General features: G+C 51.4%; 2 protein-coding genes across 11 annotated transcripts; one reads left to right on the forward strand and one right to left on the reverse strand.

Moving 5' to 3' along the window:
• Positions 1 to 6,525: 6,525 nt before the first annotated feature.
• On the forward strand, positions 6,526 to 120,236 carry CARD11 (caspase recruitment domain family member 11). 10 transcript variants are annotated; one of them, XM_079944384.1, is made up of 27 exons: positions 6,526 to 7,354; positions 79,607 to 79,728; positions 88,793 to 89,005; positions 90,528 to 90,665; positions 91,759 to 92,084; positions 94,919 to 95,098; positions 96,027 to 96,179; positions 96,641 to 96,766; positions 97,314 to 97,511; positions 99,717 to 99,893; positions 100,802 to 100,853; positions 102,438 to 102,520; positions 103,491 to 103,591; positions 104,590 to 104,642; positions 106,895 to 107,027; positions 107,600 to 107,801; positions 108,226 to 108,352; positions 110,619 to 110,859; positions 111,504 to 111,600; positions 111,972 to 112,067; positions 113,589 to 113,724; positions 114,511 to 114,690; positions 114,992 to 115,116; positions 116,526 to 116,641; positions 118,468 to 118,729; positions 118,960 to 119,069; positions 120,089 to 120,236. In XM_079944384.1, the coding sequence occupies exons 2-27, from the start codon at positions 79,722 to 79,724 to the stop codon at positions 120,126 to 120,128; spliced, it is 3,672 nt and encodes a 1,223-aa protein (XP_079800510.1). In that variant the 5' UTR covers positions 6,526 to 7,354; positions 79,607 to 79,721; the 3' UTR covers positions 120,129 to 120,236. The 10 variants fall into 10 exon arrangements, with proteins under 10 accessions (XP_079800510.1, XP_079800511.1, XP_079800505.1 ...); XM_079944385.1 differs by having other exon boundaries at positions 118,529 to 118,729; positions 118,968 to 119,069; XM_079944381.1 differs by lacking the exon at positions 6,526 to 7,354 and adding exons at positions 19,051 to 19,476; positions 20,377 to 20,445 and having other exon boundaries at positions 118,529 to 118,729; positions 118,960 to 120,231.
• On the reverse strand, positions 15,165 to 15,830 carry LOC307198338 (large ribosomal subunit protein uL11-like). The gene has a single exon (XM_079945193.1). The coding sequence runs from the start codon at positions 15,733 to 15,735 to the stop codon at positions 15,238 to 15,240; it is 498 nt and encodes a 165-aa protein (XP_079801319.1). The 5' UTR covers positions 15,736 to 15,830; the 3' UTR covers positions 15,165 to 15,237.
• Positions 120,237 to 141,753: the final 21,517 nt, after the last annotated feature.

A 141,753-nucleotide genomic window follows, 5' to 3' on the forward strand; every position in this document is an offset into this window, starting at 1 on the left:
GGTTCCTGGTCTCATTCCATTTTGCTTTCAAGGCAACACAGAAACATCTCAAAACACAGCGTTATGACCGGAGCTAAGACATGGCTCCGGGTAACACCCATCTCTCATTTTTCCCGTTTCTGATCTCCTGTTGGGGCTCAGAAAACTCTGCAGCTGCGGTGTACAGCTGAAATTTTTCAGCGGGGAGGAAAACTGAAGATGGGGAGCGTTTGGCAGACTTATTGAGACCTACAGGGGACCAAGAGTGAGAAAAGGGGGCGCAGCAAACAGAGCTGACAATTCCAGGAACGGAACTAATTTCATGACCTGCCTCCACTTAGGCAGCTGTGACACGGCTCCCTGCTGTTCTGTCCTTTACGTATCTGAGAGGCTGGTTCAAGGTGACCCCCTCTTGAGAGAAGCCCTGTTACACACACCTCCCCCTGGAAGCCCTCAGGCAGTGGTTAACCAACCCCAAGCTCCACTGCTCGCAGAGGGATCAGGCTAGACTCCAGCTGGGATCACCTTCCCCTTCAGCCCCCCCCCCGCCCCACGTTTGGGAAAGTGGGGTCTCCTGGAGCTGTCCCAATAGTTGCACAAAGGGGACAGAGAGAGGATACTGAAAGGACCTCTCTCAGGCGTGGCTGTGGGTCTGCCCCTTGCGAAACCTGATTGCCGCAGCCTGTCCTGCGCAGAGAGACCTGAAGCCTGGGCTTTCCCAAGCTCGTCCCAAGCTCCCCCGTGACAGGTGGCACGGATGGCGAGTGAGAGCCTGCTACAGCACTCGAGGAGACCCCAGAGCAGACGCTGCAGGGGGCCTTCGGGCTGGGTAAGACCACAGCAGATGCTCACCCAAGTCAAGAGGGAAGCCTACCAGGACCCTCCTGGAGCTGGAGGTCAGCCCTGAATTCCCGCAGGGCGAGGGGCAACCAGGCATGAAAGAGACGTCTTCCTCGTGGTCCTCAGGTCCTCCAAGCCACTTTCCTCCCTCACACTCGGGTGCATCTTGTGGGGAGCACAGAGGGAGGGGCAGCCGTAGGAGAGACTAAACATTTTTATTCCAGAAAACCTAAAAGGACTGTTAAGTTACTGGATTGGGCTATATTTTAAGGCAGATAGAGCTATAAGTTTTATTTCTCCTACTAATGTGGAGGGGGACCCAGAAGGAAGACAGGATAACTTCCAGATACAATAGAGGTTTTCTCTGAACATACATCCGGTGGTGTGAGCGACCCTGCGACCCCAGCAGGGGCTCAGATCATAACTTGAACGCAGGGAGACATGGGAACTAAACTGATCGGTTCCCTCCTGGCTTCTCCCACCCGTTTCTTGTAGACGTGATTTATTTTTATTACAAAAGAATTACACAGTATGGAAATACACCGTTTCTGGTATAGAAGGACATCCGGTGAAGACCCTTTGACCCGCCTCGCTCCTTCCTAGTTCAATCCCTTAGAAATGACCATTTTTCACCAAATACACCTTTCAGATCCATCTGATGTCATACTTTGTCCAATCCAGTAACTTCACAGTGCTTTCCAGTTCTTCGGGTGGTGAGGATCTGACTGAAAGCTCAGATACATCCTGACTTTTTTTTTAGGCCTCCTGCATAGTTGCTATTCCTTTTTATTATTTTCATGGATTTATTTTACTCTTTCCTGGATCCCATGTCTTTCTCTTCCCTAGATTTCTTTTTCATTTCATTGCAGTACCTTCTCAAGTAATTGTTCTTCTCCCCTGCCCCTGCCACATGCACAGCCTCCCACTTTATCAACATTCCCCATCAGAGCGGTACATGAACCTGCAACCACAGATCATAGTCACCCAGAGTCCACGGTATACATTACTCTTACATTCTGTGGGTAGTATACATTCCATGGTTGTTTTTTTTTAAACCTTTTTATTTTTTTAATATTTATTTACTTTACTTTGGTCTGTTGTGGCACACGGGATCTTTGTTGTGGCATGTGGGATCTTTCATTGTGGCACGCGGGCTTCTCTCTAGTTACGGCGTTTTCTCTTCTCAGGTCGTGGCGCGGGCTCCAGAGTCCGTGGTCTCTGTAGTTCTCGGCACGCGGGCACTCTAGTTGAGGCGTGCGAGCTCAGCAGTTGTGGCACGCGGGCTTAGTTGCCCTGCGGCATGTGGGATCTTAGTTCCCTGACCAGGGATGGGACCCGCAACCCCTGCATTGTAAGGCAGATTCTTTACCACTGGACCACGAGGGAAGTCACTGTTTTGTTTTTCAAGTATCCTTTTCTTTTCATATATATGCCTATATATTTACAGATGAAATTATATGATATTTGGGACGTGACTCAAAATAATCTGGAAATGGAGGGAAGTGTGTTGGAGCAGAGACAAGATTGGTAATGAGTTGATAATTGCTGAAACTGACTTAGGGGTACATGAGGCTTCATTATGTTATGTTCTCTAGTTTTGTTTATGTTTGAAATTTCCCATAACAAACACTTTTTTAAAAGTTAAAAAACAAGAAAAGTAATTGTATTTCTGGAGAAGTGCTTGGGGGATAAATTTCCAAAGCCCCTGCGTGTCTAAGAACGTGTTTATTTTGCTCTCACACTCGATCAAAAATTTGGTTGAATACAGGGCTCTACATTTAAAGTAAGTTTTCGTGAGAACGTTGAAGCATGACTTCATTATCTCCTCGCTGCAAGACAATGCAGTGTTGCTGGTGAGAACCCTGAGCCCCATTTGAGCCTCGGCATCAGTGTTCTTCCCACGCCCGGCTACAAGGTCTCAGAATCTTCTCATTATCCGTCTTCTCCTTTTCTCTCCTGAAATTTCATGAGAATGTATCTAGAGGCAGGTCTTTTTTTATTTATCGCATTGCTTCTCGCTGGCCCCTCTCACTGTGGAGAATCATGTCAGTCTGCAGCTCTGGTAAATATTATTATCATTTCATGATTAACTCCTCCCTCTAGTTTCTCCTTTCCTGCCTGGAAGGCTTTCTAAGTGGACAAGGAACTTTTCGTGTTGATGATTTATGTCGCAACTTTTCTCTCGCACTTTTTCCGTCTTGGTGGGTTTCATTTGTTTTGGCTTCCAGCCTAGGAGACACACTCGACAGACATCTTCTTCCAGCCCTTCTATTAAATTTTATTTATTTTTCCTATTATTTTGGCAACTGTTTTTTTTTTTGTTGTTGTTGTTGGTACGCGGGCCTTTCACTGTTGCGGCCTCTCCCGTTGCGGCGCACAGGCTCCGGATGCGCAGGCTCAGCGGCCATGGCTCACGGGCCCAGCCGCTCCGCGGCATGCGGGATCCTCCCGGACCGGGGCACGAACGCGTGTCCCCCGCATCAGCAGGCGGACTCTCAACCACTGCGCCACCAGGGAAGCCCTGGCAACTGTATTTTTAATTTCCGTGAACTGTCCTTTCTTCAAGCAGCCCGTTTCATAGCAATCTGTTCCTATCTTACGGGTGTGATTTCTGCTTGCCTCTCTCCGAGGACACTCATTAGAGGGTGTTTCGGATCATTATGCTCTGTTCCCTTCCCAGTGCTACCCATTTCCTCTGCACCCTTGGGAGACAGTTGTCCTATTTGTTCATCTAGATCCCTCACTTTCAAGCTGCTGGTTTCTGCCCGTCTCTGCGAAGGCCCAGGGTGACTGACGTTTCCCGACCTCCTCATAGAGAGGCTGGCTGGGCTCTCAGGGCAGGGCGGATGTGGTGCCCCAGCAGGCTGCCTTCCCTCCAGGGCCGCACCACGCAAAATCTGGCCCGTGGACCCGTGTCCTCCTGCGCGCCAGTCCTCGACGAGTGCGATGAGAACAGAAATCAAGACTGAGCACCCAGAAGCCTTTACAGCGTTTTGACGTTGCCACGATAACCAAGCGCGATCAGCGGGCCTGTACCTTGAGCATCTTATTTTTAAATCGATTTTCTAAATTGATTTTTATTATATTTTACACAAGTATCAGTCTGTAACAGATCAGAATTTTTCTTAAGGCTGGGGGATGGAGGATGTCTTTCACAGAAAGACAGAAAGCACTGCCCTAGGGGGCCCGGGCAGAGAGAGGTCTAGGCAGGCTGCCCTTCTGCTAAATGTCACATGGGAAGGGGTCTCCTTGGGCCGCTGCCCTCATTCCAAGAGCCCTTGACCCTCCCTCAGAGCAGGTGTCCTTAGAAATACTTCTCTGGCTTCGCCTAGGGGAGAAGCTTAAGGAGCACGGTGGAAGGTCAGAGGCGGGGAGTGCCCAGGGAACTCTACACTGAGCAATTCCATCCATCCATCATTCAATGTCTGCCCCTCATGCCACCCTGCCCTACCCTCAAACCCAACAGATCTGTGGGGTTCCCAGTGAGAGAACCACTCCCATCTTTGCTGCTGCCTTTCCCCCTGCCCGCTCTGAGCTGCGGCCTCTGTTCATCTGCCTTCTATTCACCTGTCCACTCGCTAACTCTCCTGGCACCTGGATTAACTCATCGCCCACTGTTCTTTGCTGTCATTCCAGCAGGTTTCCAAAAGAGGAGGTGAATGTTTGCATTTAGTTTGTAGTCTCGAACTATCGTCCTTCAAAGACATTCGAATCACCTTCGCCCTGGGGTCACAGAAGAATCAGGTTTTAAAAGGGCATGCCTGGGCAGGAGGGAACTTCCTGGGTGATGGTAGTGTTCTACCTTATATCCATACTGTCCCATAAAAATATAATGTAAAATTTAAAATTTTCTAGTGGCAACATTAAAAAAGAAACATGAAATTCATTTTAATAATATATTTTATTGAATCCAACATATCCGGAATATTATTATTTCAACATGCAATCAATATCGAAACTATGAGTGAGCTGTCCTGCATTCCTTTTTACGTACCATGTCTTCAAAGCCTGGTGCAGTTTTTACACTTATAGCACCTCAATTTTCCTTGAAAATACTTCACCTGTATTTAGCTTTTATAAAATTTACAGTTGAAAAAGCAGATTAATATACTCAGGATGCTCCCAACATACTTAAAAGTTTTCCAGTAACAGAATTGAGTAGCAGTTTTTAGATTTTAATTAAAATTAAATGGAATTTAAAGTACGGTTCCTTATTCACACTAGCCACATGTTCAAGTGTGGGTAGTGGCTGCCGTACTGGACCACACAGTTCTACATCTTCACAGGGATTGGGGTTACACGGTGTATACATTTGTCAAAACTCATTTTATGATATCATTAAAATCTGTAGATAAATTTCACCTAAAAAAATCTCTCTAGTTAATGATATGCATGATAAAATATTTAAAGGTGAAGTATGTTGATGTCATCAACTTTGAAACGCATCAAAAAAACAAAAAAGAAGGATCGATGGCTAGAGGGGACAGATGGGTACGTATGTGATAAAGCAAATAGAGCAAAATGTTCATTGTAGAAGTAGGTGGTGGGATATATGGGTATTCACCATACAAGCCTTCTAACTCTTCCGAATGTTTAAAAAGTCTAATAAGGTGTTGGGGAGGAAAAGAGACAACATGTCTTCAAGAAACCATACCTGCATGTAATCCCATGGCTAGATCTGAAAAACATACTATTGAACGAAAGAAGCTAGACCCAGAAGGGCATCTATGGATGTCTCCATTTATATAAAGTTTCTGAACTTTAGAGACAAGACATCTGGCAAAACTGACCTATGCTGCTGGAGGTCGGAAAGTGGTTTATCCTTGGTGGGGGGGAGGGGCTGACAAGTAGGGGTGCGTAAGGGGGACTTCTGGGGTGCAAAATTCTCTGTCTTGGTAACTTGGGTGTGTTCGCTTCATGAAAACTCATCAAGCATTTTTGCAGAATTTCTATCAGTTTTTGTTGTTGACTTAAGGCCTGCCTGCCCTTCGTACCCTGCATGAGGAAAACCAGAGCTCCCCTCCAAAACGACACGGGCTGATTTAAAGGTTCACCAAGTGCAAGCGAGATTCCACCCAGGTCCCCAGCGAGTCACTGGGGATGGAGGACCTGGATGCTGTGGGCCTTGGCATTTATTTTAGGAACTTTCTCTCTGTGGTTCCTGATTAAGTTTTTGAACATGCTGTGCAGAAAGCAAACTCACGTCTCCTTTAGCTCCTGGCCCATGTGCCTCCGTCACCTACACGCCTCAAAACCGCCAAGATTTTAGTCTCCTGTGCTTGGACCACAGCACCATCATTTGTGGATCTTCGTGCTTAGCTGCTTAATTTACTGAACGCCTTTCCCTACAGGAGCTCAAGGAACTTTTCTCAAAGAACTTACAACACGAAACGGGAGGGAATGTTCTCCAGCTGTAATGGGGGGAATCAAGAGGTGAGGGAGGGACAGAAGTCAAGGGTCACTGAGGCAGAGTAGAAGGAGAGGTGCAGGGGCTGGGGAAACCGGTACATGAGCAGAACCCAAAGTTCTCTGGATGTGCCTGGTTGGCCCAGATTTTTAAGTTCATAATTCAGAAAAACCCTTGGGACCTTCCCCCCCTTACAGCCCTGAGAGAGTAACACACCCAGGGGCCTGGGCCGCAGCTTTGGGGCCAAATTATTAAACCGATGACATCCAAAAGTCTCAATTTCCCCTACAGGTGCTGAGTCTGAGAGCACTGCGCGGGGGAGGGGGGGTGCGGAGGGCCAGAGGCAGCGGGGTGACAGACTGTCGCCATCACGGGTCCAGGAGGGGTGTGTGCGGCCCTCGGAGGTGTGCTGACCGCCAGGCAAGCCCCAGGAAGCTTCCGGAACAGAGGCTGAGGGAGAGAAGAGCCCTGGGGGTGCCCAAGGCTGCAGGATCCCTTGCTTCCCACTTCTCTGTGGGAAAAGCCTCCCCCGCAGATGGCAGTGACGCCTCTGGGAGGTCTTCAAAACGGGGCCAATTCCTCCGAGAGGGCAGCTGCTCCAACCTCCTTCCCACGCAGAGCCTGGAGAGCCTTCAAGGGGGTGTCCCTTCCCACGGCCGCGCCGGGCTCTTGGTGTCGGAGCCGGCTGGGGACTGCGGCTCAGGCAGGGGTCCAGCCTCACGCGACCCGGGGCGGGGCCTCCCCAGGCCCGCCGGGGTCTCGCGGCCCCGGGCCCAGCCCTCCCGCCCCACCTCCTCGCCGCCCTCCCCGCGGCCGGGACCCAGGCTCCGCCCCTCCCCTCCCCCTCTTCCTTATCTCTTTTTCTAACCTTTTGCATTTTTTTTTAGTCTCATTTCCTGTCGGGTTTTGCATTCCCCTCCCCCCTTCCAGCCTGTGACACACTTTCTCTCCTTTTTTCTCTCTTTTGCCTCCTTTGGCCTCCGGACTGCTGCCCGTGTGGCGCGCGGCCCCCTACCGGCCCTGCAGCCCCTGGGTCGGCTGCGCCCCTCGGACGGTCCGGGCGGTGGGGACCGAGGGCCGCGGCCCCGGGGGGAAGACGGCGGCCTGCGCGGAGCCTGAGCGGCCCAGGTAGGCGCGGCGGACGCGGGGGTGGGGACACGGGGGACGGCGGGGGCGCGCTGGGGCGGCGCGGTCGTGCGGAGGGGGGACGCGGGGGGCCCGGGGTCCTCGGCGGGCGGCGCGGAGTCGCGGCGCCGTGCGGGGGTCAGGAGGGGCTCGCTTTTCTGGTCCAGCGCTACCGGACCGCCATCCCTCTCTCACCATCTCTTTCCCCCTTTCCCCTCTGGCTCCATCTCTATCTCCCTCTCCCCGCCTGCGTTTGGAGAACTTTATCTCCACTTTCCATCTCCCTGTATCCCGCCTCCGAGTTCCTCTCGGACCGTCTGTCTCTGGGTGGCCCCGCCTGGCAAAGTCCCCAGCCCCTCAGAGAAGAAAGGGATGAAAGGGGGGGCGGGCCCGGCAGGGCGCCCCTCGGTGCCCCTGCCCCAGAAGGAGGAAAAGAACATTTCTAAGACCTGAAAGGACAGGAAGTTTCCAGACCACAGCCGGGCCTGACGCGGAGGCTCCCGAGAAGGTGGAGCCCCTGGGAGGGGAGGGGAGGGGAGGGGAGGGCAGGGGGAAGGACAGCCCCTCCCACGGGGAGAGTGTGGAACCAGGAGGGGCCCAGGTTCCCCGCAAAGCCAGGATGAGGTCCTAGTGGCCTCGTGCCTGAAGTCCCCACCCCCGTGACCCTGACCCGCCCCCCCAGCACACTGCCCAGGCTGGAAGGGCCCTCCGTGGTCTCCTGAACTTTCGGCACAGGGAAGGGAGAGGGCTTCTCTGTCCCTTCAGAGTTCAGAGCACAGTTGGAGGGGCCCCAGGGAGACAGTTACGGTGCAGGGAGCAGGGCCTGCTTGACGGGGCGTGTGTCGGAGCTCCCAGCTTCCTGGCACCTGGTCTGGAGAGTGTCTGCAGAGGACCAGCCCCACAAACCTGGTCCTGTGGACCAAACCCATCTGTGCCCAGCCTGCCCCCAAACCTTTGATTTGTGGTAGGAAAGAATTTCTCCTGACAAAGTGTAAAAGGCTGCCAGCCTCCCAAGGAAGGAAAGAAACGTTGGTCCATCACTGGACGATTATTGGGTGCCTCCTCTGTGGTTATTGGGTGCCGGAAGTCCCGAGCCGTAGGTTAATGCGAGGACAGGAATTTAGCTACAGTGTTCCACTTCTGTCCTTGCCCTGAGTCTCCACTTCTCTCTAAGCCCCTGGCAGCTGTAAAGAAATGATGGTCCCCGCTGTGGGCCGGGGCTGGTCAGAGGGCAAAGGGAGCCTGGGACTGACTCAGCCTCCTCACATCCCAGCAAAATGGTTTGGATGGCTGTGCATTTCAGTAGCACCCATATCAAAAAGGAAGTCTGTTAGTCCCACCAGCCCGTACAGTCCTGACTCTGTGTACAAATGTTCCTTTGTGTGATTTTTTTTTTAAATTGTGGTAAAATACACATGACATAAAATTTACATCTTAACCACTTTTAAGTGTACAGTTCAGGGGTATTAAGTACATTCACATTGGTGTACAACCATCTCCACCATCCATCTCCAGAACTTTCCATCCTCCCGAACTGAAACTCTGTCGTCATTAAACAACTCCCCATCCCCTTCTCCAGCCCCTAGAAACCACCCTTCTACTTTCTGTCTCTATGAATTTGACTCCTCTAGGACCCCATGTAAGTGGCATCCTGCAGTATTTGTTCTTCTGTGTCTGGCTTATGTCACTGAGCATGATCTCCTCAAGGTTCACCCATGTTGTAGCAGGCGTCAGAATTTCCTTCCTTTTTAAGGCTGAATAATATTCCATTGTGTGGACGGACCACAGTTTGTTTATCCATTAATCCTTTATGTGATCTTTTATTTTTCATTTTTTTAAGATTTAATTTTATTTATTTTTGGCTGTGTTGGGTTTTCGTTGCAGTGCGCGGGCTTCTCCTTGCGGTGGCTTCTCTTGTTGCGGAGCCTGGACTCTAAGCCTGCTGGCTTCAGTAGTTGTGGCTCACGGGCTCTAGAGCGCAGGCTCAGTAGTTGTGGCTCGCAGTTCTAGAGTGCAGGCTCAGCAGTTGTGGCGCGCGGGCTTAGTTGCTCCACGACATGTGGGATCCTCCCGGACCAGGGCTCGAACCTGTGTCCCCTGCATTGGCAGGCGGATTCTTATCCACTGCACCACCAGGGAAGTCCCTATGTGATCTTTTAAAATGACTTGTAAACCTAACTCTTCTTCTAAAGGTGGTGGCCCTTGTTTGAATCACTCAGTGGGCACTGTCTGGGTGACACTGTACCAGGTACCGTCGGGGACACACAGAAGGAACGAGAGACCCAGACATCCTCCTCTAAATAGTTCAGGCCCTACAGTCGTGTTGCCATGACCAGAGGGTGGCAGAGACTCAAACTAGAGGAAAGGATTGAGGGAAGGAAGGATGGCGGGAGGCGAGTGTGGGCGATGGTGGGACTCAGAGAGTCCAGCAGTCAGTGGAAGGTTCCAGGCTGAGACTGTGCTGGTGGGGCAACATCCCAACTAACTTCTCCACTTTCCGACGTGCGTTTCTCCACCTTTCCAGTGGAAACCTTGCGGTGCCTGGTTTGCTGATGATAGCACTTCTTGCGTGAAGGGCCAGATCGAGTCCCAGTGCTCAGGTGATTATGGTGGAAAGGGACACCAGATGCTGATAAACAGAGCTCCTCCCAGGAGTTTAAAACTGCCTTCCGTCCTCTCTTGCTTTGTCCCCACACTTGGCCTTGGAGACAGTGAGTGCGTCCTGGTAATCGGGACGATGGTGAAGTCCCGCGAGGGCCGGAATGCCCAGATGACCACCCCGACGCAGAGTGTGACCAGATCTGTGAAACTTGGGTTAAAAGAGGTCAGATCAAGGGGGAAAGGCCTCAGGAGGTCCACGGTCCGCCTTCTGGGTCGGAGGCTGAGGCGGGGGGTGGGAAGGAGCTTCGGGCTATGGCCCAGACGCGGCTTCCCGTCGTGACTGCCCACCTGGGCCGGCCTGTCATCCCTTCAGCTCTCTGGGAGTCATCTCTCCCCAGTGAAATCAGGATATTAATACTGATTCTTTTCAGTCTTGTCAGTTACACCAAGCATGAAATGAGCAAACTCGAGATGTGCTATACTCTTCCCGTTGCTGTTACTCCTGAGATCCGGGGAGGATAAGAGGATGGACGCTCGGGTCCGGACCTGGGGCTGGAGTGCGGCTTTCCCCACCCCGCGCCGAGTGGACTTCCTTTCTTAGTGTCCTGCTCTGCAGTCCTGATCTTCCAGGGCAGCCGAGAGGATTGAAGGAAATCTACCCTGTAGACGTACTGCATTATCCAGGAGGTCTGGAGCATTTTGATTGATTTAAATACGGGAACAGAAAGAAAAGGAAAAGAGGACTATCAAGGAAGCCCCTTAAAACCGCTTTTCTGCTAAAGGAAAATGAGACTGGCAGATTCCCAGGTGCCAGCCTCGTCACCCGTGCCACGGCGCATGGGAAGAACACGGCTTGTGCGCTTCACACGCAAGGAACACGCCCCGTACACCTTCCCCCAAAGTCTCCTTGTGGGTCGATGGTTTTAATGGGGTGACTGTTTCCAGGGGGGTGACCTTTTTGGTTGTGTTTTGTTCAGGGCTCTGAGAATATAACGGTCGCTGTCAGATTGGTGCAATGGGCCAGTGCCGCGGGGTAATGAAGGGTCCCCGCTCCTGCCTCTGGCAACAACGCTCTGTCTTCGCTGGTCGAGTCCCGCAGTCAAGCTCCCCAGGCTCATGTCTTATGTCACAGTCCTCTGGTCCTCCCAGCTCCTCACAAGTGGGTGAGCCGGAGCAAGGGCTCCATCCTCCCCGGGTGGTTTCTGTGTCAGGGGTGTAACCTTCCTTCTCACCCCAAATCCAACTCTGGAATGTACGTCCTCATACTCGAGTGTGGCGGTGAGGCTCTGTCCACATACTTCACAAATCCTGCAGGTACCACAGCAACACCTGTCACACTCTGCTTTGTACAGTCAGCGCCATCCCCCGGTGCTGGACCCGTCCACTGAGAGGCAGACTCCTCCAAGTGGAAAGATCTACGGACCTGGAGCCAGGCAGAAAGGGCGTCTGCCCCGGCTCTGCCGCGTACTAGCTGCGTGACCTCGGGAAAGTCACCGGTGGCTCTGAGCCTCAATGGCCACGTGTGTAAAATGAAAGCACCACCCCTACATTAACATAGACCAAAGTGTTTCCAAATGAGAGTGCTCTGCTTTTAAAGGTACTTCTGACTCGGTTATTTTGGACAGAGTTGGGGGTAGGAGGTAGAGTAGAGTGACGAATTCGATGCAAAACTGAATTTATCTGAGAGAGCTATTTCCTTAGTTTACAGAGAACTCTCAGAGGAAATCAGGGAGGTGCAGGAATCGGCACACTTCTTCTGTAGAGGTCCAGATAGTAAATACCTGAGGCTCTGAGAGCCAGAAGGTCCCTGTGGAAACGGCTCTGCTCTGTTCTTGCCATGTGGCCGGATCTGGCCAGTGGGGCAGGATGGGCAGTGCAGGGGTGGGCCCTCCACTGCAGTTGCTGACTCCAGAATTAGAGAACTCGACCCAAGAGAAAAATGCTTAAAGGATGTGAACAAGCAGAATATGAACAGACCAGTCAATTTACAATGAACGAATGCGAAGTAATACAACAGAGAGATGCCTTTTTTCCACTGTCAGACTGGCAGAGATCAAAACACTTGATAAAACGTTGTATTGGCGAGAGAAACGGGAAGCAGGTAGTCTAATACGCTGTGGATTTGACAATATGTACCAGCATAAGTGAATCAACCCAAGAATTCCACTTCTAAGAATTATCTCACAGGCAGACTTGTCCATCTTTCTGTGCACGCTGATGTTAACGGTAGCATTGTTTTTAATGGGAATAAACTTGAAACCACAAAAATGCTCCTCGAAAGCAAGATCCCTCCATCGAGTGGAATTCTGTGAGGCCTTTACTGAGACAGGGGCATAGAGGGAGTTTCTGGAAGAAAGCACTAGCATGTGTAAGAAACTGCTCTAGTCGGACGTCTGGGGAATGGTGGCTGGGTGGACGAAGGGGAAAATTCTAGTATTCTTTTTTTTTTTTAACATCTTTATTGGAGTATAATTGCTTTACAATGGTGTGTTAGTTTCTGCTTTATAACAAAGTGAATCAGTTATACATATACATATGTCCCCATATCTCTTCCCTCTTGCATCTCCCTCCCCATCCCACCCCTCTAGGTAGTCACAAAGCACGGAGCTGACCTCCCTGTGCTATGCGGCTGCTTCCCGCTAGCTATCTGTTTTACGTTTGGTAGTGTATATATGTCCATGCCACTCTCTCACTTTGTCCCAGCTTACCCTTCCCCCTCCCTGTGTCCTCAAGTCCATTCTCTCTAGGAGGTCTGCGTCTTTATTCCCGTCTTGCCCCTAGGTCCTTCATGACAATTTTTTCTTTGTTTGTTTGTTTAGATTCCATATATGTGTTAGCATACAGTATTTGTCTTTCTCTTTCTGACTTACTTCACTCTGTAAGACAGTCTCTAGGTCCATCCACCTCACTGCAAATAACTCAGTTTCGTTCCTTTTTATGGCTGAGTAATATTCCATTGTATATATGTGCCACATCTTCTTTATCCATTCATCTGTTGATGGGCACTTCGGTTGCTTCCATGTCCTGGCTATTGTAAATAGAGCTGCAATGAACATTGTGGTACATGACTCTTCTTGAATTATGGTTTTCTCAGGGTATATGCCCAGTAGTGGGATTGCTGGGTCATATGGTAGTTTTTAGTTTTTTAAGGAACGTCCATACTGTTCTCCATAGTGGCTGTACCAATTTACATTCCCACCAGCAATGCAAGAGTGTTCCCTTTTCTCCATACCCTCTCCAGCATTTATTGTTTCTAGATTTTTTGAGGATGGCCATTCTGACTGGTGTGACATGATATCTCATTGTAGTTTTGATTTGCATTTCTCTAATGATTAATGATGTTGAGCATTCTTTCATGTGTCTGTTGGCAGTCTGTATATCTTCTTTGGAGAAATGTCTATTTAGGTCTTCTGCCCATTTTTTGATTGGGTTGTTTGTTTTTTTAATATTGAGCTGCCTGAGCTGCTTGTAAATTTTGGAGATTAATCCTTTGTCACTTGCTTCATTTGCAAATATTTTCTCCCATTCTGAGGGTTGTCTTTTCGTCTTGTTTATGGTTTCCTTTGCTGTGCAAAAGCTTTGCAGTTTCATTAGGTCCCATTTGTTTATTTTTGTTTTTACTTCCATTTCTCTAGGAGGTGGATCAAAAAGGATCTTGCTGTGATTTATGTCATAGAGTGTTCTGCCTATGTTTTCCTCTAAGAGTTTGATGGTGTCTGGCCTTATATTTAGGTCTTTAATCCATTTTGAGTTTATTTTTGTGTATGGTGTTAGGGAGTGTTCTCATTTCATTCTGTTACATGTAGCTGTCCAGTTTTCCCAGCACCACTTATTGAAGAGGCTGTCTTTTCTCTTGTATATTCTTGCCTCTTTTATCAAAGATAAGGTGACCATATGTGCGTGGGTTTATCTCTGGGCTTTCTATCCTGTTCCATTGACCTATATTTCTGTACCATACTGTCTTGATTACTGTAGCTTGATAGTATAGTCTGAAGTCAGGGAGCCTGATTCCTCCAGCTCCATTTTTCTTTCTCAAGATTGCTTTGGCTATTCGGGATCTTTTGTGTTTCCATATAAATTGTGAAAGTTTTTGTTCTAGTTCTGTGAAAAATGCCATTGGTAGTTTGATAGGGGTTGCATTGAATCTGTAGATTGCTTTGGGTAGTAGAGTTATTTTCACAATGTTGATTCTTCCAATCCAAGAACATGGTATATCTCTCCATCTATTTGTATCATCTTTAATTTCTTTCACCAGTGTCTTGTAATTTTCTGCATACAGGTCTTTTGTCTCCTTAGGTAGGTTTATTCCTAGATATTTTATTCTTTTTGTTGCAATGGTAAATGGGAGTGTTTTCTTAATTTCACTTTCAGATTTTTCATCATTAGTGTATAGGAATGCAAGAGATTTCTGTGCATTAATTTTGTATCCTGCAACGTTTCCAAATTCATTGATTAGCTCTAGCAGTTTTCTGGTAGCATCTTTAGGATTCTCTATGTATAGTATCATGTCATCTGCAAACAGTGACAGCTTTACTTCTTTCCCAATTTGGATTCCTTTTTTTTCTTTTTCTTCTCTGATTGCTGTGGCTAAAACTTCCAAAACTATGTTGAATAATAGTGGTGAGAGTGGGCAACCTTGTCTTGTTCCTGATCTTAGTGGAAACGGTTTCAGTTTTTCACCATTGAGGACAGTGTTGGCTGTGGGTTTGTCCCATGTGGCCTTTATTATGTTGAGGAAAGTTCCCTCTATGCCTACTTTCTGGAGGGTTTTTTATCATAAATGGGTGTTGAATTTTGTTGAAAGCTTTCTCTGCATCTGTTGAGATGACCATATGGTTTTTCTCCTTCAGTTTGTGAATATGGTTTATCACTTGATTGATTTGCATATATTGAAGAATCCTTGCATTCCTGGAATAAACTCCACTTGATCATGGTGTATGATCCTTTTAATGTGCTGTTGGATTCTGTTTGCTAGTATTTTGTTGAGGATTTTTGCATCTATGTTCATCAGTGATATTGGCCTGTAGTTTTCTTTCTTTGTCATATCCTTGTCTGGTTTTGGTATCAGGGTGATGGTGGCCTCGTAGAACGAGTTTGGGAGTGTTCCTCCCTCTGCTATATTTTGTAAGAGTTTGAGAAGGATAGGTGTTAGCTCTTCTCTAAATGTTTGATAGAATTGGCCTGTAAAGCCATCTGGTCCTGGGCTTTTGTTTGTTGGAAGATTTTTTTTTTTTTTTTTTTTTTTTGCTTGTCAAATAACCCTTTATTATTTTTCTTTGCAGTTCTTAACTAGCTGGACATTCCACTGCACCACTGTTGATGTCATCTATGATGTCGTGAGGGTGGCGGCCATCAACATTGCAGCCCATAGACTGGGCGGTCCCCAGGATCTCTTTAATGGTTCCAGAGAGTTCTCTAGCTAAAGATCGATGCCGCATCTGTCGGGCAATGCTGACAATCTCATCAAAAGTGATGTTTCCACTGTGCTTAATGTTTTTCTGCTTCTTTCTGTCTCTTGGCGGTTCCTTGAGGGCTTTGATGATCAGGGCAGAGGCAGAAGGTACCACCTCAATCTGGGCCTGTCGGTTCTGAATGGTCAGTTTCACTGTAATCCTCAGACCCTTCCAATCACCAGTTGCCTTGGCGATGTCATCACCAACTTTTTTTGGAGACGGACCCAGGGGGCCGATCTTGGGGGCCAGGGCAGACGTGGCACCGACTTCCCCACCGGTGCACCTCAGGTACACGACTTTGATTTCGTTGGGGTCGAACTTAGGCGGCATGGTGGAGGCGGCTGGTGTCGGATGAACCCGGATTCGGGACGACCGAAGAGAGTTGCACCTTAGCCTCCTCCGAGCCGAAAACCGAAAGACCGGAAGATGGGGCACTTGCGCGGGTTAGTCTGTTGGAAGATTTTTAATCACAGTTTCAATTTCAGTGCTTGTGATTGGTCTGTTTATATTTTCTATTTCTTCCTGGTTCAGTCTCGGAAAGTTGTGCATTTCTAAGAATTTGTCCATTTCTTCCAGGTTGTCCGTTTTATTGGCATATAGCTGCTTGTAGTAATCTCTCATGATCCTTTGTATTTCTGCAGTGTCAGTTGTTACTTCTCCTTTTTCATTTCTAATTCTATTGATTTGAGTCTTCTCCTCTAGCATTCATTTTGTGTCCTTTTCTTTTGTTTGTTTTTTAACGCTGAGCAACTGTTATCATTCTGATTAAGAAAACAAGAAGGGAAAGCCAGGTTCAGAAGAGAACAGCAAGCGTGGTCCCCATGAACTGCTGTCCCGTTTAGTCTTAGCTGTCCTGATTCCCAACCTGCTGGGTTGCAGGAAGAGAGTTCCTCTTGCAGTGACTTCTGATTTCAGCTGTGTCCCAGTAAGAGAAATCACAGGGCCTCCGCGCTCCTGTGGAAAGGCAAAACTGATTGGTTAAAAAAAAAAAAAGGATTTGTTTTAAATTAAGGCATAGCACACACACACAGTATCCGTCCCAAATCTGAAGTGCACGATGGGGGCGGTTTCACACCCACCCACGTCGCCGATCATCCAGCTCGAGACACGGGTCCTTTCTGGGCCTCGAGGGGGGAGGGGTCTCATGCTCCTTCCCGGTTGCTAAGCCCCCCACCCCTTTTGCCTGTCCTTGAATGTCACATAAATGGCATCACAGGGAGCGCGCTCTTGTGTCTCCAGCTCGATTCATCCAAGTGTGTCGCAGTCACTGGGGTTTGTTCCTTGCCGTATAGCGTTGCACTGCGAGCGTTTACCGCAGTTTGTGTATCCCTCCTACCGCCGATGAACGTGCGCGTGTGTGCAGTTTGGGACTATTGTGAGAGCTGCTGTGAACACTCTCAGAGAAGCCTTGGTGGCGATGACCCACTTTTTTTTAATCTGAGGGCAAACAGAAACCTTGTGCCAACATTACTGGAGGTTTAGCCAATGGTTATTTCAGTGGAAGAATGCTGATACGAAGTAAAACTGCCTTTTATTGACATTACTGCTCCGTTCCCTGCCTCTGAGTAAGGAGTCGGTCATTCACTGAACTTTTCTAAGAAGAAATGGCCTTTTTAAAAAGGGATTCGAGTGTAGCCGGTTCGGGGGATGTGGGGGAGTGTGCGGTTGAATAATAATGATACCTTGCACTTCTCTCCGAGTCTCCTGGCTTCAGTTCTCAGATGCTTTTCAAAATCAACTTGTGAAGCTCCGTGGCGCCTGGGGAGCTGAGGCCACAGGCATGGCCGGTTTGCGGGTGGGAGGCAGAGACGCGTGGCGATTTCCAGTTCCTTTGGGAGTTCTCCAGCCTCAAAAATCGTGTCTCCTGGACTCTTAGAGGAGGTTCTTTCACGGGGCCCTGGAGACGCAGGCGTTCTGAGTTCGGGGAGGTTTTAGGCTGTAAAGGAAAGTGGCCCTAGGAAGGAGAGGGTGGTTTCCTATAACTGCTCCGAGCAGGGGAGACCACCCCACTACAGCAGAGCAGAGAGGGCTGTCGCCAAGGAATGGGTCAATCTCCTGCCCCCTCAGTTTTGTACAGAAATTCTGTGTAATGCTGTATCTTTCTTAACTGGTTAAAACATGTGCTTTTGAAACCCAGCCATTTATGTCGGACTACCTGGGCCCAAGAGGCTCCCCTGCCCTAAACTGACGACCGTCCTTCGTCCGTCCACCCGCCAGCCGCCCCCGGCCTCTCCGGGCCCCTGGCCTCCTCCTCCACCCGCCTGGTCCTGCCTCCACGCAGGCACCAGAACCACCTTGTCCATGCAGAGGTGCTTCTGTAGCGGTTGTCTCCTTCTTCTCCAGGATCATCAACTTTTTTCCTTCTCTCCAAGGATCATTCCGACCAGAGTACAAATATGCTGCAGTTCCCCCCATCTTTAAAGAAAAAGCCCAAACCTGCCTTGATTCCATATTCCCTTGTAGCTGTCACTGCCTTGCTGTGTACCCCTCTTCTGTTAGTCTGTCAGGGCTGCTGTAACAGAGTACTGCAGACCGGGGAGCGGCGGGGGGGGGGGGAAGGGGGGTTAAGCGATGGAAGTTTATTCTCCCAGTTCTGGAGGCTGGAAGTACGAGATCAAGGTGTGGGCAGGGCTGGTGTCCCCTGAGGCTTCTCTCCGTGGCTTGTAGGTGGCCGCCTTCTAGCTGTGTCCTCACGTGGTCAGCCCGCTGTCTGCATGCACCCCTGATGTCTCTCTGTGTGTCCAACCTCCTCTTCTTACAAGGACACCAGCCCCGCTGGATTAGGGCTCACCCTAACGGTCTCACCTTAACTCAGTCACTCCTTAAAGGCTTTGTCTCCAACTACAGGTAGTGGGGCTAGGGCTTCAGCATGTGAATTTGGGGGGATGCAACTCAGCCGTCACACCTTTACAGATGGTCTCTTTGAAAGCGTTGTCTACACTGTCCCCATTTCCTGTCCCCGCATTCTGTCCTGGACCCACTTCAGTCAGACTTCTGCCCCCCGAGTCCCCAAGTCCAGGTCCACTCTTAGCCCTCGGGGGCATTAGCTCAGTCTATCTACCTCTCCTCCTCGGAATGTGGCGTGGGTTCCCTCTCTTGGTTTCTCCCACCTTCCCGGCCACTCCTTCCTAGTCTCTCTTTTCTGATTCTTCTGTGTCCCCTGACCTCTGAGGTCAAAGGGCCTCGGAGCCCTCTGCACTCCTTCTTGGGTGGTCTCCCTCTGCACTCCTTCTGCACTCCTCTGCACTCCTTCCTGGATGGTCTCATCTAGTCTCACAGCCTCAAAGCCGTCTCTGTACTCTTGACTCCCAAGTTTATACCTCCTGCCAGGCCTCCCCTCCTGAACTGTGCACTTCAGTAGCCAGTGGTCTTGACTGCCTAGACATGGAGTTGATCCAAAACCAAACTCCTGATTTTCCCATCCCTAAGTGCTCGCTTCCATCCTGCCAGGTGCTCAGGCTTTGAAACCTTGGGGTGGTCTGTGATTCCTCGCTTAGAAATAGGAATGTGTCCACTTGCTCAGCACAGAAAACCCAAGTGCTCTGGCTCGGTCACGAAGGATGTCACTCCCATGCCTCGTTAGTGCATCGTTCAGGGGACTTGTACCCCTAACAGATGGGGCACAGCATGACGTGCTGGAGAGAACCTGGGGAAGGCAGGGGTGAGATTCGGGTTCTGGGTCACTAACCCATTGGGCCGTCTTGGCCAAGTTCTTTCTCTGCTCTGGGCTCAGTTTCCTCGTATGTGAAGTGAGGCAGGAGCCGGGGCCGGGGATGGCAAATGGGTTTCACCTTGAGGGCCAGCTCCGCGGAAGAGAGTTCTGTGATCGATTGCCCACGTCTGCTGTGGGTATGAAACTGACAATTGGAGCCCGGGTGCCCCCCATTAGTCACCCTTGCCCTGGCGCCTCACCACCAAGAACCCTTCAAGCTTTAAAAATCTGTGATCGCGCCCCGACCTTGAGCAAATCACTTCACTGTCCCAAGATTTTGTTTCTTCGCAAGCGAGGTGGAGATAAATGCCTGCCTTCCTACCACGCAGAATTGCTCTGAGGAGCGTGCGAGATAGTGGGTGAAAAATGCTTGGAAAATAGCAGGACGGTATATAAATGCAAGGTTTCATTGTTACTAACTGACCTCCCTGGTCATGATTTGTGTTAGTCATGCCTTCCTCTGAGCCGTCGTCTAGGGCCGGGCAAGAAGCCTTTGCTTTCGTTTTTGCCCCTGCCCCCCACCTCGGGCAAGAGAGTGCCATTTGGATTTGCTGGTGACGATGAGAAAGGGGATTAGCATGAATGTGGGGTGTGCAGGTGATCTTTCTGTGCTTGGAAGATCTCAGCATCTTTCACAGCCCCCGGGGCAGGTGAAACCAGGAAGCCTTCTCCAGAGCCTTTCAGCTACTCAGCACCATCTTACCCTCCCACCGTCACCCCGCCACCTTGTGACACTTCTGCACAACAGGTGGGGAAAAAATCTTCCCAAAGTAAATTTTTGTCTCCCTCAGGGGTTCCTCTGTATTATCCAAATGTCGGGAATTAAATTAATTCTCCGGTTGGGCAGTTGGGAGCGGTGCGTCTGCCCTGAGCGCTGCTGAGCGCAGCTCTGGCTAATTTCTGGAGCCGGCACCTGCCCTGCAGCCTGTGGGAATCCAGGGGAGATACCCAGGTAGAGCTATTTTTGTTACCTGATGAAAAAAGCATCCCTTCCCTCAATCTACAATTCTCCCCTCTTTCACCTTGAATGTTGTTAATGCCCCTCTTTTCTGCCAAAATCCCAAAGAGAGTCTGTTTGCAGCTTCCTGTGTGCATGAACTTTTCCCAGAGACCCAGGGGAGCGATCTGTCCTCACATTACTTGGCGTAAGCAAAGCTTTGGGGCATTTCTTATTGCCGGTGGTGTATTCTGAGTTGGTTTCTTTGCTCAGGCTCTTATTTATTGGCGAGTGCGTCTCGTTTCCTTCTTCCCTCCTGCAGCCTTTGTCGTGAACAGTGTTCGGCGCGGTGTGAAATGAGAAGCATTAAGAACTCTTCTAAGGCATAAAGGTTTGTTTTTCTTTTTTCTTTTTTTATTTTTAAGTGTTAGAAGAATAAAGGACTTGAGTTTCCTGTAGGACTGGAAACAGTGAATCAGATTTTTGTTTTGCTTAAAACCTGAAAATCTCAGGCAGCAGTTGAGAGTCTCTGGACAGAGCTGAGTGCTGTGTTTGGGGGTTTAGGGTGATGTCCCTTCCCCATGGGCCATTCTACGGGAGAGGCGGTGGCCACCCACGGAGACTGATTTGAGAGGGACCAGAAAGGCTACCTGAGTCACAGAGCTGCCCGAGACAGAGTGGGCACTGACACTTCCTGCCCTGCCTTTTCTGCTCCGTGAGGCGTTTCGGTGATTCAGTGCCTGGTGTTATCCACAGACTGATGGGTGCAATGAGCGTGAGCTCTCCCTCTCCCAGCAGGCGACCTTGGACAAGTCTCTGAAGTCATCGGTGAAATGGGGATAAGACAGCACCCTTCCCACAGGAAGTTAGATGAGACACCACCTCCCAAGTGCCACGAGGCAGGCAGGACATCCAGGGAGGCACGGCTGGGACAGGTGCGTGCTCGTGATACAGGATGCCCTGGAGAAAGTTCAGAAGGGCCCCTGACAAACCTGTAATCTAGCATGAGCCATTTGCTTACATCCCTTGCCTGATCCCCGTTCGTTAACATCCCTTACTACCATTATCCTTTTATTCATCCCTTAACGAGTACCCAGTACCTGCCACTCCCGGGCACTCCGCTAGGTGCCAGGGATAAAAAGATGTAAGGGCGGGGTCCTCACCCCAATAAGCCTGTACTCAGATGAGGAGATAGTCAGTTGCAAGATAAAGGAGGCAGGCGTTGAAGACGGGTGTGAGAGAGAGGGGCACCCGGGTCTGCCCAGGGAGACAGAGACCCCCAGGCCCGATAGAAGCTGAAATGAGACTCGGAAAATAACGAGGCTTTTGCCAGGCAGAGACGCGGGAAGGGCCCTCTAAGTAGAGAAACCGCACGTGCCCAGCCATGGAGGTGTGGTGAGTGTCAGTGTTGTCAAAAAGACGGGAAGATGTGGGGACGGGGGAGGAGGGGCCCCCAAGAGCCCCCGGATGGCTTGCCGAGGGGGCAGGTGCTCTCCTGTGGGCGACCACCAGATACTGGCGCGACTGAGCCGTGACCGCGCGCCAGGATGGATGTGCAGGTTTGAAAGGTCACACACAGCGGTGCGGAGAACAGATGGGAGACTGGGGGCAAGAGGCACGGAGGGCCCCCTCTGATGGGACGTGGGCCAGGATGAGCTGTGTCTTTAAGTAAACTTTAAGTAACATTCATGCAGGAGGCGTGCACACATCCTACGTGTGCAGCACGACGGATTTTCGCAAAGTGAACACACGGTGTCCCCAGCACCCAGATCAGGAACCAGAATGGGACCAGCTGAAAAATAATATTTTAATGAAAAACAAGAATGGCTTTTCATAGCGTAGTAATTTTTAGTATAAGTCTGTCCCAAATACTGCACGGGACATTCACGTTCTTCAGAATGCTTGGTTATTCAAGATGCAAATCTGACCGAGCGCCCTGTATGTTATCTGATTACCCTGGATGCATCCACATTGTTGCGGGTGGCAGTAGTTCCTTCATGTTTTTATTGCCAGCGAGAATCTGTTTTATGACTGTTGCACATGTTATCGAGACTCCTGCTGATGGATAACTGAGTTGTTTCCAGTTTGAGGACATTATGAACGAGGCTGCTCTGAGCACTCTTGCACTTACCTTTTGGAGACACGGGCTTGTATTTCCACCCAAGAGTGGACCTGCTGGATCTTAGAGGATGTTTATATTCGCCTCTAATAAATACCACCAAATAGTCTTCCAAGAATGTTGTTGCAAATGACACCCCATCCGCAGTGGAAGAGCGTTCCAGTTGCTCCACAGCTTTCCTCACACGGCATTGTCTGTCTCTTCATTTAGCCATTCCAGCGGGTGTGCGGTCCAAACAAAGCGTTGTGCGGTTTTAATTTGCGTTTCACTCGTGGCTGAGCCGACTGCCTTTTCATGTATTGATCGGCCATTTTGGCCGTCCTCCTCTGTGAAGTGTCTGTCAGAGTTCTGCCCACTTTTCTGTCGTCATGTCTTTTTCTTATTCAATTGGAGTAGTTCTTCATATATGAGGAGTCCTTTGTCAGATAAATGTATTGCAGATATCTTCCTTCAGTTTAGAGCTTGCCCTTTTGCTCTCTTATTAGAGTCTGCTGATGAACAGAAGTTTTTAATTTTAATGTAGTCCAGGTCGTGTGGGTTTTTCCATCATGGTTCACTCTTTTTTGAGTCCTGTTTAAGAAAGATATGCCTTATTAGTTTATCCAGTTTCATTACTTTTTTTTTTTTTTTTTTTTTTTTTTCCAGTACGCGGGCCTCTCATTGCTGTGGCCTCTCCCGTTGCGGAGCACAGGCTCCGGACGCGCAGGCTCAGCGGCCATGACTCACGGGCCCAGCCACTCCGCGGCATGTGGGATCTTCCCGGACTGGGGCACAAACCCATGTCCCCTGCATCGGCAGGCGGACTCTCAACCACTGTGCCACCAGGGAAGACCCCATTACATTTTTTAATGTGGCTCCTTAAAAATTAAAATTATATGTGTGGTTCAAAAAAACAAAAAAGAAAGAAAGATATGCCTACCCCAAAGTGTGTGTTTCCTCCTAAAAGATTAATTGTTTCATCTTTCACATTTAGATCTATAATCCATCTAGAATGGATTTTTCCTTTAATAAAGGATAACGTACGTACAGTAAAACACACCCATTTTAAGTACACAGTCCAGTGAATTTTGATAAGAGTATATACACATGTAACCACAACCACAGGCAAGATGTAAACGATGTCCATCACCCCATAAAGTTGCTTTATGTCCTTCTGCTTCTCAGAGTGCGGTCCATGGACCAGCAGCATCAGCCTAACCTGAGAGCTGGTTAGAAATGCAGACTCTCGGGCCCCACCCCAGGCCGGCCGAATTAGAATCTGCATTTTAACAAAATTCCTAGGTACTTTGTATGCACTTTAAAGTTTGGAGACAATCTGAGTTCCTTTGAAGAAAGGTGACAAGAAAAAAATGCTTTTTCTATTGTTATTAATGACATCGCCTGAAGCAAGGCAAGGTAAATGATAGATTATTGAGTTTGGGGAAAAAATGAAAGAGAAGAGAAAGACAAAGTTGGAAAGAAATTTTGAAGTCATTCCAGGAGCACCCTCTATTCCCTGGACCACTTCCTCTCCTGGAGACCTGGCCCCGCTGATGTCCTGCAAAGCTGAAGGACAAGATTTGCCATTGGGGAGGCTTGGGCTCCTGGAGCAGTGCTTCCTGGTCTGTGCCCTGGACCAGCATGGAGAAAGCCATCCTAATGACCAAGTCCAGAAGGACCATAATTTTGGGTTTTTTGTTGTTGTTTTTTTTTTACTTTTCTTTTTTTTTTAAGTTTAATTTTTATCTTCATGTAATATATGTACTGCTTTAAAATATCAAATACTTCCACATGGCTTATAATAAAAGAGAGCAGTTCTCCAGCCCACCCCTTCCCCACTCCTCTGACATTTTAATCACCTACTTTTTGGATGACCCCTTATCCCTCACACCCGGAGTCCGGTTTTCCAGTGAGTAAACGTTCCTTCTGCCAGAGCTGGGGAGAGAATCTGGGGCGTTAACTGCCCCCTTTTACATATCTTCAGCCGATCCTCCTGGTGTTAATCCCACCCTGGTTGTCCACCTTCTGTGGTCCAAGGTACCTCTATTTTCTGGGCTTTTCTGGGATTCTGCACAGAGCAGATTGGCTTTTGTTCCTTCCAGCTCTTCTACCAGTAGAGAAGAGAAGGTTTTCTCCTTCTCTACTCACATTAGACATTTCTACATTATAAATTAAATTTCCTTTTTAAAAAATCAAACAAAAGAATATATACATATATTATAAAAAATACTAACAAAAAGGCTTCATATTTCAGTCTGTGGAAATTATTTTTGTGAGTGGTTTGAAATCCAGTTAAATGTGTTAATAAATTAAATTTATTTCCGTAAGGGCTATCCCAGCCCCATCCATCCCTTCCCCTCTGACCTGCGGTGGCGAGTTCCTCATGCATTATATCCCTGGCTCTAAGTCTGAGCTCACAATTCTGTTCCTTAGATCTCTTTGTCTTTTGCCAAAAAAAAAATACCAGGCTGTCTTTTTCCCCCTTTGTCTTCTGCCTTCTCAGGTTTCAAATGAGCATTTCATGTTCCCATTTTACCTCTCCCAGCATATCAATTGTACTTCTTGTTAAGTTGTTGTTAGTGGTTGCCCTGTAGTTAAGAAAATACATTTTTAACTAATCCACGTCCCCCTTGAAATGACACTGGATGGTTTCACATGTAGAGCAGGCGCCTTATAATCCAGTGTTCCCAGTTCCTCCCTCCCGACCCTCTGAGATTGTTGTCCATCATTTCACTCAGCATCCACTATCAGTTACGTGATACGTTGTTACTGTGATTACTTTAAAGAACAGTAATCTTGGGCTTCCTTGGTGGCGCAGTGGTTGAGGGTCCGCCTGCCGATGCAGCGGACACGGGTTCGTGCCCCGTCCGGGAAGATCCCACGTGCCGCGGAGTGGCTGGGCCCGTGAGCCATGGCCGCTGAGCCTGCGCGTCCGGAGCCTGTGCTCCGCAACGGGAGAGGCCACGACAGTGAGACGCCTGCGTACCGCAAAAAAAAAAAAAAAAAAACAGTAATCTTGTAGATCAATTAAGAATAAGGAAATCCCTGGCAGTCCAGTGGTTAGGACTCGATGCTTTCACTGCCGTGGCCAGGGTTCCATCCCTGGTCAGGGAACTAAGAGCCCGCAAGCCAATGGGCGGGGCCAAAAAAAGAAAAGATCTTATTTGACTTTTATTTATTCCTGCGCCAGTGCCCTTCCTTTCTTTATGTTTTTTCTTCTTTTTTTATGTTGTTTTTCTTCTGCCCGAAGATACTCTTTTAACATGTCTTGCAGGGCAAGCCTATTGGCCATAAATTTCTTCCATTTTTGTTTATCTGAGAAAGTCTTCATTTCTCCTTCACGTTTGAGGACGATTTCGCTGGAAATTGACTTCTGCGCTGGTAGCCTTTTCTCTCTTAATACTTGCGGTATTTCACTCCACTCCCTTCTTGCTTGCGTTGTTTGTGATAAGGGGTCCACTGTGATCCTTATCCTTAACTTTTCATAGGAAAGGTGTTTTTCCCCTCTCTGGCTTCTTTCAGGATTTTCTGTTCATCTTTGCATTTCTGCAATTTGGATCTAATGTGCCCAGGTGTGTTTTTCTTGTTATTTACCCTGCTTGGTATTCTCTGAACTTCCTGCATCTGTGTGGTTTGGTTACAGATCCAGTATTAATTCAACTATTAGTAGTGTTCTTGGCCATTAGTAATTCAGCTGTTTTGCTTTCTCTCTTTTGCTTCTCCCTCTGCTCATCACATTATACTACACTTTTGACATCATCCAATAACTCTTGCTTATTCTGCCCTGTTTTCTTTTCATTCTGTTTTCTCTTTACATTTCAGTTTGCAAGTTGTATTGACCTATAGTCCAGCTCGCTGACTTTTTTCCTTGGCCACATCCAGTCTACCGACGAGCCTGTCAAAGACACTTTATTTCTGACACTGTGTTTTTGATTCTCCCTAAGAGCTTCCTTCTCTCTGCTTACGTTCCCCTTCTGCATGGTGTCCAGTTTTTCCATTAGCGCCCTCAACCTATTAATCATAGTTATTTTAAATTCTCTGTCTAGAGTAATTCCAGTATTTGTGTCATATCTGAGTCTGGTTCTGATCATTGCTTTGTTACTTCAACATGTACATGTATTTTTTCTTGGCTGTCACTTGAAAATGCTATTTTCTCTTGCCTTTTGGCATACCTTGTGCTTTCTTACTGAGAGACATACATGCTGTGTTGGGTAAGAGGAACTGAGGCAAAGAGGGCGTTAGGGCTTTCAGTGTGAGGGTATCTGTTAATCAGGCCAGGCTTTGGGCTCCGTTCGGTATTTTTTGCAGCTGTAGGTGTCAGAAGCTTCAGCTCCTCGAGTACCCCTGCTTGTGTCTCCCTTCTTGACCCTGGGCTTCCCTCTGTTCTCCTCCTTAAAGAGAGTCTGGTTTTTTCAGCTTTTGTGGCTGTAACCACCGTGATACTGGAGCCCCGTTGCTGTGGGGGGAGGGGAATGGTCTATAATCTACAACGAAATTTCAGTCCTTTCGTGGGCTGTGTTTCGGGGCTGAGGCGTTCACAAGGGGTTCTCCTGTGACGTAGTTTTCCCCTCTGCCCCCCACTCCGTCCCCAGGCACAGCATTCCCAGTCTGTCTCCTCAAAGCCTGGTCCTGTTGACTATGGTCTCTCCTCCCACTTTGGTGAGACAGGAAGGCTGGAAGGGTCCGGAGAATGGAGGAACTTCTTCACCTGGGTGGGATAAGGCTTCTGAATTGCATCTGGCCAAGTCCTCTCCCCTGGAGAAAAGGCCTTTGTTCTGACTAAGGCTCTGGGTCTACTTCACAGTGGTTCGTCTTCCCCTCCCTCTGCCAGAGACACCAGGGGGTCTTTCTGGGATCCTCGCCATGAAAACCTGGAGGGGTTCCTGGGGGTAAACCCAAAAGAGTGTGGTGGCCCCCTAAGCCTATGTCCCCTCCAGCTTTTCCCTTTCACGCTGGTCCTCACTCAGCCTCCAGCAATTCATCAAAATCACCATTTAAGTGTTCCTTCCTGTTTATGGCTCCAGCAAATTCTTCTCCCTATAGGTAGATCTCATTTGCTGTATCCCTCTAGATGGCCCCATCTCTCGGGCTTTCAGGGTGCCATTTGTCCTGTGACCTTTGTTCTCTGATGGGTCCAAGAAAATTGTTGGTTTTCAGTTTGTCCAGCTTTTTCTTGTAAGGATGGCAATGATAGCTTTCAAGCTCTTTACATGTTGTAGCTGAAACCAGAGGTCAATACCAAGCTGTCTTCATTACTGTAAGATATTAGTTAGGGTCAGCTACACTGCGTAACAAATAGACCCCCCCAAGTATCAGGGTCTTAAAGAGCAAGAGGTATATGTATATTTTCTTATGTAAAATCAGGGTGGCTTTCAGGTCAGCAGGGTAGCTCTCCTCCATGCAGTGCTTCAGGCACCCAGGCTCTTTCCATCACGTGCCCCACCATGCCTAGGCTACAGTGCTGTTTGCATCCAGGCAGCAGAAAGAATAGGGCAGAAAGGTGCACATATGGGAGGTTTAGTATGGACCTGGCCCAGAAGCAAAACACAGTACTTTTGTTCACATTGCATTGAGAAGAACTCAGTCCATGCACCCAGAGGAAAAGAGAATGGAATTTCAGGAACAGCTACCGTCCTCGCCACTTACTGCTTTACATTAGCTCTACCAGTCTACTGACCATGTTCTTTGTCAGATGTGTCTCGACTCTTCTGGTCCTTTGCTTCTCCTTATGTACTTGAGATCCAGCTTCTCATGTTCTATTAAACACTCTGTTGGGATTTCAATTGCATTAAATTTGTAGATCAATCTAGGGGGGACTGGCATCTTTATGATAATGAGTTTTTTCATCTGCAGACTTGGTTTGTCTTCCCATTTTTAAAGATCCTCTATAATGTCTTCCAGTAAAGCTTTAAAGTTTTCTCTATAAAGGTCTTGCTTAGTTTTTGTTCAACTTATTCCTAATATCTTTTGGTTTTTACTGCTATTATAAAGAATGTGAAACTTTAAAACTTTTAAAACTTTAAAACTTTGCATTTCTGTTGTTACTAATGTAGAGAAACACAGTTGATCTTTTTTATATTTAGCCTTGGATTCATAACTATACTAAACTCTTTAACATGCTGATAACTAATCACTAGACTTTTTTTCATTTTTCTATGTAGATAATATCATTTGTGAATTACGCCAGTTTTTTCTTTTTTACCGTTTCTTAGATCCTTTGTTTCTTTTTCTTTTCTTCGTTTCTTTTTTTTACTGTGCTGGTTGGCATCCCCAGTAAAGCATCGAATAATAGTGGTAATTGTGAGCCTCTATGCTCTGGCCTCAATCTTGAAGGAAAAGCTCTCAAAGCTTCACCTTTGACTATTGTGTTTGCTAGAGGATTTCTGTGGATATATTTAATTAGGTAATAACGTTTATTTCCTTTCCATTCGTAGTTCACCAATATGTTTTATCAGGAATGCATGTCAAATTTTATCAAGTGCTTTTTCTACACTTTTGTGTTTTTTTTTTTTTTACTGAAACAACTGCACAGGCACACCTTGGAGATACTGCAGGTTCGCTTCCGGACCACCTCAGTAAAGCAAGTCATATGAGGTTTTTCGTTTCCCAGTGCATATAAAAGTAAATCCTTGTTGCTTATCTCTTTTTGGACAGTAGTTCGTATCTGTTAATGCCGTACTCCTAACTTGTCCCTGCCCTCCTTCCTCTCCCCTTTGGTAGCTGTACGTTTGTTTTCTATGTCTGTGAGTTTGTTTCTGTTCTGTGTATAGATTCATTTGTGTTATCTTTTAGATTTCACATATAAGTGATATCATATAGTATTTGTCTTCCTCTGTCTGACTTACTTCACTAAGTGTAATATTCTCTATGTTCATCCATGTTGCTGCAAATGGCAATATTTCATCTTTTTAGTGGCCGAGTAATATTTCCATATCTGTTTTTCTGTTGACTAATTCTCACCTCAGGTGTATCTATTCTACTGTTTAACCATCCTTTGAGGGCTTTAAAAACCACATGACTAAGGACAATTTCAAACATACAAAATAGAGAGATTCAAATAAGGAACCCCCTCCTTTTTCCCATTGTCCAAGTTTAGTAATTATCCACACATGGCCCTTCTTCCTGTATATCTTTTTTTTTTTAATATTTATTTATTTATTTGGTCACACCAAGTCTTAGTTGTGGCAGGCAGGCTCCTTAGTTGCAGCTCCAGGGCTCCTTGGTTGTGGCATGTGAACTCTGGCAGCATGCCTGAGGGATCTAGTTCCCCAGCCAGGGACCGAACCCAGGCCTGCTACATTGGGAGCACGGAGTCTTATGCACTGCGCCACCAGGGAAGTCCCTTCCTGTATATCTTTACACCCCACCACTTCTCCCCTCGCAGGATTGCTTTAAAATTCCACATCATTTCATCTCTAACCATTTTAGGCATAAAGTTTTTAATTTCAATGGTTATAGTTTTTCATTTCTAATTCTGTTTGGTTCTTTTAGAGGTCTGCCTGTTTATTTTGAGTGGTTATTTACTTTTTATATTTTGGTTCTTTTTTTATTTATTTAAACATACTAAATATCATAATTCTGTATTTGATCAGCTTCTAATATCTGAACTCCTTGTGTATCTGATGCTGCATTTGCTGTCCTGCTAACTACTGGTTATTGGGCTTTGTTTCATTTTATGATTTCTTTAAAATTGTGAGCTCGTGTTCTTTGAAACTTTATCTCCAGGAAAATTTTGAAGTCCGATTGAGGGTTTGCTCCACCCAAAGGTGGCGTGGGTTTGTTCTGCTGATGACTGGGTGTAGTATGAAGGGATCACTGTTTGTTTAATGGGACCACTTTATTGAACTATAACATACATACCAAAAAATACAAATCATTAGCGAACAGCTTTTGTGACCAAGAAACAGAAAATGATCAGAACTACAGAATTCCCTCCTACCCTTTCCAGTTACTTCTTCCCCTCCAAGGTCACCGCTGTCCTGAGCATAGTTTTGCCAGTTTTCGTGTAAGTAGAATCAGCCCGTCTGTGCTCTTTTTTCGTACCTGGCCTCTTTCACTTAGCGTGTGTCTGTGAGGTTCATCCAGGGTGATGCGAGCGGCAGGGTTCATTTTGCTCTGTTGTATCGTCTTCCATTTTGGTGATCTCTTCTATGGCTGGTGAGCACGTGAGGGGTTCCCACGTGTGGGATGATGACGGTGCTTCTGCAGACTTCTTGTGCACGTGTTGTGGGAACATACCGTGACTTCCTTTCAGATTCATAGTAGGAATGGAACTAAGGGTGGTGGGCATACTTCTGCTTTAATACTCACAGTTATCCAAAATGGTCACACTAACTTATATTTCCTCCAGCAGCACAAGAGTATGGGGTGATTTAGTTTTTTGGTTTCTTTTGGTTTTTTTTTTGCGGTACGCAGGCCTCTCACTGTTGTGGCCTCTCCCGTTGCGGAGCACAGGCTCTGGACGCGCAGGCTCAGTGGCCATGGCTCACGGGCCCAGCCGCTCCGCGGCATGTGGGATCTTCCCGGACCGGGGCACGAACCCGCGTCCCCTGCATCGGCAGGCGGACTCTCAACCACTGCACCACCAGGGAAGCCCAGGGTGATTTAAATTAAATCCTCAGCTTGGTGCTTTTTGGCCCATGAAGTCGAGTGAACTAAGGTCCTCAAGCCACATGAAAGCTGTGGAGAGGAGACGTTCCCCTCCACTCAGCTAAGGCTGAGGCAGATGGGTTTCCTCGCTGTCTCCCTGTCTGTGGGTTGTGTAACTCATTGCTTCTCTAGGAATGCAGCCCTTGAGGGGCCCCGTGCTGTAGGCCAGCGTCTCTGGTCTGACTCCCCATTGCAGTCTGGCCCCGACTGGTTCACCTAGGCTTGGGAGAGGCCTTCGGGGCAGCCTGAGCACCTGTTCCCTCCCTAACTTCTCTGGACTTCTGCAGCCGACTCACTTGCGGCCCCTGAGGACTTCTCTTAGTGTCTTTCCAGGTCAGTTATGCACTTTAATAGATATTTTAAAGTGTTTTATCTGGCATTTTAGATATATTATGGTGGAAGTGCTTTTAGACCACATAATTTTCCCCAAAATAGTGGTCCCTTTCTGCTTTCCATTTTCCAAAATTTTGCTGACATCTCTCATCTGCTGCGGTCTTCTCCATTCTCTATGACCATGTGAACATACACACCCACACCCACACACACCTTCCTTTACTGTTGAACTGGTGCATTTTCAGGAGAGAGCAGAGAGGAATGTGTATGCATTTAACTGGAAATTCAGCTAAAAGCATTTTTCTTTTTTTTTGGCCGTGCCGTGTAACATGCAAGACCTTAGTTCCCCAGCCAGGGATGGAACCCGCTCCCCCTGCAGTGGAAGCGTGGAGTCTTACCCGCTGGACACCAGGGAAGTCCTAAAAGCATTTTAAGTAATGTTTTTCTCTGTATTTACGGATAACTCTTCTCTGATTCTCCTTTCTCTTCTCAAAAGTGTGGTCATTAGACCAGCAGCTCTGATGTCTCTTGGATTCTCGTTAGAAATCCAGGCTCCTAGACCCCACCCCAGACTTTCTGAATCATTTCAAGAGCCCCAGGTGAGGGACTTCTCTGGCGGTCCAGTGGTTAAGACCCCGTGCTTCCAGTGCAGGGGGCGCATGTTCGATCCCTGGTCGGGGAACTAAGGTCCTGCATGCTGCGTGGCACGGTCAAATAGAAAAAAATGAAAGAAAGAAAACAATAACTGGGAAGGCAAATTAAAAAGAAACTATTATATATAGAATGGATAAACAACAAGGTCCTACTGTATAGTAGAGGGAACTATATTCAATTTCCTGGGATAAACCATAATGGAAAAGAATATGAAAAAGAATGTATATATGTATAACTGAAGCACTTTGCTGTACGGTAGAAATTAACACAACATTGCACGTCAACTATACGTCAATAAAATAAATTTTTAAAAAAAGAGCCCCAGGTGATTCCTCCGTGCAGTGAACTTTGAGAGGCACTTGTTGGCGCCGAGGGTCTCACTGGGCCCCTCCCCCTTCCTGCACCTCCTCCCGTCCTGGCTCCCTGCCCCTCTCCACCTTGGGTCCCTGAGAAAGCCGGGAGCTTAGGTGCAGACGTTCTCCACCTGGAAGTTAGGAGCAGCTTCCCGAGCTGACCCCGCCTGGGCAACACCAGGGCTGATCACATCCTTATTTGGGGCTGGCTCTGAACTCAGTACTGTAACACCTTCACAGCAGATACCAAGGCATACCCAGGAGAGGCAGAGATGGTGAGAAACAGCCCTTGACCTTAAGACATTCTCAGCCTGGATCTGGGAGAACATTCTGGAGAATGAGAAATAGCCCCGGAGGGCAAGAGTAGCTTCCTGCGCATTTAACGCAAATTACACGTTGTTACACTAGCCCTTTATTGTTTGGAGTCAGACGCCTGGACTTGTCCTAAAAGCCCCAGAACTGTGTTTTCCTGGGATCTGGGATTCAGTTGAAGCTCCCAGTGTTTTGCTGGCCAAACTCAGGCCTCAGGTGATAATGTCACCCCACTGGACTCCATCCCTTGATCCAGGAGCCGCAGGGGGACCCAGGACGGCTGGGAAGAAACACGAGACAAGGTGCCGTCGAACTCCATTCGCTCATGATCTTTCTCCCCAGACGCTCTGGCCTTGCCCTCGGTGGCCTTGTTTGATCTCAAAGGCGGAGGGGCCCACCTTTCCAGAGGTCTCAGGTGATGTGAGTTGGGTCACCCCGGCCCCTCAGGTAAAACAAGACTCTGGCCGCCTGACATTCCATATCCTTCTAACACCATCCTAGTTTTACCTGTTTCTAAGAACCAGGCCTTAACGTGCCCTAACGTTACTAAGCGGAAGACGGGCGCTCTCAGAGTTCCGTTCTCCAGGACCATTGCTTTCTCATCTGCCAGGTGGATGAGTCACCTCAGGTTCCACCGAGATTCTGTGAGTTTTGACTAATGGTGCTGTGAGAGTGGTTTGAGATTCCTGGATGCAGCCGGCCGGTGAGTCAGTGCCTAATGTTGGTATTTTAAGTAAGAGAGTCTCGATGCCCTTAATTACTTCCCTGGGCGGGCTCTAGAATCAGAGTGTGGAACCTGCTGCCCACGCAGAGTCACCTGACTCAGCCAGGTGAGGAGGGAGCTGGCCTGGGAGCCACTCCATGCCGAAGGCCCCTGAGCGGGGGGAGTGCTGTGGGCTGAATTGTGTCCCCTCCCCAGGTTCATGTTAAAGTTCTGACGGTGAGCACCTCTGACTGTAGGTGGAGATGGCTCTTTACAGAGGTGATTAATGTAAAATGAGGTCACTAGGGTGGGTCCTAATCCAATAGGACTGGTGTCCTTATAAAAAGAGGAGGTCAGGACACAGACACCCTCCCTGGGCGCCAGAAATCATGGTGCAACGTTAAGTACCGCAGCTGGCCGCAGTGCAGCTCCTGGGCTCAGCGGAGACCTTTCTCACCCATCTACAGCCCTCGGGTCCCCAGAGCAGAGCAGGAGGGCTGGCTGCAGGAGAAGCATTTAAGGTTCATGCCATCCCCTCATCCCCGGTATTATGGAGCGCCTCGATGGGCATCGTGCTGAGCTAATTTGTTTCACATTGGCTCGCCCGACCCTCCGTGGGAGCTTCTGGGAGTTCATTTTAAAGTCAGAGAGAGAAGAAGCGGGAGCTGCCTAATTCCCTGGTTCAGTCGCACGCGACATCTAGTTTGGTATCGTCCCCGAGTGACACGGCTCTTTCATGACACTTGGAAGCAGATGACAGCTCTGGGTGCCCTGCCTCTCTGCACGGAGGGGTCAGGACAAAAGAGTGACCTCGTTACGAGGCCCACCGCCCTCGCTCCAGGCCTGTCTGCCTCTTATTGCAGACTTCCCATTATCCACTCAGAGGCAAAGGGGCACTGGTGACACATGCCCGAGGCCACCCCTGCTAGAGGGCCCTCAAACCACCAGTCAGGTCAGCTTTCTAGACTCAGTGGATGCACTCAGCCCAGCTAGTCACCCAGACGCAGGCCCCACCTGCTCCCACCTGCAGCTGCACCCCAGGGTGCTCCCTGCCCGTACCACCCGCTCTGCCATCAGCCGGTGCAGAGCCCACCTGCCGTGTGTCTCACTTAAGCCCCGTGAAACCTGTTCTGGCCCTTCCTCAGCACTGCTGCCTACCTCCTCTGAATTTCCATTGCATTTTGTGATTCGAAAAGAAAGCACGGTGGGAACGTAAAATGGTGCAGGCGCTGTGAAAAAGTCCGGCAGTTGGTTAAACACAGAATTACGATGTGACCCAGCAATTCCACTCCTAGGTAGGTACCCAGAAGAAACAAAAACAGGTTTTCAAACAAATCCTGCACACGGATGTTCATAGCAACACTGTTCACAAAATAGTGGAGAAGCCAAAAGGTGGAAATAACCTAAATACACGTTAGCAGATCAATGGATAAGCGAAGTGTGGTAAAGCTGTTATTCAACCATAAAAAGGGATGTTGCAGTGACACAAGCTACAATGAGGAGAAACGGTTACACTCAGTGAAAGAAGCCAGACACAGAAGGCCCCTTCCTGTAGGATCCCACGTCATGAAATGTCTGGAATCGACAACTCCAAAGAGACAGAAAGCAGATTAGAGGCTGGCAAGGGCTGGGGGGAGGACCTGACGGCCGCGTGGGCTTGGGGTCTCCTTTAGGGGTGATGAAATGTTTGGAATTAGGTAAAGATAATGGTTGCACAGCATTGTGAATTTATGAAATGCCACTAAATTGTACCCTGAAAGTGGTTAATTTTACGTTGTGTGAATTTCACCTCCATTAAGGAGGAAGACACCGTGGATTCTTAGGGCTGGAAGGAACTTTGATCCAGTCCAACCTTGTAGGGGATGCAGGAAGACACTGTCGGGGGTCCCCGACAGTCTCCCTACCTAGTGACCCGTGACGTGTGAGAGGTGACACCAAATGAGGAGAAGGGGCCCAGGCAGGGGACAAGCATTCAGGTGTGGGAAGGTGGCCCTCTCCTCCGTTCCCTCCTTCCCTCCCCTGTTCAGCAGCCGCGTGGAGCATTATGGGAAGGTGGCCCTCTCCTCCGTTCCCTCCTTCCCTCCCCTGTTCAGCAGCCGCGTGGAGCATTATGGGAAGGTGGCCCTCTCCTCCGTTCCCTCCTTCCCTCCCCTGTTCAGCAGCCGTGTGGAGCATTATGGGAAGGTGGCCCTCTCCCCGTTCCCTCCTCCCCTCCCTGTTCAGCAGCCGTGTGGAGCATTATGGGAAGGTGGCCCTCTCCTCCGTTCCCTCCTTCCCTCCCCTGTTCAGCAGCCGTGTGGAGCATTATGGGAAGGTGGCCCTCTCCCCGTTCCCTCCTCCCCTCCCTGTTCAGCAGCCGTGTGGAGCATTATGGGAAGGTGGCCCTCTCCTCCGTTCCCTCCTTCCCTCCCCTGTTCAGCAGCCGTGCGGAGCATTATGGGAAGGTGGCCCTCTCCCCGTTCCCTCCTCCCCTCCCTGTTCAGCAGCCGTGTGGAGCATTATGGGAAGGTGGCCCTCTCCTCGTTCCCTCCTTCCCTCCCCTGTTCAGCAGCCGTGTGGAGTATTATCAGTTCTTATCTTAGCCTTTGGTTTCCCAGCAGCGGCAGGCGGAGAAGCAGCACGACTCAGTGGCTGTGTTTGTTCAACTTTGGGGCTGGACAGGTTCGGTTTAAATCCGGCCTCTGCCAATACGAGCTCTGTGACAGCGGGCAAATTCCCAACTTCTCTTAGCCCTGGTTCCTCTTCTGTGAAATGGGGGTGTCATCGGGATCTATCAGATACATTTAAGTAAGACGTCGGCTCTGTGGGGCTCAGGGCCACGCCTGGCACAAAGCACCCGAGAACAAGGTTAGTCGTCGTTGGTATCTGTGATCCCAAGTCCCTCCACTGTCCTTGTTTGGGTTTTCATATTAATCGCCAACTCCATCTTCTCCTGGGTAGTTAGGGTGACCTTATAACTTACTGTCCAAACCAGGACACTTTTCGTCTTCATTAACAGATAGAGGACTGACTCCTTTTAGTGTGTAGTTCTATGAATTGGGGCCCATATATGGATTCAAGCGACCACACCACCACAATTCAGATTCAGAACAGCTCCATCACCCCAGATAACTCCCTGAAGCTGCCCCTTGGTAATCCACCCTTCCCTCATCACAGCCCTGGCAACCACTGACGGGTTCTGACACTATAGTTTTCTCTTTTTTAAGAATCTTGTAGAAATGGAATCATTCGGTGTGTAGCCTTTGGAGACTAACTTCATTCATTCAGCGTAATGCCTTTGAGATTCATCCGTGCTATCGTGTGTATCAATAGTTTGTTCCTTTGTATTGCTGAGTAGTATCCATGGTGTGGATGTACCATGTTCGTTCACTCTTTGGCGGATCCTGGGGTAGCTTCCATTCTGGTAATTATAGAGCGCTATTATAAACATCTGTGGACAGGACTTTGTGGGAACATACGTCTTCACTTTTCTAGGGTGAATATCTAAGAGTGGGATTGCTAAACAGTTTTCCAGAGTGGCTGGTATGTGCCAGTTTTCAGTCCCATTAGCAACGTGTGAGAGTTCGATTTGCTTCAGGTCTTCACAGGTACTTGGTACTGTCAGTGATTTTTCTTTTAAGGATGCAAAGAGGGGTGTCGTGGTATCAATATCTCACCATGGTTTTAACTTGCAGTTCCCTAATGGCTAACAGTATTGATGTCTTATCATGTGTTTATTTGTCATTCATATATCCTTTGCGACAAAATGTCTAAGTCTTTTGACCATTTTAAAACTGGGTTGTTTTCTCAGTGGTAACTTCTGAGAGTTCCTTCTGTGTTCTGGATCAAATCCTTTGTCTGAAAGGTGATACGCAAAACTTTTCTCCCAATCTGTAGCTTGTATTTTCATTCTTTTAATAGTGTCTTTTGCAGAGCAAACTTTTTAATTTTCAAGAAGTCCAATTTGTCAATTTTTCCTTCCATGTACTTTGCTTTCGGCGTCTTGTCTAAGAATTCCTTGTCTAACCCATTGTCACAAATATTTTTTGTTTTCTTCTAAAAGTTGTATAGTTGGATGTTTTATAGTTAAACATGTGATCGGTTTTGAGTTAATTTTTATATAAGGGGTAAGGTATCTGTTGAAGTTAATTGTTTTGCACAGGGCTGTCGGTTATTCCATCACCATTTATTGAAAAGACTGTCTTTCCTCTATTGAGTAGCTTTTGAACTTTTGTCAAAAATCATTTGGCCATATTTCTGTGGGTTTAATTTCTGAACTCTCTTCTGTTCCTTTGATCTATGTGTCTGTACTTTCACCAATACTCTGTTGATGACTATAACTTTATAGTAGCTTCAAAATCAGGTTTTCAAAACCTTTTTGATTATTCTAGTTTCTTTGCCTTTCCATGTAAGTTTTTAAAATCAGCTTGTCTTTATCTACAAAAAGTCCTGCTGTGATTTTTATTGAAATTGGGTTAAATCTGTCGATCAGTTTGGCAAGACTTTACATCTTGACCATGTCAAGTTTTTAAATCCATGAACATGGTATATCTCCCCCTTTATTAAGGCCTTCTTTGATTTCTTTCATCAGTGTTTGTTCAGTAAATAGATCCTGTTCCTGTTTTGGGAGATTTTTACTGAAGTTTTTTATTTTGGGTTTTGTTTTTTTGTTGTTGTTTTGGGTTTTTTGTTTTTTGTGGGGTTTTTTTGGAGCTCCTTTAAATCAAACTTACTCTTAAGACTAAGAAGAGGCACTATTAATAATTACACCAGGGCAATAGGCATAAACCAGTGTCGTCCTGGGCAAATCAGGAATTATTCTGATAGAGCATGATGCTCAGACTGGACACAGAACTCCAGATGTTTTCTGATCTCCCAACACACAGTGAGGCTTTTCTTTCTTAGGACCTGGGCACTCTACTCCCACTATTATGAAGTAGCCAAGATTGCATTGTTGTTTGGGTTTGTTTTATATTTTATTTTTACTTCTAAAAACTCATACATGAAAATATTCTTTTAAATTTTTCAAGTAATGTAGACAAAGCCCTTAGGTTTTCCTTTACCAGCATATCATCGGTGCTGGTACGCAGCCTGAGGAGGGCTGTCAGTCTGGCGTGGCACCTTCCAGACCTCTCTCTAGGCATGTGTATGTAGCTACAGAAATACATGTTTTAGTTTTGTGGGTTTTGTTTTCCGAAGTAGCGTCATACAATACTTATTGTTCTGCAGCTTGTTTTCTTCACTTAAAAATACGTCTTGGGTTTCCCCGGCGGTGCAGTGGTTGAGAGTCCGCCTGCCGATGCAGGGGACGCGGGTTCGTGCCCCGGTCTGGGAAGATCCCACGTGCCGCGGAGCAGCTGGGCCCGTGAGCCATGGCCGCTGAGCCTGCGCGTCCGGAGCCTGTGCTCCGCAACGGGAGAGGCCACAACAGTGAGAGGCCCGCATAGCGCCAAAAAAAAAAAAAAAAAAAAAAAAAATACGCCTTATAGGGGGCTTCCCTGGTGGCGCAGTGGTTGAGAATCTGCCTGCCAATGCAGGGGACGTGGGTTCGAGCCCTGGTCTGGGAGGATCCCACATGCCGCGGAGCAACTGGGCCCGTGAGCCACAACTACTGAGACTGTGCATCTGGAGCCTGTGCTCCACAACAAGAGAGACCATGATAGTGAGAGGCCCACGCACCGCAATGAAGAGTGGCCCCCCACTCGCCGCAACTAGGGAAAGCCCTCGCACAGAAGCGAAGACCCAACACAGCCACAAATTAATTAATTAATTTAAAAAAAAATACGTCTTACAGATCTTTCCATGCTAGTGTAAGTGTCACCTCATTCTTATTGACACCTGCAAGGTCTTCTGCAGCATAAAAGCATTATGTTTAATGTAATCAGCCCTCTGTTGATGGGCATTTAGGAATTTTTCCAGTCTTTGCTCTTCCTCGTCTGCACATGCCTCCTGTGCAGAGAGGTGAATGTTTCTCTAGCTTAGGTGCCAACACGGAATCGCCAGGTATAGGGTACATGCATCGTGTGTCTTAATGGATGTTGCCAAATTGCCCACAAAAATTGGCTGGACCAACTTATATTCTCACCAAGACAGTGTGAGAGTATTTTTTCCTCACACGCTTGCCAAAACTTTATTTTACCAAAGTTGAACGTTTTTGCTGCCCAGATTGCTGCCGTGTGCTAAAGGTAATCACAGCTAATGCCTATAGATCGTTGATTATGTTCCAGGCTAAAGGTAATCATAGCTAAAGGTAATCACAGCTAATGCCTATAGATCGTTGATTATGTCCCAGGCACTGCCCCGAGAGCTTTACTTGTCTGCATTGACTCATTTAATCCCATGACCATCTTTTGAGGTGGGGTCCTTTATTGTTCCTGTTTTATAGCTGACAAAACTCAGGTGCAGAATGAAATCTTACTGTTTGAAATTTTTCCTCGATTATTACGGAGGCAAAGTATTGCTGCTTCGTGTTTATTGATCACATAAAACTCTGTAACTTGCTGGTTCATCTTCCTAATCTCCTTTTCTACCATATTCCTTGTCTTTTTCTTATGGTCATTCTGCACATTAATCTTTATTTCACATATTACAGATACCTTCCTAGAACACAGCTCACACTTTAACTTTGTTGCACCATTTTCCATCACACAGAGGTTTTAAATTATGCTGTGCTCACATTCCTCCATCTTTTCCCAGATGACATCAGCATATTATGCCTTGTTTAGGAAGGCCTTTCTTATCCCAAGGTTATAAGCATATTTGAAATTTTGCTTCCTGTAAAACTTTTGGAATTCATTATTTAATTTTTAAGTCATTAATCTATCTGCAAATTACTCCTGCAAAGGGTCAAAGTAGGAATTTAATTTTCTCCAAATTGTTAGCAGATTAGCCCAGCAGTTATCGAATACTCCTTTTACCTCTGTGTTGATTTGAAACGTTACCCTAATCGTGCAGTAAATTTCTCCACAGAGGTGAGTTGCTTACCAGGCTTTTGTTCATCGATCTAATTATCTGTTTCTGTACCACTATAGCCTGTTGTTTCTCAGTATGTTTTAATATCTGGAGAGATACAAGTTAATGTATTTAGCCATCTTACTGAACTCTTATATTCTAGCAGTTTATGATCTCCTTAGTGTTCCTTTAAAAATAACTTTTAATTTATGTTTTTAATGTTTCTTTGGTGTATAGATTGGAGATGGTATTCTTCTGGAATTTTTTAAAAAATTTATATTTTCATCAACAAATATACCACATGTTATTTCTGCTTTTCATTATTGCTTGAATTTTTGTGGCTAATACATGGTGAATTTTTGTAAAATTTCCACATGTATTTGAGAAGAATTTGTCTTCCCTGCTTGTTGGGTACAGAGTTCTGTAGATCCGTTAGGAGCAAACATGTTAATTATTTTGAATCCTCCATAACCGTGCTTATTGGTCCCCTTCTTAGGGGCTTTATGAATTCTCTTACTGTGACAGTGTCTTTGCCAATTTCTTCTTGTATTTCTCTCAGTTTTGCTTTATGTGCTTCAAAGCCATGTTGTGAGGCACTTAAACATTCATGATAGTTGATAGTTCCTCTTAGTAACATAAAATCTCCTTTGTTGGGGCTTCCCTGGTGGCGCAGTGGTTGAGAGTCGGCCTGCCGATGCAGGGGACACGCGTTCGTGCCCCGGTCCGGGAAGATCCCACGTGCCGCGGAGCGGCTGGGCCCGTGAGCCATGGCCGCTGAGCCTGTGCGTCCGGAGCCTGTGCTCCGCAACGGGAGAGGCCACAACAGGGAGAGGCCCGCGGACCGCGAAAAAAAAAAAAATCTCCTTTGTCCCTCCTTAACTTGTGATTTTTTTTCTCAAAGGTTTTTTAAGCTCCTTGCGTTTTGCAGAATAAATCAAGTTCTCTTTGTTCTGCTTTTTCCTGTAACTGTTTGCTCATCATTGTTTCTTACTGATCATCTGTCTGGTTGTTCTGTTCATTATTAAAAGTGGGTTACTGAAGTCTCCAGCTATTACTGTTTCTCCCCTTAATTCTGTCAATTTTGGCTTCATGTATTTTGGGGGCTCTGTTGTTAGATGCGTATGTGTTTATAACGTATTTAATCGATTGATTGACCCATTTATCAATATATAAAATCCTTCTTTGTCTCTTGTAACATTTTTAACTTAGAATCTATTTAGTTTGATATTAGTATAGTCACCCCAGCTCTCTGGTTACTATTTGGATGGAATGTCTTTTGCCATCCTTATTAGGACCCCATCCTAATGGCCTCATTTTAACTTAATCACCTCTTTAAAGACCTTATCTTCAAATACACTTACATCCTGAGGTACAAGGGATTTGGCTGTCAGCATGTAAATTTGGGGGACACAATTCACATCATATTGGGCAGCTACCATTGTTTCTTATATCCTATTTTTTCCCCTTGGAATTTCTTTCCTCCTTACTAATGTGCATCATTTGGTGATTGTTTAATTAAAGGTATGTGGATGGTAAATATTTTGAGTCCTTGCATATGTGAAAAATACGTTTTTTCCCTATCTTATACTTGAGTCATTGTTTAACTGAATATAGATTCTAGTTTAAAAATCATTTTTCCTTGGAACTTTAAGGATAATGCCCCCATTATCTTCTTGTATCTGGTATTGCCAGTTAGTCGATCTTACTCTATTTCTTTGTAGGCAGCATATCTCTTCCGGCTTTGTTGTAATTAAGGTATATGCATTTTGTAGGCATAATGCCAGTGTACACCTAATAGTACATTGTAGTATAGTGTCAGCATAACTTTTTTTTTTTTTTTTTTTTTTTTTGCGGTACGCGGGCCTCTCACTGTTGTGGCCTCTCCCGTTGCGGAGCACAGGCTCCGGACGCGCAGCCTCAGCGGCCATGGCTCACGGGCCCAGCCGCTCCGCGGCACGTGGGATCTTCCCGGACCGGGGCACGAACCTGCGTCCCCTGCATCGGCAGGCGGACTTAACCACTGCACCACCAGGGAAGCCCTCTTCCAGCTTTTAGGACTTTTCCTCGTGAGCCTTGTGTTCTGAAACTTCATCAGTGTGAATAGACGTGGTCTCTCTCTTGGCATCTTCCCTGCACTTCTGTGTGTCCTTTTTAAGCTTTTTTCAATTCTGTCTTTTTTCAATTCTGTCAATTTTTTTTCTTAGAACGTCTTTGAGTTTATCTTCTCCATTCTTTTCACTTTCCCCTTCTGAATCACCTACAGGAGAAATGTTGGAACGTCTGGGATTCCATTCTCTTGACTTTTCTTTCATTCTGTCCAGCCTTTTTTTTTTTTTTTTTTCTGCAAATTCAGTCCACCTGCTGGTTTTTGTTCGTGTTCTTTTAAATCTCCATTGGCTGAGCCCATATCGCTTGCATCTTTCTGGGGACGTTAAGTGTGCGTGGTCTAGTGGTTTGTTGTGCTGGCTCTGTGAACCACTCCCCTGGGGCAGGCTGTTTGTTGCACGTGGTGGTTCCTCTGTCCTGGTGTTGCCCTGAATGTCTGGTGTTTCTTGGTGAGGGGATTACATTTACTTTGGACACTTGTTCTCTATAAGCTGTCTGCCATGCCTGCATCTGTTCACTGCAGCCTTTGTGTGAGACATGATCCCAGGTGTGTTGTGGGGAGAGATGCTTCAAGAACCCCTTTTCTTGGCTCCGAGACCGCCTGTTCCTCCTGGGTTTTACCTGCACACCCTATCCCTTACCCCAGATACTGCCTTGCCTCTCTGACCCCCAAGCCCATAGTCACAGCTCTCACCTGCGGGAAGATGGCCCCAAGGTTCGCTGCCGGGCCATGGAAGGTGGAGGGGTTTGCAGGGGGTCAGCCAGCCCGGGCGCTCCTGCCCTGGGCTTGGCTCTAACACGTCACCCTAGGGCCACTGCTGTATCTGGCACTTTCAAGCTTGGAAGTGACCTTTTCTGCTGCCATTTGGACTTCCGTTTTCTCGTTCAGTCTTCTAGTATAAGAGATTCTTCGTAATTTCTCATCCACTGGGTTAGGGATGGGAGGAAAGGGAGACATTCCATCATATACAGAATTTTCCTTTGTCATACAATCTTACATTATTTTTTAAGTACCCGTTTTACATTATTGTGTCACTTTGAACATTAAGTTAATCAAAAGAGCCCAGGATGTTTTTTGTTTCTTTTTTTCTTTTTTTTCCACAAGTCTCTGCCATGCCAAATCTCCCTTATCCTGTCCTTGTACACTTTTTCAGGGCGAAATTCAGCACTGTACATCTATTTCTGTTGAATTCCATCTTGTGGTTTGGGCCTTATAGTCCTGCCTGTCAAATCTCTTGGAATATTGATTTATCATATTTATATAATTTATCATATTAACTATCTCTTCCAACTCTGTGTGACCTGCAGAACTGGTAAGATTCTCCTTTATGTGTCCACTCCCATCATTGCCAAAAATGTTGAACACAGTGGGCTAGAAATGAGCTCTTTGGTGTCACTGCTTGAGACCTTGCCCAAGGTTTATTTATTTATTCAACAAACATTTATAAAGACAGAGCTGTTGTCAGTACCCTTTAAGTAATGCTGTTCAACAACTCGTGAGTTCACCTATCAGGAAAAACAGTCGATCCAAATTCTATTATCTTACCCTCAAGGTTATCGTGCAAAATTAGTCAGAAGCTACCATTGGACTGTACTGGTTGTTAATCGTAGCAGATTAGCGTGTAACTGTCTTGCTTTCTCCCGGTTGCTCTGGTGTATCGGTTTGCCTTCCCAGGTGGAGAATGCGTTTCGTGGGGAAGGGTATTGATGTCGTTTCCTGCGGTGGGGGGATGTACGGTTACGCGCACACACTCATTCTGACGTGGAAGCCATGGCAGCCTACGCTTTCTGAGTATTCATATTAGTATTAATTACTTATCTAATTCACCACACCGCGGTCCTGGAGATGTTATGATTTCGATTTTATAGATGGGGAAATACCTTGCGTAAGTTACCCAGCTGGGTATAGTGGAGTTTGTTTGACTGTCTGTCTCCACGCCCTGGCCTCTGCATTGCACATGCTTCCTCACGATTTGGGAGGAGGTTCAGAAAATACCATCCTCGGAAATTCCACCTGACAAGAATTGAGGTAAAATGAATGAGGCGATCCCCAGCGGGGGTCGCCCACCTGAAAGGTCAATTGAGCTGGCTTGCTGGCGTGACTGGCTCCTTCCCCCACCTCACCAACGAGCACCAAGCCAAGTTGTAACTGAATGCAAGGTGATGCCATTCGCTGAGCCTGTCCGTTATCAGTACAGCGCCATAACAGAAGAGGGGCACGCTTGCCTAAGAGTAAGGATTGGCCACGTGCTTTGTACCTGAGCTGCCCTGGGGAGGCCACGGCCTGAGGCTACTGACAAGTTCCCACTTCCCAAACAGACGCAGGAAGGCCTGGGGAGGACCTGAGTTCATCAGGCTTCTCCAGGTTGATCGATGCGTGTCCCGAGATGGTGTTTCTCGAGGTGTGTGCCACACCACACTGGCCCTGCGAGTCGGCTCATGAGACAGAGTTTCCGTGGTCAGACAGCTTGGGGAAGGCTGAATGCCGCGCCTCCCTTAGGGAGACTCACACGCAAAGGCTTTGAAAAGTCCTGCAGTAACCCAGGTTTCCGATCAGTTTGACCGTATCACGTACCGGACTCCTCGCCTTTTTTTTTTTTTTTTGGCTAAACACACTTTGAGGGACGTCCTCACCCTGAAACCTTCCTTTATTTACTCTCATTTGAACTTGTCCGTTGGGCAGGTACCCCCCTCCTTTATCCTCTCTCTGGCATAACATTCAGTTCACTTCCTTCTGATCTCTTATCACAGTTTCTTAAGATGGGCTTATTTCTTTCATGCTAGTGCACCACCCCTGGACCGTCAGCTCCATGAAGGCAAGAATCACACTATTTTACTCACCACTGTAAACTTAGTGCCAAGCAGAGTGCCGGCACATAGTAGGTCCTCAGAAGGACGTGTTGACAGAATAAACGTGTTGCTGAGTTGCCATGCGGCAGGACCTGCGCTAAGCTCTTCCTACACGTTATCCGTTCACTCCTTGCAGCCGTCCTGTGAAGCTTAGACACTGTCCTCACTCCCGTTTTACAGGCAGCACCTTCGAGGCTTGGGGAGTTGAAGCGCTTTTCCCCACTCACTCAGCTAACAAGCAGCAGAGCCAGGTTCAGACCCAGGCCTGCCTCACTCCAGAGTCCACTGCGTTGTGCTCCCCTAGGGGAAAATGACCACGTACAATGATAATAAAAATAAATTCGTGTTCTGGTGTATGCGTCGGCCCCGTAAGAGCCCAGATGACCCAGAACGAAGAGGAAGGTATTAAATTCCTCAAAACTGAGCCCTACACTCCAAGGGGAAGGTGACCCCACGAAAGCATCACCAGCTTCCTGGTCCCTTTCTGGAGATTCCACTTTCCTCTCTGTGGTCAAATTTTCCTGCCTAAAGAGACCTAGCATGGCACTAGGCGTGTTAAAGCACACCGTAGACGGCCGCAGAAGCAGCAGTGGAGATCAGCTGGCACGAGTCCTTATGTGGGAAGGCCTGTGGGGGCTTCGTGGCAGGCTGGGACTTGGAGGGAGCTGCTCACCTCTCTCCCAGCCCATAGTTGTGCTCTACAGTCAGTGTCTGATTTCTTTAGCTTGTTGGAGTTTGGCCGTCGGTTATCCTCAAAACGCCCAAGGATGCTGCCCTCGGCTGGCCGCGCCCCCAGCAGGTGATCTCAGCTGTTTCTCCTCTTTTGGCCTCTCTTGCACTTTCTTTCCCAGACCATTTGGAGCTTTGAAATCTCCACTCTAGCTGGTCCCGGGTCTCGCAGCCCCTTAACCCATAACACTCATTCACCCGGCAACTCTGTGAATGTCCTGTCCCCGTGGGGACCAGACATCCCATCTCCACAGTAGCCTGCAGAAAGCTCGTGATGGCCTGGGACCTGGAGTCCTTGGACGTGGCCTCTCCCCACAGGGACCCCAGGTGGAGAAGAAGTGATTTGGGGAGTGGGGAAGAGGAGGTCCCAGTGCCTTCTGGGGCAGATTGGAGGCATCCTTTCCTGTGCCCTTCCTGACTTTGCGTTCTTACCAAAAACGCACCGTGGAGCTGATGTGACACTGGATTACGGCTAGTGAGAGGCCCTTCAGGCAAAGAGTCATTATTAATAGGCCAGGCTGCGATGATTAGTTAGGCAGACCGCCTGGGGAAGCTCGTGCGATCTGCTTCTGTGCATACGGCCTCCAAATGGCTGGGGGCTCAGAACCAGGTAGGACTCTGCCAGCACTCGGTGACTGTTTAATGAGGTCTGGGCCAGGCACTAGGGAGACAGAGGTGAGAGAAACGGATGTGGTCTCCAGTATCAGGAAACCTCCGGGGTGGCAACAGCAGTCACATCTTGTGTGCGCACACCATCCGGTACCTTAATAAGGTCCTTCTCCTCCATGGAAACGGTCAGCCCTTCCATTTCCACTGCCAACATCCGACGTCCAAGGTAACTGTCATCCTCTGCCTCCCAGGCTGCGCCCCCTCCTCTATTCTTATCTCCCCAGAGTCTGTTCCCCACCTAAGCCTCTTCAATCTGTTTCATATGCCAACCACATCCTGTCAGTCTCAGACCCGAAACCCTCCAATAGCTTCTCCAGGTTCCTTCCCAGGACCCTCAGGGCCCCCCGACCTGGCCCTGCCGCCCGTTTTGATGACACATCACGCCTCCTCTCCGTGTGGTCCCGGCACTCCAGCCCCACTCACCCTCCGACAGGCCCTCCCTCTTCGCCATCCAGCACGGGGGCTGCTCCCCAGCGAGGCTGTTGGGCACCTGAATATGTTCTGTCCAAACCGAGATGCGCCGTACGTGTGAATACACTCCGGGTTTCAAAGTCTTAGGATGAAAAAGGAAAAGGAGGCAGAAGGTCTCCTCAATGCTTTTTACACTGATCACATGTCCAAATGATCCTATTTTGGTTACATTAGGTAAAATACAATATGTTATTTAAAATTAATTTTACCTATTTTTTTTTACTTTCTTTAACGTGGCTGATAAGAAAATTTAAGATGACACCTGTGGCTTGCATCCCTGGCCGACGTCTCCCTATTGGACGCTGTCCTGGACCACTGCAGGCCCTTTTATTCTGTATCTTTGTGCCAGGATCTCTGGCCCCCTGATGTTTCATTTAGTTGGTTCCTCCTCCCCATCTGGGTCTTGAATTAAGACGGACATGGCCTCCCTGACCTCATTTAAGTGCCTGCACCTCTGTCAGCACCTGTTTCTTTCCTGGCATTCATCACACGAACTGTCGCAATTTACTGTGTCTGTTCCCCCAAACCCACCATGTGCCAAGCAGTGTTCTGGGTCTTTCGCATGTATTCACTCACCACCACCCATTTTACAGATGAGGAAACTGAGGGATCCCCACCCAGGGGTCTGGCCTCAGAGCCTGCTGTTCTGACCCAGCGAGGGCAGGGACCCCGCCTCTCTTGAGTTCCCATCTGGTACGTGTTGTGCAAAATAAGTGTTTGTTAACAATCCAAATGTCCAACAACGGATGGACGGACAGGCACACTGTGGTCCGTTCACACGATGGAATACTATTCAGCCAGAACAAGGATGCGGTGCTGATGTGTGCTGCGGTATGGATGGGCTTCGAAAACATTACACTAAGTCAAAGAAGCCAGACACCAAAGGCCACGTACTGTAGGATTGCACTGATGTGAACTGTCCACAGAGGGAGTCCGTAGAGACAGAAAGCAGATTAGCAGTTGCCAGGGGCTGGAGGAGAGAAGGAATGGGGAGCGACTACTAATGGGTATGGGGTTCCCTTTGGGGGTGGTGACAGTGTTCTGGAATCAGATGGCAGTGACGGTCGCACAGCCTTGTGAACAGATGAAAACGCACTGAATTATACACTTGAAACGGTGAATTATGACATGTGAACTAGAGCGCAATTAAAATAAACAAATATATAAATCGTGTGTCGATTGGATGAATCCTCAGAGGCAAATGGGAAAACCCAGGGTTCATCACCTTTCTCATGGAGCCACCAGGAGGCTGCACAGATGCAAAGAAAAGTTGTACCCAAGTCACTACTCATCGGTATTTCTCCTGCATCTGCAGAGATGCCGGGCACTTTGCCAGGCATCGTGTGTCCACTTCGAATAAGACAGATGGGGTTCCTGACCTTTGGGCTCCTGCAGGGAAGACAGGTGGTTCTATGAGTGCTTACAAGGGAATGGGAGGAGTGCGACCCCTGGGGCAGGGTTTCTTAACCTGGAGCTCAAAGGCCCCCCTAGGGATCCACGGATAGAATTCAGGAGGCCCGTGAACTTGGATGGAAGAAATTACATCTTTATTTTCTCTAACTCTAACGAAAATATGCCATTTCCTTCAATTATGAATTCAGGTGACAAGCCATCGTAGTATCAGAGGCACTTTTAACTTTGTCGCCAACAGAAATCACAGACGTTTTCTTTCATATCCCATTACGGTTTCTGCAGATACCTCAGGATATTGTCTGTCTATCCCTGTTTCAAAATCGGGGCAGTTGTTAGGCCTCAGTGCTAGATATTATTTCATACATTAAGAAGAGGCACACACATTCAAAATTCACAGTTCTTAAAGTATTGGCTAACTCTGTTTCAATGTACTAATTTCTAATCCTCTGTATGTAATTTCATGTATTTAAGAACATTATTCTGGAAGTGGTTCCAAATACCAAATGGATTTCAGAAAGTTCAGAAGCGCTGCCCCTCAGGGACAGCCTCCTTGTTCTGTAATGAGCAGGCCTGAAGAGGCAGAGGACTGACACATGAGGGCCCAGGTGGCCACACCAGGGCCCAGAGGAGTGATGCTTGCATTCTACAAGTGGCTGGAGGGCAGAATGGAGCTTGTCATGTCTGGTCCTCAGTGGGCCCCAAAGAATGTGAGTTGTTGTGTGTTGACAAAGGGCAAGATGGCCGGAGAGTTCTGGGGTCCTCGGACAAAGGACAACTTCTTCAGAAGGAGATTCTTCTTCTAACCAGCCTTGGGTTGTAGGGTTTGGCCTTTGTTGCTTGAAAAGCACTTTGAGGAAGTGTAGATGGAGAAAGCCCCAAGGAGCTTCCTGAGACACACAGTCAGGGTTGGCCCTTACACTTACTCCAGTGTAAGAGGGGAGCCTCCGCTTCAGGACGGTGATGAAGCGGTCCCACGTTTCTGTTGCAGGAACGGCAAAGGCAAGGAGGGTGCATTGTGAATGGCGCGTCAGCCATAACTCTGAGTTTCTTGGTTTTATTGGTCCGTGGCATAACCTTAACGTTACTTACACGTCATTTGGGGGTGTTTTTTAGTACGGTTTCCCCTTCTTTTCCTCGCGGCCACTAACATCTCCTGTCTCGGGTCCCCACTCTCCCTTGTCACCATTATCCATTACTGCCACCGCCCTGCCAGGATGTCCTTGGAGGGGACTCTTAATGGAGCAGTCCTGGTTAAAGAAATCCAATGTGATTGAACTGCAGCGAAGAATCAAAATCCAAATATCTGACAGGGATGAATAACAACTAGGTATTAAAGCATATTGGTTATTTATTACTAGCAGAAGGCAGGAAGACATTAGCATGGAAAAAGCTGTAAATTAATCACAGCTGGGGATAGGAAACCTGAAAACGTCACCTCTATCTTTGCTAACTCTGTTTTGTTATTCTTGATGTGTCCCCACTTCTGTCCTTCCCTGATAGATTTTCATCCCAGCTGGCTAGCTGCAGGCAGGAAGAGGGGAGATTAAACCCCCCAAAATGGTTAATCTCGTGTCACCTGGTGTTTAGAAGAGGGCGGCCGGGGGAATGTGCGTCTGTGAGCTGACCTAGATTCAGACCGTGGCCACACTGCTCACTAACTGTGGCCTCGGACAAGTCACCTGACCTCTCCAGACGTTGGGTCTCCAGTCTGTCAAGTGCAAATGGTTCTAGACCCTTCCTCATAGCGCTGTCATAGGGATTAAATGAGATCCTGCCTTTATGTGTTTAGTCCCGTGTCTAATGACTGCTGTTGGTGACAGAGAGACAAAGGCCTTGCCAACTCAAGATGCTATCAGTGGTCCAGCGTTGCATTAAAATGCAGATTCCCAGGCCCCGCCCCTGGCCTCCTGTATTGGAGTCTGCATCCGACGAGATCCCTGGGCGAGACAGTTAGACCTTAATGTTTGAGAAGCACTGACACAAGTGTTCTTGTACATATAAGGAATTTTTTAGTGAACTGGAGAAAGGGTGTTCGGTTTTATGATAAAACCAGGAAAAAGCTTATTCACGTTCAGAGAATGCGTTGACTGAGCTGAAAGGTACGCTGGAAGGCTTTGAATCCTCCTCCCTTTACCGCTGAGGACTCTGAGGTCTGGAGAAGTGAAGCATCTGTCCGAGGCCACCGCGTTGGTGTTCTGGTTAAGTGCTGTTGCATGAGAACCACTCCAAAACTGAATGACTTGAAACCGCAGTGATCATCTACTTCGCTCACGAATCTGCAGCGTGGGCTGAGCTTGGCTGGAAAAGCGTGTCTGCTCCATGTGCCAAACGTTTGGAGAACCAAGATAGCGCAGTCCATGGCCGTGGGCTGGGAGCTGGGTCTGAGGGCTGGGAACCTCCCTTCCTCTCCACGGGGGCCTCTCCCCGGCTGCTTCAGCCCCCTCATAGCATGGTGGCTGGGTGTGCAGAGCGGGTGTCCCAAGACACAGGCCGTGGGAGCTGCCCGTTTCCTATCGCCTGGGTCCGGGCCCTGGCTGTGCGTCACTCCACGTTTTTGTATGGGTCAAGGGGTTGCAGAACCCACATCCAAGAGAGGAGACGTAGGCCCCACCTGTTGATGGGAAGAACGGCAGAGAACTGGGGGTCACAAGTAGCCGTTAACAGAACTGGGGTCCAGCACGGAGCTCTTTCTACAGTTGCAAGTTCCAGCTTCCCTCCTGACCTTTCCTTGGGGAAAAGCAGACCCTGTCAGCTTGATTTTGCACGGAAATAAAAATAACTCCATCCTTTCCCTTTACAGTGTGAGCTCAGAGCCCAGGGCCAGACCATCATCCTGTTCCTAGACAGAGCCCCCAGGAGCGGCCATGGGGGAGGTCTCCGCTCTGGGAAGCTTGTTTCTCACAGCACAGGGAGGCGGCGGCAGCTGCCTTCCCTGCCAGGGGCCTGCTGGGCTCAGGACTGACTGAGTTAACACACGCCCCCAGTAAGGCGCGGCATCAAGCTTCGGCCAGTTCTGCCCGCCTGCACCAGCCCAGGGCCTCGCTCCTCCGTCCCACGCGGGTTGGGCTGCAGGGAGCTTCTGGGCTCCCCGACTTTGTTCTCCCTGAGAAATGGTGCGTGTCCATCTGCCTGGTTTAAGGTTTGGGGGCGGGGCTTTGTGTGTGGTGTTTGGTTTGAATCCAATGAGCCTTTGTTGGAGCTGGGATTTGAGCTCAGCTTCACCTGCCCACAGCTCTGTCTACCGTTCCAGACCATGACATCATCTGGGATCCTTCAAAGTGGTCTGTGAGTCAAGGATTTGCTCTCTTGAACTGGGATCACAGAGCAGGGAAGTGGGACGGGGAAGGGAAGGCAGCTGATCGATGAAGGCCTTGGTTCCACTGGTGAAAAGAAGGGTCTCCTGCCTCGAGGGCAGATCCTTGAACGGAGAAGGCATGTGGGCAGAGTACAACCCGATGTGACAAACGCTGTTCTGAAAGTCGGGTTTTGGGAGACACGAGGCAGGGAGCCACACTGCTGCTGCGGGGTGGCGGGGGGGGGGTGGGGTTCAGGCAGTGGTGGCTCTGGGCCCTGACGGGTGTGTAGGAGTCTGCCAAGTGGACACAGCAGAGGCATGGCTAAAATACTTTGGTACAGCTGCTCTGTGGGCTCTATACCTTTTCCAGGGATGATGTCACACACACAAAATGATTGGAGTCCTCTCCTTTTGCAACTGTTTTTCAAGCTTTGGGACTGTAGCTTGTAGCTCTCTGTAGCTCTCTCACTGTAGCTCTCTCACTGAGAGCGTTTCAAAGGAGTTTCCATCAAACTTGTTGAGCAGTTGCAGCGTTGTTGGAAAGACTGTCTTAAAGGACTGTGTTCATTTGGGTGTCATCAGTGAAGTCTCCTTTGTTTAAAAACGTCTATTTTGGTTCATACATCCCGTCATGTTGGGGGAAGAGGAGGGATGTTTAGTTACTGCTTAGGGACTGAATTGTGGCCCTCCCTAAATTCATACGTTCATGCCCTAAGCTCCAACGTGACTGTATGTGGAGACGGGGCCTTTGAGGAGGCAGTTAGCGTTAAATGAGGTCATAATGGCGGGACCCTCATCCAGTAGGGCTGGCATCCTTATGAGAAGAGGAAAAGACACCAGGGGTGAATGCACCCAGAGGAAAGCCCAGGTGAGGACACAGTGGGAACAGCCGTCTGCAAGCTAAGAGAGGCCTCCCCAGAAAACAGCCCTGCTGGCACCTTGACCTTGGACTTCCAGCCTCCAGAACTGTAAGAAAATCAGTATCTGTTGTCTAAGCTGCCCAGTCCAGGGTGAGCTGACCAACACAGTTACCAACAGAGAACTCAGCATTTTTAAGGTGGGCATCTTGAAACATTCTTGCAGACTTCTGAGCTCTGTCTGGCATTCATGTGTGGACACCATTGCAGCTCAACCCGTTACACATACGTTTTCTCCTGTGTACAGTGTTATGTTTTTGAGGCCCCTCCTTTTCTGGAAAGGTTCTGCCCCTCCCCCACCAACACACACACTCAGGTCCCTGATGTTTGAAAACCCTCAGTCAGACATAGCTGTTTTCCTGGTTCCGGAACAGGTGTTCGTAAAAGAGATGACCAGCTGCTGAGCCAGACGTACCTGAGCGGGGATGGGGCCTGGCCAGTGCCCACTATGTTACCTGGGCGGGGAATTCACGTGAATTAATGTGCACAGGAATCTGTGCATCCCGGGGCGGGGGCTGTGAGCCCGCTCCACCTGGAGAAGGCACCTGGTGGCTCTGAGTGTCCCCTCTCCATGCCTTTCCTGAGAGAGGGTCTTGATGGGACAAGATTAAAGAGACATAAGGACTCTTGAGTACTTGGTGGATAGAACGGGGGCCCTCCTGCCTGGAGAAGGAAGAGGGGTGGGGTGTTGGGGTGTGTCAGGGCAGGTCTACTGAGAACCAGCCCTGCAGGCAAACCTGCAGGAGGTTCCCCAGCTAAGGATCAATTATTCACCCTGCAAAGGTTAATTCCTCTGTGGCGAAAGCAAATGGCCTTAACGCCTTCAAAGAGAAAAGGTAAAGGCAACTCTGACCAGAGCAAAAGGCCCAGCCATTGGCTCTCTCTGTGGATGGAAGCTTCTCCCCAGCACAGCCCACTCCTCTTTCCTTCAGACTTAACATATGTATGTTTGATTTTATGAGAGCTGCCAAATTATGTTCTAAAGGGGCTGTACTATTTTATTTTTTTAATTTATTTTTATTTTTATTTTTTTTGCGGTACACGGGCCTCTCACTGTTGTGGCCTCTCCCATTGCGGAGCACAGGGCTCCACACGAGCAGGCTCAGCGGCCATGGCTCACGGGCCCAGCCGCTCCGCGGCATGTGGGATCTTCCCGGACCGGGGCACGAACCCGCGTCCCCTGCATCGGCAGGCGGACCCCCAACCACTGCGCCACCAGGGAAGCCCGGCTGTACTATTTTAAAGCCCCACCAGCTGTGTTTGAGAGTTCCGGTTGCTCCACGTCCTCACCACGTTTGATGTCATCAGTTTAAAAATTTTAGTCATTCCGCTGGTTGTTTGGGGGTATCTCATTCTAATTTGCACTTCCCTGATGACTAATGATCTTGAGCTCTTCTTCATGTGCTTATTAGCTATTTGTATTTCTTCCCTTCTGAAATGCTCATTCAAGTCTTTTGTCCTCTTTTTATTAACTTGTTGCTTTTAGTTTTTATTTATGTTCTTTATATGTTGTGGGTACAAGTCCTTTATCAAACATTTATATTGTGAATAGTTCTTCTACGACTGACCTGTTCATTTTCTTACTGGTGTTTTTGATGAGCAGTTTTTCATTTTTTTGTTTTGATGAAGTCCAATTTATTCTTTTTTTTTTTTTTTTTCAGTTTTGTATTTAGTACTTTCTGGCTCTTGTCTAGGAAATCTTTGCCTACCTCAAGGTTGTAAAAGTAGTCTTCTTTCTTCTTCTAGAAACATTGTAATTTTGGATTTTATGTTTAAATCTGTGACCTACTTTGAATTAATGTTAGTGTCCCGTGTGACACAGGAGTTGAGGTTTATTTTTTCCCATGAAATGGATATCCAGTTGTTACAGCACCAACTATTGAAAAGACTTTCCTGGCACCTTTGAATTGTTTTGGTGACTTTGTCAAAAATTAATTGACTCTGTAGCTGTAGATGTATTTCTGGACTCACTCTTCTGTTTCATTGATTTATTACTTATCTTTACACAAAAACCACAGTGTCTTGATGATTGTAGTTTTACAGTGAACCTTGAAATTGGGTACTTATATTTATCTATAAAATATTTATAATATATAAATAATATAATATATAATATATAAATATATATAATTAATAAATATATTAATATGTATTCCTCCAATTCTTTTTTCAAAATTGTTCTAGCTATCAAAGCCCCTTTCCTTTCTATATAAATATTGGAATTAGTTTATTTATACTATACTAAAAAAGCTTGTTGATATTTGATTGGAATTTATTGAATTTCTAGGTCAATTTGGACCTATCTGGCAGTAATATTTAGGAGCCTTCCAATCCATGAACATGATATACCCCTCCATTTGATTTAGGGCTTCTTTAACTTTTTTTAGCAATTCTTTGTAGTTTTCAAGGTAGATATTTTACACCTCTTTCATTATACTTAAATCCTAAGTATTTTTTTTTGATATTAGGTTTTTAAAAAGTTTTGTATATTGACCTTGTATCCTGTGTCCTTGCTAAATTATTGTATGATAATTAGTAGTTATTGATTATTACCGATTCTGATAGTAGGTTTCTTTTTTTATAGATTCCTTTGGATTACTTTTCTATACACAGTCATGTTGTCTACAAACATGACAGTTTTACGTCTTGCTTTACACAATCATGTTGTCTACAAAAATGACAGTTTTACGTCTTGCTTTCCAATCTTTGTTCCCTTTAATTCTTTTTCTTGCCTTATTGCACTATCTAGAAACCCTAGGACAGTGTTGAGTATAAGTGCTTGGCGTGAATATCCTTGCTTCATTCCAAATCTTAGAGGAAAAGCATTTAGCCTTTCATCACAAAGTATGAGGATAGTTGTTAACAGGTTGAGGGCAATCTATTCCAGTTTGCTGAGAGTTTTTAAATATGAATAGATGTTGAATTTTGCCAAATGATTTCTGCATCTATTGAAATAATCATATGTTGTTTTCTCCTTTGTTCTCTTAATATGATGAATTATATTGGTTGATTTTCGAATGTTGAACCAGTCTTGCATTCCTGGAATCAGTCCCACTTGGTCATGATGTATAATCTTTTCCCTATACTTCTGAAATTTTGTGCTGAAATTATGTTAAGGATTTTTTTGCATCTATCTGTATGAGGGGTACTTGTAATACTTCTCTTTTCCTATAATGCCTTTGTTTGGCTTTGGAATCAGCATAATGTTGGCCACATAAAATGAGATGGGAAAAAAAATGAAATGGGAAGTAGTTCTTCTCCCTCTATTTTATGTAAGAGTTCATGTAAAATTGGTCTTATTTCTTCCTTAAATGTTTGATAGAATTCACCAATGAAGCCATATGAGTCTAGAGCTTTCTTTGTGGAAGGGTTTCTGATAATAACTTCAAATTCTTTAACAGAAAAAGGGCTAACTCAGATTTTTCTGTTTCTTCTTAGGTCAGTTTTGAGAATTTGTGTCTTTTGAGTAATTTTTGTGCTTATCGTCAGTGTTGTAGAATTTATGGTCATAAGGTTTTTCATGATATTTCCATAATATCCTCTCAATCCCTGGTGGATCTGTAGTTATAGCTCATCTCTCATTTCTGATATTGGTGATTTTGTTTTCTCTGTCTTTTAATCAGACTAGCTAGAGGTTTATCAGTTCTGTTGATCTTTTCAAAGCTTTTGATTTCACTGGTTTTTCCACATTGCTCTTATATTTTCTATTTTATTGTTTTCCACTCTTATCTTTATTATCTCTTTTCTCTATTTACTTTGGCTTTTCAGGCCTCTTAATGTAGAAACTTAGATGATTCATTTTAAATCATTCTTCTTTTCTAAGATTAGTATTTAAAATTATAAATTTCCCTGAAAGCATTGCTTTAGCTGCATGTTAGAAAGTTTGATATTTTGTTTTTATTTGTATTCAGTTCAAACAATATTCAACTTTTCCTTTTGGTTTCTTTGATCAATGGGTTATTTAGGACTGCATCATTTAATCTCCAAATATCCAAGGATTTTCCAGATACTGACATTTAATTATGAATTTCTGATTTAACTCCCTTTTGTCAGAGAACACATTTTGTACAATTTTTATCCTTTTAAAGTTACTGAAACTCATTTTATGGCCCAACCAAAAGTCTTGGTGACTGTCCCATATTCACTCGAAAAGCATGTGTATTCTGCCGGTATCCTGCAGTTGTTAGCTGGAGTGTTTTATAACTGTCAGTTAGTTCAAGTTGGTTGCTAGTGTTGTTCAAATCTTCTGTATTCTTAATTTTTATCTACCTGTCCTAACAATTACTAAGAATGATGAAATCTACAACTGTAATTATGGATTTATCTAATTCTTTCCATTTTATCCATTTTTGCCCCATGTGTTTTGAAGCTCTGTAATTAGGTGCATTCAGAATTGTTATATTTTCTTGATGAATTGACTCCATTATCATTATAAAATGTCCCTCTTTATCTCTGATAATACTCTTTTTCCTGAAGTCTGCTTTTCTGGTATTAACGTATCCATTCCAGTTTTTATGAATAGTGCTTCCTTATCTTACTTTATCTGTGTCTTTATATTTAAAGTGAGTCTCTTATAAACAGCATGCAGTTGAATAATGTTTTAATCCACTCTGATCATCTCTGCCTTTTAATTGAAGTGTTTAATCCATTTACATTTACCATCTAACTGTTTTCTTTTTGATGCGTCCATTCTTTGTTTTATTTGTTCCTCCTTTTCTGCCCTCCTTTGGATGAATCAAGGTCTTTTTTGATATTTCATTTTATCTCCTCTGTTGACTTGTTAGCCTATTTCTTTGTTTTATTTGTGTACATGTGCAGTTGTGCTACGGCTTATACAATGCACCTTTAACTTACCACCGCCTACCTTGTATTAATATTACATCACTTCGCCTATAGTGTCAAGACTTACGGCAGTATATGTTCACGTAACTCTCTCTCATCCCTTGTGTGATTATTGATTGTCATGTATTTTATTTCTACATATGTTACAAACTGCACAATAGATTGTTGTTAGTTTTGCTTTAAGCCACTAACTATGTTTTTAAGAAATTGCAAATGGAAGAAATTTTATCTTTACTCACGTATTTATCATTTTGGCACTCTTCAGTCCTTTGTGCAGATCCAGGTTTCTATCTGGCTTCGTATTTCTTCAGTCTGAAAAATATCATTTAACATTCCTTATACTGCAGGTCTGCTGATGTTGGATTTCTTTCAGCTTCTGATCTGTCAAACAAAGAGGCTTTATGTCATCTTATTTTTGCAAGGTGTTTCGCTGGATAAAGAATTCCAAGTTGGCCTTTTGTTTCAGCAGTTTAAAGATGTGGTTCCATTGTCTTCTTTCTGACATTGTTCATTATGAGGAGTGACCAGTATTTTTATCCCTATTTCACTGTATGTAATGTATCCTTTTTTCTCTGTCCGCTTTTAAGATTTTCTTTTTATATTTAATTTTCACCAGTTTACGATATGCTTATGTATGATTTCATGTTTATTTTGCTTAGAGTTCATTGAATTTCTTGGATCTGTGGGTCGATAGTTTTCATTAAATTTGGGAGAAAAATCAAAGTGATTTTTCTTCCACGATTTCTCTTTTTCCTCTCCTTCTAGGACTCTAACTACGTGAATGTTAGACCACTTGATATTATTCCTCAATTCACTGATTTTCTGCTCATCCTTTTTAGTCTTTTCTTCCCCCTCCATGGCTTAGGTGTGTAGTTTCTATCGCCCTTTTTTCAATTTCACTGATTTTTTTCTTCTGCAATGTCCAAATGGTTGTTAAGCCCATCTATTGAATTTGTAATTCATATATTCTAACTTTTAGATATAGAATTTCCATTTGGTTATTTCTTGTTTCACATCTTTTTCCTTATTCCATTCATATTTCCTTTAAATCTTCGGCATACTTATAATAGCTGTTTTAAGGTCTTTGTATGCAAAGTTCAACATTTCTGTAATTTCTGGGTCCATTTCTATTGACTGGTTTTTCTCCTTGTAATTTGTTGGCTTACGCACATGTATAGCAAAAATTTTTTATTGAATTCTGGTCATTGTGGATGCCAAGTTTCTGGATTTTGTTGCCCAGAAGTTGTGATGAGTTTTGATCTGGAAAATAGTTATGTGTGAATAGGCTTGATTCTTTTGGAACTTACTTTTAAACTTTGTTGGTTACCTCTAGAGTGGTCCACATTCTGGAGTTAGAGTAGCCCTGCTCGTCAGGCATGGACTTTTCTAGGTCTCTGAATTCTCAGGGGACCCAGTGAGGTCTTCCAAATCTGGCTAATTGGAACCCCAGCATTTGTCTGTCTTGTGTCATATGGAATCTCTCGGTTCCCAGCCTCTTGGTACTTGTTCTCTGTTCAGCTCATGGAGTCTTCCTTGTGCACGTGCAGTTTAGTATTTAGCCAAACACTATTTCTCTGTGTACCTCCCTCCTCTTGGTACCTCTCCTCCCAAATTGCAGACCTCAGCAGCCCTGTATTCTGGACTGTCACCTCAGTTTGGGCTCCGCCCCCCCTGCCCCGTGGTATGTAGTGTATCCAGGCAAGAAGCCGGTGATCACGAGGCTTACGTCATCAGTTTACCTTCCATCAGGGTTATCCTGAGCCCCCTGCTGTTCAATGTCTACAGGCAGTTGTTTCAAGTATGTTGTTCCGTTTTATAATCGTTCAGTGTTTTCACTGTTGTTCATGACATGTTACTTTCCACAAACCTCACAACTGATCTGAATTCTCCAGGCCAGATAAGAGGCTATCATAAGAGACTGGCAATGAAGTAGGTCTCGTTGTGTGAAATACTAGATTTTTAGAAGAAATAATTGTGGGGCATAATTCTTACTTTGCAGAAGCCTTCACTTTACAGAAGGGCTAGCTGCAAGTAAACAGTGTTCTTCTTTAGCCCAGTTAAGAGATTGGAAAATGACTGTTGAAAGCAAAGCTAGGTGATGGGCAGCAGAGCCCTCAAGCCTGTCCCAGGTGGAGCTGTCAGTCAGGAGTGGAGTTAACGTACCATTGAAGTGTCAGTGTGTCCAGGGATCTGGGGCCCACTAGCAAGGCCAAAACAAAGTGAGGGGCACTGCGGGATGAAGTATGAAGACCTGGTCCAACTTGGGGCCCGGTTGCCCCCAAGTGTGTAGAGCCCAAATGGGAAACACCATCAAAGACCAGGCGGGTGTGAGCCAGGAGAGGCCGCATGTGTCTAGAAGGTTCTAGGAGCTGAGAAGGGGGTGAGCATCTAAGTCAACAACCGATGTCTCTGCCAACAGTGAGGCATGAGAGCAGTGCTTCTGCGTGTGTGGTCAGCCACCGGGAGAGGTTGTTGAGTTGCACGCTCTGACTGAGAAGGTCCAAGGTGAGGCCTGGAATACTGCAGGTCCAACAGGCTCCAGGTGGTGCTGAGGCTGTGGGCCCGCAGACAACACTCCCGTGAGTGAGCACTTTGAATCTGTGAGCCAGGGCTCACCCGGGACAGCTCCTCCCTGAGGAACCAGCTGATGGCACAGGGGAGACCCCGGTGCTAAACCCAGTTAAGTGGAGAGAGGAGGGTTGGATTTACAGAAACTACTTTATCTGTAACATGTCACCCTTGAAATGGCCTGCACCTGCTGGGGCTGACAGTGATATGGGAGGAGCGTCATGCGTCCCAGAAATCTCAGCCGTGACCCCAGGAGAACTCCCCACAGAGCCACGAGGAGCCAAAACATGTGCTCTTCTTACTTGTTCAGGAGCCCCAATGCCAGCAGAACGGCAATAATCTTCCACTTTAAAAAAAAAGAAAGAAAAAAGTAAGCAGTAAACAACCTTCAAACTCTCTTACCTTCTGCCATGAACTCTTTTCTGGAGTGTAATCTCACGTGCCTTGAGTACAGAGGAGGTCTAAGGTTTGCCGCTGCAGACTCCATCAGGAGAGGGTGTGGCCCTTTCTCACATCCAACAGGTGCTCGTGTTTGGTAGTCCGTGCATCTGCTCCCGTGTCCTGTAAAGGACACGTGTCACACCATCCACACATGCTTGGATTTTAGACACTGTAATGCAGCACACACTCTTGTTGACGTTAGCATCATTTCACCACCAACCATACGGACTGGGTTTTTTCCCTATCATGTTTAGGAAATTAACAATCACGTTTTAACCTCAGCTTCTTGGATAATGCTTGCAATAGTCCGTTTCTTCTTAATAGGACGTCAGATGTTAGGAAGTTCTCGACTTTGCGTTTAACTAATGAACTCGTACGCGGTTGATAATGATGAAAGCTCCCATTAATTGAGTATCTATTATATTCCAGGCAGTTGCTTTAGAAACGTGTTTAATCATCACTAAAATTCTGCCAGCTCTGGGCATTATTATTCCCGTTTTATAGATAAACTGTTTATATGTTATTTATGGGCTCCTATTTATAGAGGAACCGAGGAGGGGCAGTTGGAGGAACGGGGTGGGTGTCGGGTCTGGCGTGTTGTGTAAAGTGTGGGCACCATGAAGTCACTCACCCACCCGTGTTCAGCGTCAAGGAGAGTCACTGAGCTCTTTCGAAGCTCTAGTGGCTTTTCCTTCAGCTTCTTGGCAAAGACTCCACTTTCTTCCCAGCCCCTTCGTTCTGCCGGGCAGACAGCCGGGCCTCTGACCAGGCCAGCGTGCCCGGGAACTTCTCACCAACCCAAAGAGGAGACATCTGAGCCCACGGCCACATCCAGTTCTCTGCCTGAGTGAGCTCCTGGCCCCCGTCCTTTCTGGCTGAGACGACCTCTCTGCTCTCCAGGCCTTGCAGGGGGTGAGGGGCAGAGGGAGAGGCGAGAGTTAACGAGAGGCCGGCTCTGTTTTATGCGGGATATGCTCTCTTCCCCTCTCTGTTTCCACGGCAACTGCTAATTAGCAAGCTGCTAATTAAAGTTCATATTTATGATCGGAAAATAAAATCATTGGACCTTTCCGAAATAGGATTTTATGAGTTTGGGCTCCAGCAACTGAGTCAGCAGTGAAGGGCCTGTGCTGTTCAGGACCGCGGTTTCAAGGCGGAGATAAATAAGCAAACAGCGCGGGGAGGAGGCTGAACCCAAGTCCTTGGGCAGAACTGGGCCTCAGCGGGACCGCCGGTGGGAAAGATGGGACGAGGTTCCTACACCGAAGCCGCCAGTCCACGTCGGCTGTTTCGTCTCCGGGGTCACCGAGCTCCCATGAGGCGGTTTTCTATTGCAGAGCCAGCTGTTTTTTGTTCTTTTCTGTTCTCGCCATACTAGAAAAATCATCACCCACAAGCTCAGACTCGAACCTCCCCAGGTGTGTGTGCAGGCAACTCTCAGTGCCACTTCCTTTCATGGGTCACTTGGTTACTGCTGCTTCTCCGAGGGGTCTCTGGGCACCCTGTCCACCGTGGCCTTGAGTAAGCCCTCTTCCTGGAAGAATTCAGCTCCTTGGGCCCTTGGATGTTGGCTACATCCCTTTGTGGGCCTTTGAAGAGCCCAGCGAGAATCTCCTCACCCAGTCGTGGAAAAATTCTGCCATCTACGTTTGGTCTCTCCGACGGGGCATGTTTCAGAATCCTAGAGTTGGAAGGGACTTCGAGGGCATCTGGTCCCCCCCGGGAACATGGGTGAACGTCCTTTCCCCTGAAATCTCCCCCAAGACGGGGCAGCTTCTCTCCGCTTGCCTTTGGCGACATCATCCTTGCTGCCTGTCCTGCCCGAGCTTGGAAGGATCACCCTTTCCAAGGGGAGAAGGGGGAGCGGGGGGGGTGATGGAAGGTCAGTGGAAGACCACCGTCAGTCCCTGCTCCTCCCTTCACCCCTTTGGGGGTCCCAGGCCCGGCGTTCGACGCCTCCACCTGCGGACCGTCTTCTGCAACACGGAGGGCAGAGGGCCCTGTCCCACTGGGGTGGGCGGCAGGAGAGAACACGGACGGAGGGCCCACCAGGCACGGAGCCGTTCTCGCAGGGCTGTAACTCAGACGGTCCTTCAGCTCACCTTGGCTCCTTCGGCCCCTGGAGCGTGCGAGGCCGTGCTGGTGCCTGAAACGGCCCCCGAGAACCCTGCCAGCTCTGAAACTCCGTTAGCGTGGGCTCTGACCATGTAAGACTGAATCTTCGCGCTGTGCTTACCTCCCCCTGATTGGCTCAGGGAGTCGTCACTCCGTTGACGAAGACCCAATGATGCTCACAGCACAGCAGGTAACGAGGGGGCCCTGAGCCCACGGGAGGTACAGCGAGTCCCCCCTCGTCCCGTGCGGAGCCAAACCGGCAGCACTTCCCGCCGCTTCTCACGGGCTGTGGGCTGCACGCTGGGCCCCCGAGTTCACATGTCGAAGCCCAAACCCACAACGGGATGGTACTTGGGGGCGGGGCCTTCGGGAGGGATGAGGGTTAGATGAGGTCTGGGGGGGACTCTCGTGATGGGATTAGTGATCTTAGAAGCAGAAGAGACAGCAGAGCTCCCCTGCCCTCCACGATCTCAGGAAATGTGAGGACAGAGCGAGAAGGCGGCCGCCTGTGAACCAGGAAGGGGTCTCTCACCAGACACCCACCTGCCAGCGACCGCTGGTGGGAAGGCAGGGTGACAGGGCCACTTTTTCGGGAAACAGAGTGGGGACTTCTTACAGAATTCAGCGTGCACCTCCCAGACGACCCGTCAGAAGACATGACAACATGTGCCCCCGCGAAGATGCAAACAGGAATGTCCCAATAGACAAATCGGGCCAACAGCCTAAATGTCCGTCAGCAGATAAATGGATAAACCGTGATCCACACATCAGTGGACAGAAAGGGACAAGCCAGACCCTAGAGAGAGCTGGCCGTGCTGATCCATTTTCCTGAGTTCCAGAAAAAGGTAAAACGGAAAGCACAGTCGTGGCTGCCTCTGGGGTGGGCGTGGGGAATAGGATGAAGGGCCGTGAAGGCACTTGATCAGGTGGTGGCCGTGCCCTGTTTCTTGATCGGGGTCTTGGTGACGGGTGTCTTCTTTGCAAAACTCATTAAATTTAAGATGCATGCAGCTTACTGGCCATATTGCAATTTTTAGGAACAGAAGGGCTACAGACTGGAAAATAAGAGGAATTAGGCAGAACTGGTAGGTCTGGGCTCTGTTGTGTAGGGCCGCGGAGAACAGGGTGAGAGGCTCCTGTCTAGCTGTGGGACCAGCGGGGCCCCGCAGGCTTCTAGGAAAGGGGGAGGGCCAACCTTTAATCACCTACTTGTGCAGGATGCTCGGACAGGCCAGGCAGGCGGGCGACTGTCACCCGTCACCGCAATCTAACTTGCACTCTCGCTGAGAGTTTGCCAACCCGTGCTCCTCCAGGCATCTATACTGCAGGGCCTGCCCGGGGTTGGCGGCGGGGTGGGGGTCCCAGCCCTGCTGTAGCCCGCGGTGGAGGTCCAGCTGGATTGGGCAGAGAGAAGACACGGTTGTCAGAGGAGCTGGGTCAGTGGCCAAGGCGGATGCGGGCAGGGGAGGACGAGATGTTGGAGGAGAAAAGAGGGTGATGGTGTATTTGGCTCTGGGAAGCCCCGCGTGAGGCCCACAGGAGCATCCTCCCTGGAATGTTCTAGGCCCCGCACTTCCCATCAGCTGGCCTTCCTCCTCGGTGCAGTTCGAAGCCAGGAGCGTGGTCTCCGGGGTGAGGGCCTGCACAGCCGCGGGGGCAGCAGGAAGGGCGGGGCTGAGCTCCTGCCCTCCCATCCTCACCTTCCCGCAGGGCAGCCACGGCTCCCGCTCTCCGCAGCGCGCCCCCTGCCGGAGAGAACACAGTCTCCTCCTCTTCTCCCAGCCTCCCCCTCTGCAGAAAGTCACCCACAGCCTCTGCTCAGAACAAAAATAAAAAGGGAAGTATGGCAGCCCACCCCAGCCCACACCTCGGCCCCTGCTAAAAACAGAGGCAGCCTGTGAGTGGGGTGTTGCGCCAGCTTCCGGGGGGGGGGGCACTGCTCCCTGCAGCATCAGCGCTTTCTGGGGGCCTGGCAGCCACTGTGCTGGAGGAGAGGGAATTTGAGAGGACCACGGAGAGACCCCCGTAGCCAGACCTGGGGCCGAGCTAGTTTGCAAGCACGTGAGTATACTTTCCAACCGGCCGGTCCTCTACTCTGACACCTGTGTGCCCAGCTGGCAAATCCACATCCTCGGTCAGGGAGCGTCTTCTGTGGCAGGTCTGGGGGCTGCCGTGGAGCCCGCCAGCCCCCTCGCCGATCGGTCGTGCTCTCCGAAGCATGAGCTCTCGTGGCTCCCGCGTGTTCTTTTTCCATCTTAATTTCCTCAACAACACGGGAGGCTCGACAGTGGGCGCTGGGGCAGTTACTTTATGCTGTAGCTTTGACTGCACAGAGCGTGGACTTGAGCCCAGAGAAGCCTTTCAGTCAATGCCTGATGACCGATTTGGACCAGAACGCTCTCATTTTTACGTGCTGGGTTTTTTTTTAACTTTCTTCTGAGGGAGGACGGTGCAGAGGGCCAAGGAGTGGGGGCGGGTGCCCGGCGTGTGTTCCTGTTGAAGGAGTGAGATGCCCGCAGCCCAGCTGGGTGGAGGGGAAGTGTGTGTGCATCTGTTCCCAGAAGCTGGGGCCCTTGCCTTTATCGGCAGCTCGCAGCCTCACAGCTTTGCCCTCGCTGGGGTTCCTGCCCTCCCCGGGGAGCACCTTTCAATCAGTTCCTCCGAGGTTTATTGAGGTTCCGTACGCAGAGAAACGAGCCTGTTGCTAAGCGTTGTCCAACAGCTAACGCAGGCCCAGGCCCTGCCCACAAGCCGAATGGCGTGAGAGAGAGACTGCAGAGCCAGGCCAGGCAGGAGACGTTTGATCCAGAATCCGGGGAGGAAGGGCGCAGTGCGGGGCGAGCGGCTTACCAAGCAGGCAGAAGGACCAGGCCCCCAGGGGGACGTCGCCCCCGCAGTACCTCTTGGAGGCGTCTGAGAAGGTTCCTCATTTCCTAACGACATGCTTCAGGAATCCAGTGAGTCCTGGGAGGCTGAAGAAGCTTTCGCAGCAGCCCCTGGGGGTCTTTTGCTTATCAGAGACCGGAGTCTAGTTTTTGGGGGTGGGGGGGTGGGGGGGAATCAAACTGACGTCACTGGTTTGAAGAAGTCAGCTGGGTCGTGGAAGCGTCCTGTGCAGACGTGTCACCGCCTGCCGGGTGAAACCGGGGCCGGCTCACAAGCCTGGCTTCCTGCGTGGACTCGTTCAACGATCACAAAAGCAGCGGGGTCCCCCGACCCCCTTGCTACGCAGCATCTCTAACGGCCTCAAGTCAGTAACCGTCTACAGCGTCTGGGTGCCGCTTTGATGGGTGCCTTAGTTCCTGGTGATTGTGTCATTTGCCACATGCCAAAAAAAAAGTCTTTCCAGTTTGCACCTTGATCCATCAGCTTTCGCTCACATGGCAAGAAGCCAGAGGTGACGTCTGAGCGTAAAGGTTCCCGCATTCCCATCACTGTTACTTTCAGAGACTGGTCAAGTTATTTGCACCCCCACTGTGTGGGAAGGATGCAACGTCAGAAAAACACGGGTTCATGTTTGCTGGTGCCTGGTGGCAGAGAAAGTGACAGAGAAACGCCCACCAGCCTCCAACCCCGACCAAGTTCAATCAAAGACACCTTGTCACAGCAGACCATTCAGAGAGAGGCGGGCGACACCAGCCCTCCTCGGAAGGAAAGTCAGCGTGTTTGGAGACGTTTTGCGACGTTGCCTTCTCTTCCTGACTCCCCTGATCGCGCACAGCTACGTGGAAAATGTGAGTCTCGGTATTTGTATGTTTCGAGCTCGCGTGTGGCTTCATAACAGGTGAGCCGATTACAGGAAATTGCTCAGGTTCACGTGCGCGGCGCCGGGCAGCTTCCAGAGGAGGGATGTGACTGACACGGATGCAGAGACAGGGGCAGTCCTTCCTGGCTCCCCCTTTCCGCAGCCCTCCCGGCGCCCGGCCCCCAACACTCCTCCGTTCACTGCGGCGTCTTGCTATGTTTCTCTGCCCTTTTCTCGGCCCCGCACCTGCGGGTACTAAATAAAGGTCTGAGTTCCGGTTCCCTTTTCTCTGGCCCCAACCTCTAAGCCTCGCCCCACCTCCCTCTGCTGCCCCCTCTTCTCTCTCGCCGTTTCCTGGACACCGAGGCCCTCAGGAGCCCCTCGCAGGATTCCCAGTCTTCCGGAACCGGAGGTTTAAAAGCCGACGGAGAAAGACTCGACGAGCACGTGACTCCCCTCCCCCCCCCCGGGGTGTCCCCTCCCCCGGCCGCGATTTCCTGACTTGTTCATCAGAACTGATGGTTTGAAGGGTTCGGGTTAGTCTTGGTTGGCGACCCATCGTAGCTGTTTTTATTGACGCGATGTGATTTGATTTGAGGTGACATTTGCATAACAAAATACACCGTTTTAAAGTGAACAGTTCCTTGGTATTTAGCACGTTCACAGTGTCGTGCAGCCGCGACTTCTGTCTAGCTCCAGACCATTCTCGTCACCCCCAAATAAAACCCCATACCCGTCAGCGGTCACCCCCTCCGTTCCTCCACCGCAGCCCCTGGCCACCGCCAGTCGGTGGAGTTGTGTCTGCGTGCGGTTCCCTGTTCGGCACATTTCATGTCGGCGGAATCCTACAGTACATGGCCTTTGGAGTCCGGCTTCTCTGGCCCAGCATAATGCTTTCGATGTTTTCGTCCGCGTTGCAGCGTGGGTCAGTACTTCGTTCCTTTTTTGCGGCCTAATAGTCTTCCACTGTGTGTGTGGAAGATGGCTTTGTGCTTAGGGTCTCTGGTGCTGGGTTCGCGGCTGGCAGGACTGGAAGGGGGGCTGGGCAGAGGGAGGTGGGAGAAGCGGGAACTTGGCCCGTGGCCCCCGCCCACCCCCAGGGCGGTTGCATCCTGTGGCCGTGACAGCTCCGAGCCACCCCTTTTGAGGGGCACGGGGCAGGAAGGTGCAGCTCTGGCCAGCCTTCCCGAGCTGCGGTTCTGCTCTGCTCCTGAGGACGTGTAACGGTTAATTACAGCCAGCCCTTGATTGTCCGAAGGGGTAGCTCATTAAAATGTGGGGCTGCACGGGTGGAAGCAAGGAAGGGGGCCCCGTTCCGTGAGAGAGCCGTGTATTTCAGAGTTAATTTTGAGTAAGGAGACCCTTTCTGAGTCTCTCTTCCACCTCCTCCCTCCCCCTCCCCTGCCCCTCCCCCTCCCCCTCTCCGACGCTTTTTCCAATGCGCAAGCCTGTTTCTCTCCCAGTGTAGCGGATGCTCCACGAATGCGTCTGAACTAGCCTACTCCGTTGCCATCTCTTTAGCAGAGCATCTCAGGACAGAAAATCTGGTTTGGATTTCACTTCCCTCGCAGGGAAACGCTTACTGTTGTAATAGAAGTGGCAGAGAGAGCGCTGTTACTTTTCTAAAAATGCCTCCAGTAAGTGAGGATGCCGCCGCAGGACGCAGAGACGGAGGGGAAACAGAAAAACTCGGGCGTCCGGAGCCGCCCCAGGCTGGCCATCGGCCCCGGAAGGATCGGGAGACGGTCGTTGTCGCTATTCGGAGCTTGCCTCTGAGTCCTTTTCCGAACCAGCGGACGTGCTGGGTAGTGAGGCGCCTCTCTTGTTTTCCTGCCCAGTTACAAACTAGAACTCGCCGCTGTGTCCTGCAGTTTTCCATCACCGGCGTCTTGATTGTCCCTTTCCTGCCGGGAAGCAGGCCCCCGCCGTCTGGAGTCGTCCTAGGTCAGGTGCCAGCGCACCCCGCGATCTCCCGGAGGGCAGGCCCGCCAGCTCTTCACCCTACAGCAGCCTCATCTTAGATCCGCCGGCTCCGTCCGCCGGGGGTTTTGTTCCTGAGCCTCTGTGCCCTCCTCAGACCTGGAGCCGGCGCCCACTGGGGGTCAGGCACCCGTGGCAGAGCAGGCCTTGTGCCTGAGGTCCAGCAGTGTTTCTTCTGAAGGTCCGCTGGGGACACAGTTTCTGTACTTCCTGTCACCTCCCACAGTGAGGGGTGACGCGTGAGGCCTACGCCCTGAAATGCCGGCTGGTGTCGGGTTATCCGTTTTCAAAGAATTAGGGTTCCACAAACGGAACCCCAGCGCCCCAGTGGCTAGAACTGGGTCTCCTTGAAAATGCGGCAGGTGCTTCAGACCCCAGGAGTGGCCCACGGAAGGAGCACGTTGCAAAAACCGGTGGTTGCCATAACGCTGACGCGACGTGTTGGGGAGAGTGAAGGCAGGTGGAGGGTTCTCCCCAACAGAATGGAGGATCCGCGCGGGCGTTTCTGCGTTTCACCCGGTGGAGATGGTTCGTGACAAGATGGCTCTGTCCCTGTAGGTCAGAAGCTGGAGGGATGGGTATTCTATTTTATTTACTTATTATTTTACTGGAGTGTAGTTGCTTTACAATGTTGTTAATTTCAGGCGTACAGCAGAGTGAATCAGTCATACACATACGTGTATCCACTCTTTTTTAGGTTCTTTTCCTGTACAGGCCGTTATAGGGTATTGAGTAGAGTTCCCTGTGCTGTACAGTAGGTCCTTATTAGTTATCTGTTCTATGTATAGTAGTGTGTACCTGTCAATCCCAGTCTCCCAGTTTATCCCTCCCCTCCCAACCCCTGGTAACCATGAGTTTGTTTTCTACATCTGTAACTCTATTTCTGTTTTGTAAGTAAGTTCATTTGTACCCTTTTTTTTAGATTCCCCGTGTAAGCGATATCATATGGTATTTGTCTTTCTCTGTCTGAGGGATGGGTCTTCTAGACTTTCCAAGTCCACCACTGACTGACACTACAACATAGATTGGCACTTAGATCTGAATTGCAGGCACAGCAAAACCAGTTCGGTACGACTGAAGGTCATACGATCCTGTCGGCCAGCTGTCGTGTGAAAACCCTCCCCACGGCCGCCGAGAGAAAGGTCTCATCCACTGAAGAGAGGAAACTATAACAAGAGAGCCAGCACTTATCCACTGGAAATCAATCACTTTATGGATATGAAGCGCCTATTTGTGCAAGATACTTGCTAGACCACAGGGTGTACAGGGAAGCAGGAGATGGTGCTGCCCACAGGATCGCAAGCAACATGGTAGACAGATGCTCACAGCACCAGGTGGGAGAGTCGCAAATCAGAAGCCCAGACAGAAGGGTTGAGGACAGACCTTTATAAAGTTTTTCTCTAAAATCTGTTTGGTGTGGAGATAATCATACAGAGACTTCTCTCCATCTTGAGTTTGCCACGGGCTTCCGAGAGGGTGGACCAAGTGATAATTGATTAAGTGCCTCCCTGTGTGCGCTGCAGCAACCCTAAGATGTAGGTGCTCCGTATCCAATTTTACAGAACGATAAGTGGGGGCTCAGAGAGGTTAAGCAACGTGCTCGAGGCCACACAGCTGAAAAAGGGCAGAGTCCAGGACCATATCCTTTCCTCTAGAACACAGGGAGGCAGAAGCTGCTGGTTTTCTATCTTGAGGCAAAGATTTTTTGGTGTGATTCTTTTTGTTTGATTAGAGTAGAATTCCTACAGTCATTCTCCCACGGCCCCCATCTTTTTTTTTTTCACGGGGAAGTGGGGAAATCCATGTCACTTCCCACCCACAAACACAATGTATTTTAACCTCTGGAGGGCAGGAGTTACATCTTGTTGGAGGGGGGGCGGGGGGGTGCTTCACTTGGAACCCCAGTCCCCCAGCTCTCTAAGCCGACAGCGGCGGGAGTCTTTCTAGAATCACTCTCCCCCAGCCTTCACCACCTCCTGCTTTCTTTTCTTCTGCTGCCTGGAAATCTGCCCCGGGGACTGTGGTCTGAGAAAGTACAGTTCTGACCTCAAGCCTTGCACACCTCTGGGTGTTCACGGAAGTCTGAGATCTACATAAAAGCCTGGTCTGCTGCTTCCTGCACTGGCGTTTTGACTGGCCCCAAAGGCCTTTCTAGAAAGAGGCCCTGGCAGCCCCCGTGCAGCCCGGGAAAGCCAGAGCCTCAGGCCTCCTCCTTGGCTTCCCTGCTGCGGCCGGGGTGACCTCCCTGATTTCAGCAGTTGGTACTGTGCCCGGATGGTGATGGGAGAATCAGAAACACCCCACCCTCCAACGACCACCCTGTGCCCATATAAGAAGACCTGGAATGTGCCTTTTTCTAGATATTAGCCTAGTTGATTGAAGTCATTGGCAGCATTGTGTTCAAACACATGGAAATGTGTTTAGGAGTATTACTGCGTTTACCTGTCCTCATGACATTTCAAAAAATAGACGGCCCCACGACTAGAAATGCATTTTAAATTGATCGCCATATCGGTCCTAAGTAGATTTTCAGTGTGTCTTATAAACGCAGAAGGGAGAGAGCTGTGCTTGTTCTGTGTTCAGCCTGCTCGCCCCGAGGCCTCAAAGGACGCAGCTCTGGGCCCTGGAGATAACTCCGTCTGAGCTGCGGGGGGTAACTCGACTGACCTGCGTTCCCCAGCCCTCCCCCAACGCGCTGCACTGTGCCTCTCATTTGCATTCTCAGAGCTAACGCTCACCTTTAAAATAAGCGCCACGCCCGGCTGTGGTCCAGGCCCCTCATCCTTTTTTCCCTTCACCAGTCACTGCTCCCACCTTTCTCTCACCTCTTCTTCCGATGAATCTGCGAGGCTCTCTTACCTTTGTTCCTTCAAGTTTCTTTCTCTGCCTCCTTTGCTCTGCTCTGAACATCCCTAAATGTGTCACTTGTGTCTTATCCTCACTTGTCCTTTTCTTTTTTTTTCTCCTGAACCTTCTCATAGTCTCTTTCTTTTTCTTACACTTCTGTCATTCTCTGCTAGTAATGCTTGTTGAATTCAGTGGATGGATGGGTGGATGCGTGGATGGGTGGATGGGTGTGTGGATGGATGGGTGGGTGGATGGATGGATGGGTGGGTGGGTGGGTGGATGGGTGGATGGATGGGTGGGTGGATGGATGGGTGGGTGGATGGATGGGTGTGTGGATGGATGGGTGGATGGATGGGTGGATGGATGGATGGATGGATGGATGGATGGGTGTGTGGATGGATGGGTGGATGGATGGGTGGGTGGATGGATGGGTGGATGGGTGGATGGATGGATGTGTGGATGGATGGATGGATGGATGGGTGGGTGGGTGGGTGGATGGATGGGTGGATAGGTGGATGGGTGGGTGGGTGGATGGATGGGTGGATGGGTGGGTGTGTGGATGGGTGGATGGGTGGATGGGTGGATGGGTGGGTGTGTGGATGGATGGGTGGATGGATGGATGGATGGATGGGTGGATGTGTGGATGGATGGGTGGATGGATGGATGGATGGATGGGTGGATGGATGGCCGAATGAGTGAGGCTCCCACTCTCCTGCTTCAAGTTTACTCTGACGTGTCCTCGTTACCAGACTCTGCAGACATGCCCCCATAGACGTCCAAAGACCTTGGGCCCCCGCCTGGTTTCCTTTTTTAACCTTGTCCCAGGCTCCCGTGGGGTTCCTGTGCAGCCAGGCAAGACAAGCAGGAGATAAAGGGGGAGGTTTAAGTCTGCACATGGCTCCCACAGAAACTTCCAGCTCTCATTCTTGGCTGCTCTAAGAGTGGGCTTCTTATTTGATAACGCTGGTGACCTTTCCTACGAAATGCAAGGACCCAGCCTTTTCACTTAGCAGATGCTCGGGGCCGCTGGGCTCAGCCCACACTCACGTGCCAGCCCCCAGCCTCCCAGGAGCAGGACTTTGCTTGTCAGCGCTCACGTTTAGGGCTGTGCCTGCCCCGTGTCCAGTTTTGTCCCTTCCAAACCGCCTCACCCAGACCCCAACCCAGAAAGCAACTCCTGGTTTCCACGCACCTCTCCTGTGCTAGAATTTTGCTTAGATGAAGCCAACGTCTCTCTCTGAAAGCACAGAGGCTCCAGAATTGGAACCAGCTGGTGGTCTCGGTGACTCAGCCCCCGTGGCCCAGGCGGGCTTGCTGACCAGGCCTGGAAGGCACCTGCCGGAGAAAACAGTGTTTCATTCCCATCAGGGCTGGCCCGGAGCAAGGCTGCCCTTCAGAAGTGAGAGCGGGTGACCTCACGCTGGGCTTTGGGTTTGGCCAAGGGGTGTCCAGCCACGGCTCACGGAGACCATCGGAGCTGTCGGTCTGCTGTGTGCGCAGCTCTGGAATCTAGATGGAGCGAATGCTTTAAAGAGCCAATGTGATAAATTGATACACATTTCAGGACAATTTAAGTCTGTCATTCCTAATTCTGCTTTTCACAAAAGCTGCTCTGCAGTAGTGGTAGGAAAATGAGAGCTGGAGGGGGTAGACGGCAGAGCAATAACCTTGGGTCATGCAATAGGTGTACGCCCTTCCCAACCTCTGCCCTGATGGGTGCAAGTCGGAAGCCACTACAGGAGATGTCCGGATATGCGGCAGGGCCTGGGGAGGGGGAGGGCCGGTGTTTGCCATGTCCCCCAACCACCCCCAAATCCTGACCACCCATAGATGCTTCCTCTTTTCCCAAAAGCTATCAAGTTGAGACATTTTCATGCCACAGAAGCCATTGGCCCTTTGCCCGGGTCACCTGGAAGTGGATGGGGGGAGCACCTTGAGGAGTGTCAGGTGGCTTGGTGCCCAAGGAGATGCCCCGGGGGTGGTGGGCAGTGCCCTAGGCTGAAGGGCAGGACATGCCTCGGATGACGGCTGAGAAGTTTGGCTGTAACTCGAGTTGGGGGGAGGGTTGCGTGTGGAATAAAGAGAAGTGAAGAGAAGAGATGGATTCCAGTGGATGTGATGGAGGCCGGAGACGTGACCAGAGATTGGCTGAAAAGTGAGGGGCACGGCTCCGGATTTGAGGCCGGACCCAGCGGGCGGGATAAATCATGCGGCATATGCGTTGGACAACGGCGTGGTGTTAGTTAGCACTTCCTGGGCAGCGCCCCATCTCCCTCGGGGTCATGCTGTTTGTTTCTGTCCCCTGCAGGCCTCTGTACATGGGCAGTACTTAGTCCTTATTGATTGCTTACTCTGGTTTTGTATCTAGAAAAAAAGGAACAGGAACAAATAGATAAGGAAGTTTCTCAGATTGCAGGGCTTAAGAATGTGTGGCTGGGACCAGTGTGATTTTCTCAGAAGGCTTAGATCTTGTTTGTAATGTGTATCTGCTGGGATGATTTTTGGCTGCAAGTTATAGAAACAGAATCACAGTTTTATACGCACTAAGGTTTTTATTCTTCTCATGAACCAAGAACTCAAAGGCTAGCTTGGACCCAAAGTCCGTGAAGCATCCTATGCAGCCGTTCTTAGAGTGCGGACTTTGTCTTCATGCTCACAAGAGTGCTGCTCTTCTTCCAGGCATTGCATCCACATTCCACGTAGGAAGACAGGGACAAACTAAAGGTGCTTCTCACCCGATTCCTCCTCCTCTACAGACCCTTCCTAGATGTCTCACCCAGAAACTTCCACTTACATCTCACTGGCCAGAATTGTGTCACACACCCACAATTCTAGCTGCAAGGGAGGCTAGAAATACAGTTGTTGTTTTTTTTTTTTTAAGGTGGATATAGTAATGCTCCAAACAGAATTGGGGCTCTGTTGATAAGTAAGAGAGAAAGGATATTGGGTCGGCAGCTGGCAGTGTCTGCCACTACACTGTGAATTTAAAGTGATAATTGCTGCTTTCAAAATATGTATCAGCGAAGCTCTCCTGATTGCTATACACATGTTAATTCATGGAAAATATTATCATCTCAATATTTCAGTTGAATGAGCTGAGATAGACAGAGGTTAAAAAGTTAACTGGGATGCCAGAGAAGAATTTTGCAGGAGGAATTTTCTAGCTGCTTCTCTAAGTGCCCTTTTTGTAGGAATGAAACAGGTTGTAAGGCAGGAGACACACAGGAAGGGCTGCATCTGGTTCTTTCCCACTAAGCTTTCGTTTCAGAGCTGTAAACACAGTAAACATTGACCGGTGTCTCCACATCCTTCTCTATTAATAATCTTTCACCCGTTTTTATGCCAGAAGTCCTTTCAATTAAGCGGAGGTTTCACTGGAATAATTAAACCCTCCATCTCAAGCCTCTCGCTCCAATCATCCAGGCAGATCAATGAACCAGAGACGCATTTATCTAACTGATGGTTGACCCCCTTCTCATTCCGGAGCTTTTGTGCTGGGGCAGCCCGCGGAGAGGAGAGATGTCTGTCCCACGGAGACAGCTCATTTCCAAAGGGCTTGGCACTCCCTGGATCTGAAGTCATTGCAGCCTCCTTGTTTATTTCATTCAGGTTCTGACTTTTTATTTATTCACCCAACAAATATATAATGAGCACCTCCCAAGAGTCAGGCCCCGTGCTGAATTTTACCGGGAAGGCGGAAGTGAAGGGGGGATGGAAAGATGAAGCAGACATGTGACAGGTAGCTGAGCCCCTCTGAACCCATTTCCTCTTCCATACGTTGGGGATTGTAGTGGTATCTACCTCATAGGGTTGTTGTAGTAAACGAGATAATCCACATGGAACATTTAGCCCAGTGTCTGCTTGTAGCAACTACCATGTCCCTTTTCCTAGACAGCTATTAGAGGATATGCTCCTGCAAAATGAGGGAATAAAGCAAAAAAAGAGAAAGCTATGGAGCCCAGGAAGCAAGGAATCTGATTAGTTAGGTTAGATGCTGTGCCTCGTCAGTGTTAGCTGTGATGATGGTGAGTTTTAGACCAGGTGATGCTGAGTCCGTGAGGGTTGAGCTGGAATCTCTGCTCTGCCGCTTAGTGGCTGTGGGATCTCACCCTGTTATTTAACGCTCTGATCTGACCTCCTCGTCATAAAGTGGGAATCCTAACACCAACCTTAGCAGGCTCCTGGGAGTGTTAAGCGAGGCGGCATCTGTGACGTGCCCAGCACACAGTCAGCGCTTCTGGTTTGGGAAGGGGTGAGCTGTCTGACAAGTTTTACAAAAAGTAGAATAGAGTATGTGTTCAGAGAATGGAGGTAACTGATTGATTCTTTATACTGAAATGCCTTAAATCGTTCCAACTATTGACATAGGTAATTTTTTTTTTACCATGGTAATACATACATCATGCAGAGATAAAAAGTAAAGTAGGCTTGTCATGAAAAATGTCCATCCCCAGCCCTGATCCCCAGAGGCAGCTACTTCTCTTTTTCTCCATGTCGTTTTCTTCTGTTATCTACCTCCTTATTTCTAAATAACATGCTTATGTTGCTATTTATCGATATGTCGGTTTTAAGACATTATTTATTGACACGCCTTTAGGTGGATGATAATTTAGCTCCCTTTTCCTAGTTCCCCACTCCATGCACTTCACCTCCCCCCACCCCCGCCATCATCTCGGTACATTTAGATCAGTTTTACGTGTTACATTATCGTGACCAGGTAAATATTGTTCGTGTTGAAGCAAGTTGTATGCTGAGATTATGTTTCCTTTCCTATCTTTTTGTTTTTTCCAAAGTTAATATCGCCTCTCTTTTTTTTTTCACTTGCTGAGGTTTTTTTAATGTACCTATCCTCAATTTTTTCTTTCTGACTCTCAGACCTGTCATTTGCCTAATAATGATATTTCCTAAATTATGAAATATATCAGATCATGGTTCATTATTTTCCCGTTGGCAGTCTGCACCTAGTGGGCCCTCCATGATCCTGCCAGGATCTTGGCCAGCTGCTTTTTACTGCATCCCTCTCATCCTGCAACTTCCCTTGCTGCTCTGTTTCCTGGCCTTCATACCTTCTTCTTCTTTATCGTTTTATTCCCTCGTTTTACTGGAGCATAGCCTGCAGTAGCTTCCTAAGAAAGGGTGCATGGGCTATAAATGTTTAGAGTCCTCACCTTTCTGAAAATAGGATCATTCTCTTTTCACACGTAATAGTTTGGGTAGGTATAGGATCCTAGGTTTAGAAGTATATTCCATTGGAAATGTGAAGGCATCACCCAGCTTCCAGCATTACTGTCGAAAGATCTGATGCCAAACTAACTTCTAGTCCTTTGCACATGACCTAATGCTTTCTCCCAGGAGGATTTTAGGGTCTTCTCTTATTCCCTGGTGCCCCGAAATTTCAGAATGATATTCTGAGAAGGCTATTTTCCACTGAGTGTACTGAGCACTTAAAGGACCCTTTAAAACTGAAGACTCAGGACTTTGCCTGGTGGCGCAGTGGATAAGACTCCGCACTCCCAGTGCAGGGGGCCTGGTTTCGATCCCTGGTCAGGGAACTAGATCCCACATGCATGCCACAACTAAAAGTTCACATGCCACAACTAAGGAGCCCACGTGCTGCAACTTAGGAGCCCGCCTGCTGCAACTAAGACCTGGTGCAACTAAATAAATATTTTTAAAAATAATAATAATAAATAAAAAATAAATAAAACTGAAGACTCATGTTTTTACATTTGGAGAATCCTCTAATACTATTTTCTCTGATAATTTCATCCTATAATTGATATTGTATCCCCACAAGATATACAGGAAAGGAAGCATAATTTCTGCATGATTTCTATTTATTGGATATTAGACCTTCTAAATTGACTTCATTTTCCTCCTTTCTTATTTTCCTTCTCTTAACTTTTTGTTAACTTTCGGGGCGATTTCCTCAACTTTATCTTCCAAACTTTCTATCGATTATAAACTTCCGCTACTTTATTTTAATCATGAAGAACTCTTTCTTGTCCTTTGCTCCCTTGTCAAAGCACCCTATTGTTTTATGACTGCAATATCTTATCTACTCTCTTAATGGATTTTAATTATTGGATTGTGTTTTTTCCGTTTTCTCTCAACGCACTGTCTGCCTTCTGCCGGTTCCCTGTATCAGTTTGTTTGTTTCGATCTCTTCCTTCCATGTGGGGACTTTGCTTAAACCTTAAGTGCCCCTTGCCTCTCTGTTTATCCTTATGTGGGAGGGAACAAAAACTGTGCATGCAAGTTCTGCTTGCACAATGGGCTTCCCTGGAGCGTGAATAATCACTGGCTGACTGTGCTTGAATAACACCAATGACGGGGAGCTCATACCTCACCAAGCAATTGACTCCTCTTTTGAGAAGGAGGAGTTATTCTTTTGAACCCTGAGCCAATATCTGGCATCTTACAACTTGGTTTTAGTTCTGTCTTAAGTTTGTGTGTTAAAGTGATATTTCAGGGAGATTTTGTACATACACGTTCTGGTTTGAGTCATTTAAAAGGTAAACTTTTTTAAAAAAGGCAATTCTAGGGGCTGTATGGTAGTGATTAAGTCCACATCCAGCCTTCCATGCTAATCATATGACTTGGAACCTCTCCCAGGTTTGACTTTCTTGGCTATACTGTGGTGATGACGGTGATAACGGTGATGATGGTGGTGGTGGTGGTGATAAAGCCACCTGTCTCAAAGAGTTCTTGAGCAGTTAGGCTTAGCCGAGCGCCTGGCAGACTAAGTCGTCTATAAACACAGGGATGATGTTTCCAGCAGTTAAATGTCATACCTGTGAGTTAATCGCTCAGGAGATGTAGCCGATACATTTTCCCCGACCTCAGGACCAAGTGTTCGAGGGTGAACTCAAAATTCAAAGGGCAGAAATAGAAAGTTCAGCCTCATTACTGGGTGTCTTGTGCCTCAGTTTCCCCAAACTACATTGGCACATCATCGGATAGTACAAACCTGCTTTCCCTTTCCTGCAATTAAAACCTCTCCTACTATGAATTTTCTTAAAGGTTTTTCTTCTGATTACAAAAGAGGAAAAAAGCAAACTTCTTTGTTTAATGCAAATACAGAGAAGTATCATTTCCCTGGGCCTCCCTGGGCCTTGGTTTGTTGGGCTGAGGACGGCCCTGCCCGTAGATCTCCTGCTCCCCCAGCCCTCGCCCGGGGCCCCCCAGCCGAGGAGACCAAGGAGACAGTGCCCTCCATAGAAGCATGTCGCCGCCACCTCCCCGGGGCTGAGGGGCTGAGACAGCAGCTGACTCCGATCCAAGCTGACACCCAACGAGAAGAGCTGCTGTCAGCCCTGGGAGAGCTTGTGTCATCTATGATTAAGCCTCAAAGCCAAAACCCAACAAGTTTCTGATTAAACGATGGCATCCCAGGGTCCCTGTCACCCCCGAATGGAGCTGTGGGTTTGGAGCAGCCGTCTAGAGCCCCTGCCACGGGTACCCTGGCAGCTGTCAAGACAGGTGTCGGGGCTTCCCTGGTGGCACAGTGGTTAAGAATCCGCCTGCCAATGCAGGGCACATGGGTTCAAGCCCTGGTCCGGGAAGATCCCACATGCCACGGAGCAACTAAGCCCGTGCGCCACAACTACCGAGCCTGTGCTCTAGAGCCCGTGAGCTGCAACTACTGAGCCCCTGAGCCACGACTACTGAAGCCCGCGCGCCTAGAACCTGTGCTCCGCAACAAGAGAAGCCACCACGATTAGAAGCCGCGCACTGCAACGAAGAGTAGCCCCCGCTCGCCGCAACTAGAGGAAGCCCCGCACAGCAACGAAGACCCAACACAGCCAAAAATAATAAATAAATAAATAAAATTACCATCTCTCAAACCACTAAAAAAAGTTAAAAAAAAGAAGACCGGCGTCAGCTCCTCCTGACCTTCTCAGGGTCTGCGCTTCCCCCCCCCACCCCCTCCCACCGCCCCCTCCTCTACCACCCTTTCTCCAGAAGGAGAGCCAGCCCTTTCCCTCAAAACCCACAGCCCCAGCTGGGCTCCTGGAGGGACTGACTGGGCATGACGGCCTTGCCAGTCACCGTAAGGAATGCCGCCCTGGGGAAGTGACGGCGTGTTCCTGCCCAAAACCACGGCGAGCAGAGCTGAGACGTCACTCACAGTGAAGGGAACGTTTCTGGACTCAGGAGTTTGGTTTGCTGCTTCTGACCTGATGAATTACTAGCTGATTAGAACCTCTACACTCTGCAAATGCTTCTGTCAAAGACTTCTAACGAGCTTCCACCCGGCCATGAGCAGCCCCACAGGTGGCCTTCTCTCCACTCCCAGAGTCTTGGGACCTGGGGCCAGTAGCCTTTCCCGGCTGTCCATCGGTGGGAACAAAAGCCCTTCTCCCCCAGCAGCTCCAGGCCACAGTCCACCGCGTCCCTGTCACCTGAAGAGATGCAGGCCCTGGGATTGTGTGGCCTTTGCTTCCAAAGCAGCGGGCCCCTTTGCTGCTTGAATGGTTCTGTCTCCAACCTGTGGCCTTGTTTCAAGTCATATTATCTTTCCTCTTACAGATCCTGCCCATCAGACCTCCACATCCGGAAGGAAACTGGCTCAGGGAAGGACCAGCCCCAGCCAGAAGGAGTAAAAGGAGTAAAAGTCACCTCCTGTCCATTGGGCGCCGACTCTATGCCAGGTACTTCACGTGTCTCCTTTATGTAAAATAAATAGAAAGCGAGGTTACCTGAGACCTGCCAGGGGAGCAGGGAGGGGAGGGTTCCAGGCCGAGGGAGGTGCAGGAAGCAGGTTCTGAGCAAGCGGGCACCTGGTGGAGAATCAGAGACCGTCAGGCGAGGTGCGACCGTGGGGGCTGGTGGGGGGCCACCCTCAGCTCGGAGGTCAAGACAGAGATGCTGAATTGTATCATAGCAGCAGCTGGGGCCACACGGTCCATGTTTCCAACGAATGGCGGAGGGACGTGAGACCAGCGGCTGCCGTGGAGTTTGTCCACCAGCAGGTAGTCTCCTCGAGCCTGTAAGAACTTGAGCAAAATAGCCCTTCCTGCAGAATGTGGCCCAGGAGGCTTGAACCTGCTTTTTCTGGCTGTGTGTAGAAAGACAGATGTGGTCTAGGGTTTGACTCAAGACCAAGCCAGACCCTGCTGAGGGTACTGTCCGAGTTGCCATCAACTCTGGCCACAGTTGAGGGGAGGGAGGACCGTCCAGCCCGATAGGCTGTTAAAGCTCAGGGCCTCGGTGTCTAAGAGTGTGTTTCCGAGCAGATGCTTCATCCAGGTTCCTCCAGGTGACGGGGCCGAGTCAGGCTGAGTTACAGGGAAGCGTTTGAGAAGAGAAATACCTTTGAAATTGTGGTCAAGGTGGGGTTTTTTTCTTTTGAGCCTAGCTACACTCTCCAAAGTTTCTGCCCATGAAATATTTCATACGTTTTTATACACACACACACGCACACATAAAAATGTGTACGTGTATCAGTGAAACAAAGAACAGTAAAATGGACACGCGTGTCCCAGCTGAAGCAGTATTTCCCAGGATCAGCCGTGTCACCTATGTGTCCCACCACGTCACAGCCGTCCTGCTGCCCTCACCCTTCTGACATTTATCAGACCCCTGCTCTTCGGTATAGTTTTGCAGTATGTCCTCAACCACATAGCTGAGTTGCGTATGTTTGGGAAATTTCTTGGGCGCTCCCCTGTCGCACGTAATCTTTCGCGACTTGCCTTTACACTCAGCGTCACCTCCCCGAGGTCCGTCCGTGTTGACGCGTAAGCCGGAGTTCTTTTCCCCTGCCCTGCTGTAGGGTATGCCGTCGTTGAATACGCACATTATTGACCCCCTCTACTTGTGTCGGGACGTCTGTGGGGTGTCCAGGTTTTTTGGATACACGATGCCTCTGTTGAATATTCATGCACGAGTCTCCAGCTGAAATTAATGGGGAGATTCCTGAAGGTCTGTAGCAAGGACCAGACATCACATGTGGCCAAGGCTTACCGGGCTGGGAAGTAGAGGTACACACCCAGAGAGAGGACTCTGGCCACTTCTCAGGGGCCCTCGGGGTCTCTCGCTGCAGCTCCACCTGGCAGACCAGCTCCCTCCGCCTCCGTAGCCTCGACCTGCCTGGGGCGCTGCTTTACTGTGGCCAAGTTCTAGCCTCCACTGTGGCCGCCCTGATGCCACCTTCTAGCTAACTCCCCACAGCACGTTCACCCGCCCCACTGTCTCTTTGGCCCATAGGAAATTCCCAGGTCAAGGGATTGGCCTAGTGCACCCAGCCTCAGGGCTGGTCCTCTTGGAGCAGGTCGGTCGGCTGTGGCTGGAGGGTTTGTCTGGTACAAACAGGATGTCAGGGCTGTGGCCACCTGAGGGCGTGGGCAGGAAGGCAGATGTTACATATCGGCGTATGTTTCCCTAGACTTGGCTGTCATCTTTGTTCATTTTTCTTTTTCTCCTTTTTCAAACTATACACATAATACACTGATAGGTGTGTGTGTTGTAAACGCTAAAACAGTATAGGTAACGTCCAAGTCCTCCTGGCCAGTAACCTCCGAATTCCTCCCTCTTCTTAGATAGAATCAGTATAATCAGATCCTCTCAAACTTTTCCCCTCCCTCCTTCTTCCCCTCCCCTCCCCTCTCCCTATTTCTCTCTCCCCTTCTCTTTCACACACACACACACACACACACACACACCCCTACCTATATAATTATAGGTATTGCATTACATGAATGAGTTTCTACTGTGTTGTGATATTTTTTCTGACCCCAAATGTACAGTGTTTTCTTGACACCAAATACGTGTCATTGTTTCACATCCACCAGTTCTCTGACACCACCTGGGTGTCCAGCAATCCAGTTCAGTTCTGACACTAACTGTCCAGAGGCAGCAAAGATGCCACAGGCTAAGGGCTCAATCCCACAAGCCTGCCCCCGCCTAGGATGGTGGCCCCAAACCCAGGGCCACCTGCCCTCTGCCTGAGCAGCTCTAAATCAGGGTCTCCCACAGCCTCCTCGCCAGGTGCAATAATTTGCTGGAATGGCTCACAGAACTCAGGAAAACACTATACTTATTATAACAGTTGATTTTAAAGGATACAAATGAAAACACACATGAGGAGGTCCGGAAGGGTCCCGAGCACAGGAGCCTCTGTTCCCATGGAGCTGAGATGAGCCCCTCGCCCAGCGTGTGCTTGAATTCAGAAACTTGGAAGCTCTTTGCCCCCCATCACTGAGGGATTTTCATCAAGGTGCTGTTACGTGTGTGATGGATTAAATCATTCTCTGTTGGTGACTGAGTTCAATCTCTAGCCTCTCTCACCTCCCCTGAGGCAGGAATGTGGGGCTGAAAGTTACAACCTTCTAATCACTTGCCTGGTTCTTCTGGCATTCAGCTCCCATCCTACAGCTACTAGGGGCCCCTTACCCAAGAGTTATCTTGTTACCATACAAAAAGCATTCACACTCTTGTCACTCTGTGCTGGGAACCAGGGGCAAAGACCAAATATATTTTTTAATTATACCACATGTATGTGTGTACGTATTTACTTTCATTTTTTTTAACATCTTTATTGGAGTATAATTGGTTTTCAATGTTGTGTTCGTTTCTGCTTTATAACAGAGTGAATCAGCTATGCATATACATATGTCCCCATATCTCTTCCCTCTTGCGTCTCCCTCCTTCCCTTTAGTTTTTTAAATAAACGATGTCTTGGGATCTTTTTATGTCACCACATACTTTCAAAATGTTATTCTATATGCAAGAGGGTCATGGAGTATCTGCTGAAGAATTTGGATTGTCTACGTTTTTTTCCTATTATAAATAGTGCTAAATTTTCAAGTAAAAAATGGGGGGGGAAATTAAATCTCCATTATAGGAAAATGAAGAAATAAATTATGGTATATTCTTGCAATGGAATAATACATCCAACAGTTAAAAATGAATAAACCAATAAAAATTAAGGGACTGCCAGATTAGATTGAAACAACGAGATCACGTCTGTACTATCTACAGGAGAAAAACCTTGCATCCAAAGGTACAAGGAGGTTGAAAGTAAAAGGATAGAAATATAGACTATGCTAAAAAGAATCATAAAAGAGCTAGAGTGGCTTATATCAGACAAAATAGACGTTAAAACAAAAGTGTTACTAGAAATAAAGAAGGGATTTCATAATGATAAAAGTGTCAACCACCAGGAAGTTATAACAGTTATAAATATAACCTAACCCAAACAACAGAGCCTCAAAATACATGAAGCAAAAACTGACAGAATTGGGGCTTCCCTGGTGGCGCAGTGGTTGAGAGTCCACCTGCCGACGCAGGGGACACGGGTTCGTGCCCCGGTCCAGGAGGATCCCACATGCCGCGGAGCGGCTGGGCCCGTGAGCCATGGCCGCTGGGCTGCACGTCCGGAACCTATGCTCCGCAACCGGAGAGGCCACAACAGTGAGAGGCCCGCATACTGCCAAAAAAAAAAAAAAAAAAAAACCTGACAGAATTGAAGGGAGAAATGTAAAATTCAACAATAATAGCTGGATGGAGATTTTTAATACTCTACTTTCAATAATGGATAGAACAATAGACAGAAGATCAACAAGGAAATAGGAGACTTGAACTTGGACTTGTCTATAGTACGTGCCACCTAACAGCAGAATACGTACTCTTCTCAAGCCCCCACCTGGAATGTTCTTCATATGCTGGTCCATACAACAAACTTCAGTAAGCTTAAAAGGATTGAAGTGATCCAAAGTATGTTTACCAACCACAATGGAATTAAATTAAAAATCAATAACAGAGAGTAATTTAGGAAGTTAACAAATATGGGAAATTAAACATCACACTTCTAAATAACCAATAGGTCAAGGAAATCACACAAGAAAATAGAGTATTTACTTTGAGACAAACGGAAATGAAAATGCAACATACTGAAACTTAAGTGGTGTCACTAAAGCAGTGCTCAGAAGGGAATTTATAGCTATCAGTGTTAATACTTTTAAAAGATCTCAAATCGGTAACCTAACCTTCCACTTTATGAAACTAGAAAAAGAAGAGCAAATGAAAACTGAAGCAAGGATAAGAAAGGAAGTAATACTATTAGGACGAAAATAAACGAGTTAGAGGAGAGAAGAGCAATCGAGAAAATGAATGAAACCAAAAGTTGTTTCTTTGAAATTTCAACAACATTGACAAACCCTTAGCTAGACTGACCAAGAGAAAAAGAGAGATGATCCAAATTACTAGAATCAGAAATAAAAGAAGGGGCATTACTACCAACCTTACAGAAATAAGAGGCAAAATAAAGATAAAGGAATAATATGAACAGTTGTTTCTAATAAATTCGGTTACTTACATGAAATGGACAAATTCCTAGAAAGACACAAATTACTGAAACTTACTCAAGAAAAACAGGAACCTACAACAAGTAAAGAATTAGTAATCAAAAACCTACCTACTGGGGCTTCCCTGGTGGTGCATTGGTTGAGAGTCCGCCTGCCGATGCAGGGGACACGGGTTCGTGCCCCGGTCCGGGAAGATCCCACATGCCGCGGAGCGGCTGGGCCCGTGAGTCATGGCCGCTGAGCCTGCGCGTCCGGAGCCTGTGCTCCGCAACGGGAGAGGCCACAACAGTGAGAGGCCCGCGTACCAAAAAAAAAACCTACCTGCCAAGAAAAGCCTTCCTTGGTGACCTCTACCAAACAAAAGACAAAAGTATGCCAATTCTTCGTAAACTCTCCAAAAAAGTAGAAGAGGAAGAAACATTTCCCAATTTATTCTATGAGGCAAATTTTACCCTGATGTCAAAACCAGTCAGACATCACGAGGAAAGAAAACTACTGACTAACATCTCCCATAAGGTATGGATGCCAAAATGCTCAAAAATATACTAGCAAACCAAATCCAACACGTCCATAACTAGCTGGGATTCACAGCAAGAATGCAACGTTTGTTTAATACCTGAAAATCAATGTAATATATTAATAGAATCAAAACTAAAAACTATATGGTAGTTGGATGCAGAAAAGCATTTGACAAAATCAAACATCCTTTTGTGACAAAAATACTCAGGGAATTTCCTCAGCCTGATAAAGAACGTCTGAAACACACACACACTTAACCAGGTAACATCACACTTAACAGTGAAAACTGAATGCTTTTCCCCTGTGATCAAGAACAAGAAAAGGGGGCTTCCCTGGTGGCGCAGTGGTTGAGAGTCCGCCTGCCGATGCAGGGGACACGGGTTCGTGCCCCGGTCCGGGAAGATCCCACGTGCCGCGGAGCGGCTGGGCCCGTGAGCCATGGCCGCTGAGCCTGCGCATCCGGAGCATGTGCTCCGCAACAGGAGAGGCCACAACAGTGAGAGGCCCGCGTACCGCAAAAAAAAAAAAAAGAACAAGAAAAGGATGTGCATTCTTGCCTCTTCTGTGTAACATTGTGTTAGAAGTTCTAGCCTGGGAAATTAGAGGGGAAAAAAAGAGAAGAAAAGAAAAGAAAAGCCATCCAGATTGAAAAGACAGAAGTAAAACAGTGTAATTGCAGATGACATTATCTTATACATAGGAAAGTCATATAGAAAACATCCTATCATAAGGAATCCACTAACAAACTGTTAGAACTAGTAAATGATTTCAGTAAATCTGCTGGATGGAAGAGCAATATACAGAAGTCATTTATTGCATAGCCATATGTTAACAATGAATTTTATTCAACAAATAAAATTAAGAATACAGTTCACATTTACAATGCCATCAAAAAGAATTTAAATACTTAGGAATAAATTTAGCGAAAGAAGTGTACACTGAAAACTACAACACATTGCTGAAAGAAATTAAAGAAGATCTAAATTAATAGAAACACATCCCATATTCTTGGAGTATGACACTTAATTGCTAGATAGTAATACGTTCAAATTGATCTACATATGCAGCAGATTCACTATCAAAATCCCAACTACTCTTTTTTGCAAGTATTGACTAGTTGATCCCTAAAATTCATATGGAATTGCAAGGGGACCGGAATAGCCAAAACAATCTGAAATGGGAAGAGCAAGGTTGGAAGACTCATACTTCCCAATTTCAAAACTTACTGCACATTGACAGTAATGAAGACAGTGTGGTACTGGCATAAGGATAGACATATAGGTCAATGGAATAGAATTGAGAGTCCAGAAATGAACACTCACGTTTATGGTAAATTGAGTTTTGACAGAGGTGCCAAGACCGTTCAATAGGGAAAGAAGAATCTTTTCAACAAATTGTGCTGGAACAACTCAATCTCCACATGTAAAAAACAGCTGGACCCTTACCTCACACCATACACAAAAATTCATTCAAAATGCATCATAGGCCTAACTGTGAGAGTTAAAAGTATAAAACTCTTAGAAAAATAAATAGGAGTAAATTTTTATAACCTTGAATTAAGTAATGGTTCCTTAGATACACACCAAATGCACAAGTGAAAAAAGAAATTGGACTACATCAAAATTAAAAGCTTTTGTGCTACAAATAATACCTTTAAGAAAGTGAAAAGGTAACCAACGGAATAGGAGAAAATATGTGCCAATCATACATCTGACTTGTATCCAGAACACATAAAAATTCCATATTAAAGACAAAGGTCCAATTTAAAAATGGGCAGAGGATCTGAAGAGGCATTTCTCATGCACAGATGGCCAATGTGCACATGAAAAGATGCTCAATGTCATTAGTTCATAGGGAAATACAAATCGAAACCACAGTGAAATACCACTTCCCAGCCATTCAGATGGCTGTACTAAACACGATGGACAAGAATAATTGTTGACAATGAGAACCTGATACATTGCTAGCAGGAATAGATTAGGACCTCATACATCGCTAGCAGGACTAGATTAGGACCTCATACATCGCTAGCAGGACTAGATTAGGACCTCATACATCGCTAGCAGGAATAGATTAGGACCTCATACATCGCTAGCAGGACTAGATTAGGACCTCATACATCGCTAGCAGGAATAGATTAGGACCTCATACATCGCTAGCAGGAATAGATGAGGACCTCATACATCGCTAGCAGGAATAGATGAGGACCTCATACATCGCTAGCAGGAATAGATGAGGACCTCATACATCGCTAGCAGGACTAGATTAGGACCTCATACATCGCTAGCAGGACTAGATTAGGACCTCATACATCGCTAGCAGGACTAGATTAGGACCTCATACATCACTAGCAGGACTAGATTAGGACCTCATACATCGCTAGCAGGAATAGATTAGGACCTCATACATCGCTAGCAGGAATAGATTAGGACCTCATACATCGCTAGCAGGACTAGATTAGGACCTCATACATCGCTAGCAGGAATAGATTAGGACCTCATACATCGCTAGCAGGACTAGATTAGGACCTCATACATCGCTAGCAGGAATAGATGAGGACCTCATACATCGCTAGCAGGACTAGATTAGGACCTCATACATCGCTAGCAGGAATAGATGAGGACCTCATACATCGCTAGCAGGAATAGATGAGGACCTCATACATCGCTAGCAGGACTAGATGAGGACCTCATACATCGCTAGCAGGACTAGATTAGGACCTCATACATCGCTAGCAGGACTAGATTAGGACCTCATACATCGCTAGCAGGACTAGATTAGGACCTCATACATCGCTAGCAGGAATAGATTAGGACCTCATACATCGCTAGCAGGACTAGATTAGGACCTCATACATCGCTAGCAGGAATAGATGAGGACCTCATACATCGCTAGCAGGACTAGATTAGGACCTCATACATCGCTAGCAGGACTAGATTAGGACCTCATACATTGCTAGCAGGAATGTAAAATGGTGCAGCCACTTTGGGAAACAGTTTAGCTGTTCCTCAAAATGTTAAACATAGAGTTACCTTATGGCTCATCAGTTCCATTTCTGCATATCTGCTCAAAGGAAATGAAAACATGCATTGACAAAAAAAACGTGTACATGAATCTTCATAGTAGCATAATTTGTAATAAGCAAACAACCCAAAGTCATCAATGGGTGAATAAACAAGGTGTGATGTACCCATACAATGAGGAAGTATTCCTCAGTAAAAAGTACTGAAACATGCTGCATACAACATGGATGAACCTGGAAAGAAGCCAGGCACCGAAGACCACATGTTGTACGATCCCATTTAAGTGAAACGTCCAGAACAGGCAAGTCTACAGAGACAGAAGATAGATTAGTGGTTGCCTAAGGCTGGAGGAGCAGGTATTGGAGGGGAGTGACTCCTGAAGGGTATGAAGTTTCTTTGGGGAGTGATGAAAATGTTCTAAAGTTAATTGTGCTGATGGTTGTACAACTCTGTGACTATACTAAGAGGCATTGAATTGTACACTTTTATAAGGTGAATTGTATGGTACGTGAATTATATCTCAACAAAGCTGTTTTTAAAAATGAATGAATTAGGTCTGTATGTATCAACCTAGATAAATCTCAGTAAATGCAGAGGGAAAAAAGCAAGTTGAAAAAGGAAACAGGAAAGCATATAGTATGATGCCATGGCCGCTGAGCCTGCGCGTCCGGAGCCTGTGCTCCACAACGGGAGAGGCCACAGCAGTGAGAGGCCCGCGTACCGCAAAAAAAAAAAAAAAAAGGTAGAATATATATGCTTTTCTCTACTGTTTTTTCACCTAACAGTGGATACTGGAGAGCTCTCCAAAGTTTATAGAGCTATTCCAGTGAGGCTCTTTTATTAACCTTGTTGGGGTTTATGTCTAAAAGGAGGGGCGCCAGAGATGGATGACTATATTCAGACACTGAAGGATGAAGAGGATGCCCTGTGGGAGAATGTGGAGTGCAACCGGCACATGCTGAGTCGCTACATCAACCCGGCCAAGCTCACCCCCTACCTGCGCCAGTGCAAGGTCATTGATGAACAAGATGAAGATGAAGTGCTTAATGCTCCCATGCTGCCGTCCAAGATCAACCGGGCAGGTAACCTCAGGAGATGACTTACAGTTAGCTGTAGCAAAAGGACGTTTCTCTCAGTCAGGGATGTTTCACTAGAGTCCACAGACCTCTCCCCACCCCTGGTCCCCCACCAAACTGTCCATGGGTAGAGAGGGTCTATTAACTCGGCCGGGGGGAAATTACATCCTTATTTTACCCACCTACGGCTTAGCGTTCCCTTCAATTATGGACGCAGGTAGGCAACAAATCACAGTGATTAGCAACACTTGTGTCCTTGTCAACAGTAAACATTACAGATATCTTCTTATCACATTACAGCTATTACAGATTTCAAAATATCATTTATACTCATCTTTCCCTTGAAATGATAGTAGTTATTAGACCTGCCAAGAGATTGGCTTATTTGATGCATTGATAAAGAAGCCCATTTATTACTGAGTCGCAAATTTAATATTTGTTCACGTATCTTATTATGATTGATTCCCTTTGTCATCCAATGCATTTTATCTGTGTGAAAATGTTATTCTGGTAAAGGGTCCATAGGCTTTTCCAGACCGCCTAGGGGTCCATGACACTTTACCACATGCATTAAAGGTAGGTAGTAAGTGTGCTTTGTGAACTGTTTTGGTTTTATATACATCTGTGTGTGTATTCACATATATGTTTGTAGCAAAATATGTTTTGTGTGTAAGCATGCGGTCACAATGTAAAATGCATCTCTTTCTGTGGTTCACAGTTGAAGAGGGCTGAAACTCACTTGCCCACAGTATGACTGGTGATAGGTAGCTCATATGCTATGACTCTCTTTTGCATACCTGACCAACATCACTAATCCCAGCATGTTTTCCTACTGAGCCTGGATGTAACTTTAGAATTCGGGCGGCTGGGACAAACAGGCAGGTGACACAAGATGAAATTTATTTATTATGTCTACCCTAGGGGAAGGATTGAGTTTTAGGACCTCAAGGGAAGAAACAGCTGAAAACAAAATGTTTAAGGAAGGGGCGAGAAATGTAGCCAATAAGTGGAACTGGTAGGATAAAAACTGAAAACTGCCAAGGAAATTACACTTAGAGTAAAAACGTTCCCAGACTATGTGTTAATCCCACGGAAGAACATGGAGCTATTCCTGCTTCCTAGGACTTTTCCTAGCTCCCCACCCAAATACTTATCTTCCTGGTCTGAATCCCAGAGAACCATGTATTATTCCGTAACCACTGCTGTACATCCGTCCTCCTTCGATCACAGACCCTGTGTGGTTAATTTTAGCCCTGGCCAGTTGGGAAGCTCTTTAAGACTGTTGGTTTCCTATGGCTGCTTCTGGTTCCACCAGTCTTTGGGAGAAAGGAAACTAACACTCACAGTCCCTGCCGAGGGCCTAGCACTTCGATTTACATTAGCTGGACTGTAAGATAAAACTCAGGAGTGACAGGATGTGGTGAGACTCTCTTCTTAAGAGTGTACTGTCTGGATGTGAGCCCAGCGTAAGACTGGATTTGGAGACATGGACGCTGCTGCCCACCGAGTGATTTGGCCTTTCCTCTAGGCCGACTGCTGGACATTCTGCATACGAAGGGGCAGAGGGGCTACGTGGCCTTCTTGGAGAGTCTGGAATTTTACTACCCAGAACTGTACAAACTGGTGACGGGAAAGGAACCCACTCGTAGATTCTCCACCATTGTGGGTAAGTGGCTTTACCAGCAGCATTCGGACTGTGATGGGAGGGGTGTGTGTGTGTGTGTGTGTGTGTCCAGTGGTGGGACAGCTCTAAGCTTATGGATCTGTGACGTCAGGACAGTGCCCCGGTGGCACTTAGGAACTGTCAACCACTTATTTCTGCCTGATGATGAAATGTAGGTCACAGAGGAACAAACTGAATCAAGAGAAGTGGGTGTTTACTGAACATCCCCCATGAGTGTTGGGGGGGTGGAACTCCCCCTACCCTCTTCATCTTGTCCTTTCCTTTGCCTACCCTCCTGCCGGTATCCCATGAACCAGAGCCCGTGGTCATCTTGACATCTTAATTTTCCTTCCTAAATATTCTTAAATCTGTCTTTTCTCCATATACACCCCTATCCTAGTCAAGACCCATGCAACCCTATCAGCTCTTTATATCCATTCCTGCTCTGATCCAATGAGTTCTCCACTCCTCGTGTCACCCTCCTCTACTTAAAACCTTTCAGTGGCTTTCCATTGTTGCCATCTGAAGACCCCAGTGCAGCCCACAAGGACCCTACATGGTCCAGCCCCTGATCATACTCCCAGCCTCACCTTTCTGCCTCTCCCTCTCTCTGAGCTCCAGCCACTTTGGTCTTCCTTCAGTTTCTGAAATGTGCCAGGTTCCTCTTCCCTTCCCATAGGACCTTGGCAATGTTGTTCCACCTTCCTAGAATGTGTTTTCTCTCCTCAATACCGGAGCCCATCCATCAGGAGCCTTCTCTAATGCCTCTGTCCACTCAGCTGGATCTGGTCCCCCCCACCCCGTTACACACTCTCACAGTCCCCCATACCTTTACTTTGTACAGTCCTCTCACTCTGTAGTTATATTTGCGTGTGATCACTTGCTTTTTTGATGTCTGTCTCCCTTACCAGACATAAGCTCTACCGGGACCAAGGCTGTCTTGCGCACCCTGAATCCCCGGTGCCTGATGGGTAGTAAGAGCTCAGTAAAATGTTGGTGAGTGAATGAGTGAACGAATGACACCTGCCCCACGTCTGGAACCCCCTTCTTCCCCTCCCCAGTCCTCAGGCCTGACTGGGTGCCCCCCTCTCCACAGTGGAGGAGGGCCACGAGGGCCTCACGCACTTCCTGATGAACGAGGTCATCAAGTTGCAGCAGCAGATGAAGGCCAAGGACCTGCAGCGGTGTGAGCTGCTGGCCAAGTCACGACAGCTGGAGGACGACAGGAAGCAGCTGACGCTGACACAGGTGGAGCTGCTGACCTTCCGGGACCGGTACTACAAGATGAAGGAGGAGCGGGACAGCTACAACGACGAGCTGGTCAAGGTGAAGGATGACAACTACAACTTGGCCATGCGCTACGCCCAGCTCAGCGAAGAGAAAAACATGGCGGTCATGCGGAGCCGGGACCTCCAGCTCGAGGTGAGGGGCACGTGGCGGGAGCTGCTGGGCCAAAGTGAGTGAGCGGGAAGCGAAGGCCACCAGGCAGGCAGGGGCAGGGTTTAACACCTGGCCAGGTGAGGGAGAAAGGAAGACGCGGGAGTTTCGGCAGCCTAGATCAACTGTGCGCACGCGCACGCCAACCCAGCGAGGCTCGGTGCCGCAGTTTAGCGCCCAGATCCACTGCGCATGTGTGCACATGCGCACAGACCCAGTGAGCTTGACGTCCTGCTCAGGACGTGCAGACTTGCGCACCTGGGCCCGGTGGAGCTTCCCACTTGCTCCGGAGCGAGGACCCACTAGGCACGTGAACCAGAGATGCGCACATGGGCCCAGCTCGTGGGCACTGCACCCGTGCTGGGTGAGGGGGAAGATGGAGGATTCAGGGGCCTGCCCAGCTCTATGGCCCTCGGGAAAATCCCAAGGAGATGGGCACAGCACCTGTCCCGTGGATTCATGAGATCCTTGAGGCCAGGACTCTGCCCTTCACAGCTGTATCCACAAAGGGCAGCATGACACAGTGGAAGAGTCACTTATCAGTGAACAGTCCAGCAGCCAAATGGTAGATGTCATTAATGAGTTTACTTCCAAAAGGGAGATGGAGAAGGGAATTGCTTAACTCATTCATTCCTTTTATTGTGCACCGCCTTGCACCAGCCTCTTTTCCAGGGATACATAACTCAAAACCAAAGCCCTGCTGTCATGGAGCTCACATTCTAATCAGAAAAGAAATGCATCAATCGCTGGTAGTAATAAGTGCTATTAAGAAGAGGGAGAAAAGAGTTTAGGGATAGTGAGTGAGGGGTGCTGTTTTAAATAGGATGGTCAGGAAGCGTTCCTGACAAGGAGACACAGGAGCAGAGATCTGAGGAGAGGGAGGAGCCAGCCCTGCAAGTCTCAGGGGAAGAGCAAGGAGCAAGTGCAAAGGCCCCAGGTAGCGGCCATGCTTGGTGTTTTCGACAAACAGCAGGAGAGCCAGTGGGGCTGGAGCCAAATGAGCAAATGGGAGCCGGCCAGGGTCCAGATCCTGGGGGCTTGGTAAGAACCTTGGAATTTATTCCAGTAGTGACGGAAGCCACTGAGGGATTGAGAGCTGCGAGCGACAAATGATTTATATCTAGAAAGATCACTCTGGCTGCTGGGTGGAAAATAGACCCTCAGAACATTTATGAAGCCCCTGCCATGTGGAAGGCACGGTGCTAAGCACCGCGGGGGACGTAGGCATAAATAACCTGATTTGTGCCCAGGTCACTTACAGTTTAGTTGAACCAGACAGATCAGTAAACAGTCCACTAGAATTCCGGTGGATTGAGTCGGTGGCATAGCAGGCAAAACGCAAGAGCTTTGAAACCCTTTGGCTTTGACTTCAAATCTGACTTCTGGCTTTACCACTTAGTGGGTTCTTGGCCTCCGTTTCCTCATTCGTAAATGCCAGTTACATGGAAATGAAAATGATACCTACGCCCTAGGGTGGCTGAGATGCTGAAATATGTCTTTGGCAAGATGGCTGACCTAGTAAGCACACACTTTGTGTCCACTTGGTTGGGACTGGGGATCTAGACCCAGAACAGGTCACTTGGGTTCATCTTCCAAGACTCAAAGGAGGACTGTGTGCGTGTGTGTGTGTGTGTGTGTGTGACCAGGAAGCAAGGTTTCTGTGCTGTCTCATCTAGGATTTGGAGGTGTTAACCTGTGGCGGAGGTTTAAAACTTTCTCTCCTAGAACTTTCTCCTGTTTTATGTTTTTCTGACCATATAGTAACAGTGAGAAACCATATCTAGAACTTGAAAGAACATCTGGCCAGCTGAGTCCTAGGCCATTTCTCAGGCCCAGGCTGCTTCCCTGCATGCCTCTTTGTTCCTTCCCTCAGACCACGGACGTACAGCCGAGGTCCTTCCTTGCTGAAGCCGTCACCCTCCACCTGCCAGATGTCTTGAGATGTTCCCCCCATAAGCCTAGAATTGAAAAAGGACGCTCACCCATTTGGTACCCTCCTCCTTGCAGACCTTGAAAACAATCTTCCTCTTCTAGGTGTTTGGCCAAGGCGGATCAGTTTGGGGAAGCAGCCAGGCTAAGTCACAGAGGTTTAAGAAGCTTCCTCCCGGTCTCAGTTCCTCACACTCGCCTCCTGGGTGAAGCTCAGCACAGCTGGAGAAGTTGTCCCATTTCCAGGGGTAGTAACTGCCTCCTCCTCCAGGAAGCCACTCTTTCTTACACACTAGGTCTGGGCAGGTCCTTTAGGCCAGAGATCCTGTCAGTGGCAGCAATGCCATTTGTTCAACTAAAATCTTGTGTGAAACACAAGAGGCCAAAACCTGTGCATATGCAGAACTACTTGGGGTGCGAAGTCAGGGTGGGGCCCGGATCCCCCCCCTCCCCATCTCTTTGCTCCCTGCGATAACACGAGGGTTCTTGAGGGAATCTTGACTTCTGAGGATCAGAGTTTGAAACCCATCCTAAAAGACCTTTAAAATGGATAACATACCTCAGGGAAACGCCAGGTTGGGTACCTTTTATCCTAGTCTGTAATCTGTTCTGCTCCACAAAAGTTGCCTGAGGAAGTCTTCCAGGGGACGTAACTGCTTTAGAACTGTTCTAAATTAATGGATCAGGACCCTCTTCCTCAACAAGGAGGGGGTGGTTTGTTTCACTGGAAGAGGTTTCTTTGAGGCCTTCTCTGTCACCAACTGGAGGAAGGAGAGAGGGGGGCAGAGCACAGCTCGTGCTGGAAGTCCAGTAGGATCTGGGAGGCACTGCCTTTTCTGAATGTCTCCTGTCAACTGCGTTCTCCCCTCGGCACCCTGTGGGTGTTTCAGATCGACCAGCTCAAGCATCGATTGAATAAGATGGAGGAGGAATGCAAGCTGGAGAGGAATCAGTCGCTGAAACTAAAGAACGACATCGAGAACCGGCCCAAGAAGGAGCAAGTTCTGGAGCTGGAGCGGGAGAATGAAATGCTGAAGACCAAAATCCAGGAGCTGCAGTCCATCATCCAGGTGAGGGCCAGTGCGGGCACAGTGGGCGCAAGGGAGGAGGAAGGTCGGGGACGGACATGCCTGCCTGGGTGTGAGTCCCAAAGCCACCACCTGCTGACCGCAGGACCACAGAGAGTTCATGTCATCCTCGGGCACCTTAGTCCCTCCTCTGTCAGCGGGGGTGACCACACCACCCACTTCTCAGAGGCACGACATTATGTGAGATAAAACTTGTGGCGATGTTCCCCTGGCTGAACCACTCCGTGAAAATCGCCATTCACACAAAATCACTGCCCTGGGCGCTGTGAGAAAAGTACATCCGAGAAATCTTCTTGCCTTAAAGATTCCAAGAAACTCAACTCTCAGCTCTGTGTGATTTGTTAAAACTTCAAGAGCCTCCCCCCCCGCCGTCACAGAATCATCTGTAGGTACGGAGGAATAATAGCCCCAAATACATACGCAGGGAAGAAAAAAGGCACCCGCCCCTTCCTCCGGAATGATCCCCCCCGCCCCCCAGGACTGGCTGCCTGGCGTGGAAGGCTCTCGTTCAGAGCAGAGGATGCGTCCCGGTTTAGTCGGAGAGATTAATTGGTATTTCGGGGGAGGCATCTGGAAGGCAGATCAGCCCTCTCTTTGTTGTCACCTGTGAAGCGTGTGGAGCAGCAGCGAGTGCTCCTCTGAGCTCTGATAAGAGCCGGGGCAGAACGACAGGCCTCGGGATGTTTCTGCGCGGAAGTGGGCTTTATGCTGCTTCCCAGGTGATAAAATTCGTAAATGATAAGCTGCTTACGGACCCCGAGAGACAGCGACCCTTGCCTCTCTCTGCTTCCCTGGCACAAAACCTTCTGCTTGCCCAGTGTGTCGCCGGCACTTCTGTCTGCCGCCTTCCCGGGCCCCTGCCCCCAGCCCCGTTAAACGTCCCCCCCTTCCGCACTCCCCGCCCGCCCAGGCCGGGAAGCGCAGCCTGCCGGACTCGGACAAGGCCATCCTGGACATCCTGGAGCATGACCGCAAGGAGGCCCTGGAGGACCGGCAGGAGCTCGTCAACAAGATCTACAACCTGCAGGAGGAGGTCCGCCAGGCGGAGGAGCTGAGGGACAAGGTGGGCCCCACGGGCGGTCGGGGCAGCACCCACCCAGCTGGCACCCTCGGGCCGGGAGCCCCTGTACAGCACGGGTGTGTGTTAGTGGAACCTCCAGAGCCCACACTCTCTTCCAGGGACCGGGTCTGGCCCCTGGTGTCAATTCCCTGTGCGTCAGTTGCTCGTGAATTACTGAGCGTTAGCACGGCACCTGTCTCCCCCCTGGCTGAAGGCCACGGGAGGGCGCACGTGGCGTCCACCCTGTCTCCCGCTCATTCCCTGGCACGTAGTAGGTCCACAGCAAATCTCCGTTGGTGGACTGGCCTTTTACCTTGGTCCCCTCTGGTCAGAGAGCTGCCTCTCACGAGGTCAGGCCCGTGGGGAGGGGCAGGCCGGCTCTGGGAAGACGCAGCCAGAAAACGGCTCTCGGCCCCGATTGATGACCGCTTGACGCGTGTGTTGATCTCCCCCTGTGCTCGCAGTACCTGGAGGAGAAGGAGGACCTGCAGCTGAAGTGCTCGACCCTGGGGAAGGACTGCGAGATGTACAAGCACCGCATGAACACCCTCATGCTGCAGCTGGAGGAGGTGGAGCGGGAGCGCGACCAGGTACGGGCTGTCCGGGGCGGCTGCGCAGCAGGCCTGCGGGCTCCGGGCCGTGGGGTCCAGCAGGAGGTTTTGTCCGGGGCAGTGTCATTAACTCCGCCGGAATCACTCGTGAATCCATCTTTCCTGCTTCCGTTCCCAAAATGAATTCTATCCCAGTTCGTTTGAATAGCATGGGGGCCTGAGCTGGAGCCCGGCGGCCCGGGCTTTAGAGTAAGATGGCCAGGTCCAGACCCCGTCACTCTTCAGACGCGTGGCTGCAGGCGAGCTGCCACTCCCTGGAGGCCTCGTCTGTGAAGTGGGAATAATAATAATGGTGCCGCTCGCTAGGGCGGAGGGTGGGCTCCAAGAGACACAGCCGGGGCTGGATAGACGGGGGCTGTGACGTGTTGTTCAGGATGGTATCGACTGAAACGCCCAGGGGTCAGGGTCCAGAAAAGGGCCAGAGGCCGTGGGACTGACACGTGGGCTGGGGAGCGGGCGTCTGGGTCTGACTTGGGAGCGTCGGGGCAAAGGCCAATCAGCCTCGTCCCTCTCCTCCTCCGGGCAGGCCTTCCATTCCCGGGACGAGGCGCAGACCCAGTACTCCCAGTGCTTAATCGAAAAGGACAAGTACAGGAAACAGATCCGCGAGCTGGAGGAGAAGAACGACGAGATGAGGATTGAGATGGTCCGGCGGGAAGCCTGCATCGTGAACCTGGAGAGCAAACTCCGGCGCCTCTCCAGGGACAGTGGCGGCCTCGAGCAGGTGGGGCTGCCGGGCGCGCGCGCTCCCGCGAGGAAGCACACCCTTCCCTCCCACGCCCAGAGCAGCCGTGCCCCTGAGCCGCCGTGTGTCTGGGTCGTCATGAGTAGAAGCCGCTCATTTTGAAGCTAGAAGAGGCAGGACGAAAGCCTGGCCGGGCCGCTTGCTGGCCGGGTGATCTCGGGCAAGTCACTCCCGCGTTAGAACCGCAGCTCCTCCTCAGGGGACCTCTGTCGGCCGTTAGCCTGCCACTGGGTGTCCTTAAACCCCTCTGGATGGTCATCGGGTGTAAGACGCCCTGCTCCCATTAAAGTCAGTAGGGCCTGTAAGGAAACCGTCGTTTATCTCGATCTGAAGTTCAGGCACGTGTCACCGCGGGGCCCCAGGCGCTCCGAAGTGAGCGATGCCGTGCAGGCAGGTAGATGATACTATCACTCTCGTAGCTGTGGGCTTGGGTGCCTGTGTCTGCAGGTACCGTGCTAAGTGCCCTCTGTGCCGCAGGACTGCCCGCCAGGACAGTAAGATCGCTGTCTTCCTTGGCCAAGGGTAGAATCCAGACACAAGCAGCTGAGTAACTTCCCCGAGGGCATCGCTAGTCAGTCACTCAGGGAAACCAGGATTGGACCCACCCTCCCAGCCCCTCGCCCAGAGGACTCAGATCTAGTGCTGGACGCAGATCCAGGAGCGTGACATTTCAACCAAGTGTTGTAAATGACGCGTTGGAGGGGCGCTGTAGGCGCCCAGGGGAGGAGGCCTCCATTCTGTCAGGGTTCCGGGAAAGACTCCCTACAGGAGAAGCCAGCCTCGGGACCTCCATTTGGAATGCTGTCCCCGGACTTCACCTGGCCAAGTTCTGACCCCCTTCTGGGGTTGGCTGAAGCGCCAACTTCCTCAGCTAGGCCTTCACCGGTTCCTGATGGAAACCAGGAGCCTCTGTTATGCCCTCGACTTTTGCGCATTCCCCACAGTTTGTAATGACGCAGCAGCTCCGTGTAGGCCCCTCTGTTCGTCCAGCGTGTAGCATAGGGCCAGGCACAGGGTGGACCCTCGGGGAGCATCTGCTGAATTTATGAACGAAAGCTGTGACGGCGCCTGGCTAGGTGAGGAAAGATGGGGCTGTATTCCAGCCCACAGGGACACCACGAGCAAAGGCCTGGAGGCGTGACACCCATGGCATGCCGTCGGCAGGCCGCGCTTGGCAGGTCTGTCATCCATGGAGCGGGAGGCGGGGACAGGCAGGAGGTGGGCTGGAGCGGGTAGCAGGAGGGAGCCGAGTGGGCCCGTCGTCTAAGGAGCTCGGTCGTGAGTTATTCTTGGACGTGAAGGATTTTGTGCGGGAAGTAAGGCCAAAAGCTTCGGGTTTGGAGGCAACGTGGCATGAGGGTGTTACGTTGCGGCGAGCCGCCTCCGACCAGCAGAATAACGAGTCGCCACACGCAAGATTCTTCTCGTATCACACTTTATTGGAGCACAGCTTGGTTAAAGAAAAGATGGAAGGAAGACCCCGCAATCCTATAGCAGTCTGCTTATATAGGGATTAAGAACATGTGTCGCTCTGTGATTGGCTTTCGCCGAGGGTGCGACTTGTGAGCCAGCATCGGATAGGTCACTACTTTAAAACCTCATTAGTATACTTAGCGCAAGCGCAGTGGCCACAGGAAGGATGACTCAGCTCACTTCAGCTTCCTGCTGCGTGGCAGTTAGCTGACCGCGCCCTACATTACGTGGCTTTGAGGGGACCAACCAGAAGTTACGTAATATCCTTGCAGCTCAGCTTCAGATAATGGCTATAAATTACTTAGGACAGTACCTGGCACTGTTGTTATCATTATCCAGTCATTCAGCAACATTTCTTACATTTGTAGCTTAGGCCTAGGGCCTGAAATTGTGGATCTGATGGTGGTGTATCAGATAAGGGGCCAAGGCCATCTGAGAGGCAGTCCCTCTACTGTAAAGAGCACAGTGCGAGAGTCTGCGCCAGGGCCCCGGCGGGAGGGACATGGGGGCGGGGGTCTTGTGAGGAGGAGAGTGGAGCTAGCGTGGTAGGTCTTGGCATCGGGGTGGACGCGGGGGTCAGGAAAGAGGAGGAGGCCGTCCGAGCTTCAAGCCTGGGGCCCGAGGGAGCGATAGCTCCATTAGAGCTTGTTCCTGCGCGTGGCGGCAGCTCCTCTGTGCCCCGTCACGGACACGGCCTCCCCTTGTCTCCAGAGTTTGCCCAGGAACCTGCCAGTGACCATCATCTCTCAGAACTTTGGGGACACCAGCCCCAGGACCAACGGTCAGGAGGCTGACGATTCTTCAACCTCAGAGGATTCGCCAGAGGACAGCCGCTACTTCCTGCCCTACCACCCGCCCAAGCGCAGGATGAACCTGAAGGGCATCCAGGTGCTCGCACGCAGCCCGGGAGGCGCCGGGGGTGGGGACCGGGGCGCTGGGGGCCCCCTGCACGCGGGGGAGGAGGCAGCAGGGCCTCACGTGGTCCTGGGGCGGGTCTCAGACCCCGGATGCGACTTGACCGCCGTCAGCCCTGTGAAGGGAAACCGTGCCAGCTTTGTGCTTCTCGCTTGTTTGTTCCGGCGAATTCTTTCATCTCCTACGAATGGAGTACAAGTTAAGAGAGAGGAGAGAGAATGGTATAAGCACGATCTCCGAATTCACTTGTTTATCAGCGAATAGGTATTGAGCGCCTGTCGCGTGTTTCCCGACGTCGGCGGCCCGTGATGGAGCTGGAGTTCCAGCACTCATCCTATCTGCTTTGCTCTGTCTCTAGCGCGCGCCATCAGCTGAGGAAAGAATGAATGTGACTGAGTGAATGAGACGGGCTCACGCGCGGGGCCTGGCGGGGCCTCTGCTCTCCCCGCCCTCGCACACAGGGGGCGGGAAGGCCTGGGGCAGCACCTCGGAGGCCGGGTGGACCCGCCAGCACCTAATGCCGGGGTGGCCGGGGCAGCTGCCCCAAAGCCTCGTCTGTTCCTGAAGGCTCCCCCGTGCCGTGTAGCCAGTTCTGCTCAGCGGCACAGCACCACCCCACCTCCACTCTCGGCCCTTGTACCATCCGAGCCGCGTGGCAGCGCCTCCCGTGGGGCGAGCGTGTCTGTACCAGCGGCTGCCTGCGCTGGGCCGGGGGGCCACGGCCGTGGGGTATCCTGTGCCCTCCGTGGTTCCTGCGGCCACGTGACGAGGGCGGCGTGGGCTCGCCTCAGTTTCTTTCTTGCCTTAGCGCCGGTGACGTGTGTCTCAGGCCTTGTTTGATTTGTGTCCTCTGTCTCCTTGCTTCCCCTCCCCTCTTTCAGCTGCAGAGAGCCAAATCCCCCATCAGCCTGAAGCGAACGTCAGATTTTCAAGGTTAGTGAGACGCCCGGATCCCTCTCCTGTCTGTCACTCTGACTCTCGGTCCATCTGTTTCTCCCATCATAGGCGTCGATCCTGCAAGGTTAACCCGGGAGGGGTCTCGGGGGCCCTGGGGCCCCGGGGCGGCAGGGTGTCCAGATGGTGATTACTATTCGCTGTCATCGGAGAGGGCGGGAGCCCCGACCACGGAAACGTCACATCTGAGGTCCTCTCCCCGTGGGTCCGTCCGGAGCCCCGATACTTGGCCTCCCTCCCGGACTTCCGGGCAGGCAGTCCCCGGCGTGGGAGGCCACCAGTTCACCCCTCAACCCCGGGTTCTCCGAGACACACTGTCCCCAGAATTCCTCTCACTCCTCCTCAGCGCCACTCTGGAGCGACAGCTGGCTAGCGAGGGTTTGCCTGGGTGCACCGGGCACCCACTGTGTGCCAGGTGCTGGCAGGTCCACGTAGATGCTTCCAGAGCCCAGGTACTCGGGCAGGGCCATCGGTGAGGAGGTGGGATGTGGCTCTGGACACCTAAGAGAGCAGTTGGAAGAAGGCTGGAGAAGGATCTGTCAAGAAGGGCACGTGCAGGCGGGGTCTAGAAAAGGGAGGATTGAGGCCACTGGGCGCGGCCTCCGGAAGGGCCCCCCGGGATGGAGCAGGAAGCAGAGACATGGATGTGCGGCCTGGGAAGCGTGTGATACAGAAAGCTGTGCTGCCTCCTAGGGTCAGAGCAGGACGGCGCCAGGAACGAGCCCGCAGAGGTTGACAGCCAGGCCCGAGTTCACGGGCTTCATCCTGCCAAGGAGAGCAGGGCAGCCAGGGGTCCAGATCTGGGCTGCACCTGGTGGGGACACCGGGGGAAGGGGAGCCCTAAGGTGGGGGCCGAGCCACTTCCCTGGTGGCCAGACCAGGTGTTTCAGGGACCTTGTACAGAAGGGAGGTGTAAAGGGCCTGCGGCCAGCAGAAGTGGAGAGGGCGTTTGTGCCCAGCAGAGGGAAAGGGGTGCAGCGGAGACGGAGCCTCGCCGGCTGCCTGACGTGGGGCGCTGGGCCAGGGACCTCAAGGGCGCCACGGACCGGGGTGCACGTGTGCGGCTGGCTGTGCACGCACGCACGCACACGCACCAGCGCGTGGGGCTGTGGATGGGGAAGCTGACCGCTCCCCTGCAGCAAGACGAGGGCCGAAAGGAGTGTGCAGAAGCCCCCAGGCAGCCTCGAAGGAGCACAGGGGCGCCAGGGTCTGCGCGGGACGCAGCACACCCAGCCCATTGGCCCCGGTCCCCAGTCAGCCTGTTTAGTGGGGACGTTCCGGCCCCAGTTCCCGCTGTTACACACAGAGTGCCAGCCGGGATGCCCACCTTGGCCCTCAGGACGGAGGGCATCGTCCAGCCTTGACGAGGCCGCCCTGGGCCTGTGTGGGGGGAGGGACATGGTGGGGAAAAGACCCGGCTCTTCCTCAAGCGGAGGGGAGAGGAGGCCCCCCCCACAGGACGGCCGCAGGGGCGCAGTGCCCCAGGGGCTCTCACTGACCCTGCCCTCCCCGTTCTCCCCCGCCCCTTCCGTCTGCGCCTCCTGCCCGATTCGCCGAGGACAGGGAGGGGACACGAAGAGGACGTGACGGACGCCAGCCCCAGCTCCTCCGGGTCGCTGCCCATCACCACCTCCTTCTCCAAGATGGTGAGCAGGGCCCTCACCGCCGCTCCCCGTTGCGGCTTGGAGCTCGGGCCGGGCCCCCCACCCCGGCCTCGCCCGCCCGCGTTCCTCGCCCAGGGCTGCAGCCCAGGCCCTGCTCGACGTCTCCTGGCCTCACGATGTGTTTACACCTTCTTGCCACCTCCTTTCCCAATTTAACCCTCGGTGGGCGGAAGAGACGGGCCTCCGCAGGGCTGCGGCGAGTTGCACAGGCGGCTGACGCTGCCGCGTCTCAGCCTCTGGCGACTCCGGCAGCTGGAGGGGGGCAGCCGGCGGGGGCCAGAGCGGCAGAGCAAGGCCTGCCCGGCACCCGCGCGCCTCCCTCCAGCCCACCTGGGCGGAGCGGTGTCACTCCCCCTAGCCAGGCAGCAGGAGGCGTGGGATTAGAAATTCTAAGCCCGAGGGGAAGCCCTGGGAAGCTGGTCAGCTGCTCCAGCGTCAGGCCCTGGAGGAGAGAGACGCGATAAGGAATGGCCCCTGTCTGAGCCCAGCTCTGGGGGGGGAAATCCCAGGCGCTCAGTGCAGGCAGCCCTTGCCAGGAGCCAGCGGGCCTTGTCTCAGAGGGCCACCCTCCAGCAGCCGAGCTGTCTGCGTGGGCATCCACCAGCCCCAAAGGTCTTCCTCTCGTGCAGAGCAGGTGCCCAAGGCTGGGCAGTTCTGGGGACAGAGAGCTCTGCCTGTGCTGGGCACAAACGAGGACCGTCTCTCGGGCTCCCAGCCGCCTCCCCGCTTCCTGTCCCCGGGGCGAGCAGACGTGCACCAGGGTTGGTGGCTTCGGCCGCCCCAGGCTGAGCACGAGCCTTCCTCGGCCAAGGTCGCCGCTGAGAACCCGCTTGCGGGCGCACACTGCCTGTGTAGCAGGCGGGGCCGCATCTGATTTAAGTCTAGTCCGTGTGTGTATGATATTTGTGCCCGCGGAGGTGCAGCTCCCCGTAACGTGCGTGTGTGTTTGAAGCAGCCCCATCGAAGCCGTTCCAGCATCATGTCAATCACGGCCGAGCCCCCAGGGAACGACTCCATCGTCAGACGCTGTAAGGAGGATGCGCCTCATCGGAGGTGGGTGACAGGGGGAGGGAGGGGGCGGCACATTTTCCTGGTGCTTGTTGTGCCGCTCGACACTTAACTAACGCGGCAGTCCTTAAGGGAAGCTTGAAATATAGGCAGGATGGTGCCCATTTTACAGATGAGCAAGCTGAGGCTCAGAGAAGGGACATGGCTTTCCCAGGGCCCCCCAGCTAGCTAGCAAATGACGAAACCGACATCGCTTTGCCCCCTGCTACCGAGAAATCAGGTTTCTCCATCCCATGGTTCCAGAGCTTGGCTTTTTCTGCCAAAGAGTGAGAGACCCTGTGAATGTCCCCCTCATTGCTACTGCCTCTCCCCTTTCCTCACCTCGTGGAGGCCATCAGTGTCCGCATTGTGGAGACCACAATAGAGATACGCCTGGGCATCCAGATGTTTCCAGTCATCAGATATTTAGCACCGTACGTTCAGAGTCAGAGGTTGGTGGTTCCTAGAAGGGCCAGACCAAGGAGTGGCCGGCGGGGCTGGATCTCCACCTTGGGTCCTGCCAGCCACCTGGCTTGGGCCTCGTTACTGCATCACAGGAACCACACAGGGACAGCTTACAGCTCTTGGAACACGCGCCTCACTCCCGTGCTGTCCTGTCTGTTTGGGCCCGTCACACAATGCAGCCCGTCCGAGTATAAACGCTGTTAAGCACTCTGCGTCCGGGGAGAGGAATGAGTGGGAAGCAGCAGGTGGGGCTGTCGGGGACTCTGCTCAGCAGCTCTTCCTGTCCGTCCTCACGCCAGCTAATGCGGCCTCTGCAGGCTCTGGGGCCGCCCTGCCCTCCCAGCAAAGCACCCAGCCTCGTGCAGCCTTCCCGTGGCCCACAGCCCTCCACCCACCTGCTGACCTTCCTCTCCCACCCATCCTGCCCTCTCAGAGCCACAGCCTCTCGGACAGCCAGAACGTTCCGGAAGCCTCGCTCTCCCTTGCCCACCTGCACACACAGTCAGGAGAGCTCTCCTGTCCCCCCTTATGTCTTGCAGCACAGTTGAAGACGACAATGACAGCGGTGGCTTCGATGCCTTAGATCTTGACGGTGGGTACCCAGCAGGTCTGAGAGACATTACAGGGGTGGCAGCCACGTCGGCCCCATCCTGACCTTCCAGCAGAGCCTGCCTGGGGCAAGCCTGGCACACAGTAGGTCCTCAGGAGACGTGTGCAGAGTGGATTCCGAGAGGGCTGTCTGTGCACAAGGAAGACAGGCCTTCGCCGGTTGAGCGGCTCAGGCCGGGAAGCGCCCGAGGGGCCTGTCCTTTGTTCCGCAGACAGTAGGAACCATCCCGATGCTGAGTGTAGAATCAGTCAGGTCTGGGTTTTTAAGAAAGCATAGCTCTCGTGATGGTAGCCAAGCGCCGTGATCCAGTTCCAGTGACTCTCAGCGGCTGTTTTCAGAGATGCTGTTGTCGTCCTTGTTTTGCAGATGAAGAAACAGAGTCTTAGGGAGACTAAGGAGGAGTGTGGTGGAGGAGGGGCTGGAAGCAGGGGGACCCCTTAGGAAGCCAGGTGTTAACTGAGCTGTTAACCAGCCTCGGCGAGACGAGTGGCAGGCATGGGGCTGGGGCCCTGGGATGGAGATGGGGCGGCCATTAAGGTTGGTTTTCATCCCCTGAAACTGTAGGTGTGGGGCAGGCAGGCACTGGGGAGACTGGAGGGGCTGTGGCAGCCCTGAACCCGACCCACAGGCAGAGCTGGTATGATGGAGGGGGTATTCCCTCGGCCCAGCATGTTGCCACGCAGAGCCAGAAACGAGGGCTGCGTCTCCAGGGAGTAAGCGTGCCGCAGCACCCGCCAGCCACCACCCCTTGCAGCCGCGAGGCCCAGCACACGTTGAGTTCCTGCACCTCCCAGGCCCTGTCACAGCTGCGTGGGACACAGAACCTGTGTCCCTGAGTTCTTGCTGTGGCAGAGACTGTGGTGGCATAGTTGAGGACCAGTGGGGAGACCCATGCAGGTTTGCAGACCTGAGCTGCTTTTTGTTTGTTTGGCGGTATGCGGGCCTCTCACTGTCGTGGCCTCTCCCGTTGCGGAGCACAGGCTCCGGACGCGCAGGCTCAGCGGCCATGGCTCACGGGCCCAGCCGCTCCGCGACACGTGGGATCTTCCCGGACCGGGGCACGAACCCGCGTCCCCTGCCTCGGCAGGCGGGCTCCCAACCGCTGCGCCACCCGGGAAGCCCCTGTTTATTTATTTATCATGTATTTATTTTGGCCCTGCTGGGCCTTAGTTGCGGCATGCGGGATCTTTTAGTTGCAGCACGCAGACTCTTAGTTGCAGCATGTGGGATGCAGTTCCCAGACCAGGGATCAAACCTGGGCCCCCTGCATTGGGAGAGTAGGGTCATACCCACTGGTCCACCAGGGAAGTCCCCAGACCTGAGCTTCTGACTGGATGGACAGGGGGGAGAAGAACAGGAAGGGTTCCAGCTTCTCGGGAGATGGCCCGGCGCCTTGGGATGGTGGCAGCGTCCTCGGGCCCCGAGGAGCTGGCAGCGTGGAGCCGGGCTCAGAATCCTCTGGGTGTGGCCCGCCAGCCCCCTCGGTTCCAGGGCTCCCACCAGCCTGCCTCCACCCCTCGCCGGCTCAGGCTGCCAGCAGATAAAATGAAAGATTAGTGGCTCTCCTTAATTGGTGACCACCAGCAGCTTTCAAGTGTTAAAGAGAGGTCGGCACCTAATCGAGGCTGGGTGATGGGAAGAGCTCCAGGAGTTTGGAAAGGGGAGAGCTGGGAAGAGAATTCTGGGCAGCCGTCCAGAGCGTTTTGCAGTGTCGGGACAAATTCTCTCTGCAGAGAAGCCTTTGTTATCAGCCCAGAGCAGGGCTTGCAGATCTCCCATCCCAGCGGCCTGAGCTGTGCAGGGTGGGCGTGTTTCCCTGGGGGGCTCGGGGTTCCGCCGAGTTGGGAGGAGTGGGGGCTTCCTTACTCTGTCCACACGCTGGTCCTGCAGCCCCACCCCAGACCCACAGAGGCCGGTAGATGGTGGCTAGACCTGAGGTCCCCAGATGAAACTTTGGACCCCGATTCCAAAGCAGAGCCAGTGCCCGCTAATGGCGGCGCCTTTCCAGGTTCCCCGTGGAGGCGGGGGAGTGGCTCTGAAGGAGAGGATGCCGGGACTGGGCCCTATACCCCCAGGGCCTCCGGGACCCGCTGACTGACGCTGCTCCCTCATCGGGGAGGGCGGAGGAGTTGCCAGGAGGCAGAAAGGGAGGAGCCGCCTCGGCCACGTCAGAAAGGCCGCGGGCCGCCCTCCCTCCTGCTCGGGGGCCTGAAGCTTCCGTTACGCCTTCGCAGATGACAGCCATGAGCGGTTCCCCTTCGGACCCCCCTCCACCCATTCCTCCTCTTCCTCGCACCAGTCTGAGGGCCTGGACGCCTACGACCTGGAGCAGGTCAACCTCATGTTTAGGAAGTTCTCTCTAGAAAGGTACCGAGGTCACGGGAGAGGGGAGGCTGGGCTGAGGGGCAGGGATGAGGTGAAGGCTGCTCTCCCCTCGATCCCCTGCAAAGGGGATCGTCCACAGCACCCGTATTCTAGAATCAGAGTCTGGGAATCATAGTGTCCCAAAGTCAGAAATCACTACCCCTGACCCCCAGCCAAGCCCACGTAGGACGGGGCCTGCCCGGGGCCACACAGCCCGGCAGAGGCAAGGAACGGAACTCTCATGTCAGACCGGCCCCGGACCCCACCTGTGACTCCCCGAAGCGCGGTGGGCTGTGTCCACGCAGCCTTCCCGGGGTGCGAGGAGGGGCCGGCAGCCCTTGCACCCGATGCAAGCAGCCGGGGCGTGTGTGACCTCCGTCTCCCGGTGGCAGTGTCTCCCGGGGCCCCTGCTTCTGGCGTGTGCTGTGACAGCAGGAGCCGGTCGCCAGCTCTCTCCTAAGGTGGCCGCTGCCGTGACTCCCCGGGGACGCTGCAGCCCAGGCCCCGCTCTCTGGGCGTCCCGGCCGGGAGTCCTAGCTACAGCTGCCTAACCCCCGTCTTATCTCCCGACGCAGACCCTTCCGGCCGTCTGTCACGTCCCTGGGACACGTGCGGGGCCCCGGGCCCGCGGTGCAGCACACCACGCTGAGCGGCGACAGCCTCATCTCCCAGCTCACGCTGCTTGGGGGCAACGCGCGCGGGAGCTTCGTCCACGCGGTCAAGCCGGGCTCCCTGGCCGAGAAGGCCGGCCTCCGCGAGGGCCACCAGCTGCTGCTGGTGAGGGGCTGGGGGCTGGGGGAGGCAGCAGTTCTGGTTCCTCCGCACATCTGCTGCTGACGGCGCAGGGACCCCCCCCCCCCAAGCCTGCATTAAGCTGCGGATTCCCGGCCAGGAGGAGGGGTTGCCAGGGGGCGGGCCTGTCAGCTCCTCTCTGGAAGCCCCTCCCCGGGCCCTCCTCTCCACGACTCTTGGCTCGTGTTCCTAGAGCCTGTGCACGCGCACACGCGCGCACACGTGCTCCGGGCGGCGGGCGGGAGGCACGTGAACCCCGTTTAAGGGCGATGCTTTCTTCCCTCAGCAGCGCTGAGCTGGTCTTTGTTGAGGAGAGGTGCTTTTGTTCCCCGGCGGGGCAGTCTCACCCCCGCAGCTCCGCTCGCCTCGCCGTGGAGCCCGAGCAGGACAATGTGTCTTTGATATCTAGCTAGAAGGCTGCGTCAAAGGCGAGAAGCAGAGCGTCCCCTTGGAGACGTGCACGAAGGAGGAGGTGCACTGGACCGTCCAGAGGTGCAGTGGGCCCGTCACACTGCACTACAAGGTCAACCAGGAAGGTGAAGACCCCAGGCGGGGCGGGCGGTCCCTCCCCTTGCTCATCTGCTCGTCAGGAGGACTGAGGGGGCAGCTGTGGGGCGGGAAGGGCAGGCGCGCTGACACACGTGGGCACACACCTGCCCTGGCGCGCCTCGGGCCTCTGCCCCACTCACGGTGGAGGCAGCATGTCCAGCCGCGAGCAGACTGCCCGGCCAGCTCCCCGCTCTCTCTGCGAGGCTGAGGTTAGTTTTTTCTCTCTCAGGCTTCCCGGCCCTGACGTAGGCAGTGAGTCTGGGGTGACCGCCCCTGCACCCGCGGGCCCACTGAGCCACACCGCGGCCAGGCCACCTGCTGCAGGACAGCCGGGCCTCACCCCCTTCTCATCTGGCCTCCCAGCAGCTTTTTCAGGGTGTCTCCTCTTTCCCGACCCAGACTCCTAGGCAGCGTCTTCCTTCTCCCCAACTCTGAGTTCTCGTTCTCACCTCTGGGTTTTTTTTGCATGATTATCTCTGCAGCTGGATCTTATTTTTAACCACCAGGGGCTCATGAATGTTTCAACACAGCATAAATAGCCGCTCTCTCTAGCGGTTCCCCGCTGCCGCCTGCTCGTCCGTGCTCCTTCCCGGCAGTGCCCGGTCAGTGCGGAAGTAAGGATGCTCTGTCCCCAGACACGGGGCCCAGCCTTCTCCTCCTGCAGGAGGGCTCCTCCCCTCTGCCAGGCCGGCATCCCAGCCCAGCAGGAAGTCTCCGGGTGCTGCCCTGCCCACCAGCCCCGGTGCCGTAGAACCCAGTACGAGCAGAGCCCCCTGGCTTTGTGTAGCAGCAGCCCTGTGTCTGGAATTCAGCGGAAGAAGGGTTCCCTCTGGCAGGATCCTGTCTGTAGGGCCTTTCCTCCCGGGTGGTGGAGCCCTCAGATGGTGATTAGTGTTAACCCCGCCCAGGTGGGTGGGAAGGGCCCAACCGGGAATCCCGTCTCTCCGTGTTCAGACAGGCCCGCTGGCTCAAGTCTCCCTGGTGTGCGAGGTGTCGCCTGTGAGACATAGCATTTGAGGAACTGTTTCTGGGCCTGGCGATGAGGACTGTTTTAGCTTCCACTGGGTTACGGCTGTCTGCACGTGGGGCTGATTTCAGGATTTATATTATGGATTTATGCCTTGGACGTTTGCTGAAAGTTACTGCGTTTATTGTGTTCATAGTTTTATGCCCTGCTTCCTTCCAAAAGGAGTCTCAAAATCTCACACTAAAGGGCAATGGTGTTAACTAAGGTTAAAACGTGTGCCGTGGTCCTACCACCTTGGAAAACCGTTTGGCGGTATCTCCTAAAACTGACCGTATACACAGTGACTTAGTAATTCCACTTCTGTGAATACATCCAAGAGAAATGAGTACGTACGTCCACAAAGGTGTAAGAGTGTTCGTAGCAGAGGTGTCCATAGTAGCTGGAAACAGGACAAATGTGCACACCAGAGAAAGGATAAATCAGCACCACGTGGAAGGAATACTCTACAGCAATGACAAAGAGCACACCGGACTTGCCGGTGGTTGGGACTTCTCCTTCCCGTGTGGCGGGGTGTGGGTTCGATCCCTGGTTGGGGAGCTGGGATCCCACATGCCTCGTGGCCAAGGAGCGGAAACATGAAACAGAGGCAATATATGATGGGGACTTTGAAAACGGTCCACGCCAAAAAAAAAAAAGAACACACGATGCTACGTTGCAGCATCGCGGTTGAAGCGCACAGGCGTGACGTGCAGTGAATGTCAGACACATTCTGGCGGAAGAGCACGTACCGTCTGCTTCCACGCATATGAAGCGAGGCAGCGCTCACCTGGGCTGCTGGCAGTCAGCACAGAGGTTACCCCTGCAGGGTTCTGACATGGGCATGAGGGAAGGTTCTGAGTGGTGGTTACCCAGGTCTAGACATTTGTGAACATCCATCGTGCGGAATGCTTAAGGGTGATGGGGTTTACTGCATGTAAGTTACCTATCAATCAAAGACAGAAATGATAAAACACAAGCACCGTGTATCGGTAGGGAGGGACATGGAGGTCGCAGCAGAGGTCCTAGATTTGCTGCAACTTGGCACAAAATTTCGCTCTGAGCTTCTTGGCAGCCAAGACAAAGAGAGAAAGCCATCAGTAACTCAGCTGCTCACTCATCGGGGAGGACAGACGTTTCCCTAACCACGCCCCCGTGCTGGGAGGACCGCATCACAGGGGTGTCATCCGCGGGGAGCCCAGGAGTGGGAGGCCCTTCACCGATGGGTTTTGCGTCTTCTCCTTCCACAGGGTACCGGAAGCTGCTGAAGGACATGGAGGAGGGCCTGATCACGTCGGGGGACTCCTTTTACATCCGGCTCAACCTGAACATCTCCAGCCAGCTGGACGCCTGCTCCATGTCCCTGAAGTGCGATGACGTCGTGCACGTCCGTGACACCATGTACCAGGACAAGCACGAGTGGCTGTGTGCGCGGGTCGACCCCTTCACGGACCACGACCTGGACATGGGCACCATCCCCAGCTACAGCCGGTGAGGCCGACGGGGCCGTGCAGCTCGGCAGAGGGGCTCACGGCGGGGAGCCTTTGCCTGCCGACCAGTGACCGCCCCCCATTCCCTCCTCCTCTTTGAAGCCCCCCAGGAGTGTTGCTCTCTTAAATCCCGTTGCTTCACTAAATCCCAGAGCGCCATCTTTCCATCATTACTGGACAGCTTAGAGCCTGAGTTTATGCTTCCTGTGTTCAACGGTCATCTTTTCCGTAGCCCATCTCCCCAGCGTCGTTCTGTAATTATACAGCAGTAGCCGCTGAGGCCTGAGCATCAGCCTGCCCCTGGTTAGACGCCCCGGGCATCTATAAAGCATCCACAGACTCTGGCTCTGCTGCCCAGGCCAGCCCTGCAAGGCCAGCCTCAGTAGACCCAATTTACAGATGAGGAAACCGAGGCTCAGAGAAGTTAAGCGACTTTGCCCCAGTACCAAGATGAGTCAGTGCCAGAGGCAGGATTCAAGCCCAGAAGCTCAGTGCCCAGTCCCTCCCTGGTATACCCCTGGGGCTCAGAGCTCACACCCTGCGTAGAGCCCCCTGCCCGGGCCAGGCCCCCCGCCGGCTTCCCCAGGCTCGGCGCTGGGGTCTCTCCAACCCCTGAGGCTCCGCCTTCCCCTCTCACCTCCCCAGAGCCCAGCAGCTCCTCCTGGTCAAGCTTCAGCGCCTGATGCACCGGGGCAGCCGGGAGGAGGTGGACACAGCGCACCACACCCTGCGGGCCCTCCGGGTAGGTCACCCAGCACCCCGCCGGCTTCACACCACCTCCCAAGCCCCTTTTGGAGGGGATCCCGAGTGGGAGCCATCCATCTCCGTGGGATGGTGGATTGCAGGGGACCGGGCTCCTTAGGGCCGCCCCCTCCCGAAGGAGCCCCACCTCTGCACCCTCCCCAGCTGCGGTGCACGCTCCCCTCGGCCGGCTCCGGTCGTTGTTGGAAGAAGTCCCGAGGCCCGTCTCACCCCCTGAGCTTGCTCCCCTGTCAGGAGTGCTCTGATCCACGACGGGATCCCCGTGAGCACAGGGCGGGGCTGGGAGCCGTCCCCCGTGCCCGGCGGCATCAGTATGCCGGCGGGTCTGACCGGTTGATAAACTGATTTCAGAACACCCTGCAGCCCGAAGAACCACTTCCCGCTGCGGACCCCCGGGTCAGCCCCCGCCTCTCACGAGCGAGCTTCCTTTTCGGCCAGCTCCTTCAGGTAAAGCTCTCGGAGCGCCTGCTGACCTGCAGCCACGTTTTGCCGCAGGCCTGCCCTCTCCCCACCGAGAAGAGGAGGCTGCATCAGAACGGCAGTGCTCTGTGTTTGTCCCCCACTTGCAGCTTTTCACGGCACCTTACGTCTTCCGTCCCATTTTATCCTCACAGTGACAGGTCGCTAGACAGTCTGCACCTGTTGGAAGCAAACCTCACTTTCATAAAAGATTTGAGCAAACTTAGGGCTAAAAGAAACTTAAACATCTTAGTTGCTCAAATATTAATGGAAAAGTGAGGAGAGGAAAACAAACATTCCAGATATCCAGGTCCTCAGACTGAGCATTAAATTTCTCTCTGAGCATCCTAGCAGCCAGGGAAGAAAGGGAAACCCAGCAGAGTCTTTATATCTTACCTGGTGCCAAAACGTTTTAGCTCTTTGGAAGCAGGAAAAATGTTTCCCTTGTACTTGATTCTAAGAGGGTTTTTTCTTTTTCTCTTTGGCACGGATCGTTATACGAGGAACATTGAACAGCCTCGTGGGTGACGTGTTCAGAAGTGATTTCACATAAACGCAGAAGCATTCCGTGCGGCCTTTTTCTCTGTCACCAGTTCACAAAAGCTGAGAGTACTATTAAGATGTCGCCCCGCAAGGATGTTCCCGTGTTGGCTCTGTGCTAATTAGGCCCCAGCAGAGCTAGTGTGTCACTCCACTGCTCCATCCTAACGTTGGAACGTGGGAAACCCAGAGAAATGGTTCACAGTGTGGCCCTAAAACCCAGGTAGAGGCAAACAGGTAGCAGAAAGACACTCACGGAGGTGGAAGGGAACCCTGGTGACGTCCGAGGCACCCCTGACCGCAGGACCACGTGAGACCACACTTTTTTGTGCCCAGACGTCACGCATGAGTCCAAAACCCTGCGTTTTTGGGTGACTTACTCGAAGGCCGGTTAACAACAGAGCAGGGCTGACATCCCAGCTCCCTGCACTTTCCTCCCTGCAGAGGGAGGGCGTGGAGAGTCTCACAGTAGCCCAGGGAGTATGGTGTCCACCGCTGGGCATCCCCTTCCGCCCTCCAGGGCTCAACTCTGAATGGTAGAAGGGCGCAGGCACTCCCCCGGAAGACTCGGGCTTGCCGAGGCAGGGGGTGAAGTCACCCGCACCCCCCGCCGGGTGGGCCGTTTTGGGGGCGGCCAGGGGTCTTCCACAGCCGGAGCGCTCCAGGCCTCACAGTGCCCGTGGATCCCCTAGATGTGGGTGGGATTGCAGGGGGGCTCCGTTGAGGGCCTGCTTGGGACCAGCCCTCTGGCAGCTTACGCCCAGCCGGGGAAGAGAGTGTGAGCATTTGTTCGCTTACTCGTCTACTGACGGCGCCCTGACAGCTGAAGAACTTGCGCCACCTGCTAGGTGTCCCCTGTGTTGAGGGGGGGCGTGACTGACCCAGGCGCCCGGGGCGGAGCCCGGATCTGAACGGAGGTCTCCCGAGCCCGGGTTACGCCTTCCTCCACCCCCTCCCCTCTGTCCGCAGTTCGTCAGCAGGTCGGAGAACAAGTACAAAAGGATGAACAGCCACGAGCGCGTGCGCATCGTCGCGGGGAGCCCGCGGGGGAGCCTGGCCCGGTCCTCGCTGGACGCCACGAAGCTCCTGACCGAGAAGCAGGAAGGTGTGGTGCCGACCACCCAGCCCCTCCCCCCCGCCCCACGCACGCGCGGCAGCCTCGGGTCTGGGCGGGCCGCGGGGGCCCCGAGAGTGGGGCTGGGGCGTCTGCTTCCTCCAAAGCAAGGGTAGCGCCTGGGGAGGAGCTGCCCGGCCCTGGCCGGGGGGACCGACGGCCGCCGGGCGCATCCTGCCAAGTTCCCCCGACCGACGCCCGCCGTACTTGGTTTGAGCCCAGACGCCCGTGTTATTTGGAGCTGTTTGCTGGGAAGCGTTTACCTATTGATTCTCTCCCCGCTGGGCACCGACCGTCACTTATCGTGAAGCCAGCAAGGGGCCTCCCGGTGCGCGGTCCCCTGTGGAAGGCCCTGCCGGCGGCGAGCAAGCCCTCCCAGGGCCACACTGGCCCCGGCGCTGATGGTGACGAGGGCCAGGGGCGCCTCTCCACTCCAGCCCCAGCCCGGGCCCTCCCTGGACAGCTTAGCACCTGGAGTGTGTTACGCGCTTCTTGCCGGCGCCTCCTGGCCTGTGAGCAGGGCCGTCTCCCTGGCCCGGCACTGTTGGCCCAGCTGCCAGAACAGAGCCCGGCCCACGGGTCACTCCGTAAACTCGCCTGGACGGCGGAAGGGCGTCCGGGCCGCCGGCTGGTGTCCATTTGTGCGGTGGGCCTTGAGAACTAGCCCCCGGTGTCCCATCCCCACTCCCAAATGGTTTTCAAGGCTCCATGGAGCCGAGAGGGCACCTGGGCTGCCCCTGCCCCAGGCGGTACCAGCCCTTCCCTGTCCCCTCCCAGAGCTGGACCCCGAGAGCGAGCTGGGCAAGAACCTCAGCCTGATCCCCTACAGCCTGGTGCGCGCCTTCTACTGCGAGCGCCGCCGGCCCGTCCTCTTCACGCCCACCATGCTGGCCAAGGCGCTGGTGCAGAAGCTGCTCAACTCGGGGGGCGCGATGGAGTTCACCATGTGCAAGCCGGGTGAGCCCCCCGCTGCAGGCCGCCCTCCTTTCCCCTCCCCCGCCGCCTGCATCAGGGCCTCAGGGGCCGACGGAAGGGTGCGGATGGCTGGCTGCCGTGGGGACTGTAAAGTGGGACCCTGACCTTGCCCGCAGTTGAGAAGCCACGGGGTCTAGTGGAGGAGACGAGATTCACTTCCACGTGGCCAGAAAGGGATCAGACACGCAGCGCTGTCGAGCCCAGGAAGCAGGGCGGGGCCTGGACGGGACAGTCGGCCCGAGACCGCCTGTGCCGTCCTCAGGACTGGCCCCTCTCCCCGCAGATGTTGTCACGAGAGACGAGTTCCTCAGAAAGCAGAAGACAGAGACCATCATCTACTCCCGAGAGAAGAACCCCAACTCCTTTGAATGTGTCGTTCCCGCCCACATCGAGGCTGTGGCGGCCAAGGTGAGGCCAGCTGGAGGCGGACGGGGCTTGTGAGCCACCAGCGCCATGGGGAGGGCGATGCTCTCGCCTCGCCGCGGGTGAACCTCCTTCCTCTCTCCCTCGACCATGTGCTCACGTCTCCAAGCCCTGTCCTGCGGGGTTGGAGGAACCTCCTCTGTTTCTGATGGCTTCCTGGTGGTGGTCCTCTGGTCCGCGTCGTTCAGGGATGTGTGTGCGCCTGGCGGTGATGACAGGGACCAGAGATAGCGAGCAGGAGGGCGACAGGCACCGTGTTCGCCAGGTGGGGGAAGTGGACCATCAGAAGGCTTCTTGGCGGTGACGCAGAAAAGGCATCTGCGCGCAGTTTGGAGTCTGCTGGAGCCAGGCTTTGAGACCCTGGGCGGCCCTGAGCGTGGAGTTCTTCCTCGCTCCAGGGCTGGATGAAGGTGGGGCTCTCGGCCCACGAGGATGGTCACGGCCCCGGAGTCTGGGACGGTGACCTGGGGGACGGCAAGAGCAGGAGTCCAGCCAGAGATTCCGAACCTGCCGCCCAGCCGATGGTCACTCCCGCCCCCTCCCGCATCGTCACACGGATCGAAGCACGGGCAGAGCTGTCGGCCCGCCGTGAAGCGTTTGTTGGGTGTTAAAGCTTAGGGAGTCGTGACAGCTGGAGCCGATGGACAGTGAGTGGGCAGGGCTGGAGCTGAGAACATTCCGGCTGCGAAGGGCTTCCCATCCAGGAATCCGTGCTGTCAGAAATCCAGCAGTGGCTCTGCTGGCGAGGCAGAGGAGCGGTGGCCGGGGGCGCAGGGGCCTGGGCTGGCCACCTCTGCCACTGGACCTGGGTGCTGGTCCCACCGGCACGTTCACTTTGTGAAAACCCACTGCGCCGCAGGCTTAGGAGCGTGTGCGCTTTTCTATATTCAAGTTCAGTGCAGAGGTTTAAGTGGCAAAACAGGGATCATCCTTCTTCAGAAACGACGCGTTCTCAGGCCCCGGGGAGTCGTGCTTGAGAGCCCTACGTCCTCCCCGGACCATCCGGCCGCCTCACCTTCCCTGTGTTTTCCACCCACCCCGTCCTAGTGCCCAGAGCGCCTCGCAGGCAGAATAGAGGAGCAGGTGTTCTCCACACTGACTTGGGTTTTTATTAAGACTCACGCACACTGCCTGATTCACCCCGGGCTGGGTGCCGGGGCTCTGCCAGCACCCATCCTTGTGCAGGGAGAGCCAGGTGTCCGGACGGGGGGCCTTGTCTCTCAGAGGTTGGGTTCTGCCTGGCTCGTTCTCTGGTTCAGCGGGGGGCACGCGGGGCTGTCTCGCCCCCGGCTCTGTCCCGTGGAGCCCACCCTGCCCGGTAGACCCGCCCCAGGCACCCACACAGGCCGAGGAGGCAATGGGCCCCCGCCGACCGCCGGCCACTGTGTTTGCAGAACAAGCACTGTCTGCTGGAGGCCGGGATCAGCTGCGCCAGGGACCTGATCAAGTCCCGCATCTACCCCATCGTGCTCTTCATCCGGGTGTCGGAGAAGAACATCAAGAAGTTCAGGTAGGGCTCCGGGACCCCCCGCAGGGGCCCTAAAGCACCCCTGCGCTCCCCGACCTCACCAAGCCTCTGCGGCTCCCGCCAAGAACAGCTGGCTGTGTTGGGCCCACCCCTCCCCCGAGCATCCCTTTAGTGAACCCTTATCGAAGGTCAGTCCCCGGTCCAGGGGGACATGGCCCTGACCCCTCCGGCAATGGAAACGGTAACACGCACACACACACACGCGCGCGCGCAAAACGCGTCCAGGAGGATGGGTGCCGGGAGGGATGGGGGCGCCCTGGGACCCAGGTGGTCCGGGAAGCCAGCATTGGAGCAGGACCCACCACGGCGAGGCCAGGCCGGGCAGGTGCAGAGGGCACAGCTGGCGCCCAGACCCCCAGGCGGGGATGGCCCAGAGGAGGCCAGTGTGCTGGGCAGAGCGGTGAGAGGTGACTGGCGCCGCAGGGGGTCCAGACCACGCCGGGCCGTGTCGGCCGCGGAAGGATGTGACGTCTCCTTCTGAGTAAGACGGGAGCTACTGACGGTTTTGAGGAGTGACTTAATCTAATAAGAGATGTAAAGGCCCCACTGGCTGCTGCGTTGAGACGCAGGCGTCGTGACGACCCACACGAGGGGTAGTGATGCCGGGACCACATCCTGTCTGGCGGGCGATGAGGAGAGGTCCGATTCTGGGTCCGTGTTCAAGGTCGGGCCTGTGTGATTGTTGAAGGGTTAGCGGTAAGGTTTGCTAGGAAGAGGAAAGCAGGGTGATGCTGAGGTGGGGGAGGGGCGTGGCCCGCCTGTCACGTGACACCATCTCTGATCCCCACCCTTCCTTGCAACACAACTGCAGCTGACACTGAGGGAGGTCAGGCCACTCCACTCTCTCCGCAAATATTTACCGAGTGCCTATTGAGGGCCAGGCCCGGGACCCCATGAGTGAGCAAAGGAGCGCAGAGTCCCCACCTCACCACCTCCCACACGTTAGGACGGCTGCTGTCCAAAACGCAGAAACTCACACCTGTTGGCCCAGATGGGGAGAAATCGGAGCTCTTGCGCACTGCTGGTTGGGAACGTAAAAGGGTGCAGCTGCTGCGGAAAACTGTAAGGAGTTTCCTCAAAAATTAAAGTAGAACTACCACGTGATCCGGAAGTCACACTTCTCAGTCTCTACTCAAAAGAATTCAAAGCAGGGTCTCCAAGAGGTGTTTGCGCAGCCATGGTCACAGCGGCATCATTCACAGTAGCCGAAAGGCAGAAGCAACCCAAGTGTCCACTGACAGATAAATGGATAAACAAAATGTGGTCCATCCCTACGGGAGAATATGATTCTGCCTTAAAAAGGAAGGAGACTGACACATGGTGAAACATGGCTGGACCTTGAGGACATGATGCTCAGTGAAACAAGCCAGACACAGAAGGACAGACACTGTGCACTTCCACTTCTACGAGGTCCCTGGGGGGGGTCAGATGCACAGAGACAGACAGTAGAGGGGTGGGTGCCAGGGGTTGAGAGGCAGGGGGAAAGTGATCGTTTAATGGGTCGAGTTTCAGTTTTGCAAGACGAGAAAGTTAAGGAGATAGATGGATGCACTTCGCTGCGAATAACTTACCACTGCTGAGATGTACACTTACAAGTGGTCAGGATGGGAAATTTTATTTTACGTGTACTTTACCACAATTAAAAAGACTAAAGTCCCCACCTCTTAGGATTCCCTAAGGAACAGAATAAAAGGGGACAGTGCGTAAGGTGCTAAGTGGTAGAGGCTATGGAGAAACAAAGCGGGGAAGGCAGCGTCGGTAGGATGCCCGGGTGGGGGCGGGGGCGGCAGCACGGGGTGGCCCCACAGCACGGGTCCGCCCAGCCAAGCCACGCCCCTGTGCGTCTCCCTCGCCCTTCCTCGCCCGCAGGAAGATGCTGTCCCGGCCGGAGACGGAGGAGGAGTTCCTGCGCCTGTGCCGGCTGAAGGAGAAGGAGCTGGAGGCCCTGCCGTGCCTCTACGCCAGCGTGGAGGCGGACATGTGGGGCAGCGTGGAGGAGCTGCTCCGCGTCATCAAGGACAAGATCGGGGACGAGCAGCGCAAGACCGTCTGGGTGGACGAGGACCAGCTGTGAGGCGGGGGCACCGCTGAGTCCCAACGGGGCTCGGGAGGGGGGTCCGAATCCCGCGGGGCCACGCCGAGGGGCGAGGGGCGTCCTGCTGCCTAGACGGCCTGGGGGCTCAGTCCTCCCGTGGAGGAAGAAAGGAGACCCTCCAGGGAGCCCCCCGGGGGCAGATGCTGGTCGGGAGGGAGCAGGGAGCGGTCCACTCCACCGAGGGCTGACCTGCTGAGTCGGCCAGCCCTGCAGGCGTGAGTCGGGAGACAGGACCCCACGGAGGACACAGAGCCAGGTCGGAGGCCAGCGGTCCCTGGAAGCCGGAACAGCAGTTGAATGTCACGCGTGGAATAGGTGTGCTGCCCGTAGGGAGGGGACCTGAAAGCCAGGCATCCCGCAGCCCTCGGGACACAGGATATGCGCATTCCCAGGCAGAGGGGGAGGGGTGCCCTGCTGTTGTTTCTCGTGCATTAAAATTTCTCCAATTCCTTGTTTTCAACCAATTGTTTAATAGTTTGCAGAGGCTCTCAGCTCTTGCACCCCTCCTCACCTACAAACCCCTCCCAGCGAGCTCAGTTCAGGCCCCGTGTCATACGCAGGGTGAAGGTAGGGTGACCGTGCACCCCAGTTTTCCCAGGACAGGCCTGATTTACAGCTGATTTACAGCACCCGCTCTAAGATGCTTCCTGCTTTGGACGATAAATTGTATCGTCACCCTGGGAAGGGCCCCCCCCACCTTTCACAGGCTGCCGGGAAGGTCTCACTGTCCACACCCCTGCATCCCCTGGCCGCAGCCGCAGGCTAGGCCCTCCTGACCCAGCTGCCCCGCACGTGTGCTCCGGCGCTCTGTGCAGGCAGCGTCCTACGCGATGCAGCCTCGCTCCATCTTTCAGTTCAGGGAGCAGCACGTGGTCCAAGGCCCTCCGGTGGGCTTACTGCCCACGGCCCAGGAGCCACACTGCCTCCACAGCAGACAGCAAAGGCTTTATGGGCTCCAGAACCATTCTTCCTCTTGACCCTCTCAATGCAAACTTCCTGAGTACAGACCCGACAGGCACAGCCAAACCGGGCCAGCTCCAGCCTGGCACCATGGCGAGTACTCATTCAGCAGCCGGTAGGTGGCAGGCTGGGGTTCAGACCTAGGTCTGTGTGTTCATGGGAGTTGTGGGAGCAACTGCTCGTTGGTAATCCACGTCTACACTGCCTTTCTCACCAACCGAATCCTGGTTTTCTCCTGGGAAACCACGTGCACAGCTAAAAGACCATAGTCCCCAGCCTCCCTGGCAGCAAGAGTGATCAAAGAAATGGAAGGCAAGGTCCAGGGTAGAGACAAAGCAAACAGCCCTTCCTCCCGTTTCCTGCCTAAAATACAGACGTGATGGCTGGATCTCCTGCAGTCATTTTGGATCTTGAGGTGCCCTTGAAGAGGGAAACCCTGCACGGAGGATGGTGGAACAGAAAGCCAGAGTCACTGATGACACTTTGCAGCCCGGGACTGGCGCTGGGGTTTCTTTTACATGAGACTGAAATAAATTTTTATCTTGTATTAAATGGTTGTTATTTTGGTTCTCAGTTACTTGCAGCCTCGAGCAATTCTTAACAGACATAGTTTTGAATTGCTTTATGGTTTCAGATACCATGGACATGAGTTGATGACCCTCTGGTAGGTTTTCTTGAAGATATGAATTATTAATAAAAGAACTCTTAACAAATACCTCATCCTAAAACAATAGTGTGTGTCCTGTAGCAGTTTCTAGCATTTCAACTCTTAGAAATTGGATCAGCACCACAGAGCCCTGGGGGGTATCAGTTGGGGGTGGGGGGTCCTAGGAGGGGGCCGGGTTCTCTCCTCCCTGTGACGATCCATCTCTACAGCACAGGGTCTGAGTCTGCCTGGGAGTATGATGCCTTAAAAAAGTAAAAAATTCCTCCAGGGCTTCCCTGGTGGCGCAGTGGTTAAGAATCCGCCTGCCAATGCAGGGGACACGGGTTCGAGCCGTGGTCCGGCGAGATCCCACATGCCGCAGAGCATCTAAGCCTGGGCTCCACAACTACTGAGCCCATGTGCCACAACTACTGAAGCCCGTGTGCCTAGAGCCCATGCTCTGCAACAAGAGAAGGCACTGCAGTGAGAAGCCCATGCGGCGCAACGTGGAGTAGCAATGAAGACCCAACGCAGCCAAAAATAATAAAATAAATAAATTTATAAAAAAAAAATTCCTCCAAGAGCCAGTAAGCGATGATGCTTTCTCCAAAACGGCCCCCAGAAACAAGCTGGATGTGCTGGGTCTGGAGAAGCCATGATTCCAGAGGCCCAGCTGTGATTATTTAGGGCCAGATTAAACCACCACACGAGGAGACGCAGGAGCTGGAAGGTCTTCTGCTTCCATCTTGTTAGAGCTCTAAGTCAAACAGTAAATTTTCCCCAGGCCCGGGCAATCGTGTTTCCACTTAGAAACCGTGCTTCCTTGTAAGTACTTAGAGCCGAGGGGACAGACGTGACTGGAAAGGAGTCCCGGAGTAAAAGGCCTGCTGATTTATTTGTATTTATTTATTTAACTTTAGAATTCTCAGGCTTGTGCAGGATAACCAAACCCGCAACTCGCATATAACTGGGGGTGGGTGGGTGGTGGACAAGAAGGGGTGAAGACAGGCCACGCTTGGAGAAAATACCTTAAAAGAATGTGTGGTGGGGTTTTTTCCCCAAGTAATTTCAGCCAGGCTCCAGGACACAGGGCTGCAGGGTTGTATATATGTTAATCAGCTGGGGTGGGAGGAGAGAAGTGAGGGATGAGTTCCGTGCCCTGGGTCACTCCCTGCACGAAAGAAAGTCGGGAGAAGGCGGTGGGAGGCGGGGTTTGGAACCCCAGGGAGTCAGGCCACGTGAGGGTTTCAAAGGAGACCCGTGACAGCATCTGCTCAAGCTCCGGGCTTCCGACTGGCCTGGGAAGGAGGGCCCGCGGGGCTGGGTGGCGAGGGCTGGCCTGGGAAGGAGGGGCCGCGGGGCTGGGTGGCGAGGGCTGGCCTGGGAAGGAAGGGCCGCGGGGCTGGGTGGCGAGGGCTGGCCTGGGAAGGAAGGGCCGCGGGGCTGGGTGGCGAGGGCTGGCCTGGGAAGGAGGGGCCGCGGGGCTGGGTGGCGAGGGCGGCGCGGAGCTCCCTGCAAAGTCTGGCTGCAGCTGGAATTGCCACACCAGGGCCTGCAAGCTCAGTGTTTCCTTTGGAGCCAGCCCAGGACGCCGGGAGGCTGCCCTGAGCCACATGGTGGGGCGTGCAGCCTGCACAGCAAGCCCAGGCCCCAGGGTCTGGAAACGACCCTGTGCCAGGCGGATGACACCACTGCAAACGCTTGGTCCACCTCCAAGGGCATCAGCCACGCAGCTCAGAGCCCCAGAAAGCATGTTGTACGTGTAGACCTACATTTTTCTCAGGAGAAAGTCCAGGCTTTCTCAGATTCCTAAGGGGTCCTGTAATCCCCAAAAGATTAAGGACAATTGCTCTTGGGTTGGGCAAATATTAACAAGTTTTTGAGCTCCTACTCTGTGCCAAGCACTTCCTAAATGTTCGTCTACTTACTGATCCCAAAACTCTTCTCCATGTTATATGGGAGAAAATTGAGGCTCAGAGAGGTTAAATGACTTGACCAAGGTCACACAGCTGATAGCTGGAACTCCACCCAGGCCTGGCTGATTGGCTACCTGCAGGCTCTTAACTGGATCTTCTAATTCAGAGGTGCTATTTGGGGCCCTGGTGACATCTGTGTGCCTCTCCTCTGCTCTTCCAGTGACTGGGGAAGTGGTTGGTGTCCAGGGCAGTGTCTGGTCTGGGGCCAGGTCACTAAGTGATCAGATCGAGGATGTGGATTTCCTCTCTTGGACTGAGGCAGCCTTCTCCCGCCCAGCAATACCACCTGGGCAGGCCCTGGGTTTCTACGTAATCAGGCCACAGTCTGGGGGCGAGGTGGGTGGGAATGCAGGAAAGGAATGTCTTTGAGCCCCAGTGCCATGCTGTCATGCTGCTCTCAAAAGCCATTGCATCCAAGGGCCTTGTTCTCCTGTAAGTGTGTCCATCCGGGTTGGTGTCCCCCTCCCAGCCCTGTTTTGCTCCCCCTCCGGGGTTTGTCTTTGGCAGTCCCGCCAAGGTCAACCAGGATGCTACGGCCACGTGATGGGGAGGCCCGGCTCCCAGTGCCCTGCTCCAGCCCATTTTATTATCCAGAGTGTTCTGCAGGGGTTCCAACAACTTCCAGAAAGCCTTGCCTCTGTGCTCTGAGGGGCTGGCACCAGAAGGGGAGAAATGCAAACTCCAGAAGGTGGGGGGGGGCGCTGCTCCAGCTGAGGCTGAACCTTGGCTTTTAGTTTCAATTTCAAACCCCAGGAACCCAAACCGAAAGCAGCAGGAAGTGTTCCCCACGCCCACTATTCTGGCTCCCACCCTCCCACCCACTCAGGCCAGCTTGCTGCCCCCAGAGGCCCGCATCCTTCTGGGGTCACCAGGCTGTGGGTAGCTGGGGAGGAGAAGAGAGCCCCCGGGGGGCAGCTCCATCCTCAAGGGGCTGTGACCAGCTCGAAAGCACAGCACGTGCAGCGCACCTGCCGGGCCCGTCCGCAGGCGGTCGTGGGACACGGGGACGTGAGGGCATCCACCCGTCACCTGCACGGTACCGGGAACCTCAGAGAGGGGAGAGGTTTCGAGGAAACGTGGTTCACCATCGTTTTTAATCTGGAATTTCTGTATCTATTTTTAATACAACACCCAGAGTTCAAAAGCCACACGTTCTAAAAGGCCATCCGTTTAAAATTCTCACCTCTGCCCGTCCTCGTACCCCCCATACACACAGGAAGCCACCTTTCTTAGGTCTGTGTGCCTTTCGCAGTTCTCACGCACAGACAAGCGATACCCACGCCTATTCCCCTCTGCTGCACGACCGAAAACACATTATTCACACTGTTCTCTGCCTGCCTTTACTTATTTTATTCTTTTTACTGAAGCATGTTCCTGGGGGCTCTTTCCTTATTCCTTCTCACAGCTGTCTAGTGTCCCCTGTCTGGATCCCAGCGTTTCCTCGGCCGCCCGCGTTGATGCCCCAGGGAACAGCTGTGCCTCTGCATCCCTTTGCCCGGAGGCCCTGCAGGACAGGCTCCCCTGAGAGGGGGCTGCAGTGGCGTGTTCCCTCGCCTGGTCCACACTGCCCTCTGCCGGCCGCTGCGGGTCCTCACGGCCCGGGGCTTCTGCTGCTGCCGGCCTGGCGCCCCGCTCTGGGACTCTTCCATTCGGGCCCGTCGGACCCGCAGGGGCCGCTGGCTTCCGGAGGGCCGACTCGCCACCACCTTCGAGCCTCGGTTACACTTGACGGTTCCAAGACCGTGACACCTGGCGCTGCTCTTTGCTGCCAAACGGTGTGTGTGGTTTGTGGACTGTGGTCCCTTCCAGGGGCTCGGGGGCGTGGGGGGGGAGTTTGGTGCTGGGACCCCAGTCCACCTCCACGAGATACAGGCCGGCCCCTCCCCCATCCTCTCAGAGACACTCGTCCACACAGGCCTAAAACTGAATTCACGCCTTCACCCCACCCGTCCCTGACCCGGTCACTCAGCCAAAAACCTGGTTTTCGTTCTCTCTCTGTCTTGCCTCTCTCTGTCTTCCTGTCTCTGTTTCTGTCTCCGTTTCTCTCTCTCTCTCTCTCTCTCTCTCTCTCTCTCACACACACACACACACACACACTCTCTCACATCACTGCATTCTCCATCACCTCATCTCACTGATTAAACCCTTTACTGCCTACCGCATCGGCTTACCTCTCCCCTGTCCCCCGGCCACCACCCTGGTCCAGGTGGTCCTTGTCTCTCACAGGATGGCCAGGAGCCCCTCCCACACCACACTCACCACACCCAACCACATCGGCCCTGTTGCTTTTCCTCTGGACCCTGGGGCCTCACACACACTGTTCCTCTTCTCTGAAACACTGTTCCCTTCACTCTGCCTGATTAACCGCTGCTCAGCCTTCAGGTGTCAGCTGAACCATCACCTCTGGGAGGTGGAGAGGCTCCCTCCCTGGCCTGAGCTGAGGTCCACGCCCCGTCACAACCCTCATCTTCCCGTGTTGGAATGACTGTCGATTGTCTGTCTTAACTGTGAATGTCACAAAGCTGGAGAGCATGCCTGTTCCGTTCACCCCTCGCCTCCAGTGGCTGGGTGCTGGCGGCCTGCTGGGATGGACACACAATTAAGCAAGTCATTGCATTGCCATTGCAATTTCCCAGGGTCCAGCAAGGATGTTCAAGAGTGATGCGGGCCAGAATAAGGCAATAGGGACAGGTGGGGACCATGGCAAACTGGCAAACACATAATCCATCTAAAAGGGGCAGCTGGAACTCACCCCCAGTTGCTTGGTTGCGGGTAAGAAACAAGACCCTGTCTTGCCAGAGCTGATTATTCAACAGAGGCGTCCCCCAGTGTTCCTACAGAGCTTGGACCAGGCCGCGTCAGGCATCCACCCCTGGTGCGACCAGCCGTGGGCACCAGCAGGCCGGGGTTGGGGGACTTGCCATTTGCAGAAAAGGAGTCATAAGTGGAGGCCCCCGAGGCAGTCCCACAAGCCCCAAAGACGTTCCCCACTCTGTGATTCTGGCTTTCCCTTGTGGCCTTAGCCTTCAGAGGAGAAAAAATCCAAGCAAGACACCAGAGGGATAATTTTCCACGTGGGCGGCTCAGAGATGCAGCTCAGAGGGAAAAAAGACAGCACATGGCCGCACCCACCCCGTGACCCTTCCTGGGCTCACGGCTAACTTTTCTCTGGGTCCCGTTGTGTTGTTGAATTTTTATGCGTTTTTTAAAATGTAAACTGAAGGGGGAGGTCGCTTCTGTTCACGGGGCTCATGGGGGTCTCCGGGGAGCTGGGCCCGGCTGGGCTCCTCCTAACAGGCCAAGTCCGCCCCTCGCAGGCCAGGTCGGGGATGCAGTTGGCTGGCCCAGAAGCCGCCGCCCTGTGCCAGGCAGCTCCCCGGCCTCTTGTTAGCAGAGCTCTGCTGATGGATGAAGCGGCAGCCCCTGGGCGGGGACGCCATGGCCCACGCAGGCCGCCTTCCCACACTCACATCAATTCCCCATCACCTCCCATGAATTATTTGTTCGCGCCTGCCTCTGAGCACCGCTTCGGGTGAACCCTGCGGGATTGCTGCTCCCTTTGGTTTGGGGGCCTTAGACCTCTGACCTCAAAAAAGACCCTCCAAACTAGCCGAAGAGCGCCGCCCCTCCAGCGGACCAGTGCACCTACTGTGTGCCAGGCACATTCACGCATGTCATTTCCAAGCCTGGCACCCATCTGTGCCGGTGGCAAATATCACCCCATTTAATAGATGGGGAAACTGAGGCTCGGAGGGGCCTCGCCGCCAGGAAGGGGCAGAGCTGAGACTTGAAGAGGGAAACCTCAGGACGCTCGTCCCAGCTGCCTGGGGCTTGCTCCAGTTTAGGGGCGGGGGTCAAGGTCAGACAAAAGTCAGGGAGGCTGGAGTGCTCAGGAGGGAGCGCTGAAGAGAGAGAGGGATGCCCCCAAGCCTGTGCTGAGGGGGCCTGTGGGAGAGGCCACAGGTACCGAGATGCAGGTGGGTTTGCCTCCTTCCGTCCTGTCCCCTCACCGGCCACTCATCCGTGCTGACCCCGCGCCCTCACTCCCTGCACTGTCCCTGCTGCCAACAAAGCCCTCTGCCCACAAGAGCACTTGGGCCTGGGTCCCTGGGCCCCTGGGCTTGCCCTCCGTGGCAGGGCCGCGGCGAGGCGGCAGGAAGTCTGGGGCTCCCGGACGTGGGCAGAGCCGCAGCTGCCTGTGAAGGGGGGGCGCGTGGCGTGGAGGAGGAAGAGGAGAGGAGGTTTCTGGTTTGTTTGGTTACTAAAATTAGCAATTGGTAAATGAGGGGGCCGAGGGCTCACACCATTCTCTGAGCCCAGGCTGCTTCGAAACCCCAGGTGCGTGGCTAAAAATTGTATTGAAAGTTTCCGAGCCAGTCGGGGTGACTGGAAATGAATCTCTAATACAGGAATTTCTTTCTTTCCTATCACATGTCATGCTCGGTTCTGATCTTGTTTTGACCGATGCTGCATGTCTCCTCCAGCATTTGTGTCTCTGACTGAACGTGAATGTGGGTGCGAGGCTGTGAAATTGTGTTTGCCTCAGGGTGGAGGTGGGGAGAGATGGAGAGAAGCAGAGAAACAGAAAGAGACAGACATACAGAGGAACAGAGCTCAAGACTGAAAGACCCTCATCTCCTCCAGAGCAAGGCCCGCTCTTCCCCTTCCGTGCCCCCAGCCCAAGACCTGGCACGGGGACAGCAGGCATCTCGGTGACAGGTGTGCTCAGGTGTGGCTGCACAGCGAGGGGTCCTTGGGTATCTGTGGGCCGGAGAGAAAGCATCCCGGGGATGGCATGGAGACTTCTGAGTTCTAAGATAACTTTCTATGACCCACCCCAGCAAAGGGCATCTGTAAAGCGAGACTATAAAGCCTGGGTGATGTACCACATGGAGTCACTGTGAGGACCAAGCAAGTTCACACAGGGAACCCTCCACCTGGCATCTCTGGCTCAGCTGTTGCTAACTGCAGGTCTAGTGAGGCCAGGGCCCCTTGGCTTCTCCAGTGGCATTTGCCCATAGATGCTCAAAGCCAAACAAATGTGCCATTTCCCTCCCCAACCTCTTCCCCCTCTGTATATGACATCACACCCGCACCAGTCACTCAAGCTGGAAGGCTAACACTCAGCCTCGATTCATAGCTTAACCTGCTTCTCTCCAGCCCCCACCCCCGGCCAGCCCTCCTGACTGGTCGACCAGCAGCAATTCTAACCCATTTTTGTGCCATGAACCCTTGGGCATCTGAAAACCCAGAGACTCTCTCAAAATAACATTTTTAAAACTTGAAGTATAGTTGATTTACAATATTGTGTTAGTTTCAGGTGTACAGCAAAGTGATTCAGTTATATATTTTTTTCTTTCCATTATAGGTTATTATAAGACATTGAGTAATAGAGTGCCCTGTGCTATACAGTATATCCTTATTATTTGTCTATTTACATATAGCAGTGCGTATCTGTTAATCCCAAACTCCTAATTTATCCCTCCCCCCTTTTCCCCTTTGGTAACCATCAGTTTGTTTTCTATGTCTGTGAGTCTGTTTCTGTTTGTAAATAAGTTCATTTGTATCATTTTTTAGATTCCACATATAAGTGATATGATATATTTGTCTTTGTCTGACTTCACTCAGTATGATAATCTCTAGGTCCATCCATGTTGCTACAAATAGCAATATTTTATTCTTTTTTATGGCTGAGTAATATGCCATTGTGTGTGTGTGTGTATATATATATATATATATGTGTGTGTGTGTGTATGTGTGTGTGTGTGTGTGTATATATATATATGTATATATATATATATATATATATATATATATACACACACACACACACATACATCTTCTTTATCCATACCTCTGTTGATGGACACTTAGGTTGCTTCCATGTCTTGGCTATTATAAGTAGTGCTGCTATAAACATTGGGGTGTTTTCCGGATATATGCCCAGGAGTGGGATTGCTGGATCATATGGTAACTCTATTTTTAGTTTTTTAAGGAACCTCCACGCTGTTTTCTGTAGTGGCTGCACCAATGTACATTCCCACCAACAGTATAGGAGGGTTCCCTTTTCTCCACACCCTCTCCAGCTTCAAAATAACATTTTTAATGCATAAAATAAAATGCACAGGCTTGCAAAGGAAACCGTCTTTGTTGAAATACAGTTATCAAAATATTTAAAGAGCAAACCCGTAATCTGGTAATTTATGCCTTTGTCGGAAATGCGTTAAATAACAATATTCACCAAGAAGACCCAGTGATGGGGCGGACCGCTGGCATTACCCCAAAGCTGTGATGAGCGTGGCGGCATTTCAGGCCACCTGTGACAGTCACAGGAGACACAGAGATGCCAGGTTTCTGTCAGCGAGCAAGTACCAGAGCTGTGCCCACAACCCTGTGGTCATCGCGTCCGTTCACAGCGGAAGGAAGCACTAACTTTCAGTTAGAGGTTAGAGAAAATGAAGATGTAATTTTTCCAGTCAAAACTCACAGACCCCCCCCCCCGCCCCCACCACCCGGATCGTGTGCATGGACCCAAGTGCAGAACCCCTGTCGGAGGGGTCTTTCTGGAACACGACGGGGTCACATCATTCCCCTGCTTTAGACCTTCCCCCTGGGAGATGCTGGGGTTGGATGAGAGTGACTGACCCTGGCCCAGCAGCCGGCCCCATCCAGCCCCTTCCGGAACCTTCTTCCTCCTGCTTTCCACATTCAGCCACGCTGGTCATGCTCCCTCTGGGTCCCCCAAACTCTTCCTGTCTGAGGCTTGCAGAGATGCTGCTCCCTCTGCCAGGGATGCGGCCCCTCAGCCCTCTCTAACGCTCCATGTCCCCCCAGACACGTTGAGGAGCTAACCCCCAATACCCATGCAGATGCCCTTATTTGGAAATAGCATCTTTGCAGATGTAATCACGTTAAGATGAGGTACACAGTTTCCGTTATACAAGATGCATGAGTTCTGGGAATGTATAGCACAGTGAGAATGGGTAAAAATACTGCATCGTATGCGGGAGTTTGCTAAGAGGATACATCTTAAATGAAGAGTTCTTACAACACACACAGACTGGCAACCATGCGAGGTGATGGGTTAGTTATTTAACTTGATGATGGTAATCTTTTCACAATGAATGCATCTATCAAAACATCAAGTGGTACCACTTTGAGGTACACACTTTTTATATGTCAAAGAACTTCTCTGAATGCAACAGAGGAAAGAGAAGGTCGTATTGGATTGAGGGTGGCCCTAATCCAATGACTGGAGTCCTCATAAGAGAAACGGGAGGGAGATTTGGATACAGGGACATAGAAGGAAGACGGCCCTGTGAGGACAGAGGTAGGGACTGGGGTGATGCAGCCACAAGCCATGGAACGCCCGGGGACCCCAGAGCGGGAAAAGGCAGGAAGGATCCTCCCCTGGAGCCTTGGAGAGAGAACAGCCCTGCAGACGCCTTGATTTCAGGCTGGTGGCATCCAGAGAATACACTTCTGCTGCTTTAAGCCCATCGTTTGTGGTAATTTGTTGCGGCGGCCACGAGAAACAGACGCAGGATGTCAACTCCAGCAGAGCCTTGGCTGCCTTCTCGGTCAAGAAGTCACACGCCTGGCACACAGTCGGTGCTCACGAAGCGTTCGCAAAGGGTGAACGCGTTTCCAGAGATGTAAACCTCCGTCCCGGCAGGGGCGGTATTTTTGTCCTCAGCGACACAGGCACCGGGTCTCAGTGCTGACCACCCCCTAGACTCGGGCTGGGTTTGCAGTCGGGGTTGGCTCTGCCGCTCCCCACACCCCTGGGACCCCCTCCTGAGTCACTTTCATCCTTCTGTTCCCCAAACCTAGCAAAGCCTGGAACCACGAAGTGGTAGCAAGATGGGGGCAGGGAGCCAGTCCTGCACCCACGGTACAGGGAAGAGAGACAAGGTCTGGTGTGCGGGGAAGAGCCGAGGACGGAACCAGGGCCCATCGAGCGCACGCTCGGTCCCCAAGCCCTGGCAAGACAGGGCCCGGGTCCCACGGCAGAGGCCCCTCCAGCCTCCTTACAAGTGGCCCTGAGGGTGTGTCTGACCTTGAGCATGGCTGGGGGCCCCTAAGCAGGAAGGAAGGCAGACCTCCAGACAGAGCTTGAGCCTGGGAGGCCTGGCCCAGAATTCACCTGGAGAAAAACCATCCTTCCCTGTCCCTGGAGCCCTGACAGCTTAAAATAAACAACTCCCCAGATACTCACCGTTGCCCTGTGCACCAGATGGGAGGGAGGAGAGTTATGCTGCAAGCCCGGGTCAAGTAAGAGCAGCTCGTTTTGGTCCTGCTTCTCCCAGAGAGACGGCAAGCTGGGGGTGGGACCTGGGCTGCATCCACCCAGGCAGGGGAATCCGGACACGGCAACATCTGCTGGACCCGTTCCTGGTCGCAAGTGGGAAGCAGGATGGCCAGCTAAGAGCCAGAGACATTGCCATCTGAAATGCTACTTCTCACCGCCCCCCAAGCTCTCAGTGGTGCAGAAAGAAGTTAGGAGGCAGGTAGGGAAGGAGGTGCCCGGATGCCCCAAACCTGGAGGAGGGGTCAAGGCAGCGGGCGTACGTGTCGGGAGAAATCTCAGAGCAGCCGACTGATCTCGGAAGGAAAGCGTTAAATATCTCTGTTAATGTGGCCCAGCCCCTTTCATACTTTATTACGATCAGCCCCCAGGATTTATAGCCATCGTCAGCTTGAATTACCATCAGCTCCTATATTTTTCTAAGGATTTTCTTTTCTTTTTCTTTCTGCCCTCCCTTCTTTCTTTTTTTATCTTTTTTGACTGTGCGCGCCTACGTGTGTGCGCGTCAATTTCAGCAAATCAGTTTCTAGGCTGGGAAGACGTGTAGTACCCTCTAGTGGTGAGAAGGGCTTCACTATGCTGTGTAGGTGTGTACACGTGTGTGTTTGGGAGTGTGTGTACACATGTTTATGGACATGTGTTTGGGTATGCACAGACGTGTGTGTGTGTTTGGGATGTGCATGTGATCTCTGTGTGTTCATGTGCTCATGTACAGGCATGCACGTGTGTTTGGGTGTGTGTGCACACACGTCTGCTCATGCTGGGGTGTGGGGTGTCAGGTCTGTGGTGGTGCACACTTGGGTGCTGGGTCCCCGGTCACAGGTCACACACGTGCATGAGGACCCCAGCCCCACTGGTGGCCCGGTTCCCTCCAGGCTTGCCACTTGCCCCCCCGTGCACCCCACCCTCTTCAAATGCTCCAAAACAGGCTGCTGCCAGCTTGGCAAACCCAGCCTCCTGCAGACCCTCTCCCTCAGGCCCATGGCCCACCTTTCCATCAGAGTGACAGGGAGGGGTGGCTGGGGTCCCGTTCCCCCAACCCAGAGTTCTGCAGTCCTTGGTGACATAAATCTCCCAGGATGACGCCTTCCACGGATCTGCGGAGAAGGGGCCTCGCCTGGTCACCCCCGAGGCCGCAGACTCCCCGCGCCGGCTCCTGGAGCAGGAATCGGTGGCTCACCTGCTGGGAAACGACACGGAGCAGAAAGGGCAGGCCATCCTGCCCTCCTCTGAGACCCAGCACTGCCCAGGAGGTCCCCAGACCCTAGAAGTCATCCCGATAAACCCAGTGCCCTCCACCGCTGGCCCAGGGTGGCGTGGCTGGAGGGGAAGCTTCTCTCCGGGCCCCCCCGTGATTACTGAAGGCCCCAGGAACAGGATTTGAGCCTGGCTGGCCCCTCACAACTGTGTGAACTTGAACAGCTGTCTCCGTATTTCCGACTGTAAAATGGGCACGGATCTGTATGAAACTGGAAAGCAACACCGCATATATCATATAGGGTCACGTACAATATGCAGTAACGGTGCACATTCATGCAATGGAGAAGGAAATAACCAGTGGGGATGCGGCTCTTTCTCAGGGGAGAGAAGGGAAAGGATTGGGGTAAGGGACGCGGCGAGAGGGGCTTCAGCCACACCTGTCATCGTCCACTTCTTTCATAAAATCCCGGGAGAGCACCTGCACAGGAAACACTGGAACTCTGGAGCTGGAGGGCGGGGGGCCCACGACAGGCTCTGCTGCTGCCTTCTGCGGCCCTCTGTATGTTTGAATTATTCCATGAAAAGATGGCAAAATGAAGTGGGGATATTAAAACCCCTCCGAGAGCTGCTGGGAGGATGGATGCAAGGCACCTAGCCCAGAGGTGCTCACCCGACGCCCAGCTCACTCCGTCCCCAGCCCCTGCGGCCAGCACCCCACCTCCTGGCCAGCCCGGACCTGGGCCAGAATGCTCCTCCCCGACGCCAGCAGACCCAGCCCGGCCAGCGCATCCTCATGAGTGGGTTCGCTCGTGCTCAAGCTGTGCACGTTTTAGCAACACCCGGCATAGCGGCAAGACCTTCACCCGAAAGCACTCAGCCACCGGCTCAGAAAAGGGAGTGTTTCCAACATGCAACACACAAGTGATCTGAGAGGTGTGTGGGCTTTTTTCATAAGAAAAAATATAGTATAATGATATATATGTGATATATAGAAATAATATATATACATATATATGTGATATACATTATAAGGTAATACTATAGGATGTGTTGAAGACATTTATTTTTATGTTATTGTCTATTTGGGCAAACAATGCTGGTCTCCCCTAAATCATGGCAACGTGTAGTTTTCTTTTATCATCAGTTTGTGTGTAGTGAAAAAAGGTGACTTGACTTAAAGAAAGACGCAGCTGGGGTCAGGATGGCATGTCGGTGCAGACCAAGGCCTTTTGCTCCAGGGTCTGAGTGGGGCTGACTGTCTGCCTGTGCCCACTCACCAGGCCACACCGGCTGTGGCCGCCCAGAGGATGGGCATCTTTTTCTGTATCTGAAGGAACTGTCCAGGCACCAAAAATTGTAGGGGTGGAATTTGAACTCTGGACCAGATAGGGATGTCGGGACACTCGGCCTCCTTTCTGCCTGATGACACAGGAACAGCCTGCCTTTTTGCCATCCCCCTCATTCCATGGGGCCCACAGGCCCGATGACGCCACACCCAGGTCCATGCCACGGTGGCCCAGGCTGGTCCCACTCTCCCGCTCACTTGCTGTGTGACCTCAGGCAAGCACCCGTCCCTCTCTGGGCCTGTGGGTCTCCATCTTTAAAATCAAAGGTGGGAGCTGGTTTCTAATGTTTGTTTGTTTTTTATTGGAGTAGAGTTGCTTTACAATGTTGTGTTAGTGTCTGCTGTACGACGAAGTGGATCAGCTGTATGTATACATATATCCCCTCCCTCTTGGACCTCCCTCCCACCCCCTCCATCCCACCCATCTAGGTCATCGCAGAGCCCCGAGCTGAGCTCCCTGGGCTATACCACAGGTTCCCACTAGCTATCCAGTTTACACATGGTAGTGTATATATGTCAATCCTAATCTCCCAGTTCATCCCACCCTCCCCTTTCCCCATCATGTCCACATGTCCGTTCTCTACATCTGTGTCTCTATTCCTGCCCTGCAGATCGGTTCACCTCTACCATTTTTCTAGATTCCACATATATGCGTTAGCATACGGTATTTGTCTTTCTCTTTCTGACTTACTTCATTCTGTTGACAGACTCTAGGTCCATCCATGTCTCTGCAAATGGCACAATTGATAACCCCTGCTCCTGGGATGCCCAAGTGCCCTCGCCGCTCTGTGAAGCCCCTTCTCACTGGGCCCAAAAGAAGACCCTCATTCAACCTTGGCCACAGTGGTGGGTGCTGGTGGCACTCACCCCGCCAGCCCCACTGTGTCATCTGCTGAGACCTGAGCAGCATCTGGGGAAGCTCCATGGAGAACGTGGCCTCCACTGTGGGCCAGGCACTTAGGAACACGACCGGCAGAACCCTCGAAACACCTGGGATGGAGAAGCTCTCCTCACCTCCAGCCGAGGAAGGGGGAGGGCGGGCAGTGCTTTCCCAGGGCAGGAAACATGCAGCTGGGATGAGCAGGCAGGCCAGTCTCACCGGCGGTGTGAGATCTGTCATGTGGCCCCGAGAGCACGTGTGTGACGTGTGCGCTCGGCAGAGAGGTCAACGCCGCCCAGGGCGCCCCACGCTTGTCAGGCTTTGGAAAATACTGCATTAATGTGGCAACCAGCAGCAGCAGGTTGGAAAGTGTCATCTTTGGACACCTGTGGACACGTGGACAGGTGAGCTGGGGACCCCCAAAGAGCCCCCCGAATCATTCACCCTCCCCTCCCCCAACATCTCATCCCCACCTGGTCCTAGCACCTCGTGGGGCTTCCAGTGCCCGCGAAGGGGCGGGATAGGGACCCTCCCTTCACTGAGCCCACGGGAGGTTTGCACCTGAGCCAGGCAGCTACGACCAGACGGGGCGATGAAGCTCAGGGAGGTCCCACAACTTGCCCAAAGCCCCCTGCTGGCAGGACTTTGAAACTTTGGGGAGCAGATGCCACCCTGGGTTGCCCATCACTCCCTCCTGTAGGGTTTGGCAGCTGGGGCCCCCACCCCGTAAAGGAGCCCCCATCCCGGGGCTGAGCCCCCCTCTGCCCAGGCGCTCCCCACCGCCACCGTGGGCTGGGTATAAATTAAGATTCAATTTCATTAAGCTCGTGAGCGATCAATCCCTGGCTGTGGCTAACAAAGCCGGGCAGGGGGCCTCGCTTCCGCCGCAGCTCACTTGGCCTCCTCCGCTCTTGTTCGCAAACTGCTAGAGCTGCACTTTCGCCCAAATTTATGGCGCTGGCAGAGTCTGGGGCCTGAGTTACAGCTGCAGGCTTGATGGGGACTGCATTATTCTGCATCTAATCTTCACGCCCTGACAGCCAGGGAAGGGCCCGCTGCTCTCCTGGAGCCAGGCATTGTTCTCCCGCCGGCCAGGCGCTGGCGGAGGCCCGGATCCTGGGCCCAGGCCCGAGCCACCCACGCCCAGGCAGAGACCCGGAATCAGAGAGCTCAGCCCACGCGGGTGGTAACACCCGCTGAACCGTCACCCATTTTGTCGTGTAAAGGAGGGCGTGGAATCCCATTTCTCAGGTCAGCAAACCGAGGCACAGAGTTAAGTGACCTGCCCAGGAGATCTGGGCCTCAACCCCGGGGCTGGCTGACAGCAGAGCTCCCTGTTGAGCCGAAGCCCAGAAAGGCGGCTCAGCCTCGGCGCTGCCAGGACACTAGGCCAAGTGCACACCAGCTGCGTCCCCGGGTGCCCGGGGCAGCCTTGCCTGTAATTGCCCAAAACAGAAGAACTCAGCAGGCCACAGAGCAACAAATAACGGGACCCACAGAATTCTAGGTTCACGAAGTAAGCGAGGGAGCCCCACGTGTCCTGACGCGCAAAGATGTCCAGGAGACACTGGCAGGTGGAAGAAGCAAACTCTGAACCTGTGTGTTATATGTACCCAAAGCATGTATATGTCTAAGTGTCAGGCTTGCGTGTGCACAGAAAGGTCTGGGGATGGAGATGCCACACGTCAACAGGGCGCACCTCTGGGTTTAGGGACTGGAGGCGGGAGGGCAGTGCCCGCTTTCCGCCTTGTCAGGATCTGAATGTTGCAATGAGCGCGTAATACTTCTGTAAAGGTGAACGCCATAAAGCACTTCTCAAGACCCTCGTTCCCACTCACAGAGCGTCTGGCCGCATCTGGAAGCTTCCACACCCCCATCTGGGCGTCAGGTGTTCAAGTGGTCCATAGGAGGAGGGCTCAGCAGTTCATGCCCCCACGCCCACCCCGCTGGGACCCCCTGGGCACCTCCCACAAGGACTGGGATGCCCAGCCAGCCTCCCTGTCCTATGACCTCCTCCTTGGGGGAGGGGAGTGCTGACTCAGGGGCTGCAGAGTCTCAGGGGAGACACTGGGATGGCCAGAGCTGGAAGCCCCAGGCAGGGAGGAAACCAGAAGCGTGGCCCTGACGCAACATCTCTTTCGGAGACGCTGTGGGTTCTGAGTCATCACTTCTGCTCCACTGGGCCCAGCCGGGCCTCCGCTTCTGCCCACAGCCTCTGTGAAACAGGCTGATGACTCCTACAGCGCCAGTAAGTTCCCAGAGCATCACATGCTCCACTTTGGGGGTCAGTAGAAGGTGATTCTCTCCCCATTTCACATTTTCCTGTTTCGAGAACGAGTGTTTATGAAAGTCTCTTTCGCATCCCTGAGCGCTGCAATTCCCGGACAGGATCCCTGCCCTCCAGGGATTCACGGCTCGGAAGAGCAGCAGAACGCAGTGCATGGTGAGTCAGACAGGGACCCAGGGTGAGCCCATGCCAGCCTGGGTAGCGGTGCAGCACGAGGGCCACGGGGCAGGGGTGCCACGCACAGTCCTTCTCTCCCAATCATGGCCTCCGCCCCGAGCCCCGGCCGCCACCACCTCCCGCTGGACACAGCAAGGGTCTCCTGCCTACACCAGCTCCCTCTGCCCTCCTCTCCTCTCCAACTTCCCCCCCGGGTCCTGCGCGTCCTTCAGCTGGAGGGGCGGACCGCAGCCTCTCCGCAAGAGGGACAACTGGTGGGACCGAGATGCTCCACGCTTGTTACTGGGCTTCTTTGTGACTTGAAACGTATTTGTCCCGTTCCTAAATAACTCGCTGCCACCCTGCTTGCAGGAAAGCCTCACTTATTTCTGCCTTTCTGCACGCAGGGCACGGGCTATTTAATCTTAGCCAGCGCGGACTCCAGCACACTGTCTCAATGAAATGCAGATCCCTCATCCCGTTCATATTCCTGCCGGCTCTCTTCCATCCTCCCACTGTCCACAGGCCCAGCCGTCCCGGGCCACCACTGCTGTAGATCACACAGTCTCTCTTTCCTACTAACATCCTCTGCCCTTTGGCCACATCTGTCAGTGCAACTCTGAAAGCAACGGCTGATTGCTCACGCCCGTGGGCAGATCAGGCCTCCGAGAGGCCTGGGCTGGCTAATCCCCTGAGAAGCCAGGTGTCCCCCTAGTCTGGCCCCCAAAGCCACGCCCAGATCCCCTGGAGGCACATGATTTCTGGAGCCCTCTGCCGGGGAGCGCGCCCAGCCAACTCCAGGGCAGGCCAGAGGGCTAGAGTTAGCTCAGACCCCCAACCAAGGAGGGGCGGGAGCAGTGTGGCAAGTTGGTAATCGAAGGAAAAAATAAAAGCCCTGATGGGTAAGGTTCCCCAATTTCTGTGGTGTAAATACTCCTCCCCGTGGCCAAGGTCAAGCTAGCTCCATGCTGCTGATGAATGCAACGTTGAGAAGAGATGCCCACCAAGTCTTCAAGGCTGGTCTCAGCTGGCTCCATGGGGTGGGAGCGGGTGGGGGAACACCTCAGCCCCTCACCTCCGGGGGTACAGTTCTGAGGCATGTTCCACCAGCCTCGTGAAGGATCACCAGCAAGACTGAACTCCAGCAGCCCACAGCTATAACCCGCTCTGTTGTGGGTTGAATTATGTCCCCCCAAAGAAGGTAGGTTGATGTACTAATTCTTGGAACCTGTGCATATGATCTTATTTGGAAATAAGGTGTTTGCAGATGTAACTAGTTAAGATGAGCCCTGCAGTGGGGAGGGCTCCAATCCAATGACCTGTATCTTTATAAGAAGAGGGAAACTGGGGCACACAGAAAGGAGAACGCCACGTAAAGACATATTCAATGGCTCGAGTGGGAAGGAGGAGACATTTGGGCTGGGTATGAAAGGGTGAGTAGGAGCCCGACAGACAGAAGTGGAGGGGATGGCAGGGCATCTTCCTGGGAGCGCAGGAACAAAGCCAGAAGGGCCAGTAACTTCCGTGGCAACTTTTAAATTTGTTTCAGAAACTGCCTGCAGGTCAGGACAGTCTTGACCAAAGCACGCCGCTACCACGGCGCCCAAAACGGCATCTGGCATCGCATGAACGCCCTCCTCTGACTGCAGACAGATGGATGGATTTCTCTGCCAGATGAATGAGCCTCTGAGCTCTACTTCACGATGACAACCACCCAGGTGGGTTTTGACAAGTCGTAAGTTGGGTCCCCCAGACGAATTTTTTTCCTAAAGCATTGAACTACATTCTTCAGAGCCCAGAGGCCCGATGTGCTTTCCAGTCCCATTCAGCCACTCTCTAGAAGTGGGACCCAGACCAAGCCTCTGGATATAAGTCCCCACACCTGTGAAACGCACATGCCCTCGACCAGCCGTGTTTCTCAAACTCGAGTGGGCATAAGAATGACCAGCGAAGCTCGAACAGTGCAGATCCCTGGACCCGGTCTCCAGAATTCTGATTCTGCTGGTCTGGGGGGGGCCCGAGATTCTGCATTTCCCCTAAGCTCTCCGGTGATGCAGATGCTCTCGCACCACAGATGGCCTTCTGAGTAGCTCTGGACTCCCACCCTCCCCCCACCCCTGCCTGGATGTTCTCCAAACCCCACACAGAACAGAAGGTTCTTAGACCTCATCCTAGAGCATCAGGCCAGCCATATGGGGCGGAGGGCTTGGAATGCCGGAGAGCACTCAGGTGGGGGTCTGGGACCAGGACCCGCACCAAGTCAGCAGGGGAGGCTTGGTCTGAGGTGGACCGGCTGTTGGAATTAAACAAATCAGAGGACAGCACCAAACCCCCAAACGTGGCCCTCAGGCTCCTCAAGACTGGCCCTTGCCGCTGTCATAGCCTCGCCTCAGACCACGATTCCAGTCCTCAGTTTGCTCCCGAGATGCTCTTTGGTCCAGTCCCTCAGAGGTGTCCTGGCCCCTGCCCTGACACTCCTGATCAGCCCGGTGCTTTGTGACCACCTAGAGGGGTGGGAAGGAGACGCGAGACGGAGGAGATGTGGGGATACATGTATACGTATAGGTGATTCACTTTGTTATGCAGCAGAAACTAACACACCATTGTAAAGCAATTATACTCCAATGAAGATGTTAAAACATATATATATGTTGGCTGTCAGTCATCTCCCTGCCCTCTGCCCTCGGTCGAGAGCCTGATGCGTGAGCCTGTCCCCCTCCCCGTAGCAGTAACGCTGCAGTGCTGTGGTGGCCCCGGGCGCGCACCATTCAGCTCTCCTTCCAGGAGGCAACCGCCAAGACAGCACAGTGAGCTGACGGCCTGGAGCAGCACCTGGGGCGTGAGGGGGCCGTTCCCACCCACCCGGAACCTCGCAGAGCCCCTTGGGGCCAGGCCCAGACACTGCCAGAGCTGACTGCCGCCCGACGCTCTTTCTACCCAACCTCCTTCCTCCCCTCTGTCGTTCACAGGCATCAGACCCGCATCAAGGTCCGAAGGTGTTCCCTACCTGTCCTCACACCCTCTCCCCTTTATCTTGCACTGACATCACCTCCAATAAATCTCTTCCTCATCTACCTCTGCCTTGGCCTCTGCTTCCCAAACAACCCAAACTGACACGTGTAATCAAACAACTACAACTGTAATGAGTTCCCTGAAATCTGTCCCCCCTCGACGGACCGCAAGCTCCATGAGGGCGGGACTGCATCTTTCTGGTGCATCACTGAACCCCCAGCATCCAGCGTAGAGTTCCACAGGCCCTATGAGCTCAAGAATTACCCGCTGCATGAATGAGCGAGTTAATGAAGACGTCTGAGCGCAGTGGGGCGTGGACCTCACAGGCTTCGGAGGGACCTGGGACTCCACTCCTCATAAGGCGGATGGTCTCGGGCAAGTTTTAAACACACGGAGCCTCCGTCGCTTCACCTGTAAAATGAGGGTGATCACAATATTCACCTTGCAAAGTTGTTGTAAAAATTCAATAAATGGGGCTTCCCTGGTGGCGCAGTGGTTGGGAGTCCGCCTGCCGATGCAGGGGACGCGGGTTCAAGCCCCGGTCCAGGAGGATCTCACATTCTGCGGAGCGGCTGGGCCCGTGAGCCATGGCCGCTGAGCCTGCGCGTCCGGAGCCTGTGCTCCGCAACGGGAGAGGCCACAACAGTGAGAGGCCCGCGTACCGGAAAAAAAAAAAAAAAAAAAAAAAACCTGATATCAGTGGATGGACAACAAGGTCCTACAGCATAGCACAGGGAACTATAGTCAATGTTCTGGGATAAATCATAATGTTAAAGAATATCAAAAAGAATGTAGATGTACGTATAACTGAGTCACTGCTGTACAGCAGAAACCAACACAACATTGTAAATCAACTATCCTTCAATTAAAAAAAAACAAAACTGATATCAGATTCAATTATTGGGAAACGTTTAAGTATGTTTGGTCACCTCGTGTACGCTAACCCACTTTTCCGACTGTTAGTTTTGTGAAATCTAAATACAGGTCAAATATTGCTGGATAAAACGTAGTGTCCGGGGCTTCCCTGGTGGCGCAGTGGTTGAGAGTCCGCCTGCCGATGCAGGGGACGCGGGTTCGTGCCCCCGTCCGGGAAGATCCCACATGCCGCGGAGCGGCTGGGCCCGTCAGCCATGGCCGCTGAGTCTGCACGTCTGGAGCCTGTGCTCCGCAACGGGAGAGGCCACAACAGTGAGAAACCTGCATACCACAAAAAAAAAAAAAAAAACGTAGCGTCCGAGTTGAGATGTGTTGTAAAACACACACCAGATTTCAGAGACTTCATGCAAACAGAGTAACTTAAGCTATGTCACCAACAACTTTTATATTGATTCCATGTTGAAATGATGACATTTGGCACCTATCGGGTTAAACAAAATATATTCTTAAAATTCATTCCACCTGTTTCTTAATGAGACTAGGAGACAAGTTTAGGTTACCTGCATGGCTTGTGTTTGTGGCCTGCGTTCTGTTTGTAAGGTCAGATCTGCTCTAAGAGCGGGAGCAGAAGCCCAGCACGCTGGTAGCCCGCGTTCCCAGCCTGGCTCACACCTGCCCCAGCCCACGGCCCCCAGTTCTTAGGAACGAGGCCACACCCCTGTCCCGTGGAACAGGAGTGGCTCAGAGGGACCAGGTGGAAGGACCTGGAGCGCTAACACACGTGAGGCACATACACACAGGCACGCACGCACGCGCACACACTTCCTTCCGACCCTCCCTGTTGGGCGGGCAGCCATTTCCGCAGAGCAGAGAACTTAATGCAAAACCTTGACCGTTACGTTTTTTACAAAATGTGGTTCTAGAAAGACTTGGGAAGAAAATAAGATCCTGAGAACATCTGGGTTCTCCCCACTCCCAAACGGGATGGAGATCCCTCCAGTGGGGGGATGAGGAAAGGCCCAGGGGAAGCAAGCGGTTCGGATGCTACCAGGGCCTCTGAGAAGGGGTCCTGACTCTCAGGCGGTTGGGGCACAAGAATCCCCCAGAGGCCGGACACCTGCGGACAGATGGAACCCGGGGAACTGGTAAGAGGAGGCACACGCAGGGAGGCAGGGAGGACGAGGGCCCAGAGGTTAGCACGGGCCAGCGAGAACAGGCTGACACAGGGGAAACACTCTCCGTGGAGGACTGGGCACCTGGAGGACGCCTAGGGCAGGGGGATCAGATGTGACAGTGTCCCTTCAGGGGACACCAGCGCTGGGGGGCTGATGGAAAATCAGGCGTACCCCAATG

Source organism: Stenella coeruleoalba (genome assembly GCF_951394435.1).
Source record: "Stenella coeruleoalba genome assembly, chromosome: 15".
Lineage (NCBI taxonomy): Eukaryota > Metazoa > Chordata > Mammalia > Artiodactyla > Delphinidae > Stenella > Stenella coeruleoalba.

Excerpts from the sequence above, each read along its gene's own strand:
- LOC307198338 (XM_079945193.1), bottom strand. The coding sequence starts at position 15,735 with ATGCCGCCTAAGTTCGACCCCAACGAAATCAAAGTCGTGTACCTGAGG.
- CARD11 (XM_079944379.1), top strand. Across the intron at positions 97,512-99,716 it reads ACAGTGGCGGCCTCGAGCAG|AGTTTGCCCAGGAACCTGCC; the intron begins GTGGGGCTGCCG and ends CCTTGTCTCCAG. Across the intron at positions 116,642-118,528 it reads AAGAACATCAAGAAGTTCAG|GAAGATGCTGTCCCGGCCGG; the intron begins GTAGGGCTCCGG and ends CCTCGCCCGCAG.